Consider the following 144179-nt stretch of genomic DNA (forward strand, 5'->3'; position numbering starts at 1 on the left):
AGAAAATTGGAGCACCAGTTTTAATTTTTCTCTGTGTGTTTCCCAGGTTTCTAAATCTACTGCCTAATTTACGTAAAATAATTACTACCTGCGCATCTACATTAGTGTTTAGGTGAATTTAGGAGTGAACTTTTAAAATGTATGTCCTACTTTTCCTCTCCTACTGTATTTTTTGCATCATAGAATATTCTCTAAGAACATAAATTGTTTTTATGTTTTCATAAATGCATTTTTATATATGCATTATACTTTTTCATGTAACGAAACCAGAGCATGCTTTCCAGGAGTGAGCTGTACACCTCTCCAACTGATGAAGGGCAGTCTGTCTGTGGGACCTGACTGGCATTAGTCCAAATTGAATTCCCTTGAAGCACAAAGAACACGTATTGCTTCACTCCCCATATCCATCACAACTTCCTCCTACAGTCAGAGGCAAAATAGCTGAACTAATCTGAGCTGGCTTTTGATTTTTCTTGCTTGGTTATTGAGGTAGTAGTATGAGCAACATAAATAATTTTGTGCTTTTAAATTATGTATTCATAATCAAGTTTATTATGTTGTCATGATCAAGACATCACTGCACCACAACATTATCATTATTATGTCGTTGAAAATCAATAGGACGGAAGGATGGAATAGTAAACTGATTTGAAGGCCATACAAAACTGGGAGTAAAAGTCAGGTGTTTGTCATGCTGTTTAAAGCTGTAAGTGCTCAGCTACATTTTATAATATCATAATGGACACCAGGGGATCCCTTAATGTCATCAGCTTCCAATTATTCTCTTGATTAACTGTTTATTTAGTCTCATTATAGAGTTGGATGTTCTGTCCTGCCTTGCCATTTACAATTGGCATGGTTGTCCAATGATCACTTGCACCAATAATCTCATTTCACATTAAAAGGGAATTTTAGGCAGTCAAATGTAGTTTTCGCTAACATAGCTCTTTTCTGTGCTAGAAGTGTTTCCAGAAACAGAAGCTTGTGTAGTTTCTCTGTACACTTTTAAAGTAGCTTATCACTGGTGGTAAATATGTTTCCCAGTATACTGAAGAAAGAAAGCCTCTGTGGTTGCAGCTTAGAAAGTCACATACAGTTGGCATTTTCTGCTTTGGTTTGTTATTCTGTGTAAGACTTGCAGAGCTTTTCTGTTCTTTGGCTTTAGGATTAACATCTATTCATAATTTAATCTTGAAAGGTCCTTGGAGCAGTCTAAAGAAACATTCAGGAGACAGATTTATGTTTCAACCTTTGTTAATAAAGTGCAGTTAAATATGAAAGAAGCTTACATGAAATCTCTTTCACATTCTCTCTGTTGCTCACTCTCACACAAGCTGTGTGGATGACCAGTTAACAGCACCTGAAACTAAGCAGAGTTCTCTGAAGAAGGAGCTTTGGCACTTACATAGCTTGGAGGAGTTGCTGTTTAACAGGAGGATCTGTCAGCATCTTCATTAACAATAATATTTACAACGAGAAATAGAGTGTTGTAGGGGTGGGAATAAAACTTCAAGCCATTTTTTGTCAATGTCACACTTTGTTTCATCAATTACAGTGATTTCATCTTAACCTTTGGCATGTGATTGTAGTAGTCTTTTTGGGAAGTTAAAAATCCTGTCATTAAAATTAAAGTGTGTGTGAACCTGATGTGAAAATGAGCATACTGGGAAGTAAGATCAAGGATTCATTCAGCTCAACATCTCATATTTTTGTGCCAAAAGCATTCTGCCTTGGAAGTAGTATAAGAAATGGCTAAAATTTTTTCAACAAAATATTCCTCTACTCCTTAGTAATTTGCAGCTCAGTGATTTCATATCCATGAATCCTTGCCATTCAGATTCTCCTTGTTATTTTGTTGGGTTCTTTTCCCCCTCTACAAGAGCCTGCTACAACAAGTTTCCACAACTTAAATACACGTTGTATAATATGCCTTTGTTTACTTCTGGGCCTACTTTCTTTGCAGTCCTGTCCCTTTGTTGAGCAAGTTGTTTCTTCCTGACCCTTTTCTGTCACTCAAGATTGTGCCATCTTTATTGTATCTTCTCCCAGTTACCTCTTTCCAACCTTTATTCTTTTTGTTTCCTGTAATATTTGAAAAAAGTTTGCATGTTTGTTTCCAGGAACAAAGTAATTTGGTTTCATCAGTGGCCTATATATTCTATTGTTGCAAACATCCCTGTTGAGGATGTTGGTCATCTCAAATATTTGGTGCTATTCAGAAATGCAACTTAGAAGCAATTTGCCAGCCTAGGTAAAATCTTTGCCAGACTGTCTTTGAAATATGAAGATTTGTTAATGCTTATCTATGAAAAGGTTTTGAAGAGAAAGTATAGCAGAGGAGACTTACACAGGAGATCTGTTTTAAAGGAAATATGTCTCTCCTAAAAACCTGTCTAAAAGAATAATTCCTAAAAAGATGAGAACCACTTACATCCTATGGTGCTTGGAGCACTTCTATATGTATAGATCTTCTCAAAGTGTTGATTTTTAAATGATCAATTAGATCTGAGAAGTAAAATAACTGATAAGTTTTTTTCAGCTATTCCAAAAAATAGAGCCCTAGAAACATGAATTAAAAGGGAAAAAAAAAAGATAGGAAATGTGTTGACTTTCAAATAATGATTCAGTTAATTATATATATGCATTTAACTTCATACATCATAATTATTCTGATGCAAACAGTTTTTTTATAGATTTATATGTAGACAGGGTAAAAACCAACAAAACCCCCCAACAATAACTCCCCCCCCCCCCAAGCCCCTCCCTAAACAAAATCCCAAACAAAACCCAACCAGGCAAAGTAAACAACTTTTTTTTTTTGTGGCTCAGAAGGCAGAACTAAGCCAATGTATTTAGATAGCATAAAGTAAATGGATGATCTATTTATCATATGTTAATAGGAGTTTTCAGCCATAGTAGTATTTATTTTTGTTTAAGTTTTAGTCACTTCCCCTAGAAGGATGAGAAGTTAAACATGCAAAGAAAAATTGGAATTGTGTTCAGTTTGCACTTTTGGTGAAATAATGGATGTCTTAAAATGATGAGATATCACTCTGTAGACAAAGGTACAAAAATGCTAATTTATTGCTAGACTGCAGCGTCCAATTTGCATTCCAAATAAGACTGCAGAGCTCCCCAAATTAGTAGGTGCCCTCACAGTGTATTTAACCTATGTTTTTCCAGAGCAAACTCCCAGAAGTGTATGTGTCTGTATGTGCTTCCTTTTGTACATACCCACATGTGGTGCTTCACCATTTTAACATCCGGTTATTTTAAAAGAGCTTTGAAGAAAGCTAATTTGAGATATGAGGAATCAGATAAAGAATTGATGCAAGAACTGCTTTAAACCTCTGAACTGCCTCTAAATTCCTGTTTACTCTGACAATGAGGATGTGTACAGTACATAAAATTTACAGTGATTATTGTCTTGTGTTGAATTGTGCCTGTGTGTGTAAACACATATACATACATGCAAAATTGTATTGCTATAAAGATATTTTTTAGAATACTGTTAGGGCAATAGTGTGTATTTGTGGTTAGTTCCTGATGATACAGATATATGAGAAGATGAGAAATGAAGAGTCATATTATTCTTAAATGTGCTGATACAGGAGGAGGGGGAGAGGCGGGGGGAGAGAGAGAGAGAGAGAAAGACAAGTAATACAGCATAAAGAACCCACAGGCATTTGGGCTTTCCCACTTCAGTAGCAAATAGGGGGAATTATGGGTTGGTGGTCTGCTTTCCCTTAGGAGGACACTCCTCCATCTGTTTTCAGTACAGCCTGTTTCCAATTTAAACACAGATTTCAATACAAACCTCGATTTCTTTACTCCATTTTATATGCAAAGTGAGGCTTATGAATCGGTGTCATTGCTATAAGGGCTCAGACCAAATTTCCCCCCAAAATTCACAGGCTGTTCATTTGAATACCTGCTTACAGTGGTACACAATGGGCAGCTTTGAGAAGAAAAATTGATAATCTTCACGGAAGAGTAATTTGAATGAAATTACACTTGACAGCCTGTCTCCAAGCAAACAAGGAGAGTGAGGGAGCCTTAGCTAAGCTCTGAGGACTTGCCTAAGCCTCTGCCGTTGGAGCTTCCCAGGGAAAAAAAAATCCACACTTTTTCCTACATCTGACTGAAGCTTTTGATTAATTCTCTGTAGCTGTTTCTAGTGAAGAAAGGTAGCCATGGAAGAGAATATGGAAGAGGGACAAACACAGAAAGGTATTGTGTTAAAATTGCTTTTTCTTTGCATGGAGATAATTATTTTGCTGTTCTTTATTTGCCTTAGCAGCGTGCTGTAAGGTTGGGGAATATCTGTATGTGGCAGATGGGGAAAGACATTATTTTCATATTATTTACTTCATTTTTTTCTCTGCAGTAGCACATAGCATTAAAAGAGTGACTGCCAGCTGATATCTAGTATAAAAAGAATCTAGCAAATTTTGCATCTATACGAATAATGTTGCGAGCATTTAATGCAGCCTGCTTTCCTGACTAGTCTTTGTTAATGTTCATTTATTTCACGTTTTCACGCTTGTCTAGCTGGGTCAAGGGAGTCTAGTGTGAACTATGAGAGAGCTACTCACACAGTATTTGGAGCTAGTTGCAGTTGGATATCTAACAATGTAACCAGTATTTACACCTTGAATGAGAATCCAGTCTGAACAAAGACCTGGGGTATATTTTGTATGTATTAGGCAGTACTGAAATTTCCCTCTGCCTTTTTGCCACTTTGGTTTTGTAATGTGTTGCAACAGACTTGCTATCGTTCCAATATTTGCATGGCATAGATTTGCAGAAATTAATTTTGCAGACTGCAGCTGAAATTGCTTTAGCAAGATGTACACAGCATGTTCAGAGCATTTCTGTTCCATGGCTTCTGAATGAAAACAACTGAATGTTATGGGATATGTTAGCACTTCAAAGTCCAATTTAAAGAGATTGTGGACAATTAATTAATGTGTGGATCTTTGGGAGACACAGTGTTTTCAGTCTTTTCACTTAAGTGTTATTCTGTACAAGAGACATAACAGTACTGAAAGGAACCAAGGCTTTTTTAATTTTTCTGTACTGCAAGCACAAAGGGTAATCCTAGTGAATATTTGCTGTGTTATATTTTTATTCCTTTCATTTTACATTTTTTTAATTCACTTCTATTCTTTGAGGAGGATATAGGAAGTTGCCAAATAATTTAGCATAAATTGCCTGTAAAGGCATATTTTTCTCCACTGATGCCATATTCTGTTTTTCTGCTCCCTGATCAATCTGCTTCTTACATGTAAATGTCATGCTTTCTCATTATAAGTGACCCATTTAGACAGAATGCAGCTTTGAATTGTTTATGGTCTTGATCTAGATGCACAGTATATAGTCATGACAACGTTAAAAGAGGATATATGTGCTCCATGTGTATACACACTTATTTTTATAAATAAGTCCATTAGTACTTGATTACAGCAGTTTCTTCAGTTGAATTTTATCATTTGTATCAAATGAAAGCTAGAATAGAAAAGTACAGGACAGGTCAGTTTTTCTGTTTTGTTTTGGTTTGGTGTGCTTTTTTTCCTGAAGGTAAAAATCAATACTTTTACTCTATGATTCAAATTTTTTAGGGTGCTTTACACTTAGAAATAGAACATATGCTTTTTTAAAAATTTCTGAAATGCATTCTTTTGCTTCTTAAAACTAGTAAATTGAACTGTGTGACCAAGAAATCAAAATACGTCATTGCTACCAAATGATGTTGCCTGAAGAAACAGTGTGAAATTCAAAATCCCTAAATTCTTATTAGGGAGAGGGGAAAAAAAAAACACGGGGGAAAAAGAAAACACACAGAAAAAATTGAATTTTTTTTATATTGAAAGAATTTGTTATTGATAAACTGTGTCCTCATTGTTCATATGATAAGCAGTTGAATGACCAATAGCCACTCAAAATGGTGTGATTAATAGTGTGATTACAACAGCTAACACTACTTACCCCCCACCCCCATTTAAAATGCCATGTGTTCAGCCTTTTTCCCCTTTAGTGGTACCCAGCTGTTGTCACAGAGAGTGGCACAAGAATGTTAAAAGCTCACATATCATATGTATTTTTCCTTATTGGTGTGAAAGGGGATGCTGCTTAGTTTATGTCACCACACCTGTGAGCTTGTCACTTCAAGATGTTGTGTTCCCCTGTTGGGTTATGACAACTTTTAGCATATATTTATAGTTTCAAGAAAATTTGCAATTCAGGAGGAAAATTAAAAAATATTTTCAATTTTGAATTTTTGGAGGTGCTTGACTGTATGATAGGGAAGTATAGGGATGATTATGAAGTCCTGGATCTCCTTAAGTTTTGCATTTTGCACTTGAAAAATATTGACTGGTACTAGTATGATGTGATAGTTCTCTTTCATAGTGTCTAGGGTCTTTTTGCTTTCATTTAGTGTGATCTATCTATCTGCTGTGTGATTAATTGGTATCCACAGGATAGTTCCAGGTCATCCGGACCAATTTTGCTAATTGTAGTGTTTCAGATATATGGTAATTCATATATTTTATTTTTCATCCTTCTGCCATCTCAAATGAAAAATGTTGCTTTCTTTCTTTCTCTTTTCTGATTTATACAAAATCAATGGGAGTATAAATTGTCACTGCTTATCAGCTCCTGTGCTTTTCACAGCAGATGCTTTGAACCTCCCACTGAACAGCATTACGTCTTGCTAGCAGCCATGATGGAAGTGAATAACTTCATATTGATGCGTTTCATAAATACGACCAAGATAGCTCTAGCAGATTTGGAAGCCTTTATTTCTGAGAATATCTTATTTTATCAAATAAGATATTATTAAGTGCAAACATAATTCTTAACACAGTGGCTCCAAATAATGGCCTTTTTCCACAGTCTTTCAGCATGCTAATATTTAGTACCTATGATTTCTTTATGCCTGTATCTTGGAAAATTAAAAGCAGGGAAATACATTCCTTTTTTTTTTCTGAAAGTAATGCATTATTAGAAACACTTCAAAATAAGGTTCATCTTCTCCCCTCCCCATTTTCTTTCTATTGGCTGCAGAAAATGTGTTTTCATACTGGCATCACTACCTTTAATATGGTTAAATGAGATAAGGCTATTGCCCAGCAGTTTTCAAATATGAGGCTGTAAAAATTGAAACCAAGAATAATTTCTATTCATAAAATTCCTGTTTCAAAATTCTGGAAAACTTGTTGTGCCTCCTCCACCCTATTTTTTTCCCCTTTGTTGGGAACTCAGTAAAGGTTGGGGAGGAAGTTTCAAAGGTATTTGCTCGGCAAGTATCGCTAGCTGTCCAAGAACTGAAAGTGTGTAGGAAGTCCGTCTCAAATACGAAGTAAATTAACACTAAAATATATTCTAGAAGGTAAAAAGTCATAACATCTCAGAAATACCAACTTGTTCACAATTTCTGTAAAACTGACATTATGCTACATCCTAGAATTCAGACATACTAAGACATTTAACTGCAGATTTACTGTCTGGAAAACCCAGGGTGACTAAACTGGGTTTATTTTTCAAAAATATCAGGTCCACTAAAAGGCGGAAATTTCACTGATGTCTTCAGGGATGCATGCTAATTTTGAAAACCTCATGCATAAATTGCATGTGGCAGTGGTAGGTCTCAGCTGCCAGTGTTTGAAAGACAATGATGTCAAACTGATAGCTTTATGATGTGGAAAAAGATATATTTCCAGTCCCTGCATTTCAGGTCTTCTCTCTGAGATAGCACTAAGACTGCAATGGTGTCCCCAGCCCCAGTTATTCATCCCAATAAAGAACTTTTCAGAGGGCAGGCACGGTAATTTTTTCACTGTAAGGAACTTGATACAGGAGAGTGAAAGATTATTCTCACCACAATCTGTTTCAGAAAAAAAGAGATGTTCTGGAGCACAGTAAATCATACCATTTGCACTAAATGGAAGATGAATTTTACTTTTTTAATGATTCAATCATAACTGCATTTTGCAGTTTGAATTCCTATGTAAAATAAACTCTTGGGAATGAATGGAGCATCATGTGTTTATAGAGCAGCAAACAGGAGGAAGAGCCTGATTTTACTTAAGCTTTCTTGGCTGTAGTATAGCTGATGCAGTTAAGATTTCACCAGTAGGATAGCCAAAAAAAAAAAAAAAAAAAGTAGTATTATTGTGACTACAAATGATTGAATGCCAGAAAATAGTGTTTGGCCTGCATTAGCAATAAAAGTGGATCTGCAGCCTATTATCAGAGTTTTTGCATTTGTTGTCACAGCATACCTGTGAAGGGGAGCTTTAAGCAGAGTGTTGGAAGAAAATCATAAGGAGACTAGGATGCTATCAGTAAAATGTACACACAGCCTGTACTTCGTCAGCCATGAGAGGGTAAATTGTTTCCTCTTACTTCAGTACTCTTTGGAAAATGGCAGACTGACTTAGTAGGATAGTACAGAGAAGTTAAATGAAATTAAAATTATGAATGCAAATTATGTGTTTTATTTCATATTAAGAAATGCCAACAGCCAAACAGTCCGAACACTGCTGACATCCTTTCTAAGTTAGTCTTCTAAATCTTCATATTTACCTCTAAGAGAGAATTATTTTCCTTCTGTTTTGAATGTTGTTGCAAAGTTGGTTAAAATAAGAGTGAGGAAATCCCAGTATTTTGCAGTTTGATTTTGTTTGGTGACAATACTTGTAAATAAAGCAGAGGAGTTATTTTTTGTTCTTTGGTGTAAATGCCACACTGAATGACAGTCATGCTTGTATCTTCAGTTAGATCCTTTTTATGTTGTTAGCATTCAAAAGGAACTTGGAAATAGTGTTTAAATTTGGCCTTATGAGTAGCAAGGAGCGGACATTTGTGGGCTGATATTCTCCATACAAATCTGGATTTGTAGTGCTTGATTCTTAAAGAAAACATGGTGAGCAGAGGTCAATCTCTATTTACTTTGGGAATATCTTTTCAACGTAGTAGGCTTAGTTCCCAATCTTGTGTTCAGATTGGATTTTTGCAAGTTGCTTGAGAGTGGAATGGTCTTAACTTTCATCATGTTTATTGTTTCCTGTCCTTAAAGGTATGTGTGTTATAATAAGAGCGTCAGATGAAATACTCACTTAACAGTTACAAAGTCACTAACAGAGTAAATAAATTTCCTTTGTAATCAATGCTAAATATGGAAATAAATTTTAGCATCTTGACAAACTATCTCACTGTATTTCCTGCTTAGTATTCCTTAGTAGTAAATCAATATGGTTCATTAAGGAAAAATGGAATAACAGTCAATATGAATTTGAAGTTAATTGTTCTAATACTGTAAGAGTTATTCTCCTTTATGTACTAACTCTGGGCTACCTTACTTAATATTCTTACATAAGGAGCCCTGACTCGTGGAGCTGTAATTTGAATATGTTATTATTCAATACATTAACCTTTTATTCTAAGATAATGATGTAAATAAATTTAGTCTTGCTTGCTTATTTAATCTTTAACATTGAATGTCTCTGTTAATAGCAGAAAACTTTGTATTTCTTACAGGCTTAACATTATACTAGTCCTAGGCATGAAAATCCAGCATTAATAGGACTTAATTATAATTTTATATACACTCTTTCAGGGCAAAAAACATTCCAACTGCCCCAAGGCAGATTGAATCCTCAATTCAATGTGTGAAAATTTAAGTCTTCATGGTTATTTTGACACTTGGATGTCAATTTCATAAATAAGCTATATTAAAAAGATTTTTCATAGGAGATGTAAATACATAGGAAAAAAGTGTTGAATGTATTTTAAATTATTGATTTACAATCATTAGTGAAAAAATACCACATCAAAATAGCAATATGAATTTATAAGGAGCTTTTTTGACAGTTTGTGAAAGTAAAGGCTCACCTTTGGGGAAAAAGGGCTATTCTGGGTTTCCAATTACTCTAAAAATAGGAAATATGAAGAACAATACTGTAGAGGCAGCAAAATTAAATTTGATTCAGCTGAGTGGTTAGGTTCCTTATGGAGAAGGATTGAGAGATTGTTATACTTAACATACAAATTATTTTCATTTTAGATTGTTACTGTGCATTAATTTCTGATCAGCACCTTAAACAATTTGGCAATGTGACTTTGTAACCTGTTTTAAGTAGCCTGCCACTGCACTAAAATTCAACATGGAAGAATGGAGGAAATGCTACTGGCCTCACATAACCATAATGTTTGCTTTCTTGACAAAATAGTTTTTACCTATTTTTTCTCTCCAGATACATAGGTGAGAGTATGCTGCTTCCTCCTAGTGGTTTTATATGGAGGACTGAGTAGAAAATGATAAAAAAACCAACCATGTTTTTGGGCTGTTTTGCCTCATATTTTAAACACTGTGAATGATTTTATAAAATCCATGAAGAATATAGGCACCTGATAGCCATTAAAAACAGAATGTAAAAAAGGCAAAGGTGAATATTGATCTTACATGAAGTACTTTGTCAGTTAATATTCTGTTTGGTAATTCTATTTCAGGAGAATTTTCATCCAATTCAAGTGACTAAAATGCAAAATTCCTGCTAATATCTTATCACATGGCCAATTTCTGAGACAGGCAGCAAGTCCCACATTGATGTGTTGGCACAAATCTTTCTCATGTGGGAGTGAGGAGTTAGAGAGACTTGAGTTCCACCGTGCAAGGAATGAGGAATCAGTCTTGTCATTTTCTCAGCTGCAGAGGGATCAAACTCAGGGCATCAAAATTGAGAGAGTCAAAGGTATACACCAAGTAGGAATTAATAAAACTGGGAACTAGTGTGTACATGTGCTCTAGGGTCTTATGGAGGAACACCACTGACACAAAAAATGGCTTATGTATTCTCTTAGCTTGTCCATGGTAACACTTGTGCTTCAATGCATTAGTCCCAAGAAGGCTAATTTTTGTCTTTTACTTTTTTTCCCCCTCTAAAATTTTCATCTCCTTCTTACTAGTTATCGTGTGGGAGTTCAGTACTCCTTCCAAAATTTATACTTCAGCCATCTGGAACAACATTTTTCCAAATAACAGTTGCTGAAATGCAACTGCTAAATGCAAGCATTACTCTTCTTTTTACATTTGTAACTCACCTTGTATTTGCACTTGGAAAGTTTCTGAGGACTTTTTTATTTTGTTCACATAGTGAAAGTTTCAATTTTTTTTCCACAGTAGTGATAACAATACAATTATTCAGCAAAGGAATATCACAATAGATTTAGTATCAATTTTTAAATTGAGCAGTGCATTCACTGAGGTTCTGGTACAAAACTAGACCAACAAAAAAGCATTTGCTACACTTTTGGTGTATGAGATTTGCAGAAAGGTACTACTGCAAATCTCTACTAAGTACTACTAGAGTACTAAGGTACTACTAATCTTAAAATAAACTTAAGGCAAAAATATTTTTTTCCCCTCACTTGTCAGTATCTTCTCATCTGTACCCCGAGTGCAGTTGGTTTTTTTTTTTAATTCATCTTAAAAAAAAGAAAAAAGAAAAAAAGTAGCTCTTTTTGATTGTTGTCCTGCTTTTCATTTTTCTGTGAAAGCACTTTCTTTTCTTTCTTTTGCTTTTACTTTTCCATGCCTGGAAGACATGGAAATTAAATTCTGCAGCATTTTAAAATCTCTTCTGGGAACATGTAATAGAAGATGACAAGTGCTGGATGTTTATTAATTAAGTCATAGCTGGTCACATCCTACTTCTCAGGTTGCAGAAGAATGATTTTATACAGGCAAAATTGGACATTAAGGAGGCATCTAAAGGAAGAGAGTAGTGGCATAGCTAAGTGATTAGGCAGGGATTGCTCTGCACGAAGGCACAATGAGAAAAAAGTAGAGATGATTGATGATTGTGCTGATAGAGGTTCAAGAGAGGCAATATGAACGGAAGAAGAAAGGAATAAGCAGTAGAATTTGAAATACCTTTGGAGGGCTTCAGAAGTCTGAAATTGATATGGTAATAGGGGAATCATATGATCATTTATGGCAAAACAGACTTCTGAGGTCATCTGAACCAACCATAAACCTAGCACTGACAAGTCCACTACTAAACTATGGTGGAAAATTATATTGGAGTTGAAAGAACATGTATGTTTTTCATAAGTTAATAGAAGCATACATTTGAATTATCTTTTTTAAATAGTGAACAATTATTTTAAGCACATTTTTCCCCCACAAGTAAAACAGCAACTGTGCTCATGGCTACTAATAATACCATAAAATTACTATGGTAATATTGTAACTGGGGCCAGTTTCTAGCTATTTAAGGCTACAGGTGAGGGCAAAGGGAGAGTAAGTCTAGTTTGATCTTAAAGTGATGAGAGATGGGAAAGATTCTGTTAGTTGGAAAAGGAAAGTATACCACTTCACATTCATGGAAAAGAGTTATCAAAATTGACCTGTTGGCCTAGTTTCTCTGGTGAAGGAAGCTGGTATTGCACCCCCTTGCTTAGCAAGGTGATGCAGCCAGTGTAGGAGGCTCCACAGTGTAGTGGCACCCTCTGCTACTGGTGAATCACTTTAACTTTATGTAGTTTGTCAAAGCCTCCCACCCCCTGTTTTCCTACCAAATCATCTCTTACTCTATTAAGATACACGCCATTGTAAGCACCTGGCATAACTTTGAATCTATTTAAAAGCATTTAGAAAACAACTATGTGAAGAGCTTGGAGTATATCTTTGCAGTTCTCAAGTGAGGAGCTTTTGACCATAGCTAAGAATTTAGCTTTGCTTATTTTTATGCAGGAGTAGATCCTGAGGTTCTGATGCCATGGTTTTGGTTGGTACTGCAGGGTGAGATGAGGAAACCCATCCAAACTGAGTACTTATTCCTATGCTTGGATGGCACAAAGCTCTCTGACTCTCATCTCTCCTGAAGAAAGTTATTACATACACCCTGTTGTGTTCTGCTTCCATCTGCCACATTGTTTGTTCCCAGTCTCTTTTACCATTTTATGACTCATCTCACACCATACAACCTTCAAAAGATTTTCAGCTCTGAGACAGGGAAAGTTACTGTCAGTACCATGAATGCTTTGGGAGCATTTGTGAGTTATCTAAGTAACAGTGAAGTCATTCAGTTGAGGATTGCTTTCCTTGTTAGTGAATGGTGATAGACAAGGTAAAATTACCTTAACCTGTCCAGCAAATTAATCCTTGCCGTTTGCCACTTAAAAATCATAATGTGTCTTAATTTATATGTACTAAGTGATATATATTCAGCAACTCTTTGCTCTTTGCTGGTCTGCTTGTTCTGCAACCTCTGTGATGAAAATTTATTTCCAGCCACATTTTCCTGCATAATTTATTTACCATGTTCACGACACAGCTTGGAGTTGGGATCTGTTCTCTGAGATGTTTGTTTGATTTGCTCCCCTTCCAAAGGAGGAGGTGGGAAATGGCTGAGATGAACCTGCTGCTGTCACTTGGACCAGAAAAATTTTTCCGTGCCTTACCTGAGTGTAGTGTTAAACTGGCCAGGCAGCTGCAGTAGGAGAGGATGCAGTATCTGATACTGGGTGCAGTGAGCCCAAATACAGCTTCTCCATCTGCTGGATTAGTCCATTGTGGAAAACCTTAACTGACCAGATGTCCGTGAAATAATTTTTAATTTTACTGATGATGATAGTAAAATAAAATAATATTTTGAAATCTGTATATGAAAGAACTTATAAACTCTAAATGATAGTGTTTTTCAAAAACATTATAACCAATAAAGAACATGTACTTGAGCTTATGGGAGTAACGGGGTGATAAGTCATTGTAAATAGTAACTCAATATGCATAACTGGGGATGAAAGTAAATGTCTGAAATTGCCTTGAGAAAGGGACCATTGACTACTAGCCACTGTGCTGGTAATGAAGGTATTCAATTATATTATTGAACATAGTGTTATTGATTTTTAAACTGAGTCGCTTTAGTGTGAAATGCTTCCTGCTTAAAATGGTTTGCCTTTGTTCATGATTTGTTGATAAACCAGTCCCATATAGAAAAGGAATTTATGTTTCTAGCTGATTGACACAAATATAGTGATTTACTTTAGTATTAATTAGTCTGAGTATATTAGATATATAAAATGCTTTTCCTATTTGTTGTGGTATTTTAATACAGCAGCACAATTATCTTCAGAGAATTTCTCAGCCTTCTAATTTTTTACTGACCCACTAACCACTGCTTCTGACCAACATACACTTTTGACATTATAAATAAACATAACCATGATTTCCCCCACCTTTCCTCTTAGTAGCAGATTGCAGTTCCTTGGAAACACCTGCAGGTTCTCTTTGCAGTTCTCGTGGTAGTCAGGAGCCTTATTGCCATGTTACTTAACTAGATGGTTGAACTAGAGTAAAAGAGTGTCTTGTTTTCCAGGTGTTCATAATCAGCTTGACATCTACTCCTCCAAGTCAGAAAACATGTCTACTATTTAGTCTTGACTTATATTTGCTACCTAATGCATTCCTTTTGCTGGAAAACTCATAGTTCTGATAAAGCATTAAGGACTCCTTTTATCCACACTGCCTACCAATGTTGTAGAAAATACTAAGATTTGCTGTAAGTGCACATATGGCCCTTCATTGCTTCCAAAAATTGCAGACATCAGAAAATCTGGAAATCTGAAAAATCAATGACCAAAGCTCTGATTTTGCGAAGACAATCACTGAGGTTGTGGTTCAATCCCTGTGTGGGCCATTTACTTAAGAACTGAACTTGATGATCCTTGTGGGTCCCTTCGAACTAAGAATATTCTGTGCATCTAAAGATACATCTTTGATGTCATGCACTGTGGGTAATCCCATTGGTTTTATACCAATATAAGCAAAAAGGAAGCACATGAGCATCTAAGATTAAGACCTAACAATGCCATGGAGTAATTTGCATCTTGCTGTCAGGTTTTTGGCAGGATATCTGTGAGAAGACATGATGATGCAATTTAAAAAGGTTTGAGAGGAAACTGGAAGGAAGGTTGAAAGGAGGTTTTTTATCAGCTGAAGGGGTTTTTTGTTTTTATCACATGGTATTACAGTGATTAATATGCTTTGGGTCTCCTGTGGATGTCAGCAGTTTTTGAAAAAATCATATTCTTCTTAGATCCTTTTTTTAAAGGTTTTTGTTTGTAGTCTTCTTTTGAATTAGTAGAATTTGGATTTACTTGTGAGCAGGGTATACTGGACCTTCTAGTGGTATTGAACAATTTTGCTGTGTGTCCTGTTCACATACTTAAGCCAAGATGATCATCAAATTTGCTATGCAGATGGAATTTTTCCCAAGGCAGGCTACTAGTGACCTTCTTTTTACCTTTTTTTTCTGCAACATGGTCTGCTTTCTAAGATTATCTGGGAGTTTATTTTCATTAAATTCTTGCTTCTAGTGCAAGACTAACACTGGTGTTTTCCCTCTTGCTGTCCTCTTGTAACAAAATATAGATGATCTTTGAATGTAGGTCTGGACCAGCATGTTGGTTATTTGCCTGTATTTTTTGGGTAGACTGGAGAAGATTTAATAAATCCCTCTGAACTGGACATCTTTTACAAGGTTTTCTTTTATTAAAAGGTTCTGGACTCTGACAATGTCTAGTCTGAGCACTAAGCATTTTTTCCTGAGATTTTTACCATATGAACTGTGCTGTTAAACATTTTAAAGGGAAAAAAGATACTATATTCAGATACATGTAGAATTTGTGTATCTTCTATTTATATGATACCAGTTTATTAATATAGATAAAATTAATAGAAAAGGATGCTCATCACTGTGATGACCTTAAGAATTCAGTAAAACATGTATACTTCAACCACACCCATGACATGTGGCACAAAGGCCAGAAAATTAAAATTAGTTTCAGCTGTTCGGCAGCATATGGAGGCTACCTTTTCTCTAAGATGTTATCTTGCAATTTCTCCAAATTATTCTAGATATATGAACATTGTTCACTAGTGAATAGACTGGAGTAATTATAACCTAGTGGTGGGTAGGTCTTTTAGGTCAGCTGTGTTTATGCTTGTGGTTCAGACAAGATATTTTTCTCCCCCCTCCCCATCTGGTACATTCATCAAATATTTAAGACACAGGGGAACCTGTTAAGGACATTTGGGCTCTTTTATCTGCTTTATGGCTGTGTTTACCTAATGGGGACTTTTACTGTTAATATTTTTTCATTTTGATCTGTTACATGTCTATGCCATCTGTACTGTCTGCACTTCCAGCAGATATCCTTCCTTTGTTACATGTCATATCCTCTTCTAGAGGAGTACATCTACTTCGTTACATAATTCTTCACAGTATGAACTTTTAAAATCCAGTTTGGACACCACTGTACTGGATTTAGTGATTGTAATATGTGGATTTCAAGACTTTAAAGAACCTGTAGCTGTTGGTGGGTGTGTTTTTTGAACATTATACACAACCAAACAGCTGAAATACCTTTTCTTGAGAGCAGACTAGCTATGTCCCTGCCTGGGGAGTTACCTCCTTCTAATACACAGTTATTCCTGCTTGTCTGTCTTGATTTATTCATTTTACTCTTTTATTTTTATTATTATCTTTTAATGTAGTCTCAACTCGATTTGATGTAGCTGCTGCAGTTGCTGTCTCGTCATATCCTCTGGGGTATATTTTTTCTCCTTTGTGTTATTCTTGCCTTAATCACTCCTGTTCTTTTTTTTTTTTTTTTTTTTTTTTTTGACTCCATATACTAACACTGTACCTCAAGCTGGAAAGATGGACTGTCTCCTACTGGAGGTGTGAAAGTACTGACACTCCAGAAGCCTTGATCTGTAATCATTCCAATAATCTAATACCCTGACAAGGTGATAGACTTCGATATTGTTACAGAATTGTGGTCGTTTTATTTCTAAAGGGATGATTTTACTAGGCTTTTTGTGGTCCTTCAGGGACAATGAATTGCACAATGGCCCAGATGTAACAAGCAATATGTAGCAGTTATTAAACTAAATTATTGCACTCATCCTCACTGTCCTTAATCTGTTAACGTTTTGATTTTTTTTTCCTTAAGCATCTCAGTTTGAAAAACTGTATAATTAAAAGTTTTCCTACTGAACTGTGATTAGGAATAATTTGACTGGGGGTAGAAGAGATGCAGAATACTTTCAGGTAAGCATAGTCATAAATTATAGAACATTTGCATAGAATTAATAACATGAAACAAATTTCTCCTTTGTAAGTGGGAAAAAATGTTAGAAACTTCCACAACAATTCATTCACCCTTTTCAGAATATGAAAAACTTTCAGTTTTTTAAAATTTCAATGATGTTATGTAAAAATAGCATAATTATTTGCATTTGCTGTGTGCAGTTGCTTTGACTCTGTTTTTGTTCTTTGTCCATTATGACTCATTTTATGAAATTGTTTGTTTTACCTTTGTTAAGAAGGACTAAGAAAACACCTCTTTTCTTGGTGTCTTTATGGTTATTGAGGTAGAATAGCAGTTGCTCTGTCAGTGTCACAGTGTTTATTTTAATCTCTGAATTAATTTTCTTGGTTGCTAGGCAATTCTACTTCATAGATTTAATGGAAATGACTAATTCAGTGTGCTCTCATTTCATAATAGGCAATCGTTTGCATTAAAACTGAAACTAGGTTTCTCTATGACATAATGTTTGACAAATGCTACTGCCAGTATACAATTTTATTACTTTAGTGAACAAAATATTAAAATTTCTGTTGTCCAGTCCTGTATTTCTTGCACAATCCAACAAAGCTGTTGTAAATATAAGGTATTCAACAGAGGGAGAATTGGGATTTTACATATATGTAGAGGGCAAACACCTGCCCTAAGGTCTGACATTTTGGAAATTCTTAAGGCATCTTATGGAGATGGTTCTCTAGTATGTATTTAGAGCTCGTATCGGTTAAGTCTTTTTACATCCTCAATGGCAGTGGTGTAATTAAAAAGTGCTTTGTATCTCAGTTACTCAGCCTACAGATGTATTCAGCAGATGCTGCTTATTAGCAGTACATGGAAGTTCAAAAATAGGTATGAATATTTAAAGTAATAATGGCCATATTATTAAGGAAAAACTCTCAGCAATTGGTTATTCTGGAGGTTTTTCATACTGAAAAACATAATGCCTGAGGACAGTTTCTTTAAAATTTAGAATATTGTTTCTGCTATTTTGATACTATTCCTATTTAAGGACAAATATGTAGGAAAAGGACTTTAAATGAAGCTTCTTAGGTTCCTCTGTATCAGGGTAGTGCAGGCCTCTTTCATTTTGTTGCTACCAGCTATGCTTTCATTTATTCTGAGCTATCATCTGCTGAAATACTGTCTTTCAGCTTGCTATCTCCATTTTGCTCCTATGTCTCCATGCTGGGGAGCTGCACAGCTTAAAAATGAATGGAACCCACCCTCTTCTGTAGAAGAATAAAGAATTCTGTGGGCCAGACAGCCTGTGGTGTACTCTAGTATTCTCTGGCCTTCTGATGTTGGTTCAAGGTTTATCAGTTCAACTTCTTTAGCCCAGAACATCATTCTGCATGCTTATTTGATATTAATTTTCCTTCTCTTTAGTTTATCTTACATTTGTATTCCTGACTGCAGCCACATTTTTATACAGTTAGTGTGCTGAAGACCACAACTGATTTAGTTTAGCTATATCGTTTGTGGCCATCAAAACACTAAATTCTAGGTCCAGTTCACAAAGACATAATATTTTATCAAGATTGGGAATGCTGTATATTTTGATGCTTTTTTTATTTAATACACAGTCTTTTAGTACCTATTAATAATAAAAACACTCTAGAAAAATCTCCCAGTTGCTATCTTACACCTTTAATTACCATCTCATGATTATAAAGTAAGCAGTGATACCCATGCTATTTTTGAGCTTTTTAATTGGATTTGAGAGAAAACAAATTTCAAAAATGCCACAATAAAAAGTATTTAAAGCTTTTTTGAAAGGACATAGAAAAAAATTAGATCACTGAACTGTATGCCTCACAGAAAAAAAAATTGGATTTGTTCAGTTTTTTGTTTTATTTGAGCTAATAAGATGGGTAGTTAGCCAGAATACTTGCAACTGTAATGGTAATGGACACTGAAAGCAAAAAGTTGACTGGTTTGTATTCAATACATACTTGTGAGACTGTCTCAGTTTTTGTAAATGAGAGGTGGAGTATGAAGCCAAAATGAATAAGATTAGATTTATGTCAGTGAACTCTCCTAACTCATCTTAATCTATTTTAACATTTAAAGAAAGCAGTACTGAGATGATAGTTTTCTGTTTGTGGAACTGGGTTATGAAACTCCTGCAACAGAAGCATGAAAATGTTAATGTGAGTGAAAGCAAACCTCTAGGGAAAATGAAACAAATTTCTTAATGAATATACTCCATGTCCCTGGCTCCACGAGGCAGAACACTTACTTGAATAAACTGGTTGCCAAAGAAATCTCTTTAGTGTACTAACTTTACAAAATACCAACAATTGCCTTTCAACAAATGGGATAATGGGAAAAAACCTTCAAAAATCAAATCAAAGACCTCCAGGTAGTTTCAGCAGTGTTCCTCATCCGTGGGTATGAGTAGACATGAATTCTCTTTTCATGGGGATATTAGGAAAAGGTTTTTCACCCAGAGGTGGTTGGGCACTGGAACAGGCTCCCCAGGGAAGTGGCCACAGCACAAAGCTTGATAGAGTTCAAAAAGCATTTGGACAATGCTCTCTGGTACATGGGGTGACTCTTGGGGGCAGAAGTTGGACTTTGATGGTCCCTGTGGATCCTTCCAGCTCTGGATATCCTATGGTTTTATGACTCTCAGCAAAAGTACAAAATTAAAAAAAGAAAATATGTCATAGCAGTAATTTTCATCATTCTTGGTAATTCTGAGGAATGAAATTGTTATGAAATAGTGACAGTATTAAAAGTTATGTTGTTGGATTAAAAAGTAAGCTCTCTTTTCAGCCAGTAATTCATAAGTTACTCCTTTAGAGATAATGTTTTGTGAAATTACTGGGACATCATCTAAGATTCTGGATTGAGATATGAAATATCTGAAACAGATTATTTGTATAATTTACATTTTCCAGTTTGATTTGCAGAAATTACTACAAAATTATTTGCAACCCTGAAAAATCTTGCTGTAATTCACTGTGTCTTGATTTCTCATTTGTGAAAAGCAGGATAGGACATATATAAACTTTCATTTCTTCCACTGATTTTGATTTGTTTATCACTTTAATTGGTGGTAGTATTTACAATTCTACAATGCAATCTCAGTTGAGTCATCTAGATATTAAAGCAAGATAAAGTGTGCTAGGGAATACTTACTAATTTGTAAATAAATAAATAAATTGCAGGCATTCAATGTTTTTTGTTAGTAAGGGTGAAATGCAGTGTAATTGAAGATTCTTTCCTGTCCCACCTTAATTCTTCATCAAACATTTTATTTAAATGAACAAAACTGAAGGAGTTGCATTCATTATACATATGGCATATGTGTTGTTAAAATGAAGAGTGACAGACCTTTGATTTTTAACAGAGACATAATGTAAGTCAGAGTGCTGTGATATACATATGGTGGATGTCGGTACAGCATGCCAAAGGAAGGAACAGTTCAGAAAGTTGTTAACTTCATTCCCTTCAAAAAACCTGAATTTCTTAATGATTATAATATGTGACATGGAAAGTTCAGAATGGATAGGTCCATACTAACCATTAGTGCCTTTTTAAACTCATTTTACAGAAGTGGTACCCAACAGAGACAAATTAGCCTGTGTTTCTGTGTTTGCTTGTTTGTTAAAAAAAGAAAAGCATTTTCTTCTGATGAATGGCTATTTTTCTTTAGAAAGGTGATTGCAACATTTTCAGCTGCTGAAATGATGACAAAATTTGTTCTGTCTTTGGCAGCAAAAAATACAGACTTTGTATTATCAGCACATGATGAAGTAGAAACCCAAATACGAAGAAAATTTCAGGCTGAAAAATTAACAGGCCTAACTCTTAACAGAAATATACTCAAACTACTGTTTTTTAAGATGTGTTTGCTTTCTTTGAATATATTTGGTATACAGCCCATGCAAAGAGAGCCTCTGAGCATCTTCCTGCACGTGCATGTGATGTGGTCCCGTCATGTCACATCCAGTCTCTCCCAAAACTGTAAGCACCACCATCTAATTTGTCCTAGTGGGATGAATGCACTGTGGGGAACTCTGCTCTGTTATAGCAAGATTTATGTCTGCTATTCAAGCTATCTTGTTTAAATTTTGTTTATAACCCATTCTTTAAGACTTCTGTCTGTTAAAAAGATGTAGAATTAAATTAGTTGTAGAAATAACCAGTCTTCTGTATACCTCACTTCATTGCAAGTTTGAAGTCCTCTTTAAAAGCAGCTCCAAAAATCTTGTGATATGAACAAAATCTCAGCAGTTTCATTACAAAAGCAAATTTCTGACCTTACTGGCTTCAATAAAAAATTATCCTTAAAATTACATTTATTATATATTTCATCAATAGCATATGGATTATGTGGAGGCTCTGACAATGCTGGTAACACTTTTGGCATGCATGGCCCGTATCTTTATTTTAATTTACTCGCTTCTAAAGAATTTGAAAGGTTGCTTGGTTTTATTTTCTTTATTTTCTTTCTTTTTTTTCATTTTTTTCTGTGATAAATATGAGTATTTTTCAGCCTCTGGTATTTTAGTTTTAATGTCAAAGCACATGATGGACCTAGTGTTTGCCACTAATGCGTTGAATAACATTGAAGAGCAGCTCTGCCCTCAGACAACAAATGTTGTATTTAGAATGACTGAAAGCAATGTCAAACTATTACAGGCTTCCCTAGATATATAAAAGTAGGCAGAAAGGGCTTATTGCAATTCAAACAGATGAAGTGTAGAATATAAAGTTTTCTGACAGTCTAGTATGTAGGTTGAGAAAATAGTGGATGGAACTTTATCTTCTACATCCAGTCAGAAATTGTAGTAGTACTGTTAGCTTGCTAGAGAGGATAATTGATAATACTAGGTCAGTCCATGGAAGCATATTTCCAATTGCTTCCAGTCTTTTCTTTCAAACATGAAGTATTCAAAAGAAGGATTTGCATTAATTTTTTACAAATTTGATACTAACCCATGAAAATGCATATATGAATTCAAACATTTTAGAAAAGATTTTTCTCTTCATAATTCTTTCTAATCTAATCTTATGGCAGTTTCTTAAGAAGTTTGAAGATTGGTTTGGGGGTTTCTTTTCAATTTCTATTAATAAAGTGTAGCGCTTCCTTTATATTGTGATGTGCTGTAGTGTTTTAACCCATCCAGGAGCCAAGCCCCACACAGCTGTTCACTCACTCCCCCAGCAGTGGGATCAGGGAAACCAAAAACCAGAGAACTTATGGGTTGAGATGAAAACAGTTTAATAGGGAAAGCAAAAGGCATGTACACAAGGAAAACAAAACAATAAATTAATTCACTACTTCCCATGGGCAGGCAGGTGTTCAACCATCTCCAGGAGAACATGCATAGCTGTGACTTGGAAAGACAAATATTCTAATTCCAAACATCCCTCCCTTACTTTATTTTCCCTACTTTATATGCTGAGCATGATGCCACGTGGTCTGGAATATCCCTGTGCTCAGTTTGGGTCACCTGTCCTGGCTGTGTCCCCTCCCATCTTCCCATGCATCCCCCCTCTTCCTCCCCAGCAGGGCAGGATGAAAAGCAGAAAAGGCCTTGGCTCTGTGCAGCCCTGCTCAGCAATAACAAAAACATCTCCCCATTATCAGCCCTGTCTGTGTTCAGCACAAATCCAAATCACAGCCCATGCCAGCTGAAGAAACTAGCTGTGACCTGGCCAAAACCAGAATAAATATATAGAAAGCTTTTTGCCCACAATAAACACTGCTATCTGTGGGGGAGAGATATACTGGTGGAAAAGGAAGTGAATTTATAGTAGTTTGGTTTAGTCATGAAACAGTGTTTTTCTGAGTCCCAATTAGAGACAGGTAAAGTAGTACCAAAAGATTAGGAAATAAATGTTATGTGGGTCTGCAATCTGGGGCTTATAGTCATAATAGGTTGTACTAGTGCACAATAACTCTTTTATTCTTTTAATATAACTATACTGTAGTTGTACTGTGATTGTTAGATGAGCAGAGTATGTAACATTCTGAGAAATGGTTTGGTTTTCTCAGTTCTGTGAAACAAATTCCTGTAAATGATGATGAACAGACCTTTAAGAATATATTGTGAGAAAAAAGAAGGCATTTATTAGAATTTTTACTTTTGCTGTGCAGCAAGCGTTGGGCCATCATTCAGATCATGAAGCAAAACAGCCCCATAAAGTTTCCTGTGCTGGGAGCAGGGGTAGAGCATAGTTGTATGTCGGTATTCCTCACCAAGGGAAATTAGGAAAGATGAAAATGGAAAGAAATTGCTGCTTTCTCATGCCCCACTGTTCAGCATAGCCAGGTAGATCTGAGGGTGAACTGGTCTGGAAGAAATGAATGATTAACAATATTCATTACCACTGGAGAATGAAAGAACAGTAAGAGAATGAAGAGGACTTCCAGCATGAAAGAATTTTGAGCAGCTATGCAGCACATAAGGTGTCTGTTGCCTGAAGTTGTGCACCACATCTGCTTAGATTTTCAAAATCTCCAGGGACTAAGTGATAATAATTAAATGAAAATATCAGTCTTAATGTCATAAAAAAATGAGACATCTTGAAAATGTGAAGTGGATGCATTCTGAAAGCTCTGGAACCAAAATAAAAAAGTGAAACAACAGAAGACCTGTTAAAAAACAAACAAAAAAGAAAACAAATAAAAAACCCCACAAACACCTAAACACAAGGCAAAAAAAAAGGCCCCAAACTTGTTTTAAGTGTCACATGGAGGCCTCCTGTGAAGTCAGTTGATGTTTACAGTTGATGACAATTAATGTAGTCCTATGCACTTAACTATTTTATGACAGTAAAGCTAGCTGTCCTTTAGCCATTCTTTTCATTTGAACAATTAATTTCCTTGCTCCTACAGCAGATAACAGGGCTAGTAAGGAGGTGTAATCAGAGTTTCTGTGTCTAAGAATGCAGTAGAACGCAGTAGGTGGGTAGAGACTTAGTGTATAGTGTTAGGTGAAGATCTGCACTTGCAGGAGCTGGATAGTGGAGTACATCTGATGGGCCACAGACAGGATTGTGTGGTCTTACTTGGAGTGAGAGGGTGGATAGCTGCTGGAATTGCCAATGGCTGGCAAATTAGCTAACTACACAGGTTGCAAGGGTTTAATGTATAGAGGAGCTTGTTAGGACAGGAGGGTCTCCATCTTTTATTCTGTGTTTAAGGAATATGATATCATACCTGCACAATATTTTACTCCTCCTACTTGAAGCAAGAAGCTGAGGGAGGAAAACCAAAATCACTTTTCAGCCAGAAGGAGTTTCTGTAGCAGTTACGTTGGATCTGTGCAAAGCTGTCAGGGGCGGTGTTGGCACTGAGACTTTAGCCAGAGAAGAAGCTTCAAGGACTGTAGCAATTCCCCAGGCAACAGAAGAAAACAGACAGAAAATGCTGTGCCTGCTCCTGCCTGCAGAATTCCCATAAACTCTTAGGCCTGTATCACAGAATCACAGAAGAAGCTGAGTTGGAAGGGACCCTCAAGGATCATCAAGTCCAACTCCTGGCCCTGCACAGGACAGCCCAAGAGCCACACCATGTGCTTGAGAGCATTGACCAAATGTTTCTTGAACTCTGTCAGGTTTGGTGCTGTGACCACTTCCCTGGGCAACCTGTCCCAGTGCCCAATGGGTGATGCTGTGCCTGATGCACCCCACAACATGGTTAGCCCTCCTGGCTGCCAGGGCACACAATAAGTCAGATTCAGCTTGTTGTCAACCAAGACTTCTTGGTTTCTTTCTACATCTCTGCTTTCCAGTATCTCATTCCTCAGTCTGTACTGTACATACAGGGCTGCCTCATCCCAGATACTTTTCCTTGTTGAACTTCCTGTGGCTGGAGATTGCCCAGTCTTCTACTTCAGCAGGGCCTCTCTGCAGGGCCTTCCTGCAGACTTGCTTAGTATCCCTTCTGCATCCAAATAATTTATGAAGATGTTGAAGAACACAGGCCTGAGGATGGAGCCCTGCAGAACCCCACTTGTGACAGGTCCCCAGTCTGATGTGACCGCACTCACTGTAACTCTTTGTGCCCAACCTGTGACCCAGTTGCTCACCAATCACAAGATATATTTATCCAGCTGCGTGCTGGACTTTTTGTCCATAAGAGTATGGTGCGTGACAGTATCTAAAGCCTTACGGAAATCCAAAAAGATCACATCAGCTGGCTTCCCTTCATCAAATGGTGGGTTACCTCATCATAAAAAGAAATAAGGTTTGATAAACAGGACTTTCCTCTCACGAAGCCACGGTGGCTGTGACTGAGGACTGTGTTGTCTTTCAGGTGTTTTTCAATATCTCCCAGAATAATCTTCTCCATAACTTTACCAGGCACTGAAGTGAGACTTTCAGGCCTCTAGTGGGGTTTTCTTTCTCTTCCTTCTTGAAAACTGGGACAATGTTTTCCAGTTTCCAGTCAGCTGGGACCTTTACGGACTCCCAAGACTACTCAAAATCATCCAGAGAGGTTTTGTGAAGACATCAGCCAGCTCTGCCAGGATTCTGGAATAAATCCCATCAGACTCCTTAGATTTGCAGGGATCCAGCTGGAGGAGCAGATCCTGCACCATTTCAGGGTGAGCAGGGAGTTGATCATTCTCACAGTCATGGTTCACTAGCTATCAAGTTTCACCATTTAGCTTGCAGTGCTGCATAGGGTGTGCACATTCATTTTGATTTTTAAAAATTATATAAAAACATTGCTTTATTTTGATCAGCAGCTTTAGCATAGTCCAATGCTAAGGCTGCTCTTTGGTGATACTTGCCAAAAGCTCAGTGCAATATGTGCAATGAATCACAGAATGTTCCTCTAGCACAAAAGATTGAATTCTCTCATTTTTGCTGCCCTCAGTCTTTGGCTTTGGGAAATGCATTTTTCAGTGGTTTCTCATGGAGATGGGGGGCACTGGACTGAGATCTGCTGGGAGATTTCCCTAAACTGCTTATTAGGAGGAAAGGCCAGACTTGTGGAAGGGAAGACTACCTAACAGCATGCAGTAGAGTCTGATTTTTCCCTTGCAGATGTGGTTTGAAAAGTGGAGAGAAAGCTGAAGTAGTACTTTCTCTCAGTTTGAATTGACAGCATTTGGAAAGCTTCACTTCCAGAGAGACAAGAATGTTGAAATCATTCTCTCACAATGACTCTCATTTAAGGGTGTGCTGAGGAGAAACCTAGGTACTTTTAGTCACTGGTAGATGCAAAGCAGATTACTTGGTGTGGGGAGCAGAGGGGAACTGGAAGGTTGAATTGTCCTGCAATCAAGATCAGCAGACTGGGCTGTAAGAATTCTTTCAAGGAGTTTCAAGGAACTGGAAATCATGGAGAGCATTTGGTAAACCAGCAGATACTCCCTGTTCACAAGGGTGCCATTAGGTGCCATAAGATGCAGTCAGTTTAGGATGATTCTTTCTATGTCCTGGTTTGCAGAGATACAGGAGAAGCTCTGCTATGGCCCATCAGACCTGGATTGTATCCCTGACAGCATTTGTTCTACAAATACAGCAAATCTCTGAGTGTATGTGTGTGTATGACAAATTTCATGGAACAAGTCTGAAGTAATTTTTATGTGTTCTTTTTTTCAAAGAGCACATATCTGAGAGTATGCCTGTCCAATTGCCATTTTCAAGTCCCTCCTGTAAATCCTAAAAGAAATCTTAAATTTGTTCAAAGAAAAGCTTGTCGGATTTCCCACCCACAAGGGAAAATTAATATATTTTCCTTTAACTTCACTCTTTGGAATAGTGTGAGATATTTTGGCTGTAATTTAAGAGATTGCAGCCTGGAGGGACACCATGCATAGCCAAATGCATCCTTAATAATTGATTTTGGAAAATTAGTAAATACAAACGGTGTTTTACATTGGAAAATATTGGCATAATAATGCAAGTTACTACATATGAGAGACGTCAAGTGTAAGGAAGAGGGGAAAGGAGTGGAACAAGAAAATCAACACAGCTGTGTATCTCTATTACTGTTATGTAGTATCTGTGAAGAATGAAAGTTTATGGATTTGATAAAATACGTATTGCTTAAAGAATTTAACTTATGTGGGTTTATAATATTCTGATATTTTTAACAGCAAATGCAGACATTAATTAGACTGTGTATGGAATAAGACAAGATTATAAACAAAGATAACCCTCCTGGGAGATAGAAAGGAAAGCCCCTGTGTTCCTTTTGCATGGCATAGTGACATGGGCCTAGGGAGCCTTTTAAAGAGATGAGAAATTTGGGATTTAATTTTGTGGAAAGAGACAAAGCTGAGGAAGGACTGAGTGATCAGTAGTGTGGAATATAAAGAATGTGCATGGGAAAAGTGACTGGAAGAAAAAGGGTGGTGTGTGGCTCCCCATACCTCCAAACTAGCCAAACTATTAGATAATACTGCAGGGATATTATATACAATCTAGAATTGCAATTTTTACCGCACACTGATGCTGACTTTTTTAGAATAAAGTTTTCACCTTTAAGTCTGTCTGGGATCAGTAATCTCATGCAGGCATAAGGAACATTTGCCTTCCTCCACACCTCCTGAAAATTATATTCAAAAAAATGTCATACAGAAACTATGGGAGTCTGCAAGCCTCAAAGGTTTGGAAGTATCAGTTTCAGGATATGAAGCAATACCCACTCTTAGGTGTTAATTAGAAAGGTATTTCTGCCGGGGGTGGGTGATGGAGAAACAATTCAAACCAAGAATCTTGATACTATCCAATTGCGGCAATATGGGTTCATATACCCAGGTATAATAGAAATATACAAAATATTAAGAGTAAACATATAAATAAACCTTCATTGGATTAAAAAATAGCCTTTTCTACAGATACTGCAGAAGGCTGCAGCTATTTTTTGCTCACTGCATGGTTCCTCAGATAATTCCATTTGGTAACTGGTGACACATGCATTTAAAAAAATGCTGACTTTCATTTAAAGTGACAGGGTAATATTGCTAAGAAACTGAAGAATGTAGGTAAACATGTATTAAACATACATTTTTTGCATTTGGTAGTACGCCATTATGTTTATTTATTTCTCTTGGTGGTTGCCAGCCTTTTTAAGCAAATTATTTATGTTTGAATAATCTATTTGCAGAGAATGAAAAGAACAGAAGGAAACTGGGAATTGAAGGAAGTGGGAAGATTTTGAATATGCCTGCAATAGTATATTTGTAAAAGTGAAGAACTGAATGGGAAACCTGTAACTAGCCTGCACATAGTTAATTTTTAAATATACATCCATGATCTAACTGTCTTGCAGAAATCACTGTGGGGGTTTTTGTAACGATTTGCTCCTACGATAGCCATCTGTACAAATATATTCTAAATTAACCATTGCCTTCTCATAGCTTGAAAGAAGGTTTTCAGGTCTTAATTCTGCTCAGCTCTAGCCAAGAATGCTACACACAAAAGCTATTTCATTCCCATTACTCTTATGGCAATATTAACTTAGTTTTGTGAACCTAGTTAAAAAAACAAATACACAAATAATGAATGCAGATTATCATGGTAGTTTCTTTAAAGAAACAAATGCATGGGAGGATTAAAACATATTACCGTTAACTCTGTTTATAGTGTTCTGGCTTTTCAAACTGACAAAGATTTTTTTCCAGACATCTTTGTAGTTCAGTCCCTGGGATTTAATCTCTGTAATGTGTTACACTCACTATTGTCCCAGTGAATTTGTTGACAGACAGTAAGTGGGTCACTGCATTGAAATGCCCGATGTAAGCCCCGAGTTCTCTCTTTGCGTTGGCAAGGCAACGGCAGTGGTCCAGGAATCATGCGCAGAGCAGGCTCCCAGCCTCCTGCTCTCACGGGGTCTTGCTGGAGGGCAGGGAGGAAAAATCCCTTGGATGCTGAAACAGGCGGTGGATTCCTTCCCCCCTTTTTTAATGTGTCTATTGTCTTTGGTGGTGGGAGGGACAGAAATGCAAACTTACAAATTAAATGGAGCAATGCACTGCACTTCATTCTATGTTCTATGTTCTGTGTTTTATGTTGCTTTGTTCTAAAGTCTTGGGATATTATTTTAGTTTGGTGGGATTGAATACATTATACATCAGGGAGACCTAGTTGTTCTAATGTATAACACAAGAAAGATAAATATTTCATAACTGCTTTAGATCTTGCTATGGTTTGCCATCTCTTCTCCGCTCTTCCAAAGCTCCCAAAACCAAGAAAAACACCTAACAAAGTGTTCTTTTCCATGAATCTTTAAAGAAGCAAAATTTCATGTGCTGTAATCCTCATGTATGCTAACATTCAAAAAACATCTGCAACAATTAAATTTGTAGCAGATTTTTGAAAGGTAGTCTGATCACAGAGAAAACTTGAATCTGAACATCCACAAGTTCAGAGTAATTGTTGATCTAATGAACTGATTCCTACAGTTGACCCTGACCACTAGTATGTTACCACTAAAACTGGAAGAAAAGGGATGTGAAGGAAAAAGGAAAGAATTTTGTTATTGCAGAGAGGTTCAAATCTTTCCCATTGACCACATCACAGCACCAATGAAAGTTCTGCATCTGGAGAAAACATCTTTGTTACTGACAATGCCATGGACTGTATGTTCATTTGCTTCACTCGAGCAGCTGATGACTGGAAGAGGTATGGACTTTGGCAAAACCATCCATTTCTGTAAAATAAAAGAGTTGTGCAGAGATGAGGGCATGTAAGGTTCTGTAGTTACAAAGCTTTTTTTTCTAAAAGAGTGTATTCAGGTAGGAATCCCTACGAGTAGTTTTGTCCTGAAAGCTGCTATAGAAGTAGGAACAGTAGCACCAGCCAGCTCTGTTTTGCCATTCATGCTAAGCTAATGTCGGGAGCCAGGCCTCACTGTACCTTTCATCGAGGTTTCAGTAATCAAAAACATCCCTAAGAATGGCAGTGTTATAATGCTGCACATGTGGACTTGAAATAGTACATAGCTTTTGCCACCTTCATAACTCATATGCTTCCCATCCTTGGCTGATCAACAGAAATAACTTCTTCTGCAGAGTAAAATCACATTGCATGGCAAATATTTCATGTTTCATGTTTTGGGCCTGAAGGTGTTTCATAAGTACCAGAAAAAATGTGGTTTTGAAACTGTCTTATACACAAGCAAAAATTCAAACTAGGGAATCTCAGAAGTATTTCTAAGTAAATGGCCAATAAAAAATGGCACCCTGGACAAATAAGAAGTAGGCAAGCTCCAACTCAACATAGCTGAAAGTAGAAGGTGAGAAAATTAGTTATAGAAGTTGTTCAAGTTTAAAACTGAGGCTAGATGAACACTGAGACATGATCTGGTGCAATGCTTTCTAATGCTCTCTGAAGATTTTAAGCAAAAGGGAAAAAGATGTGGAGCTAACAGGTCTTCGTTCTCCCAATGTCCCTTGTAGCTTATTTTTCTCTTTTGTACTTTTCTCTCAAACCATCCCCGTCTGACTTAATTATTTCCCTGCATAGTTTAACTAAACCAAATTTTGAATAGAAGGATGAAAAAAATTAATTGATAATTATACTACTACTAATTTTAAAAAAAGGGAGATGAACAGTATGTTTTGAGTTTTTTAAAAAATGTTATTACAGTTTCTGAAGTAGTTGACCACTTTAACCTTTCAACTTTATTGCCAAATTGTTATTTAGGCAACTGAAAGTATGTTTTTAATAGTAAAGTTAAATAAAACCAACAGTACATAATCATTTTTAAAGGGTAGCAATCTAGTATCAATTCCATAGTTTTGTTCTTTCTGAAAAGAGTAGAGAAAATTTTCTTTTTCATTCATTTTCAGTTCAAGTTTGGAGAAACTCCATGGCTTTTGAAAACATTGTTTTTCCTTGATAAATGGGAAATAATGCTGTGCAGACTTTTTGTCAGCCTTTTTGGACTACCTTTATAAAAGAATTGTCTCTTTTTCTTTCTTTTAGGAAGTTTCCAGTTTCTTGTAGTCTATTTCTTTAATACTTTCCTGCTGTATGTTTATCTTCTGAGCAAAATAGCTAGACATTTGGCTGTTCAGTTTGGCCCAAGTAGTCCTGTGGTTATAATTCTCTGTGCTGCTTTTACAGAAATTGATAAAACTGCACAAACCCCACTGATGTATAGTCAGATCTTAAATTATTTGCCTCTGCAGGGCTTTAAATCTCTTCAAGTTCATGAATAAATACTTCATCTTTCATTGGAAAGTGTTAAGGAATGTGAGAGACAGAGCTGCAAAAAAAGCCAGGGACAGTAAATAAAACGGCCATAACGCCAGTCACTGGCACTGGGGACTCAGATTTCTAGAGGCTGTGCTTAAGGAGTTTGTTTTCAAGTGGGTGCACAAGACAGTGGAGGACATATGGCACAGTCTTAAATCTCACAGCTTTCTCTGCTTTTATTTCCCATTCGTAGCACTGTTATTTTCAATGTGTTCTTTATTTTCCAAAATGAACTTGGGATAGTCAAAAGACATGAGAATTAAATTTTGTTCATCTTCAGTGATGCCCTTTTCTCCTCTAGACTGTGTATATGGAGACAGCTAGTACCTGTACAAAAGTATATCTTAAACACTTACTGGATCTCTTTCAACAGATGGACTGCAGTGAGAATACAGGAAGCTGCTGCCAACTTTCAGACAGCAAAGTATGTCAGGGATGAGGATATCTTTAAGATGTTACGGAAAAGTAACTTGCCCCTGCACCAAAAATGCCTAGATCCCCCAAATAAAATAAGCCTAAAAATCCTATCAGTTTGATTTTTGAAAAGTGATTTACTGCATAATTAAAATGACATATAATTTTCCAGAAAGAGCAGAAATGCATTTTCAGTTCGAAATTATTTTGATTAAATATTTTACTTGTAACTCAAGATGAAGTTGCTACTCTTTCCCGGCCCACCTGTCATGTCTTTTGAGTAGCCTACTAGAAGTGAAAGGTAAAACATATATGTAATTTAGTGAACAGAGATGTGGAGAAGATCCTTTGCTGGGATCCAACTAGGTGGGGCTACTTCTAGTATCTTTTCCAATCATATTTGCTTGACTGGTGGCTTTGAAAGTGATACATATGACTTTAACTTCATTCTTAGGGACATAGCCTAATGGATTGAAACATCACAGAGAATATTTACAATTCTCTGCATTTTAAGATCTTGCAGAGTTAATGGAATGCCACTAAAGCATCTCTCTCCGTGTTTCCTATTTGCACAGTATACAATGTTATTGCAACATATTCTACTGCTCCCTTTTATTTTAAAGTTTTTTTGGGGACTCTGAGGTCTCTTCCTTCCCCTTCCTTTTTCTTCAGTAGTGGGATGGAAGAAAACCTGAAGTCAATAAACATCAATGGAATGGAATGGAATGGAATGAAACGGAATGGAAGGAAGCACAATTCTTGTTGTGATATATTTCTGCAGTAGAAATGCTGGGACCTGAGCATAACTTTATCACAGTTCATATGCAGAACAAAATATGAATGCCTTTATTTCAACGTGCATGCAACATGTATGCACAGATACATTAGCTGTCCATTTTGACATTTACTGTCACAAATTATTCAGCAATCCTTTAACTCAGTAATCAAGGGTTTGCAGCAAGGGTTTGTATCAAGGGTCTACATCATGGACTTCCAAAGAGGCTTGTCTTAAAATGTATCTGTGCATTAAAATAAAGAAAAATGTTCTAATTCTTGCAAAAGAAATTGTGGAAATAAAAACTAATACCAACAGGAAGATCTAAAATCTTCTCATCATGGTGTTTGGGTTTGTGGTTAGTTTTTTGTGGGTTTTCATTCTTCCCCATCCCCCTCCTCCAAAGTTTCTTGGGTGCTTGTCCCCAGAGAACCTCCCACAACTCAGTTTTGGATTGGATTGGATTGGATTGGATTGGATTGGCAGGGAGGCTTCCCGTGGCAGTAGTTTCATGTAGTCTGTGATGGACAGTAACACTATATTTTCAAGTTCCCAGCCTGAATCTCTTGCAGTTGTCTGTATAAAGGGAGTGGAAGACTTGGGACTCATCCAAAAAGGGAGTTAGAGTTTAGGTATGTACATTTTAATCTGATTCTCACTAAACCTCATGATGTTTTTGCCTAATCCTGGTGGCTTCTACAATGTGTATGTACCAAAACACCTTAAGTTGCATTAGAGGCATCCTGGAAGTGGAGCTGCCAGTAACTGGCTTAGTGAGTTTCTCATCTTTGTGCAGTTCATCTATGTGTAGAGCATTGCTTTGCCTGTGCTGACTTCCAGGTTTCATCTTGAGAAGTGTGATCTGAAAATGCATCAGAAATATGAAGAGTGCTATGTAAATGGTTACAGCATATGCTTGGGATCAAGTCCCTTCTCATCTACATTTACTACATCCCTGAGTATATTCTGACAATTGATCTGTATGTCGGGTTAAAATGGGGCCATTCTATCTCTGCTGAAACTGTTGAATATAATTGAAAATAATTATAGATTGAGTAGAAAAGAGAGAGGAAGAGGGAACATGATGAGGAAGTCTAGTGTTTGCGTGCATATTTTAAATAGGCTGCCACTAAATAAATTATTGAAATAGGAATTTGAAGTTTTGCTTATTGTGCGGTACTATCACAGTTGCCTTTCTTGTAATTCTTTTCCTTCCGCTTGAAATTCCTGCCCTTGCCCCAGCTAGGAAAATTGTGCATCTTCAAGAAAATTTCATTTTCTGCAGAAGAGACATGAAGCCAAGTTAATGTTGGACTTGTAGCTTAATATGTGTAATTCTAGACACCTGAATGAAAAAAACCCTCCAGTCTTAATACAGGATCAGCAGCCACTTTGTATCATCACAAGGGTGTCCTTATTTTTATTTTTTTTAAATCATATAATAGTTTGATTTGGGAATAACCTTTAAAGATGATGTTGTTCCAGCCCTACCACACCCAGCATAGGCAGGGACACTTCCCTTTAGACCAGATTGCTTAAAACTTCAACCAACCTGGCCTTCAACTCTTCCAGGGATGGGACATCCACAACTTTTCTGGGAAACCTCTTTGGAGCAGATTGTATGTGACTCAGCACTCCCAAAGCAAAAAATTTCTTTTTAACATCCAGTATGAACCTACCCTCTGACAGTTTAAAGCCATTTTCCCTTGTTCATCACTACATGTCCCTGTAAAAAGCCCCTCTCCAGCTGTCTTGTAAGCCCTTTTTAGGTACTGGAAGGCTGCTAAAGGCCTCCCCAGAGCCTTCTCCAGGCTGAAAAACTGTCTCAGCCTGACTCCACAGGAGACAACTACTTCATCTTCATGGCTCTCCTCTGGACTTGCTCCAACAAGTCTCTGTTCTTATGCTTGGAGCCCCAGAGCTAGAAATGCAATACAAGAATGTAAAAATATTTCTAAATTTCAGCTGATACTTCCAGTTGCTGAGATTCTGGGATTGATGGTCCTTTGGAATCATCAACGAGTGCTTCAGTTTAGCACACAGACTTGTTTGCTGCCTTTTCTATAGCATTAGGACACATGGGACACCAAATTCAAGATCTTAATGGTATACATTTTGTACATATAAATAAAGCATTTAGCATCTATTGGATTCTATGAATAAAAGGAGCCTTTTGCCTAGGCAGCTTAAATATTAAATGCTGTTGCCAATGAAGTGTGAAAGATGAAGATAAAGCACATAGCTGATGCATTTCTATGCAAATATTAGGTATTTTAGAATTTTATATATTATTTTTCCATTGAGCTATTTGAAAGAAAAAGTACTAGCTCATAGTAGTTAATGGAAGATAATTTAGGAAGAATCTGCTGGGAGGAAAATGAAGCTTATATAATGAGTGAGACATTACAAAGGGAGCAGTGAAATCCTTTGTTCTGATATCTTCCATGTTTGAAGTTGTTGTATTTATATGTCATTGGTAAATGAAGTATTCATAAAAGTGCTTGAATTGTCCTATGAAATGTGATGAAGTAACAAAGTTATATAGATTTTAAATTTTTCTTGTCTGTTGTCCCATTGTCTAGCTAATTTGTTTTCTTTATGAGTACATTCCATATCACTTTGGAATACATTTCCAGTAACCAGTATTAAATAGGACAGGAAAAAAAAACCCTGAAAGAAAATGTCTTAGGTTACAACCATAATAACTCATACTAAGCCTACAAAAGAAGTAGGCTCACAAAAAAGGAGGAATATATTAAATGCCTAATCTGTATTATTGCAACTACATTTAATAGTTTTCTGATGGAAGATATATTTATTTGTTTACATATATTATTCTAGTATAGTTCTTGTCACACAGGTTCATACCATTGTGTATGACAGCACAGAATATCCTGTGGTGAAAGTGACCCACAACGATCATTGAAGTCCTGGCCTGCACAGGACAGCTCCAAGAGTCACACCATGTGCCTGAGAGCATTGTTCAAACACTTCTTGAGCTCTGGCAGGCTTGGTGCTGTGGTGTGGAGAGATAGAATGTAAGAAAATAGTGCAGAAGGCAATCTCACACCTGAGGAGTTGCAGCTGTACCAATCACAAAGATTAGGAACAGGCCTGCCCTTAATAGGCCACAGCTGTGTCCAGTAAGAAGATGAGTGCTACAAAAGAATGGGTTAGCTGGGTGATGGGAGTTGGGGGTTTGTTGGTTGTGAAGAAGGTGCCCATGAGGTGTGTTGTGAGGAGATGCCCATGAGGAATCACCCAGAAGGTATGGAACTTTTGAAATAAGATGACAGCACTGTGGTCGTTCCCTGGGGAGCCTGTTATAGTGCCCTACCACCCTCTAGGTGAAGAACCTTTTTCTAATATCCAGCCTAAGCCTTCCCTGACACAGCTTCATGCTCTTCCCTCAGGTCCTATCTGTGGTCACCAGAGGGAAGAGATCAGCACCTGCCCCTCTATTTCCCCTCTTTAGGAAGCTGTAGGTTGTGTTGAGGTCTGCCCTCAAAATTTCACTATTCAAGGTGAGGTGCACCAATGCAGAGCAAAACAGGGCAATCCCCTCCCTTGACTGGCTGGTAATATTTTGCTTAATTCACCCCAGGACACAGTTGGCCCTCCTAGCTGCCAGGACACTGCTGACTCATATCCAACTTTCTCTCAGCTAGGACACCCAGGACCCTTTTGCAGTACTGCTCTCCAGTCTCTTGTTCCCCAGTCTGAAGGTACATCTAGGGTTGCCCTGTCCCAGGTGCTCAGAATTAATTTTCTGCCTGTCTAGAGTACTTCAGATGCAAGGATCAAGTTGAATATTATTTGCTCTACTATTTAAAATATACCTTCATTTTACTCTGTGTCAAAAAAAAAAATGAAGCAGCCTAAGTTAATTGAACTGAAGATGTTTAATTTTCTAGTAAAAAAACATTATTAAAATGGTGCAGAAGTTTTTCCAAGGGTAGAATGACTTATTTAATGTGTTGAAGACAAATGTCTCATGGGTGAGAATTTCAATATGTCTCAGCAATGTGCACTTACAGCCTAGGAAGCAAACTACATCCTGGTGTGCATCAAAAGGAGTTTGGCCAGCAAGTCAAGGGAGGTGAGTCTGGCCCTCCACTCTGCTGTTGTGACAGCTCACCTGAAAAACTGTCCAGCTCTGGGACCCCCAACACAATAAAATGTGGACCTGTTGGAATGAGTCCAGATGAGGGCCACAAGGTTGATCAGAGGGCTGGAGCTACTTTCCTATGGGGCAAGTCTGGGGTGATTCAACCTGGAGAAGAGAAGGCCAGTGTTAAAGGCCAGGTTGGATGGGACTTTGAGCGATCTGATCTAGTGAAAGATGTCCCTGCTCATGATAGAGGGCTTGGAACTAGATGATCTTTAAATGGTCCCTTCCCACTCTAGCCATTGTAGGATTCTATGATCTTAGCCTAACCCAGCAGGATGAGATCAAAACCTAGCACAACATTAGATCAAAATGGTCATTAATTCTGTTTACCTAACATTTAATTGTCTAAGTTGATCATAACTATGTAGTATATGCTTGAATGGGATTGTGCCTCCATTTTGGCTGCTGGGATATATGGCAAAAAATTGGGAATTTCCAAGCCAGATGTGCAAAGACAGTGTCTCATATGAAGCTGCATAATAAAAATAGTTGAGACTTACCTGTATTTTTGGACATGGTCTTTAACTTTCATTGGTTTTGGTAATTGCATCGCTATTTTATGCAATTCTTCATTGGGCTATGCTGCTGTCTTTGTTCTTACATTATCTGAATTTTCTGATATGAACATGCTACAAGAACAATTTGCCTGCTGTAGACTTCATCCAATTGTTGGAAATAAAAACTGGTTGTCCTCTCTTATTTCTTATTTACGTCTTTTTAATTGTCACACATTTTCAAGCTGTTTTGGCTTTGAATTATTAAGTCATCTTTATAATATCTACAGTATGGTTTTGATGTAGCAAAATAAAAAATAGAAATTTTTTGTTAATAAAGAAGACTAAATTATTTTTACCCATTCAAAAAGAATGGTATGAACATATCATATATGTATCTCCTTGTTTTTCTTTTGTGTGTATGATGCTGCTATTAGGAGTTCCTCTATGTGCATACAAAAGGGTTCAATAAAGTCTGTTGAAAAGTCATCCCTTTAAGCAAGCAAAAAACTGCTAATGATAACCAGAAGTTATGGTAATATATCATTGCTTTTCAGACACTGATAAGCAATTTTCAGTTTTAACTTCTTTACTGATAGATTTGTACTGCAGCTTTAGTATTATAGCTTTAGCATTGCAGGGAGTTTTGCTTGCTTTCCTTTTTTATTGAGCAGAAATGAGAGAAAGAGGTTTCCTGGCAAATGAGTGCTTAGAACAGTTAGGAATACTTGAGGTTTTCTGGTGGAGGTTTCTTTTGTTAATTTGAAATTAATTTCAGTTTTATTTTCTTGCCTTTGGTTATTGCAGCATAGCTCTGTTTTTGTACTCAGTTCAGTGTGCTTGCTTGCCTGTGTTAACTGATAGGAGAAGCTAATGCAGAAAAACACTTCCTGCCGTGCCCATCCTAGCACTTCCCTAATTGATTTAATCTCTGCTCCATCAGAGCATCGAAGCCTCAAACCTGTTCCTTAACCCAGTTTATTAGTCTGATGAGAATTATGCCATGAGGGGGCCTTGGTTTGTCTCTCTTTATTGACTTAAAAAAGCCAGCAGCCAAAAAACCTTAATCTTTGCTACATTACAAAGCTATGGACATAGCCTTAAATCACTCTGCAGCAGGCTAATAAAGATACTGGTAACTGATTTTTTGGAAGAGTTTGGACAAAAAACTGTGGCTTAATGAAGTATTTTGCTTTTTACTTTTTCTAAATTGTGCAACAAAAATGAGCAAAAGAGCATTTTGTTTGCATTCGTTTTTGGCCATGCAAAAGCCATGCAAGGTCAAAGACAAGTCTCTTAACTTTTTATTTGGCCTGTACAGCTGGATATGGTAAAAACTGGTTTTCTGCTCAAAAAATACTTTGCTGAAACTGGTTGTTTCCTGATTTATGCTTTATCTGTAATGATTTATATTTCTTTTAATATTTGATTTTCTGTTCTTCTCGTTGTGTATGATCAAATTTAAATTTCTATAAATGCACATGCAGCACAGAATTATGATAAATGTATTGGACGCGGTTGCATGGTGATTGATAGAGAGATGCCATATGAACCGAAATTCAAGCTTAGGTTTGAATTTTTTCCTAAGTAGTTTGTTTTTTGGGGTTTTTTTTAACTGATAACCTTTATTGTCTGTACTGATAAAAAACTTCTTCATGAGATGGTGATGCTGGTGATTTGTACTTATACAGAAAAGAATCAAGTATAGTTGTTGAAGCTGCTTTGTCTCTTCATACAGTCTTCTCCACTAAGAGTATTCTATACCATACTTTTGCATTATGACTATACAATAATTTAAGCTGCTAGTGGTTCCTTCTAGGTTCCAAACTGCTGCAGTTTTGAAGTCATAGCCATCAATTAATTTTCAGTAAAACACCTGACTCTTTATATTTTACTTAAGTTTCTTAAGCCACATTTAGTGTGAGCATGCTCCTTTTGTTCTGCAGCAGAAATGTACATTTGTGGAGGATTTAGTCTCACTTTCATCACATTATTTTTTTACCTGATGTCTGTATTGCATTGACATATCTCTCAGCTTGCTACACCCACCCTATCTGGAAACATAAAAATGTTGATAACATGAAAATCTTGAATAATCATGGCATAGGATATGAAACACATTACATTTTAACACTTGAATTTTTGGTGAATTTTTCAAGTTTTGCTAGTGTATTTAATTCTATTAGTATAATTGTTGAATTTGTTTATCTTGGAAACAAAGTTGTGCTGATTCAAAGTGGCCAACAAAAGGAGGTACTTTGTTTCCTAGGGATGCATATCTGGAATGGCATGATATGGTTAGTGACTCCCCATGACTGGGTAGATTAGAGAAAACTGAAGTCTCCAGTATACTTGGTAGTGAGTGCAGTCATCTGAGACTCTTGTACACCTTGCTATGCATTCCTCCTACCTGGAGAGTCACATTTTGCCATAGTTTTAAATGTGAAAGCTAAAGTAAACAGTCTAAGTAAGCAGAATTTAAAAGAATCTGTCAATCTTATTTTCATTGAGGAAATTTCTATTTTGAAGTGGAATACAGATCTCTGAGCCTTGAGGTGTCAGGTGTCTAAGCAGACATGGAGTCATGTCAGACTGTGATAGCCTTGATCGTACCATGCTCTGCTGTATGTAGCCAGGCATCCCTCCTCTGCTCGGCAGGCGTATCAAGTGTTGTGGTCACAATAAAACATAAGAGTTTGTCCTACAAATAAGTTGAAGGAAATAATTTGATAACAAAGGAGAAGCATACACATGTGCTGGATGTGAGACAGAGGAGATTCAAAGGGGCAATATAATATTTACAAAAATGTTACTGTTATAAGTACCTAACCCTTTTCTTTTCCCATTAACTTCTGTTTATTCACTGCCTTCCCCCTAGAAATATTCTAGGTAAAACAACTTTGTGAAACATTTGGCAGTGAGCCTATCAATGTGCCTTTTAAATCACAATTATGAGACAATCAGTGAATGTGTGAGTACTGTTTTTCATCTTCTGACTGAAAGACAGCTGGTTATTCAATCTATTGATTGAGCACTTGTGTTTTGTTTTTTGTATTAGTTGTGGTTAAGTACATGTAGTAGTTATTTATAATACACAGTGATTTACTTAACACTGTCAAATGCTTTATATTGCATCTGTAGGTATGTGACTTTGCTCTTATTAAAACATTCAGAACTAACACAAAGCTTCTCAGTGTGTGCATGCCAAATTTGTTGGTATTTGAAATGTCTGGCATAATAAATTATTGAATATACTTATATGGATTGACTTCTCAGGGCTTACTAGTAAAATGGAATATTTTTTACCTAAAAGTGGCTTCACTCTGGGAAGGTTTTGAAGGTATTCCGTCTGCACAAAGTACTTGGGACATAATCCACTTAAATCCTGTCTATTTCATTTGAACTGTAAAGTCAAGTACTAGGTAGGTCTCGTGCATTAAGATGTCTGGTATTCTGTCTGCATTAGCGCGTGGTAAAGCTACTATTTTGCATATATTTCAGCTTCATATGGGCAGCAGCACATTCAAGACAAAACCAATTTGCATTTAAGGCTTATACTTTAAGAGCTACCTCTTCACATTCTCTTCATGTCAATAATCCTTCAGTGATTCTTCTGAGACCCAGAAAGATTACATTTCTCTGCAAGTACTACTGTACAACTACTACTGGTGCTGTACAACTCCATCTTGGCTATTTTTATGTTATATGCTTGGACAGCTCTTCTAGACACATTAAAAACATTTTTAAGCTGTATTTTTGCCACTCTGGGCACTACTTCTTAAAACTACAGTACTCACCAGCAGTTTTTTGCTAGAATCAGCTTTTATATGGTTCTATGATTTTATAAATATTTTATTAACAAAGAGCAGTTGTATCCTGGTTGAATGGTGTGGCAGTGGTAACTGAGTGACTAGAATGAAGCATATGATAAAGTCTCTGCCCCTGACATTAATTATCTCTATGTGGAAAACATAGGTATAAATATATTGTAAGGAGGATAAAAGTCTGCATTTGACTTTCCAAATAACATCTGCACATTGCAGTAGGCAATTCAGCTGTGGTGTCTATAGCATTCTAGGACACTACATGTTACAGTGTGTGTAATTCTGTGAAAACAACAAATTGGAACTGGATGGTAGTTACTCTTCATCTAATCATACTCTTCTAGAGGTGCTGCTAGCATGTCCATTTTAAAGCTTTTCAGAGTAAAATGCATTAGAAAGACAAGGTAACTTAATTCTTCAGCCTTGAAGGAAAGTTTCTGTAGTATAACAGAGAAGATAATTTATTCAAAGACAGTTCTTTATTATTTTTTAAAACTTATTCTTGTAATATTTCCAGCACTGGTACCTGAGTAAGCAATATAAAAACTAGACTAAGGCATTGCAGAGGCATTTTTCACATCTGTCTTTTTTTGGAGCCCATCCAAATTGGTTAAGTTTTCTGAACTGTGCTAATTACCAAATCATTCAATTTTTTCCCCATCTGGATTTACCTCCTTGGTATTCCTAACCAGCCGAGTCACGGTTTTGCATGCCAAATGTCGTGATAAATACCTAGTTTGTATGAGCTGCATGAAAAAGTCGTGACACAATTTTCTCACTTCTTTTATATGTCAGCTTGCACAATATGGTGTGGATAATTAAAAAAAATGAAATGTGTAGTATTACTTAAGAAAACTAAATATTTGGCCATGGAAGGTAAGAAGCCTTTAGAGACAGAAAGAGTATATTCATACTTGAGGTAAATACACAAGTTATACGCAGTGATGCCCAGATTTATAATTCTGTTCTGTCATATAACCTTAAAATTTTAAAAAATCTTTTGAAATAAAGACTTAAGTGCACTTCTTGCTGCTTTTTAAGGTAACTTTTAAATTATTTTAAGTTTGAATTTTGCAAGGGAAACTGTTCAGTGCTTTATTGAAACTCAAATATGCCCTCTTGAATGAGAACCTTTGCTTTTATAAATATGTAAATTGTTACTAAAATGCACAGTAGTTGGTCCTTCAGAATTGTAGTGCTTGTTGGGGTATCAGAGGGCATTGCTGTCTGTCTCAGAGGACTGTGGGGGCAAAGAGTTTCCCACTGTAAGATCCAGATTTATGACCACCTGAGGAATTTGAATGTATCTGTCTATAGGATCTGATAAGATGCATTCCAGAGTCCTGAGAGAATGGGCCGACACACTCTTCACACTATTTGAATAGTCGTGGCAGTCAAGTGAAGTCCCAGGTGACTGGAAAAAGGGAAATGTACTTATCTCTAAAAAGGACAGGAAGGAGGACCCTGGGTATTATTGACCTGTCAGCCCCACCTCTGTGCCTGGGAATATGATGGAACACATCCTCTAGAAGCTATGCTAAGGCACATGGAGTACAGGGAATGTGCTGGGCCTGGGTTGGAGCAAGGCCTGGTGTCAACAGAGACTGGGGGATGGACAGATCAAGAGCAGCCCTGCTGAGAAGGACTTGGGGATGGTGATGGATGAGAGGCTGGACATGAGCTGACAATGTGCACTCCCAGCCCAGAAAGCCAATCCAGTCCTGGGCTGCACCAAAAGCAATGTGGCCAACAGGGAGAGGGAGGGGGTTCTGCCCCTCTGCTCTGGTGAGACCCCACCTGCAGTGCTGCATCCAGCCCTGGGGCCCCAGGAAGGACATGGACCTGTTGGAATGAGCCTAGAGGAGGCCACCGAGATAATTAGAGACATGGAGCACCTCTCCGGTGAGGAAAGGCTGAGAGAACTAAGATTGTTTGAGCTGTAGAAGACTTTGAGGTGACCTAATTGTGGTTTCAGTTCCTGAAAGGAGCCTACAGGAGAGCCAGAGAGGGACTTGTTATAACTGCTCATAGTGACTGGAGAATAGGGAATGGATTAAAACTCAGAGTAGGTTTATATTAGGTGCTCATAAGAAATTCTTTACTGTGATAGGGGTGAGACACTGGAACAGGGTGCTCAGTAGTTGTGGGCGCCCCATCCCTGGAAGTGTTGAATGCCAAGCTGGATGGGGCTTTGAGCAGCCAGGTCTAGTGGAAGATGCCACTGCTAGTGACAGGGGGTTGGAACTCAATTATATTTAAGATGATCTTCCAACCCAGCCATTCTAGAAAGTCTTAGATCACTAAACCTTAGTATTCTAAGTTAAAAAAAAGATCATTGCTAGATAACACACCAGGGGCCTAAGGCTGAGAGAGTTGCCTAATGAAGGCTGCATTTTCAACTAATGTGGAGCAATTTCTTTCTGAATTAAAATGTGATCATTATTGAGAAATAAACTTTTGCCAGAATTAAACAGATTAGATTATATCTAATATGCAATAAAAGAGTTTACAGAAGAGTAGTGAGAGTTAAATCTCCCTGCGAGTGCTGAGATCCTCATTTGCAATAAGCACTCTACTTGTCCCACATCCTCAAACTAAGTTCATTAGTTTCTAAGGAAAACCACATTTATTAATATTATCCAAAACAGTCCTATGGGCTATGCCACTGCTGCCTGGTATAAAGGTTTTACCAGTTGGATAAAGAGGGAGCTTTATTTATATAGTCAACAACAAGTGGCACAACTGAATTGGTTCTAAACCAATTTTTATCCCAGTGGAAGCTCTGTGGTTTTTTTGCAGTAGAATAGTCCTGTGGGAAATAATGATTTCATTTTCTTTCTGGTTTTTTTTCCCCACATATTTGGGACACAGATCTGAAAATCTTCTTAAAGCACCTACATCTGTAAACATTTTAAGTGGAAAGGTTACTGTCTTGCCACTCTTTAAACAGAATTAACTTTTTGTCCTAGTAAATTATTTACTTTAGTCTGGTTATTTTAGCTTAGAATTGTGTCTTCACTTAGTCTGAAAATATCAGCTGGATTTTTGTATATGATGCTGGCATGTTCAGAGTTGGATTGGGGTTTTTTTTTCCCCTCAATAAAACATGCTGTTGGAAGTCTGTTTTTTTTAAAGAGAGTTATATAAATATGGGTTAAAAAGGACTACTTTTTTTCCCCAATGGTGTATACGCTTAACATGTTTAATTCATCCCATGAAGAACATGACAGTTCACTTTTAAGATTTAGTTTAGCTTTTGCACTGAAAAACAGGGGTTTGAAATTCTGATCAGTATCTTTGCACAATACGTGCATACTCTTTTCAGCCTTGTGACAGTTGGTGAATGTGCATTAAGAGATCATCTTCCTGTCCCCCACAGGAGATCACCTCCACACAACATATGCAGCATTTATCTGCCAAAATTCAGAAGTCTCTTGAATCGAGCTTTTCAAAAAATTCTTCCATCTGGAGCTCTTAGTGTTTTCCAGAGATTCTAGAAACCTACCAAGAGAAAAATCAGAACATTTCAGAAGCTAGAGTTAAGCTTATATATCTTTTATAGGAAAAGCATTGTGAAACAAGCAGCACATAATTTTAAAGGCCTGTGTGCGTATTTATATGCTTTAATATAAAAAATGTTCTTTACATGCATGTAAAATGCATATATTCCATGTATAAACAAAGAGAAATAAATTGTAGTTTATTAATATTTTTTAACCTTCTATTTGTAGAGAGGTTAATATACAGGACTAGTGTCACAAAAATGGCGTACGTTCCCTGGGAGATTGTGATGTTCCCACTACATGATTAATTTGATGCTAATACCAACTGCAAGTTTGTAGTATCAGCAAGTGAAAAATCTATGCTGCTTTTACATCAGAGAACTTGAAAAAGAGAAGCAAAAATGGAGGGACAAAACTAAATGGAAATTACAAAGCCTTTATTCTTCTCACACTCTTCTCTTTGGTTTATACACACAGGACCTAACTCCCTAGTTGCCTAGACAGGGCAGAGAAGGATAGAAGGCGTATTGCGAATACTAAACAATCTCTTCAGTACAGCTTTTTGGCTGGGAAGATGTAAACCTTTTTCTGCTAGCTTTGCAAAAGTGTTCTTTCAGTTGTAGTGGTCAGCACAAAGAAAATGATTCTTGAAGAACAGAGAAGGGAAAAGGATTGGTAGATCTGCTCCCTAAACTTTGACTATTTATTTGAAGAATGACAATTGCAGACTATGATAGTGGTCAGCATTCAAGACTGAATGGGTGCAACATGTTTTAATTGAGATTGTAAGGTAATTTAAGAGTTCCATCATATCAGATTATTTCATTTAGCCAAAGGCTCATATTATAGACTACTTGTTTCCTAACAGGTTTTGACAATCTGATTTTATGAAATGGTTGTCTTGGTAACCCATTCACTTTGCTTCCATCTACGAAAAAGCAAATGAGAAAACAGTTATCTGGCTTGAATTTTTTCTTAAATCTTCCACCACTCGCTTGTTTTTATTTTTGTGTTAGTTAACCTACAAACTGGAACCCAAAGTAATACAAATATGTAATATATAACCCTGAATAATGTTGTCTGTATAGCTTGCAGGCAGATAGATATCCTCAATTACTTAGTGTATAATTCACAGGAGGGTTAATTATAAGCTCTTCAAGGCAGTGACCTCATTTTTGGAGACATCTGTAAAGTGCCAAGCATAATAATGGTGCTATCTGAATAATAACACAAAAACGCTGCAAAAAAATTATTTGTGAGATAGAAAGTAAATTACCATTTGTGCATTTTTGTATATATGTGTGTGTGTATGTGTATATATATGTGTGTATATATATGTATATATAATGTTCATCTTTATTTGCATACTTACCTAATGGCTATTTTTGTCATAATGCATTTGCACAAATTGATTTGTTTATATCATGTTTTCAACTTATGTAGTATGGTTGTGTCTGTAGTATGACTGAGCATTTGTTTTCATGAGGTACAGTATTTTGGGAGGTTTAAATGCCATAGGAAAATTTGATTACAAAAAATGTAAATGACAGAAAGGTTATTAAAAATTTTCAGAAAACAATTTGTTAGTAGTTAACTGAAACTGTATTAAATTAGAGCATTTAATGTCAGGGTTAGCAGCCTTTTTGTATTCAACCTAGAAGGAATGGCTCAGACTGCAAAGAGCCACACAGGAGCTTTCAAATTTGGAAAGCAAATTTGAAATGCACTGAGAAATTTAGTTAGTATGTGAAAAATGAGTAAGAAAATTCTGCCAAAATGGAACACAGTTGAACAGTCTCAAAAAACACACTGGTTAAGGCATGACTGATCACATCTCCAAGTGAACAGAAAGAAAGAAGCAGGAAAAAAACCATGTGCCTTCATGATACAGTTAAAGATGTAAGGCTGAGAAAAAAACATAGCTCCCAAAAGAAAAGGAAAGCAATGAAGCAATGTGTCAGCACTAGTTAAACTGGAAAGGATGAAAATAAGAAAAGTATAAATGGAAAATTAGCAGAAGGGGTCCAAATTATTATAAAAAGCTTAGGTGAATAATGGTAATAAAAAATGCTATTAGATATTAATGTAGCAGTATCATGATAAAGCTCTTCCTCTTTTTTCTTCATCTGAATTTGTTTTGTTCTTGACCAAATGATACTGATAATTTCAGCACTCTTTCATGCCTTTTCATTCGTGTTTAGATTTGATTGTGTTTCTGTTCTTTCAGGTCTTCTCAGGTTTAATCTTTTTTCCTGAACTTCCTTCATTTGTTTCATACAGTGGGAGAAAATTATCATTTGGAGTGACAACAAGCTTGAGCAACTTTCCCCAAATTCTTCCTTTGGTGAAAACCACCCACATTTGGTGAAAATCTTACTGCTAGTAGCATCATCACAGTAGGGAACATTCAAAGTCCCTCATATGCATTTTTCTGTCTTGTTCACCTTCCCTGTTTTGGTATGTCCCCACAAAGCACCAGCAGTCTTTAGATTACTGTGGGCACACAAGTCATGTGTGCATGTTGTGCATAGCTGGCTGGGAGCCCAAAATCATTGGTCCATGGACTTGCTGAATAGGAGCAAGTCCTGGGGCCTGAGCATGTGGCTGTACCTTACGTTGTGTGGTAGGTAAGATTTTGGCTTTAGGCACAGATGGGTAATATGAGCTCAGAAATTTTTTATGCTAATATTAATAAAATAATAATTGTAAAATGTGGGACATGTAATACAAGATGACATGTGGTGGACTAAACATTAATATTCATTTGGAAAGATCTTTAGTACTCAGCGAGACATCCTGCTGATGGTCTTTACACCACTACCTCATGTATATGTTATCTCTTTCCTCCCCTTAATGGACCAAATTTTCCTGTGTCACAGAACCTTATCTTCCTGGTCAGCTAGGGGTATAGAATAGACATGTAGCTTTGGTAACTTCCTTTCTGGTATGTATTTCAGGTTCTAGAAGAATTTTTGGTATGAGTCTTTGCAGTGGTGCTCAGTTTAATAAAAACAACAGTAATTGTATCCCTTTCAAAAGGCTAATTATTGCCCCCCAGATACGTAAAGAAGTATTCATTTTGTGTGCATGATAGATTGCTAATTGTATTGATTAAATGTCAGCAGAAGAAACTTACATAGTAGAAATAAAAATGCCACAAATCTTTGTTGTTGTTTTCTGGGTTACACAGTGATCAGGGAAATGAAGACTAAAAAAATATTTATAATTGATACTCAGCAATGAGTCTGCCTTACTTTCTTGCTTATCTGGTAGCTCTACAAAGCTTATGAGATACTTTATGAATATTTGTCCTTTTGATTTTTTTCCTTCTGTTGTAAATTTTCTTGGTAGTTGATAGAAAACAATGTTTGTTTGAGAGAGGCTGATTACCAAATGTGGGAGTCAAATGCACCTGTACATTTCTGGCACTGCACTAACATTCTGTGTGTGACATACTGCAGGCCTTAGAGATGAACTGAATTTCCATCTGATTCCAAGGAGTTCTCATGAAGTTACTTGATAGATACAAAAAGAGGTTCAAGTTAGCTCTGTATGCATGCTGCAGGAATCCTGAGGTGGATTGGACCTAGGTGGTCTATACCTAATAGCTTAAAATTTTGTTAGGCTGAAATGCTACTGAAGACTGCTAATGGATTTGGGTGATTTTCCAGAAAAAAATCAAAACAAAAGAACACCTGAAAGGTAATTTACATTTATATAAGTTTATGGATGGCAGAATGAATTAATTTCCAGTTTATCCTAACTACACGATGCATCACTGTTGGCTCTCTGAATTATGTGGTGGTCATCTGTCAAGCTCATGGAGTCGCAGCACAGTGTGATTTCTTCTGGATGCATCAACACTCTCTGTTAGCTGGCATACACCTCTCGTGCAGAGACACCATCAGGAAAGCCTTAAGGACAAAATAGCTGCCTTTCCGGAATATCTGACCTTGAAAAGAAACTAAATCTTATCTCTAAAAGCTATGGAAAAAATCCTTTAATTGCAGTGAATGGATCACCCAAATTATGTTACAAATTCAATATAACCTGGATTTCACAAATTGTGATATGCAATGAAAGTGAAAACCTCTTTTGGGACTTAAATGAGGTTCTTATGACTGAAAGCTTATATGGTATTCATGTTGTAACTTTGGAACTGTATTTAAATATTTTGTCATTGTTCTTTATGTATTTAAGCAAAGCTTGTTTCTCTTGATGCTTTTGGATGTAACATATGTTTTTCAAGGAACTCTTTATTTTGAAGGAACACAAGGCCTGGTTATGCAAGCATCTACAGGTGAGCAGATACTCTTTTACACATGGGGCTGAGCAACACATTTCACAACACCTGATGGGTCTGTGATCAGGCCTCCCAATTAAATTTGCTAATGTTTGAGAGGAGTGAGGGCATGGTAACTGATCAGAATAAAAGGTGACATGGTATCTACCAGGGCTCTTAGCTGGTGCACAATTTGTCTCCAGGCTCATCCAGTTAAAATATTCCCCAAAGAAAATAAATTAGTACAAGTTTCTCTGTTACTTCTATTTGGAGAGGTTTTTGGAGTGTCTGCGGGGATGCAGCAGCAAGAGAAAGTGGAGATCTGAGATGCAGATGTCACTGCCTGAAGATTGTGCAGAAGCATGAGTCATTTAGGCAGAGATTTTTTGAATTCCCATAATTGACAGGCTTGGAAGCAATGACTTGATTGTTATAGAAGAATGTGGACAGTCCTACTCTCCAAGTAGCCAGAAACACTGGAAATAAAAATATCTTTTTAAACCATGATCTCAGAAAGCCTTTACCAGTTCTTTCCAGAAGGCTCTCAATGTATTCTGGCGATACACTGCAGATTCCTATGCACTTCTAAAATCCTACAGCTGTGAAAATCTGAAAATCATGAGCAGGAGGGCACACCAACAATCATTGCACTTGAGCAGAATCCTGATAAGTTTCAGAACTGAATTTCCCCCCAAAATTCTGTTGTTGCTGCCTTGTTTCATGTTGAAATCTCTACATAGAGGAAAAACTGGTATGTAGAAAATGGCTACTGCAGTATGAGACTAAAATATTATTCAATACATACTTTAGTAGAATTCTCTGGCTTGTAAGGCAGAAAAGTCTTAGCAGTATTTTTCCTTCATAATTTAAAAATTCTGGTTGTGTCCATTTGTATTTCAGATCAGAGTAGATGCTTTGTACAGTTGAAATTACTTGCATTTAAAAAAAGACAGATGAATTTTACTTGAAAGTGATTTGCAGATATAGTACTGATACCATAATTAAATATACATGATGCCTCAGTTTTTAAGTGCTTGCACCTGTGAGATTCTATAAATAACCCATAGCTGATTTGTTTAAGAACAGATTTTCCCCGACTTCTCACATTGCCCCATTCATCTTGGTCTCCCCAACAGGGATATTTTCAGAGATATTTTCACACTTCCCTTGCACAGAGATTACTGCTCTTCCAGGAGGATTGGGCAGAAAGCTGTACTGTTCCTCTGCTGCTTGTACTCATCTTGGGCATTGTTAGCCAAGGACCCAGGGTGACCATAACAATTGTCTCCATCCAGCTGCCTGATGTCCTGAATGGAGAAGGATCACTTCCAGGATCTTTCCTCCAGCCAAGATCTTTACCACCTTCTGTCCAGATTCCTTTTTTTTCTGTCCTTTTCTTTCCACAACTCCAAGGCCCCAGGGTTCCCGATTAAGGCACAGTTTGTGATCAGCATTCCAATTTGAGGTTTTGTCTTATCTGTCTAAAAATTGGAATATTTGGGAGATGCCACTTTCATACCAGGTGTTAGAAAGATTTACAATCAGAGTGCACACGCAGCTGGCAAATAGCAAACTTCTACTTGAAAGTTCAAACCCTGAGTTTTTGACATGCAGTCCTCCTACACACATGCACCCAATTATCTGCCACCTGTTAGTGTTCTCAATTTAAGATGGAAGAGGTTTTTTTATATATCTGCACTTGGATGTCCTTTAGAATGACCCAGTCCCACACTGTTTGCTGCACCTCTGTTCTTCCTAGAATGGGATTGTGAGTGGGGTCAGTAGAAGGGACAAGACTTTCCTAAGTACTTTTGAGCTTCACCCTGAAGGTGTACAAGTGTTTTAAAGGTAGATGATGATATCAGACTTTCAACAACTGCATATGAATGATTAAGAACGTTTTTGCCCTTGTTATTGGATTATGCAGAAATTAACTCCCATCAATACTCTTAGTGATAATATGTTGTTTTACTGTCTTACCTTGAAGTTCTTGAAGCATTTTAGGGAAGAAATACAAGCACTCATATACCTCTGGTCTGGACAGTACAGCAAAGATAAATTGAAATGATAGCTTGCAAATAATGTCAACTTTTTTTTTTTTTTTTCTCTTTTGCTGTGTTAAGCCAGAGCTGATGAAACAAGAAAAAATTTTCATGTTTTGCAAGGATAATCAAAATGCCTGAAACTTATTTTTTCTAGTTTCTTATAAATACAAAAAAAGTGCTTGTAATTAAAAGGTTAGGATTTCTCTTTTCATATTATGTTGTAAATAGAAAATTTAATGAAACACTGCTTGCATTTTAATGGTTTTCATTGACTTAGATTTAGAAATCTTCATTTATCTCAGACAGAGTCTTTATATGGTACAACCATCCTTTGTAACTTTTATAACTGCACGTTTTTATGCTTACAATGTGCATTTATAAAGAGTCTCTATAGATACTTTAGTGGATTTGAAAGATTTCTGATGTCCAAAGAAATATACAGAAGAGCCCACTGGCATCAAGTGAGCGTATCATTTCTTTGCCAGTATTTTTGACAGTCAGTATTTCATTGGAAATCTCCTATTTATTCATAAGTGCTTTTTTATTTCCTTTAAACCACTGTACTACCACACATCCTGAATTCTAATACTCAATAAAGTAAATGAAGGAAAAGGTCTTATAGGAACAGCTCATACAAGTAGTTTGTGTTAAAGGGAATTTGCATTCTGGCCATATCCCCAGTGACAGCTGAAATGAACCCAGTCAAATGATTTTAGGCATAAAGCTGTGCTTGTTGCAGTTGTGTATAGATTTAGTCATTAAGAAATTGTAGAAAAATGGTAGTAACTGCTACTTCTGAATTTTTATATATCAAGCATTGGAGAAAGATCTATTTGAATAACTAAGCATTAAAAAATGAGTCAAAGTTTATTTCTGTTAAAAATGATCAAGAATTTGTCCATTATGCCTATGCTGGTGTTCACTGGCTGACAGATTGATGTTTAATTTATGTAGTGTTCCCCCTTTATTGACATGACTCAAAATCTTAAATATTTTTTTACATGGAATTTATATTTAATACATTAATTGCTAAATCAGTATAGTGATAAATATGATTCTGATGTTTCTTTCTTTTCAGTAATGCTAAATATAAAACATATTTTGTATTTTTGTGGCTTGCATCATAACTTGCTATTTAATTATTGAAGTTAAATTAATTGAGATTAGTAATTTTCCCATGAGTAATTTCTATGAACATTATGATCCTTTCACATCTGTTTATGTGGGACAATAAAGCAGCTACCATTACTGGACAAATTCCTGAATGCAAAATGAAGCCCAGCCTAATCCCCAAGTTTGCTGATTACAATTCAGTTCCTCTTCATTGCCACCATTATCTCAGGTTCAGAGAATCATTAAGATTGAAAAAGGTCTTCATAGTCCATCCACCTAACACCACTATGATCTCACCTAAACCACATCCCCAAATTTCTATTGGTCCCCCAGACAATACCTGTAAACTTTGGTAGGTTTATTTTGGTGTGAGGGATTTTCTTTTGTTTTGAATTACATATTTAGTTGCATGGTAATGCCACATGTTATGAAGGCTCAAGCAGGCAAGAAGCATAATCAGGGGAACTTGTAGTGTTGGTAGTCTTGGATTGTTACCTGATATTCTCTGAAGCTTTTTCTAAAGCAGCATTTATATTAAAAAAAGTCTTGTTACAGAAGTAGAATGATGACAAATATATGAAGATTTGATGGAGTGGATGAAGGTGAAGCAACTGGCATCAAATAGTATATTTTTTTCATTGGACCCTATTCTCTCATCCTCAATATTTGGAGACAGTTTAATTCTATTGTTTCCCTGAGGTTTCTTTTCAGCCTGAAAATTCCTAGAAGAAAATGGCCTTGCATCATAAGTGTTAAATAGGGAGTTCTTTCCCATAGTTATGGTTTTCAATAATGGAAGGGATATTTTGGCCTTCATCAGATATTTAATGAGTATAAAAAGAGTCAAGCAAAATTGGCTGTTGCAACTCCTCTCTGCATAATGTTAGTTCGTGCAGAAATGAATGTGGCAATAAATGAAAGAGTTTGACACTAACTGGATGGGTTTGGAGCAAAAAATATCTCAATCTTCAGACCAAAATAGTTCAAAATATTAGTATTGCTACAGCTGAGGAATTATGTAGAAGATTTTCTAACTTTTCAGGAGCTGTTTTCTTAAGTCTTGCTGTGCATTTTTTGTAGAGCAGGTAGCATTGCGGTCTCTTAAATTTTACAGAGTGAAGCCTGAAGTCTTCAGCCTCAAGAAACTTACACGTGATAACTTTCTTCTCTCATGTATTCTTCCTGCTAAAGAATGGTTTTTTAATACCCTGAAGTGTAAATCAGCCTGTACAAATCCATACTCTTTATGTTGTATTGTGGTTGTTTACAGCTCTGATCATACTAGGGATATCAGTAGATTCCTTGCTTGTGTATATTGCCAATTCCAAAACCCCAGCCCATGCTTTTCCTTTCTCTTGATGGATTCTGGTTCTTTGTCTTCTTTTTAAAAATAGATCATAAGGCTTTCTCTTCATTCATCATTTTCCAACAAAATTTGGCATTACTCTGCCAGTAGATTTCCCAGTAACAATGGGAATACAGCTGAAAAAAATATCCTTAGTAGTGAAGCCTTTTTCTAGGTTGCAGCTATGGATAGAGTTCAATAAAGCAGCTCTTCCATGAGAGCATCACCTTGGACTGTACAAGTGAAACTGTCTGCACTCTGTGACCTTCTGGAACTGATTGCTGGTTCCAGATCTCACCTTGAATTTAGTGTGATTTTTCTAATAAAAAAGCAACTGCTAAAGTTTCAGTTGTCACTTCTAGATCTTTCAGGAGGCAGTAGATGCTATACCACCTTCAATATCCTCTATTAGAATATGCCTACCTTGGGACTCTAAAATAATGGTAATTTGTAAAAATTTTTTACACTAGATCTACCCCCTTCAAAGGTCATTATGAGGAACTCTTTCAGGCCAAGATATTATTATTCTGATAGGCCAAGCTATTAATAATATCTGGAGATCAGAATAAACTAAATTTACCAATAAGATAAAAAAACCCCATGTTTTTTATCTGTATTACCTCACCTAATACAGTACATGAATGCTGGTGTTAATGCCTACAGAAACTAGCAGCACACCATTTGGAAGCAAAGGTAGATAATTTCTTGTCTCTCTTAGTCAATACTTCTCATCTTATAGGCTGAGGCAGAAAGGGAGATTTGATGCATCAAGAAACAGGTGTCAGGAAGATGTTTACTTATGAAACTTCAGCTATGGAAAAGGAAGGCTCTTGGCACTCTTTGGTTCTTTTCAAAATCATTTCAAGGTTTTAATATATTTTGCACCAGCCGTGTGAAGGAACATTTTGGTACCCCAAATATCATTCTGCAATAAGTGTAGGGAAAATTTTGAGTGAACTATGTTTTGTTTTGTTTTATTGTAGAACTGACTTATGAGCAAAGAATAACAGAAGATCAATGATCCCACAAACAATACCCTATTTCTTGCTTAACTGAAAATAAATTTTGTTTTTTGCAGAACATTCTATATTGTTTTAAAATCAAGAAGGATGTATTGCTGCTATGTTCAACTGTGTTGAAGAAATAGTTGTTTAACAGCTCAGGCTGTGTGACCACAAGTATCCACATATATAAAATTGGTAAAATCAAAAACGTCTCTTCAAATTTCAGAGTATGGTTTTTATTAGTGTTGTTACTCTAAATACTGCATTTTGTTGTTGATTTAAGATCTTAGATACCCATTTTTTACACCCTGGTAAAATCCCCAATTAGTGGGTGTAGGAATACTGCTATCTGAAAATATTTGCCTGCCCAAAGAAATATCTTAAACCTGAAAACTTTCTTAGTGACTCATTTATACTTCCTAAATGGTTAGTGTTGAAATGATGCCATATGAAATGTGTGAACAAGTTATGTGTTTTCTCCCTAGCTTTGCTTTTATCTTCCTCTGTGTTTTCACACTACATGTATTTTATATTTCAATTTCTCACTACATAGTATGTCATATATGTTCTAAATTTCATATAAGTCATGAAATTACATAAATATCAATATATTTCAGTAATTTTCCTATTTAAAAAGAAATTAGGAATTATAATAAATAACACCGTGATTTGCCTATAGTATACTTAGGGACAAATGTAATGCTTGGGTCTTCAGTTCTCTTGACTTTTTTTTTACCTTGAAGATCTCTTTGCCACAACTATTCCTTATTAATTCTTAAAATCTTTAGATTCTTTTCTCTGTTCTTTTATCTTGTTGAGTTGGAAATAAGAAGAGGACGTACCTTTGTTAACTCTTACATAAATAGATGCAAATTATGGCTGTTAGTTGTATGGAAAATCTAGTCCAAATAAATCTGTTTAAAGCAAAGGTATAGAATATCTGTTGGCAAGGGATTTCCTTATCAGGAGACCAGAAAGCTGATATAAGGGCATTGGCCATGACTAGTTTCTCTCTGATGGTAGCAAATGGCCTAAATAGCTTTTGGAGCTAGCTCTTCTTTCTTATTTTATATCATATGATAGAAACTAAAATCTGTGCATCTTAAATATCATATACAGTTATTTATATAGATGTTCTAGACAAATCTACTGTTCCATTCTGGGTTAAAGCAAGCAAACAAAAGAATAAAGTGAGAGGAGGGAGAATTTACCATATATTACTCCTATACTTGCCTCTAGTAAAACACTACAACTCAGTGTCAATAAAGAGCGAGGACTGGAAATAACCTGTATACTGCACCAGCGTAGTGGGTCACTGTGTTGTGGTTTTTTAATTTCATGAAAAGAAGGAAAATGTTAGCATAAAATCTGCTTGTAACAGGTTATGAAGTTTTAAGAGCTACAGCTGTGTAGGCCATGTTATGACCAACGGAACTGCTTTGAGCTGTAAGCTGTTAAATCCTTTGGGAAAAGCAGAAAATTAAAGGAAAAAAAGTCAAATTCAAATCTTCAATTTCATAAAATGGTGCTGTAAAGACTAATATGAAACCAGCTTTATGAGGCAGGGACAAAGTTGCTGCAACTAGAAATCCATACAAGTTGAAATTTGAGCTAATTGCTCAGTTGTAAACCCTGAAATATCTTTAGGCCATTATCTTTAAAATCGACATCTGCCCCACATGGTTACAGAGAAATTTAGTGTTCTACTTCTGTAGGGAAGGACATGTGCAGTTAATTGCCCAAAAGCAAACAGTAGTTTAACCAGACTAGAGGAAGCCTTTACTTAAGGTCAATAAACCCTCTGGTGTTTCCTTGCCAAATTTGTCAAGAATATAAATACATCTCTCTGAAACCATTTGCTATTTTTTGGAAGCATCAAATCTTTTGAGATCACAGTAGGATATTCTGTAAAGCATCCCAGTGTCCCTGAGAGCTTTCTCCTTGGCTGGGGAATCAGTTCCACTTTTAACTTCACCTCTGGGCTTTGACATTTGACGTTCAAATAAGGCAAATAAAATAACTCAATCAATAAGGCAAACAAGTCTTATCAAGAACTGAAATTCTTGTTAACCTCTTTGTTTGTAGGAGAAAAAAACCCACCCTAACCCTATGGAAGTAAGCATCCATATTACTTTCTTAATTATTTGTACAAGATTTTTCGTTCTCTTTAAAAGCCTTGTTCCAGATTTACATGCCAATGTTGCCTCTTAGACTGAATTGAACTCTGCAATGACCTGACTTTGAAGTTATTGAGAACACAGATATTTTGTTGAAGAAATCAAAGGAAATCTTGTAAGAAGGTGTGTCATACTCAAACCAATACACAGAGATAATATAAAGACAAAGAATATGTGATGGAATTTTGCTAAAACTTTAGTATCTGACTACTGGTTGAAGACAAAGTGTTGCTCAGCTAAGCCAGCTCATGCTTTAGTCTTGAATATGCCAAATGCCATCATGAAGAAAGAAGAGAGCCCTTTACAGTCTTCCATGTTCAACTAAGGAAGAACAAAATTTGATACTGTCTTGAGAAGAAAGCCTCTGTTATATTTAATACTTTCCCTTATAAACAGAAAAGAACAATGCCTATCTTTTTGATGTGTTCAAAACAAAATTTAAGACTCTATCACATTTATGGATGTCAAGTAGGTCCCAGAAGTTTATATTTTTTGCAAAATCCCAAGACAGGTGCACTTCTGAAAGATGCTGACAGAGAAGACTTGATATTTAAACAAGTATCAAGCTTTCTCTGTATTTAAACATTTTGAGGCCACAAATATAATTATAGTCTATTGTCTCTGAACTTCGTCTCCATTTCCTTCTGATATTGAAGTTCAGTTTTCTTCTTTCACGTGTTTCTTTTCCTGTATGTCCTATTATCAGAACACATACGCACAAAAGAAAAAAATTAAATAGTCAAAACTTATTTGCATAGCTATTTCAATATTTTTAACTTGATGAAAAAACAGGGGCTTAAGGGAGGTTTTGTACCAGATTTATACCATCAAATTCAGTTTGTTACAAAGTATGTTCAGCAATTTTTTGTCCCTGAGGAGAATAATGAACTTATGTCTCAATGCTGACTGAATCATTACTCAATGTATCAACAACATATTTCTAGCTCTTTAGAAGCAATGGAAAAGAAGGAACTCAAACATTTTTGTTTGAAAAATGTATTCAAATGTATTTTTTTTATGTGCATTGGTGGTTTTTCCCCCCACTTTGACTGGGTTCTTTGTCTTCTTAAGACAAGTTATTGACAGCAGTTTTAACCTGAGCTTGCCTGGGAACAAATGCCTTGGCAGCTGGCCATTGTAACAGATTTTCTGGGTGACATGCATATTCTGTACTGATCTTGCCAAAGCCTGGTGTTTCAGATAGCTTCCTTTTCAAGAGCAGGTGTTCATTTATTCCACATCATTCTGCAACCTTGGCAGATGAGAGAAAATTCAGAACTAGTGCAAAAGAGCTCATTGATCCAGCTACATAGAAATAAATCTTAACAACACTTGGAGCTTGAAGTGGAAAATCCAGAAAGAAGCAGAGTGTGAAGTGGTGAAGTAGCTGGTTGGGTTTAGAAAAAAATGGCAACTTATACTTGGACATACTACCATATTAATTGTCTCAATTCTGCACTTTTCAATGGAATATGACAATGGTTTGTCTGGACAGGATTCTTACAGTAATAAAAAAAAATTATTTGCATAAATAGTTGTATCTGATAGCAATAGTTTTATTCTTAGTAAAAATAAGTCTCATTACCTCTCTTATTTTCTTTCACTTTTATCTTGAATTTTTCAATATTGTTTTAATGACATATAATGTAAACAATCAAAATCCATATTTAGTGCAAAACACATGCATGGGATCTAATAGCAAAACTGTGAATGTGTGCTAAAATCCCCCAAAATAATAAGGAAAATATTGTCAGCCTGTGTCATTCTATGGGTATTGTACACTTGAGAGAGGTAAATATTTGATAAGTTTCATACTGTAGTAAACTCTATTTTAATTTACTTTCATTGTCACCACCTCTGTTGCCTTGCTTAGAAAATAATATAAGCATTTTATCTTTAAATTATTCCTTCAGCCTTGCATAGATAATCTCAATTAAGCCAGCTACAGAAAATCTTTGTCTTATGCATGTCTTTATTCATCCCATGATCAATGTGTTTGAAAGATGTTCAACAGACTTATATCAGAAAAATAAATTGTAGATTATTAAGTCTGCTGAGAGAAAATAAGATTACTGTAAAAACTATAGAATATAAGTATAAAATAAAATTCATTTAGAGTCACCAAGCTGATCACTCTGTGGACTGAAGACTTTCTGTGATGATTCAGAATCTTATCACAATGATATAGAAATGAGCTATGTGTTTTCAGGGGACCTATTGATGAGCTAAAATGTTAGTGCTTTTAAAGGAAGGAACAAACAAGAAGCTAAACCATGACTGTAACTCTTGGGGACATTTCTGATCTTGCTTAATACATAAAAAACTAGCTTAGATATTCTTTCCAGTGTACTCTGGAGAGAATATAGGCCAACAGTCAAGTGGGTTTCTCAGGTGGATTATGGAGCTTGTGTTGCTCTGTGATGGCATAACTGCTCTGATGGAGATACCTGGGCCTGCTCCTGTGCATGTCTGTATGATTTAGAATTACAAAAATTTACTGTCTCAAAAAAAAGTTAAGTTCATCAAATCATGAAAAATTAGTTATACATCAGTGAGAAATAAATATCGACTTTCTAAAATAAATTTACATTTCTCCTTTGAATGTAAACACTAGTCAAACCTTTATATTCAGCTGTGTTTTTAAACAGACATTCCAGGAAAAATTCATCTAAACAATATGTTCTTCTGAAATATTTTGTTCCCACTGAACTTGCCTCTTTACAATGATTTTTTTTAAGCAAAAAATCACTGACCAGCCCAAGTCTTATTAAGAAAAAAAATCCATTGTTTTCAGATTATCAGCAAGATTGTAAGATTTTCTTTAGTGATTCGAGACAGATGTGTCTAGGTTTCAGCACCATGCTAACATATACTTCATAGTGGCATACTTTTTCTTCTACATTCTGGAATCCTTTCTCTTGATCTGCAAAGCAGTGGAAATAGACACTAGGTTATTATGTGTCTTGGGGAGACTTAATTTGACTTAGAATCTTCTAAGTTAATTTTGCATCATTAAAAAAAAGGATTGCCAAAGCACTTTGATATCACAGTGTGAAAGTGTATATGGGGCAATGAAGGGGAAGGAATATTGAGAAAAAAACCATTCATATTATGTACTCATAATATAAAAAATACATTTTGAAATAATAAAGAACAAAATTATCTCTATTTGATCTCTCAACCTAATTGAGTTTTGGCAGTGGCCTTGGCACAAAAATTTTTCAAATAATGTGAAATTGGTTTTGAAAAGTTCTAAAAATTTTTGTACATCTAAAATGTATCTGGATTCCTTAGTATTAAGAATATCTGTTCTGATCTATCTATCTTTCATTTTTTTCCTGCGTTCTGTCTTCTTGCTAAGATTTTTTTCTTTCCTAAAAGGGAGTCTAAAGCAACACAAACTACATCATGAGGTCTTAAGCACAGGTTTTGATGAAAAAATTGGCCAAAGAATTTTCATAAGATCTAGCTTACATTGTCTTGGTTCTGTACACTGAACAACCCTCTCTTGTAAATGCAGTTGTTTTTCACTCTATCCCTGGCTGCCTTCTTAGCCTGTTTACTTTCATTCTGTAGTACATTTGTTCTGGACATATATAATCCATGGAAAGCCCTTCTGTCTCTAGGGAAGATAACCATGCCTATTGGAGAAAATGGACATTGTAAATCTACTTTTGAGGACTCTAGAGAGGAAAGAAGGGATCCCAGGTAAAAAAACCCTGGAATTAGGAGAAGGTAAAATGCAGAGTTCCTATACTCTGACAGCTGCCTATGATGGGTCAAAAAAACATTGGTGCTCTCTTTCCTGTTCTGTAGGCAGGGAAAATATTGACATATAATCCTGGATCGGGTGATAAATATTTTTCATAGCATAAATCATTACGACATGCATATATTTGCATTTTAATAGAGAAAATCATGATGAACTATTGAGCCGGTGTTTTTCTTTTAGGATCTTTTTTAAGGGTGAAACTGTGTTCTTATGGGAGTATAAAGTAGTAGACTAAACTTATTCCTGGAGATTTAAAAACTAGTCTTCTAGATTATTTAGTTCATAGAGGCTTTTGGTACCATACATCTCCATCTTACCTACAGTTGTCACACAAATGCCTACAGCTAAAACACAATGTAGTGACAAGACTATAGATTTGGAAATGCAAACTGCACAATAGAAGTAGGTTCTAACATTTTAACTGATTTTGACAAGTAGTAAGTTCATATTTTGTTGCCGATGTCACTGTAGGTTTGTTTCTCATTTACTGAGACAAAGATGTATGGGTTTTGCTAGAACATTCTTAAAATTCTTATAAGTTTCCTATGTAAAGAACCCACAGCACATTAACTTCCCCTGGATGCTCTGAATATTTGGAACCTCTGAAAGATATTATTTTGAAAGAATTTACTTTGAAATCTTATTTTAAATAATGGTATTAATAATGGTTGTGCAATATTAACAGTATTCTAGTCTAACTTGTTTCTTAATGCAGGTTAGCTTCCTTTTTGTTCAGTTGTTGTCATTTTTTACTGATCCTATTTTTACAAACTTTTGCCTTTGTATTTGTCTTGTCTTTGTAATACTAGTGCACTGATGACTGCAGGGATATTCGTCTCAGGAGGACCTGTAATGTGCTGCTGCTGACCTTTAAAAGGTCTAGGCTTTTTTGGATAGTAGTCAAGTGGAGATCTTCTTTATTCCCTCAGAGAAGACATTCCTAGAGATCTTGAGAACAGAAACCAGAAATGTCTATTGGTCAATTTTGTGTATGTGACCAAGAAAATAAAACTTTCATATGTGTTTCTAATGAGCAATTATAATCCTTTTTATCTTTGTGAAAAGGTGTGTTTCTAATGAGTAATTATGATCCTCTTCATTTCAAGAAAGTGTGTGAGTAGGTTTTTTATCTGAAAAAATTAACTGGAACATATTCAGTGATTCTTGAAGCCCATCTGGCATTGGATCACCAATATAATGTCCAGGAATAACTTTCCCAAGAAGGCTGGGAAACTGGATGTGTGACAGTGTACCTTAACACTGCACGAGAAATAAATGTTGCAACAGACTCCCAGGCATTGTACTGGGTGTTTACTCTGATATAAAACTGCACATGGAGCAGAACACGAAGAAACACTTTGGTGATACTTAACCATCCTAACTTTAGGTGTGTGGCAGTGGGAATCATCTAGAAAATGAACTGTCTTCTTTTTTTAGTGCAATTTTGGAGCCCATTCAGCCAGCATAGCTCTTCAAAAGCTTGTTGGTAGGAGTCTTTCAAGCTGTAGTAAAGGTTTAAAATAAAAAAGGCCAAAGCAAAAAAAAAAGAAACCTACAAAAAACCTTTCATCAGCAGAGCTGCAAATTGTTCCATGCTGAAATACCATCTGCTCTCCAAAAGAAAGGAGTTTTACTAGAATGCATGTTTGGATGAAGGTGCACCCTGCTGTGTGTTTTGCAGTTTTCCTTTGTTGTATTTGTCCCACTGTATTAGATACTTTCTGAATTCTTTGACTTCTTTATTAAATATTAGTTGAGTGGATCTGAAATGTACACTTTCTGCATGGCCAAGTTTTAGAAGGGTTCTTGGGTTCTTTATCATCATCATTTTAAACATTATGTTGACCTTTTCATGTCTCTTTAGAGTGATTTTCCTCAGAAGGTACTTTTGGAGAAAACAGAAGAAAGTCTTTTAAGGTCATTTAGATGAACTCACATAACATATTGCCATTTTTACTTTGTGGAAATGAGCAGTTTTCTGTCATTAGAGGACATACACTTGAAGATTCATTAGGATTTTTTTACAGAGCTTACTAGAATTAATTGGCAAAGTGTAGTGTCAACCTTCATCTATTTGTGTTATCCTAACCTACAGAAAAGATGAGTTTGTGTGAGGGTCTGATAATAAAAAAACCATGCTGGTTTGGCCCTGTTTTGCTGGCCCTCTCTTGTCAGAATCTAAAATGTATAAAAGTCAGATTTATTTGCAAATACATGACTCAACAGTCTGCTACCTTTGTAACCAAATGTTTAGAGAAAAGCATGTGTCTTCCATACAAATACAGCAGCAAATACAAGTTTCTAGTTGTTATATTTGGCAATTTATGGAAATTACACCTTTTTTCTTTGCTTTTCCCTTTAAGAAGAACTGCCCTTTAATGGAAATTTATTTGCTCATATCACGCAAATTGCTTTGTACTGTATATGTGTCATTCTTTAATGGCTCAGAGCCCAAGCAAACTTAAAAAAAAATAATCTAGTTTTCTGATTCTAAAGATGGGTTTCTGGAGGTCACTCTATGTGATTGCAGTTAATGTTTACTATCGTTTATCTAGAAGGCCATTGGTAAGTGAGTTTATTGTGTTGTAGGAGAAGCATTTGTGCTCTCAAATATTACTAGCAAAATATCAAAAAGAAAAAAGTAGTGTCCATTTCATCTCCATTACATTGTATCTTTTATTAAATGGTCTCTTAGCTTACTCAAGGACTCCTTCAATTTCTGATTTGGTTATTGAAATTTTATTCAAAGGTCTATATAAATAGTGTGAGAATTTTATTTCACTCAGGCTCTTCAATAGTCTCTAAGGCTGAGTCCACTGGAAGTAGCCTGAATTTTCGTCTACCAAATTGGATAAATAAAGTTTTATAGTGTTTCCAATACAGAAAAACAAATAATTACTTTTTTCCAATATTTATATTTGGCTATGTAAAACCTCATTAGTGTGTAATGCTGAAAAAGAATAGGGAAAGGCACATGAGAAATTATGTAACTGAAAAAGGAAGATGTTGCCTGTGCTGTATATAGTGCGCACACATGCCATTGTACAAACCTAGTCAGTAATGTCTGTTTGGAGTCTTTGAGGGTTACACATAAGGTAATTTTGTATCATTGCTGGAACTCTAAGTATTTACCCTTTAATATACTCAGTAAGTACTCATCTGCCTCCCTGACTATGCATCCTGCATCCACGCTGAGATTTGCCCACCAGGAATTTAGCTATTCCAAAAGCTACTGTACTCACGGTGCTCAGTGAGTTTTGTTAGCTACACAGGGGAATAATTTACTGTAAATTGATTTTTTTCCATCATCTCTTTTGAAGATTTCTACTAGGCCAGGAAGCAGATGAAATCCCTGGAGGCAGATGAATTCTTTTTCCCTGTGCTGGTGTCTGTAACCTAGCCTGGTTACTGTTATCCCATGGTTGAAAGCTGATTGTCAAAACCCATGTAACACACTGATATGCTCCTTGCATTAAAATGGAAAAAGATGTCAGATTCTATTTTTTATAAGAATGCAGTGGATTGACTAACGGTGATCTGAACATAATTTTGGAAATTTCCCGTGATATTTATCTGCAATGTGTGGAATTAGAGTCAATTATAGTTGTTACAACAGCAGTTAGAATGCTTTTCACAGTGCTCCCTAGTGATGTTTGCCTCCAGCATACAGAGCTCTGAAATCTTCATGTGGGGAGAAGATCATTCATTATGGAGAGAACTTTCATGCATTCATCTGCTCTCAGGCACTCTTAGATTTGGCTGTGTGTAATGAAAAAGACTAAAGGATTTGTTTTCAGTAAACTAAGAAAACAGTGTTGTAAATCCATACCAACAGTGTTGCAATGTTAACAGCAGCGTATGTATAATTACAATACTTTTATAGCATTATATGCGTGAGTTGTTTGCAGTCTGCTCTTGTTTTTTGTGTCTTAACAAAGGGAGAATATTGCAGCTTTCTATGTTAGATTATATCCTGTTCATAAAATGGAAATTCTCAAATCACTGTTGTTTCAGTAAATTAAATAGTAAAGCAGTGTCCGGGTTTCTGCTGTCATGTATGACATCCAGTTGTAAACACTCATCAAAATGTAAATGCCGATAACTTGCATATTTCTCCTAAGCGTAGTTAATTGGTTACTCTTCAGCTTGTTGGTAGGCTCTTCGTGTTGTTGACATCTAATCAGAATGTGTGGAGTTCACTTAAAATTCAGTATTTCAGTCTCCTTCATTCCACATACATTGAGGATTTGGTCTGCAAAACAGCTTTCTTCCAAATCCTTGGATATCTCTCTATATGATGTTTTCTGCTCTCAGTTTCATTTCATGTGTTGCATGTAAAGAGAAGGCATAGTCCAGGTGCTTGGCAACTGAATCAGAGTAAGCTTGTCTAGAGTGCAGATAATGTATGTAATCCCAAATGAAAAGTGCAGAACTCTTCAAATACCTCCAGGCAGAGCAGGTAATGCAAGAGGCAAAGAAGGAAGGCTGTCTAATCTTTGTTTAGAATTCATTGCGAAAAGAAAAAGGAAAATTATACAATGAACCAGAGCCTGCTCCTGACTAGTTCCTTCAAAGTCTAAAAATACAAGGAGCATCACTTGTCAGCTCTGCAAACTACTTATCTATTCTGAAACAGCTAAAGTTGTGAAATCTAAGTTATTTTATTAGTTGTTAATTCAGAGAAGTCACTTGTCTTTATTAAAAATGTGTATTTTATTTTGGGTTTATTATAATATTTTATATAAAAACGGTAAAGAAAAAAAGCTTAAATTTACACATCCATTTGAAAATGCTTAAACTTTTTAAAAACAAATAGACCCCCCCAAAATTAAAAATAATCTTTGAAAATCATAGTGTCCCTTCCAAGAGATTGGTTTAAAGGAACATTTTTCTGGAATGTTTGGGGCAAGTGGGTGAAAGCATTGTTTAGAATACCTGTTAAAATAGTCAAAACCCTTTTGCCTGTCTGTATAGCTCAGTGCACCCCCTTCACTACTGCAAAAAGTGTAGTGGCAGTGAAAATAAATTACTTATCTACCTGCTGTTTGTATGGATGATATCAGATCACAAAGAATCTAGTTTTTCCTTTTTAAAAATTTTCTCTGTATTCCCACAGTGAGTACTGTGGCTGTGGCCTGTTATCACACTGCAGCAGCTGTTGAGTGGAACAGAGCTTTGTTCTCACATGGGAGTGATGAGGTTCCCATGTAAATGTAGGTGAAGGTGTGTGCCTGGAATTATGGCATTGTAAAGCTTACTAGAAACCCCAGACAGAATGGCCTAGACATAATTGCCATGGACATAAAAATTGATGCAGTAAAAAAGACATATTCTCCAATTGTTTTTCAAAGAAAACCTAGAGTTTACATTGTATAAATACTTAAGTGTGGTATGGATACACATATGTGCATATCTTTTGCATTAGCAAATTATTTTTCCTCAAACGCATTTGTTTTATTCCTTTTCTTTTTTTTTTTTTTTCTTTCTTGCCTTAAACCTCTCTGCCTGTTGACCTTTTCACTTCTGTGCTTTTTTATTTCCCAGGAGTAAAATATATTGCTCTTAGCATAGCGTTACAATGAAGAGACTGTATAGGGGCTCAGTAAGACTTCCTGAGACTGTGACCTTTTGTAACGCTAAATGGCTTACCTCTGGAGATAGATGTGCTAATCTAATTTAATCAGTGCAGAAAAGCTGCAATGGATTCATTTTGACAGTTTCAAGTTTAAAAATTTAGCTGTTTACAATGATCATGTCTTTAATTTTCGTGCAAAAAATGTATATATTTTCATTTCCTCTAAAAAAAAGCTTTTTTGAAAAGGTTAGATATAATGTTAAACTGCTTTTGCAAAGAGGCCTTAAAGTTATTTTGTTCATGTTTATTGAACGAGTAAGAAGACTTTTAAATTGAAGATAAGAAAATGAAAATAAATTTATTCACCAAATGTGACCACAGTTGACACAGGACTTAAATCAGTAATCTTTGGGAAAAATTCACTTCTGTAAGAAACAAATGTCTTTTATTTGCATAGTAATAACTATGTGTTCCTAAAACATCTGTTCCTCCATTTTTATTGTGATCTTGCTTTATATGACCAGCAAATTTCATAAGATACTTTATATATTATGTTATATTAAATATATTACATATATTACGTTAGAAAGCTTTCAAGTTCAAACCTTTTGATGTTATGAGAAAAAGAATTTGCATCTCAAAGACAAAGACACTACTTGAAAATTTTCTATTATTTTATAATAAAAATCTACAAATCTTTTAAAGAAGGAAAATTCAATATAAATCTTATATACTGCATGTAATAAAACTTATATACTTTTATACTTTTGGAAAGACACTGTTTTCACTGCCAAAGTGCTAATACTTCTGTGAAATAGTCTTTTTAACCTAGTTTTTTGCATCTATTGTTTCTATCCAAATATGATACATCATCTTGATTTTTGCTTGGTTTGATTTCTCTCTCTGGAACTGCTTCAGAGAAATAATTTACTGGAAAGTAGATATTTCTGGCTGTGATATGTGAGGTTAGCAAGCGGCCCATCACAGTGGTGTATCTGTGAAGAACTACAGGGATCTCCTGCTGTAGAGCAAGTTAGCAGAAAAGGAGAGGCATGAAAAATGAGAGCAGTCATCATTGATCCTTGCTGCTGGACAGTGCTTCCTTATTTCAGGATTAGCCTGGTTTTTCTGTTTTATGTAAAAGCTTTCCTTTCCTTCATATTTGGAATTTAGGAAGAAAAAGATATTATAATAACAAAACAGTCTAAAGCCAACATAAACTGTACTCAATGGCTGCAGGCATTGCCTATTTTAAAGTTAAGGCATAGGGAGCATGAACTGGTATATAGATAATACACAATATCTATATCTAGAGCTATAGGTGAAACTGGATCTATTTGAGCTGTTAGTTAAGTGTTCAATTTCATGCAGTCTTGTAGTTTATATTTTGTACAAGTCACACTTAAATAGGTTTCATTCTGCATTATTTGAAATTAATATCTTTCTAAAGAAATTTTAAAAACAAAACCCTAAGTCACAGTCTTAATGCAATTTTGCGTAAGGATTAGGTTGGTCTGGCTTGGTTTCATAATCAATGGAACCAATGGTAAAAAAATGATTAGTAGATGTCTGCCATCATTAGAATGAAAATGTTATATGGCACCTCTACTTCCTTTTTTTAGCATGTTTCCCACCTTGTGTTGCCTTTGGTCTTTCACAGATCTTTCCTTTCTTTTCTGTGCTCATCTTAAAAATAGTTCTCTAACTCTAGATTTCTATGAAGAAAAAAGTAATTCTATCTAAGTATCTCACAAATGAACTTTTGTGAAACAAGAAGGTAGTCTTTCATGGCAAAGCAGCAGGTGATTTAAAGTAATATGAAATATGATTTCGGTTTTCCTGTCTGTGTCCCATATACTGTTTGTAAATGTCTTTTAGTATTTTAATCTACAAGTATAAATGCCTTTTCCACTCTACATAGAGAGTGAAAATGAAATGCATGCTTGGCACAGATTGATCTTGTACTAGATTCTATTTTGTTTGGTTGAGAGCCATTTTCCTCAATACAGTTATTCATTCCTTTACTTTAAAACTTGTTTTTACATGTAATACTTGTTGAGTTTTCTAATCCTGTGGGAGTCAGTAATAAAAGCTGTTTAACTCCAGTGGGAGATAGCTTAGGTTTTATTTATATGGGCTTTTTGAAGCCAATAGAAGTCAGTTGCAGATGTTTCCATTCAGAAGGAATACATAACATAATCTGAGGTCTTGGTAGAAGGAAATGTAATGATTCTGTTCCAAAAATACCCCTTCAGTTTTATATCACTGAGATTTTTAGTTGTAGACTTGAGAAATCATGTAACACACTGGTCCACAGAGACTTTGCTTATGACCTGTATCTTTCTATTATTATCTACAAGAAAAAAAAAAAAAAAGAATGTGTAAATTTGCACTGACTAAATGGTACCTGTAGATTTCATATTCCAAGTTCATTAACAAACACTTATTTTTGTGTTTTATTTATGTCTGCAAACCTGCTTATTAATAGATTCATTAGTTTGTGTTTTTAAATCAGATTAAACTGTTAATTACCATGTAGAAGGGTTCAAGTAGCATATTTTAGTGTGTTATAGATACATGTATTTTTAAAATATGTACGATGGCATTAATTAGTTTCATGGAGCAGTCTTCATAAGTAGTCATGTCATGAAGGATAACAGTTATCTGCCCTATCATGATCTATTTCTTACATTTTTTTCCTTTCTGAGGTGTAAAAGGGACAGTCATTAAATACTTCCATTAAAAGATGATGGGTTTCTTTCCAGACAGAAATATTCAGAATATTCAAATTTTCATACTGAAGCTTTTTATAATTCTTTTTTCTACTACTTTAGTTGAAGATGTTCTACCCTTTTGGATAGTAAACATGAGAGCCTGTGCATGTCTGTTTCATTGAGAAATATCTCAGTGCCTTGGAGGGCGGTGGTGAACAAGGATGGGGAGAGAAGAGGGAAGCAATGCTGTGTTCCTGCTGCTCATTCCCCAGAGCAGATGAGTTTTCTGTCTCCCAGCTTTGAAGAGAGCTAGCAAGATTATCAGCTCTGATTGTTTCTCAGGCAAATAGGTGTTCAAGGGAATAGGTGTAGCCAAGATGAAGACAGCCTGAGGGTAAAGGGAGCAGATGAAGCAAAAGAGGCTTTTGAGATAAAAGTGATGTAAAAACATGAGGACATTAGAATGAAAAGTTGCATATGATGTAGAATAAAGAGAAAGAGCTATATAATTCCAATTAAATTAAAGTTTTCATTGATACCATTTCCAAAAGTCTGGGATTTTTGAGTTCTAGAAATCCACTGCTTTCAGCTAACAGCTGTACAAAATACCCACCCTATCCTCTTCAGCACTGAAAAGATTTGTAAGGTAAAAAAGATCATTTAAGGATGCTGAATATTTAGTATTTTATTCATATGTTTTTGACCACTATGCTCTACACAGCTGCTGAAAAATTTCCTGAGATCAAAGTATTTATATCTCACCTCTACTTGCATTTTTTGTTATTTCTGAGTTTTAAACACTAAAAATTGGAAATGACAACAGCAATGTGTGCTTTAATAGTATAAATGTAAGTATTCTGAGAAATCATATTAATATTCTTATGACTACCAAACTGAAAATCACTTGCTCACAAACCTGCTTGTTTGTCTGTTCCAACACCTGAAGAAAAGGAGGATGCTACCTTCTCTAAAATGAAGGTGTGCAGAACCCACAAATACCCATTAAGAGGTTTGTAGAGCATTCCATTTAAACAGATGAGTGCAGAGAAAAATCATGAAGCAATGTTTTTGAGGTTTTCAAGATCTGAATAATGCACCAAAAAAAAAGAAGAAAAAATATGTAGCTTAAAGCCTAGTATAACTCAACCTATTTGTGAGTGAGAAAAAAATAGTGCAGAATTATATTTCAGTACATACTTCATAGTTTTTCCTTTGGGAGAAATTGTTTTGTTCAAGGCAGAAGGAAAATAATTGAGAGATTGATTCCATGAACTCTAGATGAGAGAGATGAAAAGGATACTTATTTTCTGGTTTTATGATCCATGGCATTGTCATTCACTTTATAGTTAGAGTAGTAAGTGTTGCATGGAATTAGCGTTACAAGTTATTGTTTTCAATTGAATCAAACAATAAAAACTTATAATTGTTTCCATCATCATCTATGCAGTATTGAGACATGTAATATGCATATAACCCATTTATTAATAATAAATTTTAATTTATTTTATGTACAAATCTTAGACACATGATCTATGGAGAACATGTAATGGACAAACTCTTTGAATTAACTGACCCACATCTTCATTATTTATATCATGTTTGTGAAGCTAGTTTGTTTTATTCCTGTCCCTTTAGCTTTAGAGCAATTTTAAAGCTGACAAATGTTGTCTGTGTTAAATCAGCCATAAAGTTTTTTTTAAGATTATGAAGATTGACTGTGTTATGCCTGAATGATTTGTATCTTAGGCAGTGACTGCTCTGTGTCAGTAACTTTAATACTTATTAACTGCTAGATTGAGATCTGTCTCATTAAACAGCAATGAACCTAATGTACTGAAGACTCTACAGCAGCTAATCACAACACAGTGTTCTGTACATTATTGTAATCATCAATGTCCAAAAGAGGAGTACTCGTTTCTGTCCAAGGTGTGAATGTATACATTTTTGCATTTATATAATGAAATTATTTTTATTTATACTTTTCTGAAAAAATTGCATTGGTTTACATTGCAAGCAATACTGATAAAATCCATCTTCCCAAGCATGTACAGGTCTCTTTTCCAATATTTTTCTTAATAATGTGTTTCTTTCTCACCAGAAGCAATACCCCCTTAGGCACAGATAAACCGAGCCATGGACATTCATAAATATCTCATATGCAATATTTTTCATATGAGTGTGGAACAATGAAGGTGTCATATCAACTGGTGTAATGTCATCTAGCTCTGGATACCTACATCATAGTCTTTATATTTTATTAGTTACAGTGTTAATTTGATTTTAAGTCAATTGGACAAGCCACAGGTTTTCAGCCAAGCACATTCTCAATACCTTACTAAATAGAGCCTTGTGTAGGTACCTAAATAGTAGCTGAGCCAATTTCTTTGACAAGCTGTGGAGTGTGCAGCCAGGAGCTTTTGCTTAAATTAGTTCTTAGAATTACATTTGACAGGGCTGGGAAAGATAGCACTGGTACCTTAAAGGAAGCATGCAGGATGATCATTTACCAGTCCATCAAAGAAGCAAAGAAAAAGAACCTTAGAGTGATGAAAAGGTTAGTTTCCTGTCTGACTGGCAAAGCAAATGAGGCATTTTGCTTTAAAAAAGTATCTCCATTCAATCCAAGGTAGCTTCCCTTTGTTGTTGAGAGTCATGGAGTCGGGAAGAAATACAGAGTAGCTTTTCAGGGTCTTGTGCCTTGTGCAGTCTCTGCTAAAGCTTGGAGTATACCTTCACTGCATGTAATCTAAACCTTTGATCGTGACTCATTATGAGACTTTACTGCCAAGCCACTGTTTCTCTGATGTCATTACAACTTAGATCTGCATTTTGCCAAAAGGTGCTAATCAGGTGTATTGCTTCCAGGTGCTCTTTCATTATTGTATGATTCTCATCATTCATTAGAGAGTTATCCAAGTTCAACAAATACTTTGGTAGAGTACTTTGGTGCAACAAGGGAAGTCTACAAGCTCTTTGATTATTGATAAAAGAGTACAGTCCACTATGATGGAAAATGGATTTTTGTATGTATGTATGTAAATATATATGTGTATTTATCCACATTCAGCTATCCTAAACTGCATTTCAGTTATTTAGGAAAAAAGGCTATAGGTATCCTGTTTGGGGTTTTTTCCCTCTAGATTTAAGAGCAATTAAGATGGATGGAAGAGGAGAAGCTTGTTTGTTATCTTGGGATTAGTACACACGTGTGACTCCTAAACTAGGAGAAAGAGAGGATCTCTTCTTCCTTGCTGTTTGTTTTCATGCTTTGGGCTTCAATGAGAATTAAAATAATTTTTCGTTAAGTTACCTATGTCTTTAAACTTAGCTGAAAAAAATCTATTTTTAATATAATTTAGCTCAAATATAAAATACATCTTGGATTTGGCTTTGAAAATTTGTTATATCTGTTGATGGTAACACAGATATTATAGGTCACTTGGCAAGGTGGATTTCCCAAACATAGTTCTTTGAATAGCTGAGGGTTATAGATGAATGCTTCTTGAAACAATATTTCTTCTCATTGGCAAAGTAGCATGCTTCATTTTACTCTAACTCTGCATTAGCAGAGTGAATTGTTAGGTATCTATATAGGCAATCCATTTGAGATTTAATTGCCTTGAATATAAGTGAAGAAATGTGTTCAATGCATATGATGAAAATGCAAATCTAAGTTACATTTCTGATGTAGGAGGTGCCATGATTATAAGTGAGCTTGCTGAATTACTTTTTTTTTTTTGTGTCATGAGTGCAGTTTGTTAAACATTACAAATTGAACTGGAGTATTGAGTGCCTAACAAGGAACAAGAGACAAGAACAAGGGACAGTTCTGGATGAAATCATACCTAATATTAAGCAGTGTACAAAAATGTACTAATTCTATTACCCTTGTTCAGATTGAACTCTTATCTGTTACTGAGATCAAGACAGCATTCATATGAGAAAGGGAGGGAGGGATTTTGGGTAATGTACTGTATTTTATTAAAATACCATGCAATCTCCAGCTCCCCATATTTCAAATGAAAATTACCATGCAAGAAATAACTTTAAAATTTGCATATGCACTAAGGATAATTAAGTCATTAATAAATGAATTTTAAATTAGGTTTTTGAAGGTCTTAGTAATTTCCTTTTTGAAAAAAAATATTTTGCTGCACAATTTTCTCTTCTAAAAATATTGGTGATGCTACAAGGAGGTTTTACAAACTTGAAAATAAAAATCTGCTTGCATTCCAAGAAACCCTTAAATTTACATTGGACTACTGACCTAGGCTGGTATTGGAATTCTAAAATCTTTAAAAACTTCTCAAAGAATTAAGCTAAGTTTAGAAAAGTTTTTACAACAATATATTTTCCTAGTAGAAGTACTGAGCAATCTTGTATTGTTATAGGATAGAGTAAGGAAGCAGTTTGTTATTTCAATGTTTCTTCAAAATTGGTAGCTAAAACTGAGCTGAACTCAGTTATGTTCCTTAGACTGTGACCACCCTATTCCTTTTTCTTGAATGACTACAGAGAAGATTTTGAACATTTTCTTAATTTCAAAACATTTTGAAGGATCAAATATTTTACCTTTATTGCTTCAAGTATTTCAGCATTTAGCCACTTAAGAAAACACCACATCTTAAAGCTGTCAATAAAGATGTGAATTTTTTTTTTCACTGAAGAATTCCTGACATACACATTCAGCTCTTAAGGCTGCATTTCCAGACCACTTTATTACAAATATGAAATTTTTCTTTTCATTTTTGTTTTGAAACCTCTTAAAGGATTTTTTTGGGTTTTTTATGTTAGTGAAAATACTTGTATCAACCTATAGACAAAATGTAGTACTAAATAATATGGAAAATGTGGGGTTTTATGCTAGAAAATGATCATTTTTGTTGTTGGTCTGGGGCCACTGGGGAATATCTGTGTATGGACCTGGGATGTCCGTGGTGACATAATCCCAGTATCATTCAAATATCTGAAGTCATATTCTTTTTATGTCTGAACATTTCGTGAAGTCAGAGAATCACGGCATAGGTGGGATGGATGTTGCAAAGGTAATATTTTGTTGCTTTTTAGTTAAAGAAGGAATTGTGTGAGATGTTGTAGAGCAGTTTCTGGCTGCAAGTTGCAGTTGTTTATCCTCCGTATAATTCCTTGGGCAGCAATGTTATCCTAGCCAGTCCACAGAGGTGGTTTCTGGGATGTTTTTTATAATGTAAGGCAATATGAGGACAGTGATCTGGTGAAGGGCTGGGTTTGTGGGAGCTGCTTCCAAAATCCAGCATAACCAGACTATATCCCCGCAGCTGAAAGCTGTCATCTTGGCCAGTGGGACTCTCATGAACAAACACACATTATAGTGATTTTGACAATGCACAGTGTTAATTATGTCAATTTAGTTTGAGGCATTTTGCATCTAAATAAGAAAAGGTCTTTATGAGTCCTCTTAGCCTTGGTCCCATGCTGAGTGCAGTAACTGAAGCAGCTATTAACTACAGAATGACTGTAAAAGCCTCAGGACTAACATTTTCATTTTCAGTATTAGTTGATATCTGATTTGCTAATATCCAGTCACACTTTGCAGATGAGTCAAAGCAGATCAAGTAATGATACACCATTTAATGTATAAAAGGATACCCTTCATATTTGGGTTTTTTTAATTATTTATTTATTTATTTTCATGCAAGTAGTTCCCTATTTCCTAAAATCCTTGGTGTTTGTTGGGGTGTTTGTTTATTCTTGCTTTTCTACATATCATGTTTCTTACAAGTGTTCAATGTCAAATTTACTTTTCCACTGTAGTCATAGCAGTCAGGATATCAGAATTAATTTTGTGGTAAAATTGCTTTTTGCTGTTGAATAGGTAATTCTGTAATTGTAAGCATTCTTATTGAAGGTTAATCTAAATAAGAAATCATCTCCTAAACAAGACCAAGAAACAACTTCAGTTGTAAGCATTACTGGTCTAGTTTCCAGCAGATCTTGTGTAATGGGAGAGGGTGGAGCAGAGTGGGGATATATTCCATTAATGAGCCTGGGATCAAATCACATGGAATTGTGCATGCAGCACTTCTTGAGCAGGTTTTCCAAGCCAAAGTACAGGAGTTTGGAAATAATCTTTGATGATTCATTCCCAAATGTTGCTTCACCTCATTTTCAGCTTTATAAAACCACATTGTGAATGTCTGGTCCTCCCTCTGTTCTTGGGATAATATTGAGGGAGCTGGATTGCTTCTACCTGCTGCTATACTGTGAAGTCCTGGGGCCCAGTTTCAGATCAGGAAATCATGCTGCATGTTGAGTAATTGAGGGAACAAGATATAAGTAAAAAGTGTTGCTTTTTGTTCAATACATTGTGTTTTGATGGCTCTGTTTATCAATTAAAATATTACATAAGAGTTGCTTGACTTGAGGTCAAGTCTTGCTTAATAGAATTCGGAAGTAAATCTTCATGTTTCATGATGGGGCTGTGAAACTGTATTTGAGTTGATTGGCCATGAATGCTGTGTGACAAGTGGTGCAAATTTAGATATGAAGAAAATGCATGCCTGGCCAGGCAAGGAAGACACAGAGGATTTTGTTATTTTGTTTTCCATTTTAAGTGTATGTAGTTCTCTGGCATTTTACTTGGACTTTGCTGTCCTGTCTTCTAATATTAGATAGAAAACTCTTTAAGAAAATTAATTTAAGAAAAATGTTATTAAAATGTTGTATGTTCTTCAGGGTACTTGGTCCCATTAGAGAGGTAATTATCTGTGATTAATCAGTAATTCTTTGGACATGTAGTTGTCTCTGATTAATCATTTAGGAATTCCAGCTGCAAATGAGTTGGAAATGATGAAAAAAACAAAACCAGAATATCCTTCTGTATTTTCTATGTTTAGTTTTAGTATATTTTTAATATTGATTTTCTTCATACTAATATCTGGGGTTAATGGGTGTTCTTAACTATTTATGTAAAGGGCAGTAGCATAACAGCATTCTGAAACTGGTTTTGATGTCATTGATTTAACTTTCACAGACAGAAGTGGCATGAGATGTAAGTACTGAATCTTTTTTTTTTCTTTTAAATACACTGATCAGAAATGGATTGAGCATTTTATTTGTTAGTGTATATGTCCTGATCTACAATGAGGAGCAAGAGTTCACATATCATAACACACAAAGAAATTATTGTGGTGATGCAATTTGTGGGCATAATTACATTTAAATCACAGGGAAAATTTCTTCTTCTGCTCAATATCTAATTTTTTTCCCTTTTTAATCTAGAGATTGTATAAACAGAAAGTCAACTTATTTTTGGCTTAGGCAATTGAAGACAGAATATTTACACCCAAACCCCAGAAACTAGAAGAGATTTGCACAGATTTGCCTGTATAAGGAAGTTTAGAGATCTATATCTAGAATATGTCCAGTGTAGACAGTAATAATTGTACTAAGAGGAGCAAAAAGGTTGTTGTCTGTGAGATGTTTGTTGACTGGAATTGGATTAATGTAATGCAACATTAATATGTTGTGTTTTGATAGGTGAATATAGTCAGTATTTGGAGTTTTATTTATTTCATGATTGAATTTTCTCTATGGAATGATTTTAATAAAATAGAGAAAAAAAAGAACAGTACAGACTTTCATGTTGAAAACCACAAAAAAAGGATATTGTTTTCAATTACTTCCTGCAGTTTTGGTAAAGATATGTGGCCCCAGAAGATTTGGGTTTTTACCTGAAGGAAAAATATTGGTGTACATAAGCAAAATAAGAACAGTGGATGTTGAATTATATAGCACAAGTCCATTGCGCAGCGTGAACAGTTTGAAAAGTACTGAAAACTGCATTTGAAGATGAGAACAAACATCAAAGGAGCATAGAATCTTTTTCATCTTTCCTAGTAATTATTTCTGTGGCTGTATGTGCTAAGTGCCTTGTGAGGAGGGTGTTGGGAGAGGTGAATGACTGCCTGTCTCACACAGACATCCACACACATCTCACAGCTGAGTCACACTCTGCACTGGTGATTCAATATCACTGTGCAGGTTAAAATAGCATTTCTATTGTTCTGGTATATTAAACAGCCATTTGCATGTTCTGAACAATTGAAAGAAAAGAATTGGAGCAGATGTTACCTGTAGCACATTACTTTGTGTGGTGTATGAATGATGTGTAATATCCATTTTAAAATCATAATGCTGATTCACTGGTTTTCTTTAGTTTGGAGTTGCTTTGACAGCACTGAAAACTCTGGAGTTACTCATTAAGTAAGCAGTGAGAAAGGTAGTAGGGCTATAGAAGAGTGGAGTAAATGAGCAAGGCTTTGACAATATAGGCTTATTTGAAAATTTCACGTGGTTGAATTAATTTTTTCCCAGTATTTTTTTATGAATGAAAAGACCTCGAGTTGGTGAAATATACCAATAAAAGCTTCCTTCAAAGGCTTATAAACATGAACAGTTTGAATGTGAGAGATGAATAGAAACACTTCACAAACTATAAATTTGTTTTAATTATTTTACAAATTTTGAGGCGATGGAGGAAAAAAACTGATTTATTTTTGGATTAAAGTCGTCCTTGGATTGTACATTATTACATCTATTATTTATACTGTTTTTACTTCTTTATGCCATTTTACTCCACTTTTACATTGTTTCACTATAATAAAGCTCAAGTAATATGGATTATGACTGTGAGTTTTGATGACATCCAAATTTGTGACATCTGAGTGTGTGCTCAACCCTCACTGGACCCAGAGAGTGAGGTGCAGCAGCTTCAGGAGATAATGCACAGCCTGCTATTCCCAGACAATGCACACAACTTTCTCTCTTCCACTTCTTCTCAAAAGGGGAAAAAGAAATCTTTACAAAAGCTCTCTTCCTATTCCCTGCACCTGCTATTGCAATATCAAGAAACACTCCCTAAAGTCCATGTGTCCCTGAAAATATTTAGGTCTATGCTATTTTTTATCTTTGGCTTTACAAGCCCTCATACATCATTCCTGTTATTACCCTATTGTTATCTTTCCCTTTTTACTTTCTCGTATAATGTCAATAGATGTACAGTGGTATTAGTTTTCTGAGGCTTTTCCTGCTGTTATTCTGTGCTGAAAATGGCAATGGGCATTTTGTGATAAACTCTGATGTCAAGTAACTATGTATGGTCCTGTAGTTCTTGTTCAGTGAATTTATTTCAAATATATATCTCTTAGGATTTTTGCCTTTAAGACAAAGATTTTCCAGTGAATGATTTTTTTTTTTTTTTTTAGTATTTGTATAGTCTTTTAAACATTGAAGAATTAATCACTTGGGTATTGTTAGAAAACAGGACCAAAGAGGTTTTAAGAGATTCCTGCAGTTATCTGCATGCAGAATTAGCTACTCCAAAAGAATTTATAAATTTTTGCAGCCTGTTCTTAAGATCCTGCACTGATGAAAAGCCCAGAGTCCCTGGGTATAAAACCCCTGTAATTTGTCACTAAAGAAAGGCTCACCCATCCCTGAACATCCAAAGCCTTGTGCTGCTGAAGAGGGGAGCTGCCTGCTGCCAGTGCAGTGGAATGGCAGGAATTGCAAGGACAAGCTGCTCAGGGACAGGGACAAGGACAGGGAGGGAGATGGAATGCTCTCACCAGAAAGCCTGGAAGGTGTTACACCCCTGGTAGCGTGTGGTGAATGCTCCAGGTGGATGACTTGTACCACAGGTTACTCAGCAAGAATTCGGCAGCAGTTTAAATGTGTGGATTTGCACATATTACCTCTGGTATTTCACAGGTGGCTCTGATACATTAAATTGGCATTAAATAAAAGTAGTCTCAAGCTATAACTTTCTTTCTCTTTTTGTACAACTAGCATACATACACGACTATTATTTTGTCTTTTATGTATTTAGTATATTCAATGTTTAATATACGATATTTTTTCCCCAGGAGCTATCCAGCCATTTGAATATTGCCTTCCATAATATTACTTTTTTTTACAAAAAAACAAGGGGTTTGTATTTGGGTAAAATGCATACATATTTGAAAATTGCTTAAACTGTTCTCTTCAGGAAATCTTGTAGATAAATTTATATACATATATAAATGCTAAACATATATATATGACTATTTAATATTAGTTAATTAAAAGAAGTAAATCAAAAGTAAATGTAGGTAAATGAAGGCTTTAACAGACAGAGGAAATTATTACTTGCCTTATCTAGGCTAAAGTAAATAGAAGTATACCAAATTAAAAGACAAAATATGAAATTACATAGAGAAGCTACATTTGAGAATTAGACATAATGAAAGTAGACATACTGTCTTTAAAGAATGGCCTTTTTCTTTTGATATATCTCTGGTACTGTAATTAGCACAGCATAAATCCTTTGGAACAAGTTAAAATATATTGAATCATACCTGTTGAGCATCTTGTATGTAATTTTTAATTGGTCTTTGTCTGTATAAATATTTAAAATCTATATGCCTCACTTTGTTTTCTATCCAGGTCCTTTTTGCTATAAACTGGTAGTGCTTAGGAGAAAACACAGCTTCTGATTACTGAATCACTGCCTGTCTTCTCTCAACCAGTGGTTCCCACCTTCCCTGTCCCTGCAAAAGACAATAGGAAGGGTTCTACGGAATGTAAGAGGTGTTATGGGATTGATGAGATTTGGAAGAGTCAGAGATGCTGCATTCATGAAACTAGGCAGGGTAGTGCCAGAAACATGAGCACACTTACTGAAGAAATGTGGGTTTTTTTGTGGAACTGGGCATTGTTTTAGACACTGTGATGGCAGAAAAAGAAATTGACCTTTTATAACTCAAGAAGAATTACCTTCATTTCAGAAACATCACACAGAGTAAAATGTATTGAGAGAAAATTCAACTAAATTTTTTTTCTAATTCTGTGCTCTTTGGTGGATGTCTTTATTTATCCTTGTGAGTTATTTGAGTGGCACACAAGGAATTGGTGTGGTGGGCAGGAGCAATTCTGTTGTCAGAAGTGTATGTCCAAAAAAACTAGAATAAACCTATGATGATGGAAAGTATTGGACTGAAAATCTTTTTTATTTTTTTTAGTGATTTTCCTGTTATTGAGACTCCTTCTCAGCAATCTGATAGATGACCAGCAGGAATTGTGAATATAGATATAACCTAGGACTGACATTGTAACCTGCTCTGAATAAAAACGTGAAGCTCTGCAAGGAACTGACTGTTTACCTTTCATGTTAATCAGATGGCATGTCTACATTTAATAGGTCGAGTAGCAACTGAGAAAATTCAGAAATTGGACTAACCTTTCACATGTTTTCTGACAGTCTGGGTTGTTATACTTGACCTAAGCTCTCTTTAGCCTACAGTCTTTAATTTTCAAAAGCGTTTCTCATGAGAAAAACATTCTTTTTGCCTTTTTGATATAATTTAATAGCATATAACCTTTTTTTTTTTCTTTCTTGTAGGATGCTTTGAGTGTTGCATCAAATGCCTGGGAGGCATTCCCTACGCATCTTTGATTGCCACCATCCTGCTCTACGCTGGAGTTGCGCTGTTCTGCGGCTGTGGGCATGAAGCACTTTCAGGAACCGTCAACATCCTGCAAACCTACTTTGAGATGACAAGATCTGCAGGAGATGTTATTGATGCCTTCACCCTGTAAGTACTTTTTACTTGTTTCCTTTTAAAACTGCTGAAAAATTCCACAAGAGATATAAATTCGACTCAAGAAAATGTTTTTTTTTTAGTGAAAATCATAAAGAAAATGGTTTGGATAAACTTAGCAGATGAAGTTTTGACCAAGTTAATATTTTTAGTATTTACAAGCAGTTTGTAATGCTATTTAATATCCCACAGCTTTAACTAATTTATTACTAAAATTTATTTAGTATAATATCGATAAATCTGTTCCATGCATCCTTGCATTTTAAAAACAAGCAAACAAGCAAGCAAGCAAACAAACAAACAAACCCTGTGGCCAGAAACTGTAAATAGATAAAGCAGACTTGTGCAACAAGTATCAATTCTGGGAATAAACACAAAAAAGAGGTAACCAAGATGTTGTTCAAAACTCTGAGACTTGAAATGTCACAATTCTGTTGCCTCTGTTTTTTCTAGAATTAAGCTGTTTTGAAGGTTTCATGCCTTGCTATTCCTGAAAATCTATTTCTGGAAGACCTTTGTTTTACTGAGCACCAAATTCTCTTTGCTAAATTTATTACCTTAAAAAAATAGCTTATTGCATGCTGAAATTAAATGAAATGTTTTCTTTTGTCTTTAAAATTTTCTCTTTAGGACATGATTTTCTTAGATATTTGAAATTAAAATTCTTACCTAGCTGCTAATGGTTGTAACTAAAGCTGAAGAAGCCTATCCTTAAATTTGTAATTATTTTCTTTCATGCATATTTTCCATAAAAGTGAAGTGATTTGATCATCAAAAACATTGACATCTCCTGATGGTTCCACAACAAACATCTCAGGTTTTAGCAGTGATCAAAAAACAAACCAAGAACCAACAAGTGGAAATATCAAAGTGAAACAGAGAACACGCTTATGCCATTATATAAGTCCATCTTTAATTCATATAATAAATAATATATAAAACTTTGGTTCCTCAAAGAAAGCAAAGAAAATTATAGAATTATAGAACAGGAGATATATGGTTAAAAATTGAGTGTAGGAGAATTCTTCAGTCTAGAAAGGGGGTAATTAAGAGCTATTGCAAGAGTGGTCTGTAAATTCACAGTATTATCAAAAAGACATGTAAGATGGGATTGTCTTTCTATTCCAATACAAAAAATTTGAGGTATCAGAGGGAAGTAGTAGGCACCAGATTCAGCAGGAGCAAGTTCTTCAGTTTTTTTTGTAGCAGAACTGTAAGGCTATTTGCATATAATGGATGCCAGAAGTTTTTATGGCTTCAAGGGAAGACTGGATAATCATGAAAAACAAATCCATTGATGGTTTCTAATACCCACAGACTTATCCAGCTCAGGAAGTCACAAAACCTCGACTAGTGTTGGAGGTTATCCTGTTGACTTGCCTGCTCTTACTCTTTCCTTATATTCATTGTTTGATGTACAAAAATGAACAAGATATATGTATATTTGATCTGACTGGGTACCACCGTTTGTACAAGAGCTAGAAATGGAATCTGAAATTTCTTAACTTCTCTTGGGGTATGTTATCAACATCCTTTCCTAAGCTCCTCTGCAAATTTTAGGTGTACTCACTGTGGGATTAGTAGCCAGAAGGGAGCATGAACCAAATAAGTGTGTCACTGCTACACCAAATAAAGATTTCTTCTTTGGATCAAGGAATTTTTATGTCCTTGTATAATAATATGTTGAGTTCAGGGGAACATGTATCTTCTGCTTTGCCTTTTTGTATTGTCATTTAGAATGATGAGTCTGGCTTGACTTGTTGGCTAAGGTTCATTGTTATCCTGAATGAAAGATCAGTCATTTTATTAGGCTCTAACTTATTTTATTAGTCCCTTGGAAGCTATTAGAGCAGAACAGCCACAAATCAATGCTTTCTCTTCATAGCACGTTTTTCAGCTTCTCTCTGTCACATGCTAAAGTGAAAGTATCAGTCAGGGAATATAGCCCAAATGCATATAATTCACCATAAAAGATTAAGGACTTGTAATTTTTTTCCCCCCTGCCATTTGTTTTTCTTAGCAATTAGCTTTTGGATCTGTTTGTTTCTTTGTTTACCTTAAGGGATATTAAACCCAGTTCTTTCTTTGGTAGACCTATTGTAAAATGAAATTTGATTTTATTCAGTTGTGAAAGGTATATCTAAACTTATGTCTTAAAGGCAGGAGGAGCAAATATATTGATTAAAAGCAGATAAACAATTGCTTTGAACTGGGTAAACTGTGTGACTCACAAAAAAATTTGCACATGTTAATTTTCTACCTTTTTAATGAGATATTACACTGCTTTTAAAATAATTTTGCCGGGAGAATAAATCCTTGATATTTCATCACAAGTAGTGATTAACTGTTGGCAGTACAAAAGCTCTATAGTAATCATACTTTTGAAAGAACAAAAACCAGAAAGAAGAATATGTAAGTAGAAATAAATGCTGTAGTGCCTACATCCTTAAAACAATACATATTGAAATGGAAATAAAACATAGGTTTTTATGATTAAAAATTATAAGAACTTTAAAAAAATCTAGCAGTGTGCCCTACTCAACTGTACTTTAAAAAGTTTATTTAACACATTTGGGCTCTTAATGCTTGTAGTGCTGTGAAGTGTCTCGGGCTGGCCTGGAGTCTGTCCTTCTGTGATAAATGTGCCAGGCAGATGCTGCAGTGGAGTGAAGTGTGTTAGATTCTGCTTAATCATGCTTATGGCTTCTGTCTATATTTTTATTAGCATGCTGCATTTTAAATGTCATACAGCATAAAAATCAAACCCAATCTGAGAGCTGTTTATGTGGGTGGTGAGAGATACAGGCAGTTTTTACTTTTTGCATTGTATTCTGTATGCAAATAACAAAACTCACAAGCCACCCTATATCTTTTATCTCTGTCAATGCAGCTACTGGCTATAATTTAGAAGAAGCAGCAGACCCCTGTAGACAAAGTAGGGCATGATGAGGGCATAAACAATATCTGAAAGGCTCTCTAAATGCCTAAAATAAGAGCCAAAATACCTAGATCAAAAAATGCCATTCAGAAACGCCCTTATCAATATCCCTGAGGGCATCAACAGCCCTGACTGTCCCTGCCTGGCCCCTCCTAGAGCCTCCCCTCACCCTTCCCATGGTCCAGGACCCATTTCAGTGAAGCCAGAGGGGTTCAGACCCTCACCTCAGACTCTCCTGGCCATGGGATTAGGGCTGCTCTGGGCTGCCCACACTCCACATGATGCCTTGACACTTGGGGAGAGATTCATTAATGAAGAACTTGCAATAGGCAGCAAAGTTTGGTTGGCGAGTTCAGCCCTTGGGGATTCAGCCAAGAGCAACAGCCCTGTGGAATAAAAGAGGTGATCTGAGTGCTGGTCCTGAAGACTGGTCCCTCATTCCAGCTCCCTGGATTGCTGTCTGAATTCAAGGAGTTTATAACAGCTGCATATCGTATCTGCTGTGGAAATATTGGCAAGTGGTAAATATCTGTAATTAAAAAGCTATAAGCAAGTTTTGTAGCTGCCATTTAAATTCTATGAATGCCAGTCAGTTACATAAATTTTCTAAAATTTATGATTTTCTTTCCAAGCTGCAATACAGAATGATCATGGTCAATAATTCCAAAGTTATGGAGGCAACCTAGAGAGATGATGGGTAGAGAGAGTACTTTTCCACTTGCTTGTTTTTAGGGGGAAAATACAACCCAAAATTCAACCTGTAATAAGATGCAAACCCCAAAAGTTTCTAAAAAAAGCCAATATTTTTTTTAAAAGGATTTTGTCTCAAAGCAGTGGATTAAAGTCTGATTTTAGTTCCTTCAGGGGTGAAAGGTAAAACAGTTACTCTAAAGACTTGAAAGGTAATATAAATTAAATGTGTTCAAATTCACGAGAACAAATGCTGTATAGACAAGTATTCCTTATGGAGAGAACATGTCTGCAAAAATCACACAGCTGAATCTTTCTTTAGACAGTAATTTTTAAATCCATAAACTTCTATGAGTTGAATGGCTATAAAGACATTTGGAATTATCAATGTGTGCCCTTTTTATTGAGACTAACCTGTAATTATATTGCTTTCTGAATGACTTCTGGGATGCTTCATTCCCTCCAGTTCCAGACTTTCTCACTATCAACCATATCACTGTTCTAATGGTAGCTGTTTCCCTCCACCCACTCCCCCACCAAGTGAAGGAATGCTTGTTTAGGAATTTGCAGAAATCATAGGCCTTTTTTTTGGGATGTGGATTCTTTCAGTGGCTGCAGAGAAGTTATTTTACTTCCTTGTGATCCAAAGGAAGCCTAAAAAAATACATATGATGCTTTAAATTATTCTGAAAACTGCTTTTATAATATTTAACTGCAAGAGGTGAATGGTTTATGTTGCTGACTTTGTCAGTTTATCAGCTCTGTAGGTTTGACTAAAACTGAGCCATCTGCTTAAGGTGAATGTGGTTTTCAGTCATTCTCCTAATAACTTAATAAAATGCAGTGAACACTATCTGCAAAGTACCAGGTATAACTTGATTTTCTTACTTAATCACTGATTTTGAGAACATTACAAAGTCAGCATAAAGAGACATATGCTTATCAAGCATGTATCACATGAGCTGGATTTTATATTTTTCTGGTGTTTGGAACAAAGTCCAAAAGAAGATTTTAGAAAATCAGCAGCACAAAGTATGTTTTGTGTATTTCCCAACAGCATCCTTTTCCAGTTCTTTCTCTTTAGTGCACAAAGCCAGTTAGTGCCATCTGTCACATGTTTGTGATATATAGGCCACGGAACAAGGGAATCATGCTCCTAGAGTGGAAAATGAAGCAATCTCCCTGATAGTAGCATTAAACCCATTTTCTTACTACTGTCAAAGCTAATTCATGTTGTTGTAAATTCACTTCCTTTAAAGGTGTGAAACTAAATAGTTAAAGAAATGAAGTTGCAATCTGTAATTCTGTTGTCACTGGGTTCTCTACAGGAAGTTGCATAGACACTGTATTGGTGCCACCTTCCTAGGTCTAAAAATTTCCTTCCTTTCTGGGTGTGAAACCTGTGTTTCAGGTACTGCTGTGGCCAAGTTTGATGCCTGCTGATGACTTTTCTGTTAGTATATAGTCAGGGTTTATTAGATAGTGTTGTTTTGTAATACACCTATGTATGCACAACTGTTTTCTTTCGAGTAAAACAAAAAAAAATGGTGTAGAATCTTTTGTATCTCCCCTCTTAGGGATAAAAAACAATGTTTTGAGAGGTAGATAAATGGATGTCATGATTTCCTGTCTTTTTTTTTTGTTGATATTGTCTTTGCTGCAGTCACAAGTTAAATGCTGGTAGCACTAAAATGTTAATGTTAGCATCAATCTTTCTGCATTTATACTAGTGGAATGCCATGAAAGTTATTACAATGTGTCCTGTAGTAAAGGACAGCTAATATTAAATGTGGTATGTACAAACATTTGCATTAGACTGTGTGATGATTCTGTTTAAGGCATCAACTTAATACGCAATAGTAGTAATCTGGTTTTCCCTCTACATTTTTGATCTCTTACAAAAGCGTTCTCTAAATTTTAACATATGTTATGTTTTATTTCTATTACAGAAAGCCAAACATACAAAGCTCTTTATCAAATAATTGCTAACTTAGACAGGCCTGTGCCATAGCATGTTTGGAAACAGCAACAGAGATTGTGTAGAAGAATGAAGATTTCTCTGCATGGAATATCCAACCTTGACCCACGTATCTTCTTTGGGAATTATAATTTGGCAGGAACCACCAGAGAGAGCACAATGTCATTGAAGATTCAGGTTATTTAAGGAGAACAGTTTTTATTTCATTGGAATAACTGAGTCACATATAAATAGCAGAACTGGACAACGCAGCATATTAAATATTAGATGCAGAACATAGAATTTTAGATCTGATGTCATTGGCAGATGCATCAAATTCCGCAAAAAAATATTACAGCACCTGAGAACATGACCTTTACAAGATTATACAGCACTGAAAAGTCACATTTACCACCTACTCAGCTATATTATGTAGTCCAGTCTTCTTTATTCTGTTAAAGGCAATACCAATGAGAACTTATGTAAGTAAAATTTAGGATTTGGCAATTACTTGCAAAGACATAGTCCTCATTTTATGAAATTGAATAAGGAAATTCACCCCATGAGAATACCAGTGGAATAATCTGGAAAATTCATAGCAGTGCATGTGAATACCAGCAGAGTGATCTTACATAAAGAATTTATTGGTCTTCTTCTGTGCAAATAGAGTCTCCTACTTTTCAGCAGACATCTGTATTATTTAGTACTGTGTTAAGTAGCTCTCCTTCCTGGTTGACTGGAATCTTAGATTAGCTATAACAACTTAATGCCTTGTGATTTTCCCTTTCTCAATAGGTGGTTCATCTCCACAGAAATATCTTTTTCTTTTTTAACTGCCTTTATTTCTCTTTAGTCTTAGTTCACTTTATAAACAGATAAAATGGAAAGTGTATCTTTATATATAATACCCATATTGCTAAATATGCTTTATGCAGCAAGTAAAGCAAGCTCTCTGTTCCACAGGATATCTGGAAAGGGTAAATTCACTATTATGATCCCAATCTGGACATACAGTAACAAGCTGAAAGTCTTACACTGTCAGTATGTACTTTGCATGCCTCCAAGTTTGTAGTTGTACTAATTAAACACTCACAAATCTTGCCATATGATTTTGCAACATCTTTTACACTTTACTGCCACAGAAGATTGCCTGGAAATTCAGTATCCACAGTGTACAACAACCATCATGTAATTCCACCAGAAGTCAGCACAATACTCTGCACCAGTTCCAGTGGGGCTTTCGCCTTCTTCAGGCTTCTGATCTCATCTGTAATTAGCATCTCTAAAAAGTTTCTAAGAAAGTAGTTTTAGACAGAACAAAATTAGGTTATAAAAAACAATGTTGAGGAGAAGCCATGTCCATCGGTCATAGTAAAAGTTCCGTGTTTTGGAGTCAAACTTTTCATGATTACTAAAATACTTATGCTGGATCTTCCATTTCAAGAAAGTTACAGGAATCACAGAACAGAGATGTGGTTTGCGCTGCTTTTGCTCTTCTTCCATTAGTTTGATGGCTTTTTAGATGTTCTGCAAGAAATCTGTGCTCAGCCATTCCATTCCTAGGAAGGAAGCAACAAACTTGTAGAGGATGATGATCTAGGGCTCTATTCTGCATGGCTGTAGAGAGTTGTACGTCACAAATTAAAACCAATGGGTACTTATGTCACATCAGTTTTGTTTCAGAGCAGAACAAGAAAATCTGGCCCTTGCAGAATATGAATGTAACTTGCATATTGTAGTAGGATGATGTCGTCTTTATATAATACTACAATCTGGCTTTAGTTTTGAGCAAATGTTTTCTATGATTGCACACAAAATTTCTTCCAGCAATGCCTAATCAAAGTCTCTGTTTTCTTTCTATTCTATATCCAATATTATTCAATATTTCTATTGTATTTTGATTCTACTTTAATAAAAAATAATTTTTGGTCTTTTTTGGTCTTATCCTTTCTTTACTGTTAATCCTTTCTCTTGTCATTTCCTGACGAACTTTAGCTGAGCATTCTATACTCCAGTTTTATTTCCTTTCCACCTGAAATTTAGAAGTTAGACTCCTTATTAACCTAGTCTAGAAAAAACTCCTCATGGACTTCTGCTGAAATTTTTTAGTATTTTAGTATTTTTTCCCTTCACGGTGAGAATATTACAGTTTCTTTTACCTCATTGGGCTTTTACTTAGGGGTTTTTGTCTGACTTTGCAGGTAGTACATGACTATTAATAAATTCTTCTTTCTCCCTATTTGTTTTCCTTCAGAAGTTTGTTTGTCTCCTCCTTTTCCTAACAATTTCTTTTTCTTCAAAGAAGAAGCTATCTTCTTCTTTGCTCAATCTGTCTAAGTGAATAGTATTGTGAACTGATGCCAAGAAATTGTTCCCAGCTGGTTCGCAGGAGAACCTGAGCACATCTTTTCAAAAGTTCCAGGGGGCTTGGTTTCTGCATAGCCTAACCAGACCTTTTTGCTTGCAAACATCCCCTTATATCTTGTCTGCCTTCTAAAAACACAATTGCAAAGCTATTTCTACATGCTTGAGACAGTGTAAGGGGGGAGGCTGCTCTCTCAGTGTCTTAACACCCTCTTGGCATCAGCCCTTGGGGGACAAGAGGATCAGCATGGAAGCCAGCATTTCTGCTGGTTTACAGAGTAACAGAGGTTATTGTGTGTTCTAGATGTAAACATCAAGTATTCAAAATTCCCCGTCATTGAAAGAGAAAACAAATTTAAAAAAATTCAAATAATCCTCCAAAACAGGAGAAGCCCTTCTACCCCAATGGTGACATTTGCATGTATTTCTCATCCTTCTAAATCTTCTATTCAGGCTAAAAAAAAAAAAAAAGGGGGCAGTTTTTCATTAGATATTGTACTATGGTAATCTTATTAACATTTCAGTACTTTGATTGCTCTGGTATTTTATTTTTCTTATTATATTTGGGGGTTTTTAGTTTGGAAATAGATGTAATTGCCTAAAAGTTCTTACATTCAGAGAGTATAGGTACAATTCACTGACAATCATGTTCTACTTCACACCTGCAATATATTAATATTGTTGTATATATTGGAGAAGTTATGTTATAAATTCTGGAATAGAAACATGAGACAGAATTATAAATTCAGGAAAACTAGTCCCACACTAATATCTGGTAATCTGCTGGGTAAGCCAATGAAAACCTTTGGAATATTAGGCTTTTATCACTTGTTTAGCCTGAAGTGCACACATAATTTTTTAGAATATAATGGTTTTCTGGGCAGCATAAGAATCATGTCACAGGGCAAATTAGTGTGAACTTTAGCTGCTAATTACAACTAAATGTCTGTACTGCATTCCTATATTAACCAAATTAAAAAAAAAATATCCCTAGCAAGTATGTAGATTGTTCCAAAACTATATTAAGACACTTTTCAAAAAACCTGCTGAACATAGACAAGTTTGTTTAACAAATTATTTTATTTCTTGCTGATTTATTATAATTTTTAATACTTAAATTTGCCAAAACACCATGAAAATACTCAGTAGGAAATCTGCAGCATTTGTCTGACTCACTAAGAATATTTTCACTCACCTCTGACTTGTCTCTGCTGGGATTGTCTACTCGGTTTTCAGTTCCAACCTGTTCATTGAGAAGGTAGCACCGATGGCTTCCCTGAATAGCTTCTGCCAGAAAAAGAAAGTGTTTTCTCTAGAGATATTTTGAATATGCTTCTTGTTGGATAGAATCCAGATTCAGACTAATGAATTAGGCTAGTCTGGTTAATATGGAATAATTAATGACCTGGCAGCCGAGAAAGAACTAAAAATTGAACGATCAGTTTGATTTAAATTGCAATTTGAAAACAATAATGTTTTTAATGTTTCTGAACATAGTGTTGTGAGGAAGGTCAGATCCAGAATCCACGGAGAACCTACCAGATTAAGACAAATATATGGCTTAGATTATTCTGTATTTTTTTAAAAAAATCTTTTACTAACTTCAGGATGCTTTTCACAATTATTTAAAGTTTAGATAATCATTCAGCTTATTCTACTCAGCAGCCTAGGTCAGAGTAGTTTTAATAATAATGTTAATTTTTCAAATATAAAAGATTTTTTTTGTAAAATAGTGTCTATATTTCCAATCCTGTCAGAAGAACAAAATTTTATCATTATTGTTTTGTTTCTTTCCTTTGCTCATTACCCACATCTTTCCTTCCATTTCAGCTTACACAAGTGTAAGCCTTCTTGTTCTTTTTCTTTGTCCTTACCCATCCTGCCCATTGGCTCACGTTCATCTCCCCTTCTGCCATTCCCTTCTACCTCCCTGCTTGCTCTCATGCTCTGTCTGCAGCATTTGAGAATCTGCTGAAGCACAGATGGCAATTAATCTCCGTGAGTTCATCCACAAAGAATTACATTTTATTTTAAAGAAAGGCAATCTCCATTTTATAAGGTCTATCTTTTATCTATTATAACTTAATGAGAAAATAAAAGTTTATGTGAACTGTATTAAATGCTGCAGAATAACTTACTAACAATGCTATCTTCAAAACTATATATATATATATGAAGTAGTTGTAATATATTTTCTTTAAATACAGCAGACACTAAATGTAGCTACACTGCAATACAATTCTACCTGTCTTTTAAAGAGGTAGCTAAGTGATTGTCTCATCATTTTCATTTATCTTTTTACTTTTTGCTTTACAGGGGATCCTTTTCCCTTGGAATAAGCCTGGCTATTTCATCCCATATAGTCTGATGAATAGAGATTTTATGACCTCTCTGTAACGAGTGGATGAGAAGGAAATAGATTTCTATATTTGGCTACTGTTGGGCTATATATATTTTTTCCTTTTGTGAAAGGAAGGCTTAAGTGAAAGTTATTCCTGTAGATGCACATAAGGCTGAGGAAAAAGCAGAGATCTCTTAGCACACTTTTTGACACAAGCAGCTCAGTGGGAGACTCAGCACAGATGGTTTAAAGGGCTGTTGTAAGGACTGAAATAGTCTCTAGACTTCTCAAAAGTCCTAATCTCTTTAGGGCAATGAGAGCTTGTAACTGAGCACATTGAGGTCTGAGGGGAGCTGCTGCTGGCAGAACTCCCAGACTTCAACCACTGGTGAAGGTCACAATTGTTTAAAGTATATAATATAGGAATTGGAAGAGTTTTTATGGAATAACCACAAAGTTGATATTTGTTTTGTAACCTTTTTTTAAAATCGCTATTGACAAGATAGACTTAAATCACAGTTTTGTAGTTAAAAAAAATGTTATAATGGCTGAATTACTATCAAATCAGGGAAATGAGATTTTTGCAATGTAATCAGAATATATATATATCAAAATAAATTTCATCTGCATCATCTCATACCATCAACAGTATTAATTTTTTCTCACCCTTTTGAATTGTTCAAGTGTCTATTCCATACAGAAATTGACTTATTCTAGTTTTCATTTGAGCATAAACAAAAAGCAACGTTTAGAAAAAAAGCTGGAAGTGCTTTGGTATTAGAATGTTAGGGAAAAACATAACCTGTCTCATTTCCTGAAGCATTCATTTCCAGAATTTCTCCCATCCCCAGTTATGTCAGAAGTTTAACTGCATTTTGATTGCATTTTTTAATGTAGACCTGAACCTGACTTTGAATCTTTTGAAAACCATTCAAGCTCAAAGATATTTTAACAGGTTTTTGAGCTTTTTTTATTGTATTATACATGTAAAATGTGTATTATGAGTTGTCTTTTTGAGTGATGATGGAAAGTGTGCTCCTAAGGAATTATTATCCTTAAATATTTCCTTTCATAACAATAAAAATAATAATTATTGTCTTGAGAAAACATCCAGTGTGGGTAATGGCGTGTCAAAATTCATCTGGCAGATCCTAATGTCTTTCTCTGTTAGGAGGTGTCACTACCTTGACCTAGAGAATATGATTGGAATTTAGTAGCATCTCAAATCTGAATGTAGCAATTTTATAAGGAGTTGCACAGCTCCTTCCCTGTCACATCAACAAACGGAAAATTTACTGTGGTTAGTTTTTTTAGAGAAGTTCAAGTAGAAAACTTTGAAATCTGCTGATCTAAGGCTATGGCCAGTAGGAATATTTCCAAGTTTAGACAAAAGAGCAGAGCGGTGCTATCAAAAAAAATCTTGTCCCAAATGCTGGTCATGAAAGAACATTCAGGAGGCACAGTCTCCTTGAGCCAAGGTTGAACTTACAGGCAGTGCTGGGCAGAACAACCACACAACCCAGGTAATCTCTGTAGTGAATTGAGCCTTCTGGGACCCTGCATGTCACACTGCAAGCCATCCCTCCACTGCTCCAGCTGTGTGCCTTTTATATTTTAAAGCCTCATTATAGAAGAATTCCAGATGATCTGACCTCGTTACTTCTGAAATAATATGTTTCTGGTTGGAAGTAAGGGATCTCTCTTGATGACTTTATTATTCTGTTTCAAACACTTTGTCCACTGGAGAATAAGTGGGAGAATAACAATGAGAAGGTAGCACAGACTGACATTGCAGACTTGTATGTGTAGAAAGTTTTATTGAAGAGTGCAACTAAATATCTTCTATAACCTAAGTGCTGGATAGAATGTATGACTTAGGAGATGTGTCAGGTTTTTTTTCCTTTTCTTTTTTTTCTTTTCAACTTCGTTTAGAGGCAAAAAAACCTGGAAAGTAACTGACTTTAAATCGATGTGACAATTTTTGCTGTCTTACCTAAACAGATCCATTTTTTACATTTAATTAGATTCAATGGCCCAGTGTTTCTTATATCAACACTATTTTATTTCAAAGTTCATTCCTGTCCTCAGCTTCACCTGTCATTATGGCACATCAGCGCTTACACTTCCAGTCAGTCATTCCAGTTTGAGGCTCAGGGGGTCTGATTATCTCACCCTGAAATTTCAGAGTCAGCTTTAAATATTTATGCAGATAATTAATTTTTGCTGTTCCTACACAGGATTGACATCTTCAAGTACGTGATATATGGTGTAGCAGCTGCATTCTTTGTATATGGCATTCTGCTGATGGTGGAGGGATTCTTTACAACTGGTGCCATCAAGGATCTCTATGGAGATTTCAAAATCACCACTTGTGGCAGATGTGTGAGTGCCTGGGTAAGTGGCTAAGAAAGCTTTTGTGACAAATTCAATATGCTCTGTATATATTTTTAGTGCCTTGTGATGTTTATTTTTTTGGTTTTGTTTTTCTTTAATATTTTGTGATACCTCAGTTCGGTGTTTAAAAGGAGAACAGAGTGTTACAAATATTCCCTGTACTGGTTAAATGCTAAGTAATTCTTGCTTCTCAGGAGCAATGAATTTTACCATCTGAGTGAGAAAGCTTGTTACCTCAGCAACATAAGCTGTACTGAGCAGGACTAAGACTGTAAGGCCTCCAGCTCTACTGGGAATTAAATATTTCCCTACTAATATTTTCAGTTGTTTTAGAAATCTTACCTGTTCCTCTTTGGAACAAGCTGAGGCCTGTCATCAGGTTCTAAATGGCAAACAGGCCATTATTTACTCCTGTGTTAATCTCTGGTTTGGAGGGACCATTCACTTATAACCCTGGAAAATTTGGAATCAAAAATTTTTGATTTGTACTAGGACTTAAATCGAACTTTATCATACTAAAATTGGTGACTGTTTCAAATGGGATTATTTCAAAATTTCTGTTCAGTGTCAGGTAAGTGACTAATTTGTTTTGGTTTTTTTTTATTTGACTGCTCTATGTCTAAGCTAAAAGGCCTGTGTGCTTGGTAGCTGTTGGAGTTAGATATTTCTGAAAACACAATCTGCATGAAAACCTCATATTTTGTGATGAATACTAAATGAATAATTACAGCCAAATAGATCTGGGTGTTAGAGTACACTTATTTTTATGCTATATTAATGATAAATAACCTATAAATTGTAGGCAGGGTTGGGTTTCCCACTTTAAGTGTCAACATTTAATTAAGTGCAATACAGTCTGTAACAAATATAAGCAATAGTTACTTCCAAGCACAAAGAACTATCTAAACGAGTACTTTGCATACCCTGAGATTTAAGGTTAAACTGGACACAGATGACCTGCCTCGTGTAAATTGGAGAATGCAGTCTGTATGTCATCTCTCTGTAAATGTAACCTGCTCCATAATAATCCTGAGGTTTTGTCTCCTTTTCTTTTGTTCTTGTCATCGTTCTATGATCTTGGCACTTTGACTAAGAGTGCTTTAAAACCTTTAAATAAATATATAAAAAAAGACTGAGAACATTTTAAATTAAGAGCAGTCATTGCTTATGCCAACACAGCCTTCATCTTCTGGAAAGAAGTCTCTAATCTGTATTCACTGAGGGCCTACTGAGTTAGTTCCAATTCTGTATAGAGTAGCACGATTTTCAGAGCACTTTTGCTTCACAGCTTCTATGAATGCCTGTCCTCAGCACTGCAGCAGAGCAGTGCTACATCCTCTCTCAGTTTTGATAACTGTAATTCTATAGTATGTGTCTAGAAGAAATGAATGGTTAAGCAGCTATTCCATGGTTAAGATCACTGTTATTACTCGTTATTCATGAAATTATTTCCTTCAACACTTTGCTTTCCTCATCAGTAATTTGCAATGTTTGTGCTTTACTTTGAGAAGCCCTGGGTTGATGTACATGGTGCAGCTAAGGTTCAGGCTGTATAGTCTTTATGGCCACAATTAAAACAACTCATCAATTAGTTTGAGTTAAATACCTTGTTGTCCTTGTTCTTGAAGTCAGTTTTTTCTTTTTCCTAGTGAAAAAACCCCAAACCTGCTGTTTGATTGCTTGTCTCATTTTGATGCCGTGTCAGTAAGATTGCTATACAAATGTCTGGAGTTATTTTGGATTACTATTCTGGCTTTAGTGACTGTACTCTAGAGAGTATATGTCAATTAAAACTTGATATCCTCTTTACTAGGTTGATTTTCATTGTCTCATTCTTAAAATTCTTAAGGAAAAAATAACATCTTAGGTTTAAAAAAGACATATATTTGGAATTACAAAATATTTCAATCCAAGACAGATGTGTTTAGAATTTATTCAGTTCCATAACACATATCAAGAAATAAGACCTTAGAACAACAAAAAGAATAGTGGAGAGGTAAATGAAACCAAATCAGTATTGTGTGTCAAGGCCAGATTGTTCAATTGCTAAAATAGTGCTGTAATAAATTTTGTTCTGTACGCTTGCCAAAATGAGATAATGCTATTGAAAAGGGTTGGCAGATACTACAAGTTGCAAGAATTCTTCTTGTATACGGTTTTGAGCTAGTAATTTTGTAGATATTAAAAATCTAAACTGTCAAAGATTAAACAGTTGGTTTCTTTTAGCAGTGCCTTAATGCTAACAGAAATGTAGACACAGGATATTTGTTGTTTTGAAAAATTAAAATTATAAAAATGGCTCCACATCAAAAACACCTTTGTAAAAACTCCAGTTGTGACTATAGTTTCACATCAAATTTGTTGATGTCTTTCTAAATCGAAGTTTAGCATTTAACATTTCATTTAAAGTCTGAAAATGAAGACCTTCAGCTTTACCATTGTCATCAGTTGTTTGTCATTAATACTTTACAGGAGCAAATTTCTTATGTCTCTGACTAAACCTATTATGAAAACATAGGAAAAAATCAATAAAAAATTTCAAGAAAGAAAAATTTATTTTAACTTTGTATAAATAAGGTATATTTTCTATATATAGAAATATACAAAAAATTAACACATTTTTCTCTTTCTTAAGAAATATTTTTGAAAAGCAGACTTTTGAGAACACTGATAGCCAACATCTGAAGGAGCTTCATGTGCTCTTCCTGACCTCCCTCCTTAGCTGCAAATAGCTCACTTTCTAGCTCTGAATTGGAAAAAGAAATTTTTTTTGCCTGAAGTAATGGAAAAAAAAATAGCTCAGCCTAACCTTTCCAGTGAATGTATAGTTGACTTATCAGCTGATATGAGCATTCAGAGGCTTAACATCCAAGTCATATCAGTGCTGCCATGGAGTAGAGCCTCTCACACCTGAGAGAGGCCTTGTGAAAGTGACAGTGAAGGCTCTCACTGGCACTGTTTGCAGACTCAATTTACTGTGAAAAGTAAAACAAAAGCAGTAAAACAATGCCAGTCACATTCGAGGAGGGATGCCTTTCATTCTAGGCTTCATTTTTCCATGCCTGAACATGCTTTTAGAGTATTAAATAAACATTCATATATAGCTGTGCTGCAGCATGATTAGTAAAGAATGGGACACAGGACTGATGCCAACTGTAACACTGTTTTCATGTTTGCAATTTAATACCCTTCCTATTATATTCAGCTCCCTTGGCCATGGAAAACCTCATTTACACCTTGTTTTAGAGTATTTGTTCATAGAGTCAATAGAAATACAATGACACTTTCCCCCTCATGTTATGCTATAAAATGGGAACGGAGGTTTGGTTTATGTTTTATTTCATCAGAAAAAAATATATGAAGACTTAATTGTGGTAGTTGTATTTCTATTTCTTTGTACCTTGCTTTTCAAAAGAACGATGTTATGGCTCTAGAGAGATGTTTTATATTCTAAACTGCATGTACATATACATTCTGTATCTTTAGTTTTAGGAGTATTTCATTTAATCACTGACAAGTATTTTTCTGCCTTTGAAAATAATTCTGGATATCTGATTACCTATGGGCTATTTTACACATGCTTCTTGAGTGCCTCAACTAAAACTAAAACATGAACTTCCTAAAATATTTCCAGATTATATTTTGCAAAAGAACTGTGGAATCTGCACAAATATTTTGAAAAACCATCTGTGAACTCATCACTGCATCTTTTCCTTACCAGACCAGTTATTCCAGAGGCAGTGAAACTGCGTCGTATTGACATTTGATTCTTTGTGTAACAGGAGGAAGAGAGTTCAGTGCAGGCTCAGCTGACTTTCCCACCCAGAACAGATGTATTATTTCTGAATGTTAGAAATGAAGCTCTCATTTCTGAAAATTAGATACCATGTCTGGGTATTCTGGGGTAAAACTGCTGATCGGACAGACACAGAGGCCTTGCTTCTTATTTAATTCTGCTCCATCTGATGGAATGCAGTATGCTTCATACCATATTTGTGAGAAATAAAGGACCTTCCCTCCAAGACAGCAGATATCCTTATGGGTCCAGATTCCTTTAAAACAATTTTAACTAGGGAAAGTATGTAAAAATCCCATGTCTTCATACATGATTAGTTGTGTATGCTGCATGCAGTTTCACACTGTGATATGGGAAATGGGGGAGGTGAGATTCATACTGCTCTGACCTTTCAGATTGCTCAACTCAAAACCAGAAACATGATTTTTTTCCCCCCTACAAATTACCCAGAAGCTAGTGGAGCAGTTAACTTCAGAGGGATTATATTATGGCACAGATATATCCCACCTAATTAAGGTTGTCAAGAAAAAGGCCTATGCTCCTTCAGTAGTTAAAGGAGAGGGCAGCTTAGGCAAACTTTATCAGGTGAATTGAATTTTTTTGTGACTGTCCTATTTTCTACAAAAAAAAAAATAACCCTCAAGTCTTTTAAGTTATGTCTTTTATATTAAGTTCCTCAATCAATTATATACATTTAGTTGGATGTATCCTGCCTGGCCCCTTTAGCTGGAATTTAGCTGAATAACATCTGCTGTCTAAACACTGCTGGAGTTAGTAGATGAAAGAAAATATATTAGCAATTTTATAGGTTGTTAGAATTCATCTTATCCCTGGATACTGAACCAGTGTTGAAATTTCTTTACAGAACTGTGTTCCTTGCAGTTTTCTGCTCTTGATCTTGAAACAGGAAGAACAAGCCCTAGCAGCAGTTCAAAGCTCAGTTGAATGGTTAAGAGAGCCATCACTATGTCACTCTCTCCCAGCTGCATTGTTAGTATACATATGGGGTCTTGAAAAGAAAGAAGAAAGTTGGGGTTTTTTCACTATTTGTTATACTTTTAGAAATATTTTGTAATGAGCTCAGAAATTTTGTTATGTATATCTATGTGCTGAATCTACTTTTTTCTGTCTTTTTCTGTAATCTGTTGAAGCCTTTTTGTTTTTCTTTATAATATAGTTCCAGATTTTCTCACTCAGAAATATTGCGCATATAAAATCATACTTTCACTTGATATTCTTTTTCTCCCATAATTTCCCATGTGTTGTATATGCAGCCCTTTTGTTGACTGCGGTATTCATTACATCCTTTAACAGAGGGGTGTGCCAGACGTTGCAATGTGCCTTCCCAGTACCTTCTCATCCTCTCTTGGTCTTGCTGCTCGCTGACAGCAATGTTGTTGTTGGTGGTGATAAACTGGGTGTTTTCACTTCACATTGTGCTTTATGTCTTGCACATGGATGACAAATTTTTTTCTTGGCATGTAAGCTCAGTCAGTAAGTATCTTTTGTTAATTAACTGCTGTCATGCATATCCAAAGTGTGCTTGACTTTGGGAGCAGTTTCTCCATTGGCTTTAACTTTATTTTATGGATCATCACAAAATGCTTAAGATGATAGTTTATTTCCCTTATGTTCAGATAATCCATCCCAGCTTTAACTTGAATGTTCCATCAGATTATTACAGTTTTCTTTGATTCTTGCTCTCATCTGGGAAACTTATTAACTGCATCTAGACATCTTACTCTTATTATAGATATTTAAGCCTTTGAATATCAGTGGAATTATTACAAATTCATTATTTTTATGGTGACAGAAAATTCACAGAAACCATATACCTTTGTTCTTCTTATGAACTGCATCTTCCTGTTGATGTCTTATGAATTCATAATTAGCTTTGTAAAAATCTTTGGTCATTGCTTGCATAGGAAGGAGGGAAACTTTTAAATTTATTTAAGGTTACAATAAAATCTTAAAAGACTGTGTTATTGACTTTGAATGCTTGGCAAGACAGGAATTAAGCAAGGAAGGTCCCTACCCCTTCATTTTCACATGGGTTTCTCAAAGCCCATTAAGAATTTATCAGGAAAGAAAGCCCTTTTTTTTGACAGCCAAGTATTAACCTTGAGTGACACATTTGTTTACACTTATAACTATTATTTCTGCTTACTAGTTTAAGCTTCACTGCTTTGTGTCCAACCACAAACCATGGAAATTTCCTAAAAAAATTTTGCATTGCAAATTTTGGAAATGCGAAAAATGTAAACAATCTGTATTGTTCAGTCGTTTCCCAGCTGAGTGTTATGTCTTCATCTTTGTATAGGAAATTTGTCATCACTGAAAACCATTAGAGTATGGTTTATAAAAAAATTATCAGCTGTTTGGTAGCATAACCTTGTAAATTTACTACTAGGACCAGCCTACACTGTCAGGGAAAAGGTAAGGATTGAACTGATTGGTTTTTGTACTTAATGGCTTCAAATTGAATTGTTACGTTGCATGAACATAGGGAGGAGAGCACATGAAAAAGGTTATTTAATGAAGATATCCATATTTTAAAAGTTACTAATCCATATTTCAAAAAGCCATTTTTGAAACCAAATTATTTATCCTCAATCCCATTTAAATACAAAGCAAATACCTTAACTATATTCCCAGGCAGCACTTCCTAGCATTAGAAATGTACCACCAGTAAGAAAAACAAGAGGAGAAGGCTAACTTTGTGAATGTGAAAATACGAGCATATGCATTTTGAAAAAAAATAATTCCTGTTTGAAAGATTGCAAAAAAAAAATACATAGGAAATTCTGCTTTTGTCAAGGAGTGCTAAAGATCCAATGCTTTCTACAGGGCTTCAGAAACCTGTCAGACTACAAAAATTATAGTCTTGTCTGAAGGATATAAAAAAACTAATGATAACTTTAGGCAACACAAGGCTGCAAACCCATCAACATTCTACAGAAAATTAAGAAATAAAAAAAAAATTACAATATTTGGTTTCTAAGGAAGTACTATAGAGAAAAATTATATCATCTTAAGGTAAAACTTTGTCTTGCATCAATGCAAAGTTTTCTTCTTCAAACTGATATTTTATCAATTTGTTTAATAAACAATATTTGAAAAAATGAATCAATTTCTTAGAGAATAATTTCTGACATGACTCTGGAAATTTCCTCCTGCACTGCTACCAACAAATCAACAGCATAAATCAGAAAGTAAGCCAGTTTTTTACATGCATCCAAATGGTTTCCACAGCAATAGAAATAATGCATGGAATATTTTATCCTTGAAATACACATTTGGAAAAATGTATGTGCAGATGGAAAGCAGAAAGCAACAGTGAGAATTGATCCTAATTTTGACAAAATCAGTTTTTCTTCCATCTAAACTATCTGTAGAAGAAAAATGTCTTAAAAAGCCAAACAAAACGGTTCCAAAATATAATTTCAATTTTCTGTGATTTTATATTTTTATGGTAACATATTTTAATAATCAAAGGAAATTCTCATCAGGTATTATTCAGTAAATGAATGAATTTCAGTTAGGCAAACCTGAGAAGTCTGTCCCTCTATGGAGAGAAGTTTGGACCAATATTGGCTTTTTTTTTTTTTTCCTCTCAAAGCAATTGACTTGAATGCAAGCCAAGGAATGTCAACCACATGACAGTAATGGCACACCATGAAATCTATCCATGTTTCAACAAGACTTTTGGAGCTGTGCCTGGGAGGATAATATGTTAGGGAGAGAGAGGAGGAACATGTTTTGTAGAGGCAATTATAAATGTCCAATAAGTGAGTGTTAGCAATGGAAGTGATGTTATAGAAAAGACTTTGCATGTGTGTATTTTCTGTGGTTTACAGTGATAATGTCAGAACAACAGTCCTTTCTAGAATTTGGAGATGCTAGTTAGTACAGAATGGAAAATATTAGAAACCATTTCCTATGAGCTACTCAACAGTCATTCTTTAACAAGTTTATGTCTAAAGACATCTGCTGGGTTTTTTTTCATTTTTTCATTTATTTACATTTTAATAAATAATAGCATTTTTGGTTCTAGACAACATTTTAAAATAAGCAGCTGAGGCTCTTTGAGCTTCTGCATTGTTAAAATGTTTTCCAGAGGAACTCGGCAAGTTTTATACTAACTCTCTTTCATATTTGCATGTGAGGAATTATGCATGTAAAATGCTGTCACAAAAAGAAATCCTTTGGGAAGAGGGGGAAGTGTTTATGGAGTCTTTTTTAAAAATGCAAAAAAATTGCAAAACTCTGCTGGATCAAATCTGAACTTCTGAAAAGAAGAACTAAATTCCTGTGGGGTTATAATGCAGGTGATGAACAGGAACAAATATCTAATCATTAAACTGCTCTGTCATAAAAGTTTATTGATAAAGGGCCCTTATTGAGTCTGGACTGTTGATGTAAGCTGTAGTCAAAACCCTGCATTATAGAAAATTGAATGCAAATAAACAACAGGCCTGAAGTTGGAATGTGTAGTGCTTTAAATCTGACCTGTAACCTGAAGAGAGAACTGTACACTCTATCACTACTTTCCCAGTACAAATGCATCAAGACAAATTTCAGCATTTGAGAAAATATGTGTCAGCTGCAATAAATTATTTAAAAAGAGTATGCAAATGCATTTATGCAGAATGTGTTCAGGGTAAAGAGACAGTAGTAATAACTCAGAGGAATTTTTTCTGGGTAAAACGAACAAGATGAAGCAGAAGGTCTGAAAGGCAAAGGTTAATTGTGAATTTGAGTCTGGGCAAAGTGCTAAAACTAAATAAGCTTTTATTAGTATTGAAATCAAATATATGGACAATTTAAAGTGAATGAGATGCTTGAGAGACAGGAAAATTCAGGAAGAAATTGAAAAGATCTTTCTGTTCATGCTTCTGTGTGGCCAAAAATTCCTACACAGCGCCTTGTTCTGGAAAATGCACCCCAAACCTGGACTGCACTGCACTGCAGAGGCCAGCTGCTTCCCAGTATTCCCGTAAGAGACAGCCAGGGCTTATTCTGGGTGGTGTCCAGCACTGCCAGGGTTTCATAATGAAGCATGATATGCTTTGAGCCGGATGGATGTACGTGATCTCTGTAGGTGCGGTTTTGATCTCTGGCAAAAGCTGTTTATGGGAATTTCTGAAGCAGTGAAGAGGTTTGGAAGGAACCTCTTACTTCATGTAGCTAAAAGTAAACATTTTCTGTGTGTATGTCATAGGGTAATAAATCTCAATGTGATGCAAACACAGCAAGGTGCACATCTTTTTGCAACTCTCTGCGTTGAGAGCTCACATCAGGGAGTTCATATAAAATAAATATATGATGAGATTGAGAGAAAGTGTAAAAGTAAGTACTGAGTGGTGTGGAACAAAGATAAAATTACAAGGCAACATGAGCTTTCTGGAGTTAGGTTTTATTTGGGCACTTAATTTGTTGCTATGTTTCTGTATTATTTTTCTTGTTGTAAGCAGTAGTGTCCTCATAAAATGACACAAATGAGATTTAATTTGTTTCCTTTTCTTTACATTTCTGTTTTTAGAAACTGTACCTTTTAGATAAGATTTCACTGTCTCTATCCCTAGGGTCATTGAGCCATCATACAAATGTTTCTTCAGGGTACTAAATTATTTATAACAAAACTAAAACAAGAAGAGTGTTTGAAATTTAATGAATGTGCTTTTCATGGGACAAGTACCCATAAATTAGGAAAGAAGGAGGAATAAAAAACCCAAACCAACCAGTAACTGAAATCTTGATCTTATTAAAATAGGATTTAAGTAATGTTTTCAGTGGAAAAAAGATTTCAACCAGCTATGACCACCAGGGAAGTTGTGCTCCACACAAACAATTTCAGAATATTGAAATACCCGCTTCCTGATGTTGGTCTGTTTTGACTTATAAAATCATTCCAGAAGGTTGATTATTCACCTGCTTTGACAATTTATAACTCAGAAAAGCCATTACAGGCAATGAAAATCTTACAAAATCAGGCAAGAGCATTTTGCCAGCCACAGTGATGTTACAAAAACCCCAAAACACTAAAAAGGTTCAAGATTTTGTTGTTCAAATAATTATTCATTTCACCTATTCTTTGCAAATGTGAGCTGAGTTTAAATTAGTTATCTTTCATCTTCATTATTTAGTAAATGAATTTCACTACCACTTCTAGTTTGTTTTGAGTGTTTGGCTTCTTAGAGTGAAAATCGAACTGATCAGAGAAAGTAATTCTCACTGTAAACACAATAGCTAGGATGATAAAGGACAAACTGTGATACCTCTTTAAGATGCTACACTGCTATTCCAGAAATCTTCAGCTTGTCACATAGCAGAATGCTACTTCAAAGGAGAAAGATCCCTTTGAATCTCAGGAGATTGGCCTCTGAATTTAATTCCTGGAGAGAACAGGCTCCTTAAGCATTCCTTGTAAGTTCTCTTGAGCAAAAAGGGAAGGTTGTAATAGCAGAGAAAATTATCTAAAAAAAGATTTTATTCTTCCGTTTGCTTTTTTTAAAATAAAATAATTAATAGTTTTATTCAATTATAAAAAGAAGCTACCACCTGCTATTGCTAGAAGCAAATTTGTTGTACAAGATTAAACTTTTTTTACTGCTCTTACAGCAAGAAGTATATTACTGCCCAGATCACATTTCTGTGGTTTGCTTCACTGATATCAGGGATAGCAACTTCCAGGCATAACCCATAATTACCCCATGGTTTAACTTGAAGTTTTTTATTTTAGTTATTCTTACATAAACAAAGAAAACTTACATATTTTTTCTGTCTTCTTGGTGCTCTTGGTGTTATGACATGAAATTAGGTATGTAATTGGCCATTGACTCTTCAGCTGAAAGCAACTGACAGAGGAAAACTGAAGTTCTTCCTTTTCTATAGTATGTTTTTAAAATGAAATCATCATTTAAGCAATTTTTCTGAGATACTCAACCAATCAGATTCATGTTTTTAAAGAGAATCTGTTCCATAACAAGCAGACAGTTCTCTCTGAGAAGGCAGCTCTTGTGACTCACAGCCGCTATCATATGACAGATTTCTACTACCATTTTATGCCCAAGGCAGATTTTTTAGAGGCTAATAATCTCTGTTTCCCCCCCTCTTTGCTATACTAGCACTTTATAATATCTCAGTTGAAATTTTTGAGTAGGCTTCTTTATCATTACTACAGATCAGAAAATAAATAGATATTAAAAATAATTTGTAATGCTCATGGTAAGGCCAATCTTTTTTCCTCCATTTGGTGTTTATCACAAAACAGGAAGATTCTCAAATCTATGTGGAGCCCAGTCATAAAAACAGTTATTACATTTCAATGATGTAACTAATTTAAAAGATTTAGTACTTCATTAAATTGTATGTATGTGCTACACTGAGACATATACTAAATTCAATAAGTATTGTTTATTTCACAAATTCTAAAAGGACCACAAGTATGACTTCAGACTTACTTGTTTTTGTCAAGTTAAGAATATAGTCTAGAAGGCTGGTTTACTTTTAAAACACTCCTAAAATAAATAAGAATTAAAGTCTATACAAATACAGTCTTCTTGCTTATTTAGTATTCCTGCCTTAGAAAAAAATGAGTGCAACTCTTTGTCTTGATAATAAATTAAGATCAGACATAGCAATTTAGTTGGGAATTCATATCCCTGAATCTACATTTCTATGTAATTTTCCAAGTAATCATTTGTAAGTGTGTGCCTGGGGTGGAGACAGATATTTCTTCATTAACTTTAACACTGTAATATGGAAAGGAAAGAAAACAGTAAAAGAACAATAAAAACAACAGGAAAAGGAGCAGGTACAGAACAGTATTTACTTGTGTTAACTATTTGCTCTGCAATAGATGGGATAGAATTTCCAATATATAAAGCAACTGACTCGTGGGAATGTCTAAAGCAGTGTTCAAGGATGCATATTTGTTTTGGACTTTGCTATCACTTTCTCTATTTTACCACCTGGGTTTATAGTAAGAGGTTTATTGGGAAAATTTTGTAAGGAAAACAGCTGTTACCTGCATGAATATATTTTTAGAAATCTTTGTGTGCAAATTGGACACATCAGTTTTTCTTTTAAACTAGTTGGAAGGTGAGGAAAAAGCTAAAACAGTTTGTAACCCACAAGCATGAATGTAAAATATGAGTATTGAAGCATGGAGAACTAAATAAAAAAAACCATAGAAAGCTGATATCAAAAGTATTAAACAGCTTTTCAAACTACTACTACAAATCTCATTTGCCTAGAGACAATCAGGAAAATTAATCTGAAATAAATTTTAAACTGGATTAATTAAACTACATTAAATCTCTATGTAAATGCACTTCCTCAGAATTAAAATTACTTTTATTTAATAATATTTGGAAGTGAGTTAAAGTAAATCAAATTAAGGTCTCTTTAATATTGCTTAAGAACAACCATCCCATAACTTCAACACAATAAAGGTATCTCATTTGCAATTCAGACCTTTTGTTGTTTTGGATTGCTTTTCCTGATCAGATCAATGTGGATAAGCCACTCTGCTACAATTTTTAGTGCCATTTACAACCTTTCAGATTCTGATCTTATTTGATTTCCATAACTAAAATCTGTAAATGTATTAAGCTTTTTCCTGTATTACCTGAATTGAGACATCTTGCATTAAAAAAAAAAAAAAAAAAACAAAACAAAACAAAAAAGAAAATATCATCCATTCCCCCCTTATTTACTCTTTAAGGTTTAATTTTTAGCAGATATTTGATCAGCTTATTCAGCTTTAAAAAATATTTCTTATTTTTTATTCTCAGAGCCAATATTTTTCTGAGGTAAGCAGCTAGAAAAATGTTAGTGTGACATTTGTGTGATGAAATTTTTTGTTTCCAGTAATGTGTTTAGATTTATCAGCATTTCTGAAGCCAACAAATACTGGGGCTATTTGTATTCAATATTTAGAAACTAATTTCCCCATTTTACCCTGTAGCCTCTTCATATCCTTTCCACAGCATAAAATCAAAAGATGGTTTGTTATTAATAAGTGTACTTCCCAGTGGTGTCAGGCCAGCAAAGGAGCAGCAAGGTAGCATGTTTACATATTTATAGGACATTTGCTTACTTTTTTTCTCTGAATGATGAATTTACTTGTAGATCCCAAATATGTATGAGTGAAATAAAAGAATGGCAAAAATATGGTCGCATTGGTTCAATGCCAAATGGATTTGCCAGTGAGATTTTGTGGCAGTCATAGATAAAGGCTCATTTTTATTAAGAGCCTAATTTTAAAACAAAAACAAGGAAAGCCTGCAGTATTTAATTTTAATTTTTGACTTCGTGATTGATAGTGGAAGACACAACCATAAGGTCTCCTGCTCTAACTATGGAGTAGTGGTGATGAGAGAGAGGGACAGATATGTTTCACAAAGCGTGCAGCTGTCTGTACTTCAGGTGTGCTGCTGTACATCCATCGTTGGCACCAGGGTGAGAGGAACATGGAGTAAGCTTGGACTTCTGGAAGCATAATTCTTGTTCTTCAGAAACATCATGTTAGTGCTCTGGCATAATTTTGACTTGATCATTAATGGATTATCTGACCAAAACTGTAAATTAAATATGGACTGAAGCAGACCAAGCCAATCATCGATGCATTAATTACTTTTCTGTTCCTTTTTTTCCAATGGTGAATCAGTTCCATTCTGACTTACCTCTGGTTTTGCTTTTCCTTTTTTTACTGCAGTTTATTATGCTGACATACATCTTTATGTTGGCCTGGCTTGGAGTTACAGCTTTCACTTCTCTGCCTGTTTACATGTACTTCAACCTGTGGACCATTTGCCGAAATGCCACCGTAGTGGACGGAGCTAATCTCTGCTTGGATCTTCGCCAGTATGGTATGTAAATAAAAAGCATTAAATGAAAAGATTTCACAAATGAAAGCATTCCACTACTTTGCTTCCAAGTGTTTGAAATGAACTGTTCAGTGTTTCTGAAGCAAATGTTAGGTGTCTCTCCCTGCCCTTTTACCCACTAGTCTAAATAGTGCATAAAAGATGAACTGCATTGCCTGTCCTAACAAAAACTGAGTCAACCTTGTCAATCTCCCCAGAGAAATGAAAATCTGTCATGGAGCTTTGGCTTAGTCTCTTCAGAAATTGCTGTAACTTGTCTAAAATGCTTAATTAGTTATCTGTCTGGAGAACGACTTTTAATTTTGTGGTAGGACACTGATTTGGAGATGTGAGATCCTAGGGTTTCAGCTGTCTCTGCAGAGGTGAATTGGGACACAAGATTAATTGCTTTCAAAAACCTTGATGAGGACCAACAATACTGGTAGTAACACTCTAAGAAAGTGGTTGAAAGAGAGAGAGGGAGTGGGGCTAAAACCTGAATGCTGGAGGTTAGAATAATGTGGGGATATGCACCTATGTGTGTTTTGAGAGAATGTGAAATTTGGGTAGAAAGGAATTTGTGATCTTAAAATATCTGAGAATTCTTGTGCTGGTGATGGTAATTCAATCCTTCTACAAGACTGGTTTGAATCTGCGTGTTATGGTCTTCGTGATTTCTCAACCCACAGAGTTTTGAGCAATCATACTCTCAACAGACAGTTTCTTATCTTTTCTTTTGTTTCCTTGGCCATTTCCTTTTGCAAGAAAATGGTTTCAATAATAGTACACATTTAATTTAACCTGAAATAAAATATTTCACGTTTTTCTTTCATGAGAGGGAAGGAAAGTTGGGTTTTTTTATTGTTTAGTTTTTTTCCCTACACAGCATGGCAGGTGAGTTTAAAAAGCAATTATCTGTACAGATCTCATCAAGTATATTATTTTTCTTTCTATGATATTTTATTTTGTTAATATTCATGACTATTTTTTCATTAATTCTATTTAGGATGTTCATAGAACACTAATATGTACATTGTGTATTCTATGAATGTACCTTTTTACTGTGGATTCAGTGCAAAAAACACTGATTGATGTTAGGAAAGAACCATTTTTCATGGTAACTGAGTTAATTGCAGTTTTTTCTTCAAGCTAGTCTTTGATTTAGTATCTGGACACTAGCTAAAGGAAGCAAGGTAGAAGATTCTAGTTATTGCTGCTGAAAAGAGAAAAAATAAAGTACAAGTTTGTGTAATGCTTTTTTATAACTTGTGGAAGAAGCTTTATACCAGATCAATAAGTTTGAAACCAATATAGAGCATATTTTTCCACATGAGGGTAGAGAAGGTTTGCGAACATTTGAAGTGTATAAACTGGTTGCAAATCATTTCTGGTTCTTTATTCCTTGTGCTGATCAAAACTAGGAGTAAAGATATCTTCAGAAATGGCAGAACAATTGTTACCTACCTGTTTCTTACTAGGGCTTTTACCAAATAGATAATGTGTTTTGTGCTGGCTGAAATAGAATAGAATCCTGGAATGGTTTTATTTGAAAGATATCTTAAGACAAGTTCCAACCCCTTGCCATGGGGCAGGGAGACATTCCTCTAGATCAGGTTGCTCAGGACCCCGTCCAACCTGTCCTTCAACAATTCCAGGGATGGAATGTCCACCATTTTTCAGGGAAACATGTTCCAGTGCCTCAACGCCCTCATAATAAGGAATTTCTTCTTTACATCTAACCTAAACTTATCCTCTTTCAGATCAAGCCATTACCCCTTGTTCTACTGCACATGCCCTTGTATAAAGTCCCTCTCCAGCTCTCTTGACAGACCCTTTTAGTCCTGGAAGGCTGCTAAAAGGTCTCCTCAAAGCCTTCTCTTCTCCAGGCTCTGCAATTCCAGCTGCCTCAGTTGCTCCAGACTCCTGATTGTCAACAAAACCCAGATATCATTGTTAAAATAACTTCTTAGCTTTTCTCATAAAAAGGAAGTTGATCTGTACCAGGAATTCCAAATAATGTGAATATTTATTCTTCCCCAGGTATTGTAACTATTGGAGAGGAAAAAAAGGTTTGCACCTCATCAGAAAGTTTCATCAAGATGTGTGACTCTAATGAGGTAAATAAATATCATAGTATTTTTGGCAAATCCATGATATATGTTGCATCAGGAAATAGCTGGTATATGTTTTCTTACTGTTAATGGTCTAATTCTAGCTATAGAGATTAAATAAATCACAGTGAAAAACACAGTCAAGCAAGTAGTTTTCCTAGTCTTCTACCAAATTTAGTCAGTGCAATTTCTCCCACCATTTGTTTTCTAAATGTGCTTGTGGTTTGTTTGTTTGGATTTTTTTAATGGTTCCAGTACCTTTTTCTTTGTTACTGAGATGTTTTTGAAAGCTAATGCCTCTGCTGCACAGTGAATAGGTCCATATAATGAATCACTGATTGAAGGGCTTGTGACTACTCTTGTGACAGGAGAGTAAAGATTGCAAATGGATTTGGCCAAACCTTGTTGATCATTAGGATAGTAGCTCTTAGTACATTTTGCTTTGTAGTTTTTCCCTTGGGCAAATGCCACCTGTTTCAGTGCAGTTGAGGGTTCTGGTTTTGTCTTTAAATGTTAAAGGATGAAGACAGGACAAAAAAATTACATCTGACTAAAAACAAAGAGAGGCTAAAATGTTGCTCCCTCTGAAGTCAGAAGGGTCAACATAGGCTAAGTGTTTTACTGGGTCTTACTGAGGTTGAATCAATCTTAGAGGGCAGGTACACAATCCTCCCTTACACCAAAACCATTTTCCAAAATCAGTTCTTGTGGTGCAGTTGACTCTCTGTGGCTGCTGCATAAACCAGGTCACTGACATTAAAAGCAAATGTAATAATTTGGTTTGGGGTGAGGTGAGGATGGTGGTTAATTTGAATTATGTAAGTAATCTGGTTTATATTATATCATTATAAATGAATTTGAGAGGAAAGTGGATCAATATATGAGGATGGAAAGCTACAGTTAATGAAGGGAAAATGGGGTTTCTTAGGTTGTCTCTGCCACTGGAGAAGCCACCACAAACATAATTCTTGTAAGCTAGTATTGTATTGTAGAATAAAAAAAACCCAAACAAAACCCTTAAAATGTGCTGGAGTGTTTATTTTAAATAATTAATTTTCTTAATACTTTATTATGTAAATGCTGTATATTTAAATAGAGTTATGCTTTCTCCCTGACATGAGCACTGTAACAAAACAAGCACAAGCACGATGCCATGTAGTAATATCAATCTCTTGGAAAAATATTCCTATTCATTCCTTTTGTGGAAGGGTGGCACCAGGAAGGTAATTATTTTTTCCATGTTAGTGTGAATTTTTGTTCATTTTTTGTTTGCTGTACAACCATGGAAGTCCTTTTCTTTGCCTCCCTTTGCAGCTAAACATGACATTCCACTTGTTCATTGTGGCACTTGCTGGAGCTGGAGCAGCAGTCATTGCTATGGTAAGCTACCATGCCCCTCTACACCTCATCTGAATTGCTGATACCTTCTGGTTCCGACTTAGGATCAGCTGTTCAATTTCCATACTATCACCCAAAGCTATTATTAAAATATAGTTCTGTAATTCAATACTCTCCCTTTTTGTCTTCTTTTTTTTCTTAATATATTGATGGATTCCATTTTAAGTAGAATATCATGATTACTTTTTTGAATTGAAAAAACACCTTTAAGTACATGCTAAGAATTTTCACTGTTCTCTTGCTGTCTTCAGACAAGTGTCTGAATTCACATATCTATTTTGTAACCATAGTATTATACTTTTATGATCTCTGCCTTTCTGGGTATTCATAGGCTTGCCACACTGCTATTTTAGGAGCAGAAGCTTCTTGTCAGTTCTGTGAATATACGTGAATGTGTTGATTTTTCTGTCAGGACTAATTTTTCTGCTCCTTTATAATGAAGATCACTTTACATTTTGACATTTTGTCAATGAGAAGGTTCCACTGAGAAAAAAGTATGTGAGCTAGTGCCCTGCTCTCCTGTCTTTTGTCTGCTGCATTTGCTTAAGCATAAAGATATTTTTAGACTCACAATTCTCTACTGGTGTAGGTTTGCATTATGCATGCTGCAATGGGAAATGAAAAGTGACTGTTACTTGGTTCTGATGCTTTCAAAAGTGTTAGTGATGGTGATTCCTATATACTGCTTATACTAGTAATTTTTCTATGGATCATAGGGCCATGATTTGGTTTTTTATCCTTATAATTACATTTATAAAAAAGTATATTCAGAAAATTTTCAATGAAGCTAGTACTCCTCTTATATCAATGATATTTTTTGGTTTTTATCTGCCATTTTTTCATTATTACATGACACCCTGCAAACAGCAAAGATAGCTAAATGAAAAATGTGTATTTTCAATGTAGTTTTTTGTTTCAAGGCCACAAATACTAAGTTTAATAGTAGAATGCAATTAATAATAATAATAATTTTTTCACACTGAAATTTTTCTGCTTATAGTTCCAAAAATGGTGACCATATAGCAATTATGATAGTATATCATTAGTGTTAGGAAATTAAATCTAAGAGATCATTAGTTTTCCACTGTGTGATTATTTTTAAGTATATTCAGTAGATATCATAAAATGCTATTTTGTTCAGATGGAAGTTCTGCATTTCAAACTAGAGTTTTGAATTCAAATAGCCACCAAAATACATTCAATGAAAAATAACACATCTTAAGTGACAGCAAATTAAGTCAATACATTGTGTCACATAGTTTAAATACATAATACTTTGAATGAAGTTTTTAAAAAGTCCCTTTGAAGCTCAGCATATCAAAGACACCATAGCTGCATTACACTAGGCACAAACACCCTTTGAATTCACTTTGATGGTGCACATTTATTCTCATGTTTTTGAAGGATTACCCATTTCCAAGCACGCTTTCTGTTGAATTCTATAATGCACAGAGCAGAGATGATAACACTATTCCAACAAAAATATAAATTAATGTTCTAAGTGCTAGTAAATGGCATACTGTCCCACTGCTTGTAGATGTATGTTTAATTAAATTTTTGCAGCACTTTTTTCAAGTTTCAAACTATGCTGTTTGTTTTTAACCTACCATTCTAATCTGTTAGGTACCTAAAAACTAGCACATTCCACTCTTTGATAGTGTAATTTCTAAAACCAGCATACCAGACTACATCTGTAAGCTAAGACACGAGCTTCACATTTGACATAGTACCCCAAACACAAGGGAAATAAAGGAAAACTCAGAATTTTGTAGTTGGACATGCAGACATTAAAAGGTTCTCCTTTAAGGAAAGTTTACTTTCCCAAGTTTAAAGTAATTTAAGGGAGGAAAAAATAATTTTAGGTCCTAAGTATCTCATTCAGGAAGAAGAAATCTTTTTTCTCCAGAGCTTACACTCAAATTAGTAGACAGAGGTAGTGCATCAGCAGTGAGAAACAGTGTGCAGAAGTCATTTCAGTCATTGGAGAACCAGTGCCCTTCACTACATGTGCTGCTCAAGAATAATCACAAATATGAAATGATGACATTTGTCTTAGTGTATATCCAGAACATGTTTCTGAAATTCAACAGGAAAATTAGATTAAAATACCAGTCTTTTACAAAATAAAAAGCTTATTAACATAATGGACTCTCAAAACATTTCTTGCAAACAATTACTTTAAAACAGAGTAGTCCATCTGACTAAAGTGGTAAGTATATGGTATTTATGGCCAGTCAGTAACAGTAGTGCAACATCAGTGCTGAATGACAGAATCAGTAAAATCTGCTTCCTGAAATGACATTGTAAGTTATGACATCAATATAATCCACTATATCCTCACTTCTGGATTTGCAAACAATTGCAAGTGCCAGGCTATTTAATTTCTGAAGATTTCTTAAACTCTCTAATGTCAATATGATTCTACAAAATTCACAAAAGAATCAGCTTATTCATAAGCCCATCTGTCCCCAGGATACTTTTCATAAAACTGGGTTTGAAAAAGATATTTTAAAAAAAGTACTCATTTATTGCATAACCAATAAGAACTTGTTAAAACTTGCAAAACCATTTGATCACAAACCACAATATCCTCATATCTCTTGGTCTCAGATTTGCTTATGAATGTTAGATTTTTTTTTCACAATTCACTAGATACCTCTTTAGTCTGCAAAGGACAATGTTGTTTTTGGGGTTCAAAAGGAGAATTGTCCTACATATTAGGACTGATATATCAAAAACCTCATCTATTTTACAGTATATATCAGGGAAAGTTTCACTTTGCAGCAAAAAACACTGTCAAAGAGTTTATTTTGAAAATGTATCATTCTTATGTCAATGCAAGAGGGGGAAAAAAGAACCAAAACCTGATAGAATTATTTATGCTGTAAATGCTTTTTGAGAGTCCTTATCATGGAAAAAATAGCCAGGCTTTTGGATCATGTTTAATTTGTACCATATATGATTCTGAGCAGTACCATTCTTTCTTATGTCTGAATGGATAACAAAGGCGTATGGAATAGACAATTACTTATACATTTTATACATGCATACCTATAAATTTTACTGTTGTCAGTGTTGTGTTAGATAGAAACAGAAGACTTGAAGTGGTTTAAATGTAAGCTCTAGCATTCAACAGTTGATTGCAAAGCCAGTATACATTCCAGCTGTTATGTTTCCCCAGAAACACTGTGGAAAAACTTAATTATGACAGGCAAAATTTCCTTTCTCAAAGTTACCATGTGAGCTGGTAACTCTTTTGCCTTAACTTCCACAGAAACTGTCCTGTAAGGTGGAGATGCAATCAGTTCTCCTGAAACAGGAACAAGGGAAATGTAAAGTGGTCTATTCCTCTCCCCAGTATGATTGTGGTCTTCTGCAGATTGTGAGATGCATGTAAAGGGAGGAATTAAAGTTATTTAAACTTGGGTCTTGGGGACGAAGTGACATGTCCTGCATGGAAAAATAAAACAAAAAAAAACCCCACCCAAACAGCCAACTCCACAATTTCTAAACACTGAAGCATACTTTCACCTTATGAAGAAATCTAAGCAGGAATAGGTATGGAAAGACCCTGCACTGCCTTGCATATGTCGGTAATTGAAACCTCCTGAGGCAGGCTGTGGAAGCTGCCTGGCTTCAATTTAAGTAAGCCTTGATGAGGGCCCCACTGGCTTCAGGCTATTCAGGTCATGGAATTGTGAAATGCAATTAGACAGCCACTTAGAAATGACCTCCTTATTGTGGCTATGTTATCTAGGAACTTGGTGTTGAAATAAACAACAAAGGTGGTGGTACTGTTCAATGTATATGGCATTGTAAACATGGATATATATTTGAGATTATATTAGTTAAAGTAGCTGTTTCCTGGCAAACCTTCCTACTTACACTGAATATGAACTCCAAGAGTTTTCAACAGTTATTACAATAGTGTGATTCAGTAACTTCATAAGGAAAGGATGGGCAAAGAATGGATGTTTAATGAAGGTCAAACTGTTACCAATATACCTTCAAAGTAGTCTATTTTTTAACAAAGAAAAATGCTGAGTGAAATTGTAAGACATTAAGTTTAAATTTTTGTTTTACTGGGTCATTACCAAACATTTTGTGAGGGTAAGAAAAAGTGCCTGCATCATTCCATTTTCATCACAGATTCTTCAGTTGCAAGGCAAATATGTTTTAAAAGGTCACAAAGATGTGAGTACACTGCTCAGAGAGCCCCCACTTTCAGGATTCTCACGTCTGCAATCTGTTTGAGGTTGAGACTGTATTTTTAACTGAAATTTCATACTCAATGAACCAGTTCTCATTGGGTGCAAATTGCAATTGAGATGACAAAATTTTTAGTATTACCAGCCTGTTTATTTTGATTTTTCTCAATTGTTTTATTGCAGAGAATTTAAGGCATTTCATTCAGTACAATGGCGATCCAGGATTAGGGTCTCCCATTTGTTCTAGAAATGCCTGATCCAGAAACTACCCATGGTGAAAGCTTTTGGAAGAGCTGAGTTAGGTTAGAAGGTGTTTCTTTTTCCTGTGTACTAAATTATGACTGGAGAACTTTCCAGAGTGACACACAACATGCTGCTATCTCCAATATCTATATTTATGGATTGCTTTGCTAGTGTTGCTTTCTAGATATCAAGAAAATCCTAAAGATATGTAGAAATACTACTCTCTAGTTTTTTCCCTAGAGGACAGATTTCCTGTACAACTTTCTATTTTATGTCTCCTCAAGTCAGATAGTATTCCTCAAATAAGGATTAATTGGAAACTTGACATAAAACATATGGATAAAAAAGGTGGAAAAAATATCTGGTCCTTTTAAGGGCTTCAGAATGCTTTCCTTGATCATAATTATCCAGATTAAGAAATGTACTTTTGCCTGTACTTATCAGCAATGATTGCCAACAAACAATTGTGAAAAAAGTCTAAATATTCCAAAATAAAAAAAAACCCAAACATATTAGAATGGATCTGTTCATTTAAAATGAATCTAACGTACTCATATGTACAATAGTACAACATGAAAAGGAGAATTTGCATAATCTCAAGGTTGTTTTTTATTATTTATTGTATTATTATTCCATTTCCCATTAACTGAATCCCAGTATAATATCTTGCTTTCTTAGAGAGGGGTAAATATTTTGGATCTCACAAAATAGTGCATTGCTACTGAGGAAGAAGATTGACATAAATTAAAGAGATGGTCTCCTCAGAAAATGTTTGAAAACCTGCTAGGGAGGGAGTAAATGTCCAGAGAGTCCCAGCGTAAACTAGTTCAATGTCCTTGTGGAGCACTTTTATTTTCTGACTGAATACAGAGTAAACAGAGCATTCACTTTTTTCAACTATATTTTGTCACATTTTGCCTAACTGAATTTATTGACACTTATTGACAATTTCCCCCCAGACTGGTAAGTTAAATACAAAGCTAGAATTGTAGTTGAAAGAAGTCATGGCTAAATGAAACGAAAATGCTAACTTTAACAAAAATTAAGAAGCAGAACTTTCTGTAATTGTATTAGATATGCAATCATAGGATGTGTCTATGGCATGTTTTGATGTTAAGAACTGCTTTAACAAACTTCTTCAGTGCAGAAAAGTGTACAATAAATACATAGCCAGAAGGCATTTTTACAAGTAACTAGCAAACTAGCTGAAAAATAATGCAGGAATGATTTGGAATTTGGATTTTTCAGGTTTTAGGGATTTTTTCCTTATATCTATTGCTACCAACTACTAGTTATAGTAACAGTAACAGCTATGAGGTGAGTAATCTGACGGTTAATGAAGCCTGAATTTGCCATCATGGTTCTGTAGTACCTAGCTCCTGCTGATGAGCACCTACAGCCTCCAAGTTTACACGTGCTCTAATCTGACTACCACTGTTGTCTCTTAACACTGTGTTACCTCTCTTACAGGTTCATTATCTCATGGTCTTGTCTGCCAACTGGGCCTATGTGAAAGATGCTTGCAGAATGCAAAAATATGAGGATATTAAATCAAAGGAAGAACAAGAGCTGCATGATATTCATTCTACTCGCTCTAAAGAGCGGCTCAATGCTTATACATAAAAGAAACCTTGTCTTACTTCCTAACATGTGAATGCTTTGTTGTTTAACTAAAGGCCATCCTACCATTTTAAAAACAATTGAAAGTGCTTCTCACAAAAGATAGTTTGGGTGACTTACATATCACCTACATACAATTCTTGGTTGTCTAGCACTTGGTTTCCTAATTAGTTCTTACTTTGTGTGACCATTCTATACCACAAAGCTCCTAAATAGCCTTTCCTGAATCCCCTTAGGCGAATTAGTTCTGATAGGTCAAGGATACTAAACTATTGTCAAATACAACTATGTGTTTGATTTTTTTAATCACTTTGTATGTGTTATGCATAACACCTTTTGCATTGTTTCTTATATGTTTTTGGAAAAAAGGTAGCTTTTTATACTTTTTAGTTTTGAGTTCAGTAACTACTTTAACTACAGGTATACTTCAAAGGGACCATTGTACATGATGTACAATATATAAAGAAAACATTCTGATGACTTTCCTTTATATATGGAAAACCTGCCAGAGGGACCCTGATCAACTTGAATGAAGGTCCTAAGAACGTTTTAAACAATCAAAGGTGCAATTTCTAAATTTGTAATAGTGGGTAAAAAAATAAAAAAAAAGCGAAAAAAGAAAAAAAAAGAAAAAAAAGAAAAAAGTGCTTCTTATCTTTGTTAACATTGTATTATTGATGTTTTTAAAGAATATTCTCTTGTTTCAAGTTCCATGGGTGATAATTCCTGTTTGTATTGTGAGCATGCAGTCCGTGGTGCTAACAATGCATGGCCACTTGCCTTTTGAAGGAATTCAATACCACGGCTACCTGTTAACGAGTTATGGTATATAGACAACTGTTAATTAAGTGATATAGCTATTCATAGTTTTCTACAGAATAATCTCTCTTTAATTCAATGATGGTTATGCTAAATTGGAGCTGTCCATGTGATGATGTAAGAAATTACTGCTTAGCTACATTTATGAAAGTAATATATCAAAAATGCAGTGACCATAGGAGTCAGATGTCTTTTTACCTGCTTTAAAAATTTAAATGGATTGCACCTGTCTGAACTGTAAAAGATATATTAAAGGAGACTTCCATAAATGTTATAGCTTGGCTTCTAGCTTTCCTACACATAATGGTTTACCTGTATTACGTTGAAGTAAGGTGAAAGACCACTACAGAGCTTATTATTTCAAAGTGTAGTAATATATTTGAACCTTTATTTTGATATTAAAGTGTTATCAGAATGATAGGTCATCTTAATTTGAAAGAATTACCTGCATCAAAAACAGAACAAAAAACCCTATTTAACAAAAGTCGGTATTATTGGACCAAATTTGGTGGTTTTTTTTTTTTTTTTTTTGCCTATTTCTAATGCTACAAGAATGCTGTAAAGTGTCTTTTAAAGTGATGTAGCCTGACAAGACATTTTTGTCAGTGTTAAAAACCTTAGGTAGTTTTGTGCACTTATTGGACCATTGTGAATTCTCTCTCAGTGTAAGTGCATTTCTAATAAAACTTCTTGAGTAAAACTCTTCTTTGTACTATTACTAGTCATGCATCATCAGTAATTTTTAACAATTCTTGTAGTAAGTAGAAGGTAATACTATAGTTACTTGTGGCATGATAATGCATTAAGTAGTATTAGTTGGTTGAGTTATTTTTCTTTTTCTTTTCTTTTGCTTGTTTTGGGGTTTTTTTTGTTGTGTTTTTGATTTGGGGTTTTGGTTTTGGTTTGGATTTTTTTTTACACTTAAGCTGTCCTACGGGGTCAACAGTTTTCTGATAATGTGCAGTACCGGTATTACAGTTCTGCAAAAAGTATTAGGAACCTCTTTTTGGACTCTATATTGTAGTGTTTCAGTTTTGTGTCTTAAAATGTTTGTGCTGATTTTTAAAACTATGTCTTTTAAACTCATGTAATGATGTTAATGCTTTTGGCTCTTCTCTGGTATTAGAGTTTGTATTTTCACAAAGAATGCTTTGTAGCAGGCATTACAATTAATCTGTTTTGTACATAAATGTGCCAACAGCTTGATGGTGGCGTTTTTGAAATGTAGAACAAAGTGCTTGCAAAATGTAATAAACACACTTGTGTACTTTGTGTTCTTGTTAATTCTTTGTGTAGTTTTTCTTTGCCTATACTGGACAGGTCACTTTAACCAGAAATGGAAGAAGCTTGTTTCTCCTACAGACCTTGCTATTGCACAGACTGCCTTAAATATGTCTCCTAATCAGCATTTAGTGTCAGAAATAATACACCTTAAGACTAAGAGAGTAAAATGTTTTCTAAGAGCAGAGTTTCATAGTCTAGGAAGTGCCAGGTAGCAGAAGCCATGCTTGCTATATTTTTAACATATCAGTCAAAAGGAAAATTGGGAAAGATTCCCATTACTACAGTGTCATTTGGAACAGCTGAGCAGGAACTGGTCTGACGGTAGTTTGAATATTGCTGAGGATACTAATACCATACCGTGGTATCAATAATACTTTGAAACCTCGGTGACAATACTACATTACTTACATGCACGTAAAGTAGTTTAAATGGCTAAGAGAGATCTATAGCTATGCCAACTAACCTGATATCACTAAGGAAATTATTTAAAATACAGTTCCATAATGTGTTTGTTTCTCAGTTAACCAGCTGTTGTGGAGCTCTTTGTGTGCTCTTGATGAGGACTTGTGTCAGGATGGCAGAAGCAGCACAAGCCAAGGGAGTAGAGGAGCTTCCCACAGCACAGCACATCAGTCATAAGTGATTCACTTCAAAGTCTGAGCATATTTGGTTTATTCCAGAGACTTCTCTGTTTGTTGACAGCCTAAGCTGGTTTTTCCTGAGTTAGGCTGCAAGGATCTTGCCTTCTATGAATGCTTCTGTGCTCAGTCTAAACTTGTGCCTATTGTACTTTTAAGAAACAAGAAAAACATTGGAGGTTAATCTGTTTGGGGCAGGTTTTTGCTGGACAAAAGGCTGCAGTTAAACAAAAAATTTCTGTTTAAGAGGCTGGAATCCTCTTAGATACTCAATTTTCCACGTTCATCACAGCTTACTATGACCCATAAAAACTACTAATAGCATGTTACAAAACAGATTCAAAATTGAGATAGACATCCTTCCCAAACCCTGTCTCCCACTCAGATCACCCCCTTTTCTTTTGCACAAGATTATTTTATCTCTCAGCAGGACTGTTTCCCTCAGCAGCAGTGTTTCTGCTTTGAGCACAAGCAGATAAAACATTGAATCAGCATGATTTAGGCAATGCACAGCAGTGCACAGCAGATGTGGGGCTCAGTGTTCACACCTTGGTAGAGAGAATGCCAATTTTTAAGCCAATACATCATACAGTTTGGTGATGTAGTTAAAACAGGAGATTATACTGAAATTATATGCCTAGTTAATACTTCAAAGTAGCTAATTATATTTTTTTCCCAGAGGACCTAAAGTAATAGGATTTCAACTATAACTGGAAATATATATATAAATGAATTTAAAATTATATATGCAACTTTTATTCCTATATTAATGCAATTATTTAAATTGTGATATGTATGCATTGATTTTAAGTACTTGTTGAACATTACCATGATTGCAACTCACCTTCAGTTGATAGTATATATTTTAAGACAGAATATATCTGTACTGTACTTCCTATAATAGTCAAAGGCAACAGTTTATAGAGTCTTTTCTGTCATTAAGATCCAGTGCATTTTTAAAATTTTCACTTCTGGGTTACCAGAAATATTTATGTAGCTGATTTTCTGAAGAGCACAGCTTAGTTTATAAAATATAAGGAATCAAACTATAGTAAATTTCATCTCAATAGGAAAGGGGGTGTTTATCTAAGCTCTCTCTTGAAAAATCCCAACATTTTATTTTCCATTTTATTGGGTTGCACAGAAACCTCACATATACTCTTAAGCAGCACATCAATTTATGTCTCAAATTTCAGCACTGCCTCCATTCTGGGTAGATGTCAATTGGAAAGAACAAGTTCAAAGCACACAGAGTCTTAGCCAGCTCTTTCTGGCCCACACAAATTCTTCTAACCTGTATTTTCTACAAGGGAGGAACTGCAACAGTTTCTGAATTTTGCGATTTTCAACTATAGTTTCTTGTTCTTTCAGGTGTCTGCAGAGGATCCCAACACATCACAGAGTTGCTTCTGTGTTTAACAGTTATTAGCAGTGATGGAGGCAGGTAAGTGTTTCTGCTGGCACACCAACAGAGATGGTGACTGGTAGAGAAGTGGATCATCTTTGGCTTGCATAGTCTAAGCATCAGCCAAATTTGCAGCTACTCTGCAGGGAGAAATTTATCTAAAAAAAAGGTTCTGCCTACAAGCTGCTGTGGACTTTTTCCTTCCCTGTGTAAAGTGGAGTTTGGTCAGATAAATGTCAGCCCGAGGGAAGATCATTTCAGCTGGTCTTTGATTTGGCACTGCTGAGCTTCCCACGTTTGAAAGGGGTGGTTGGGGGCAGGTGCACCTACTTTAGGAGTTATTAAAAAACAAAACAAAACTAAAATCCCAAGAGATTTGCATGAATATCCTATGGTTTTACATGTTGAGTTACTCAAGACAGAAATACTGTGTAGGCCAGAAAAAGAGATTATCAGAGCTAGGTTTTTCCAAGTGTCTGAATATTTTTTCTTCTCAGTTGCCCAGAAAAATTATACTTAGCATGAATCCCTTTCCTGTGGTTAATAGAGAATATTTTGGTCTCTGAGACTGTAAGTCTTGTATTTTATTAAATAGCTTTGGTCACATGTATTTCTTTGTAAGGATAAATATTAACTTTAGAACAAATCTCATGAGGAAACAAATTTATCCTCAACAAATTAATGTCCCTGTTAAAGCATGCAAATCAATTCCTGGAATTTTACAATTCAGCTAGTTTAGTTGCATGTGCAGTCACATTATGGAATAATAAACTAAATCACAGGGTTAAACACAGATCAAAAGTGTCAGGTTCATCAGCTGCCTGGTTTGAACTGACTAAGCAGATGGAAACCTTTCCCAGGAAGGCAGTGTTGGATGCCTCATATTGGCGCCTTTTTCTGAAGTATGAAACATGTTAAGCACAGATACCTCATTAAGGTGTTTAATTCATATTTCTGCTTTCCTTTCATTATTTGCTTCTCCATGACATTGCTGTTCCTTGTGCCCTGATTTGAATTGGAACTGAAGCAACATAAAACTTGCTTCTACTGAGCAGGTGACGTACCAATGCCACTGAGCAGTGGTGTACCACATGCTTGGAAACAGGGATGAGAACAGTGAAAAAGGAAGGCAGAAAAAAAGAAATAGAAGACTTTCCTTTCCTTGTAAGCCCCAGCTGCAAGGTAATGCCTGGTTTTGAGACCTGTGCCTTGTTATATACAGGTATGCCTTGCAGGACTAGGGCTTTAGGAGGAGTGAGAGATTCTAACAAAGGGCAAATGCTACTTGAAACATGGAGATTTTGGACAGTCTAAAGCCATGTTTGTCTTGAAAGGAGCAGATGGCTGAGAGAAACTTGTAAACCTTTAATTGTCACAGCAGGATCTCAGGATCTCTTCCCAGCATGAGTGACATGGTGGCAGAGCTGATGTGTCACATGTGCAACTGCATGTAGCTATGGAGGAGAACTTGTATCGCTTAAAGCAGTGCAGGGATGATGCAGAAGAGGACCTCTGCTGCAGTCATAGTCCTGGCCCCATTGCAGCAAGGTTGTTTTCACTAACACAGGAAGAAAAGTAAGGATTTGAGGGTGATCAGTCTGGAAAATCTGATTTTTGCATGTGAGACATGTCAAGTGTTTTTGCAATGTAATAATTAGTGTTAGTGTTAAATGCTTGCATTTTTCATATATTTTAAATATACACACATACATACAATACATTGTCCAATAAATTGATTTTTAATTAACTTCTGTGCTACAGTAATAATAATAAGAGCCTTAATAAAGAATAGTAAACTCAATGATTATGTGAAAATTTTCATGCAAGAAATGGCATTAATTTTACTCTACCACAGTTATCAGATACTTTGCAAATGATAAGATCATATATGGAGATAATAGCAGCTTTGACTTTTCTTCATGAGCTCATTCAGCTTGTTTTACTTCCTGATAGTAGCAGGCTTCTGGCCTTCAGAGTGGTTTTTTTTTCCCTACAGAAATGTTAAGCCTAACTCTCAGCATTTAACACATGGAAATACACGCATGAGCAGATATTTTCCCCTGCCTTTCTTCAGCAAGCTCTATACTGTTCTTTCTCTCACTGCACAACCTCCAGAGTGTATGCACAGGTGCTGTGCCTTCATGCTTGCTTTTCCCTAACCCTTTTCCCAGTGCTCCCTTCAAAATCACTGCCCCTGAGCAATCCACTGCTGGGCCTGGCTTCCTCCTTCATCTCTGCCAGCCTGCTTTGCTCCAGCTGCAAGCGGCTGAGACTGGCATTAGGGTTAATCTCACCTGGCTCGGATCAAACGGGATGCTGAGCCCAGCCAAGCCCCAGTGCCCCTTCATCCTGCTCCTCCTGGCACGTTCTCAGCCTCGTTATCCAAATGGGAGGCACCCTGTCAGGAACTATGGAGAGGATGTTCACTAGGGAGACACACCAGAGCTCCTGAAAGAAATTGCTGTCATTCTTCAGTATTCCTAACGTAAAGGGAAAACCAGGAAGTGGGGGAATATTTATATGCATCATGTTCCTGTAAATCCTAGGCAAATTTTTGGTATGCAGTACTTTTCAATTGATACTCAAGATTTATTGTTGTTCTTCTTTAAGATCAAACAAAATTGTAAATAGCAATATTAGACAAAGTAATATATATTATATAACATATATGTTAGACAAAATAATTTCCTAAATTGGGAGGGGTGTTCATCTGTGACAAAGAAGCAGATGATGAAAAAGAATACCAAATCCATTAAGCTCACAAAAAAAAAATTTAAGAGCAATAATGTGAGTTCATACCATAATTTATGAGGTATAATTAAGTGAACTGTCGGAGGTGATAATCCTAAGGAACAATGTTGATTAAAAGAAGAGATTAAAAGGATGTCCTTTTTAAAGTACAAGACCAACTAACAGTACTCAGAAATGTTTTGGCAATTTGTGTATGATGCAAAATTTTTGCAATTTGCCAATTAATACATGGATTCATATATCCATTGGTACTTAATTTTCTTAAATTATTATAGAAGGCCACGTGCATTGAAGGAGCCATTGAACTGTGAAAGTCATCTCCTCTTACCAAAGGCTTTCCTGTGTGCCATGGGGAGCAGTAAGAGTTTGTTATCTGCATTAATCTCTTTAACTGGATTAAATTCTTGAGAACAAAATCCACTCGGTTCCTGGACTAGTACATGGGCCAGATCTGTCAAACAGGTATTTATGAACAGACATGCAGACAATTTGACTATGTTCCAGAAGATTAGAGTCGAACTCTGTGTCACAGGTTTTCCCAGGAGGCTGAGAAGACTGCTCCTCTTTCTAGGGTCACAGTCCTTCTAACAGTTCCATGGTTTATTTTCTTTAATCCAATTAGAAAAAAAAAAAGATGAAAAAATTATGGAAAGCAGAATGGAAACAAATCTGTGTTTGAGCCAGCATTGTTTTGGCCACTGCTTGTGAGGTTTTCGATTGATATTAGGCAGGGGCAACATAATCTAGTGCTACATTTCAATTTGATTAAAGTTTCAGAGATTATTTTTACTTTTTCTATGTTTTCATTTTGGCACTTGCAGTCCTGACTTCATATACTTGCAGGTGGCCTAACTTAATTTCTTCTATGTAGCATGCAGAGAGAATTTTTCATTAGCATTCAATTTGTTTGGTCATTTAAAATTTGGTCATTTAAAAATTATTTTTGATTATTTTTTAATCCTTTTTTTCAATACGAATTTTTGAAAACACAATCTTTTCAGCTCTTTTTCTTTCCAGGAATTTGTTCAGACTGAGAAATCTAAGTAAAGTAACTTAAAGTACTTATCCTTTCTTTTTGAAGTGTTATAAGTTTCAAAACTCCTTAATCTCAAAGCAAATGCTTCTTCTATCGAAACAATTAAATTTAAAAAAAAGAAGGAATCAAGTACTAGTGCTGTGGTGACACTGAAATTGGGTATTATACACACTTTTTAATCCTAAATTGCATGTCAAGATGTGCTACAAATAACTGCAAGCAATCTTCCTATGAAATTCTGGCATTCAAGTTGATTTTTGATGACCAGGCCCTCTGAGGGCATGATCATACCTCTGTAATACAATTTCAGTAAACATCAGTGAAAATCTTGAAGGAGGAAGCTTTTTTTTTTTTTTTTTTTGGTGCCTGTATGACAGAGCTGAGTGTTCTATTCATAGACACAATTGTGGATAAATTGAAAGCAAGCTGATTTTCTTGCTTATTCCTCATTAAATATGATGAATCTTTACATCTTTACATTAAATATGAGGTATCTTTATACACAAATACCACCACCATCCCCCAAAACACAACACAAAGAGATCATTCACATAAGGTATTATTTTGTAGCTTTTAATGACGGTGAGGAAAATGGTTAAAGAGGATGACGACATGGTCAATCTGACACTGATAGGTGTAGAGTACTGACATCTGGCGGTAATGCTATGTAGAACAGAAGAATGCGGCTAATAAGTCCATTTGAGACGGTCTGATTTTAAATAACAGCTTTATAAGACCAATCTGGTTATTTTCTACTTCTGTATATTTAGAAATTATTCTGTAGCATAGCTTAAAAGCATTCAAACACTCTGTCTTTGTATATATATAAATATATATATTGAAATAGATTCAGCCCTTAAATATCAGTCACAATTGGGAGTGAATTAACAGCAAGTGAATAACTAAAGAGTTGCAGTGGGAAACCTGACATTTTGGCATTGCTCATTATTCTATAGGAATTTTTTTAATCTTTAGCCAGATTTTCCACCTACTTTAGAAATGGCAATAATTTTCATTGCAAGATAGTAGTGTGACTCACCACACCATCACCCCCCACTTCAAATGACACTCATAGTACAACAATTTGTTTTGCATATTTCAGGTAAAATTTATGAATATGCTATTTATGATGCTGACTTACCTTACCTGGTGGGAAAACAGGGATGCTAGCCTTTTAGAAATACTCGTCACTTTCTAGAATCAGTATTTTTAATACAGCTATTGCTTTTAATTAAAGATTAATTAATCTTTAATTTTTAATTAAACTACTGAGTGGTAAAATTAAGTAGTGACTGTTTCCAGTTATATCTAAGCCTTGTTTGGTATCAAAGTGACAAGCACAGTTCTAAGTTCCTGTGGAGTAGGGCCATGCTTGGTTCAAAAGCCATGGGATCTTGGGGCCACTCAGCCTGGTGACAACTGTGGTCAGTGGCATTGCCTCTGCAGACATGGAAGTTGCATCTCATGCTGCCTTATGTCTAGCTAGCCAAGCAGCTGTCCAAGAACAAGCTGTGTTATCACCAGAGCTTAAAACGTAGAGGGGGATAGACCAGATGATATTTACAGTAATTTTAGGGGCCTTAGGATATTGCTCCTGGTCTTCACCTACCATGCCAGAAGGAGTGTCAAACGTGACATCTCACACCTGCTGGCCCTGTCAGGGGTATCAACACCCTGAAAAATGCAAAATGCCACCAAGTTACTACAATTAGGTGTAGTTACTACAATTAGGTGAGTCTTATGTGGCTAAATCTCCAGTGTTTTGTCTGGGGCTTCTCAGCACAGGGTAGACGTCAGAACTAGCCTCGTGCTGCTGTCTCTGGCTCAACCCCCCAGTCTTGCTCCTTGGCAAGAAGACAACACAGTCAAATCCATCTGTGGATCTTTCCCATCCCAGCTGGAGGAACAGGCACATACATCACATGTGCAGCTCTTCCCTTGGTACAGCATTTCCTCTTAATATATAATTAAAATATATATATGATTTAATAAGGAAAATGGGTAGGACTAGGGCAGAGGAGAACCTTGCCACTTCACTTTCTGGTGCCTTCCTAAAGGTGACAGAATGGAAAATATTTTTTGAAAACTACTAATTCAATTCAGATATGATGTGGTTTTGTTTTGTGCTGCTTTTTTTGTTTTTTGTTTTTCCAAGTCTAGGGAATCCTTTCAGGAATGAAGTCATTATCAAAACAAGATTCTAGTAAGAGGAGAAAACCCTAAAATAAAATATTTGAACTAAATGCCTTACTAAATATGGAACTTTCTCACTTCTTTCTTAATTCAGTTTAGCCACATATAGTCCCTTCCCTGGAAGAAAATTCCAAGCTAAATAGTGTTCTTATTGAATTTGTTCTTGATATATTTGGGAATAGGAAATGTGCCTTGCCCACTGCTTAATTTTAGGAGATGCTTAAGTTTACTTGATTATAGACCGCATCTGGATGACAATAGCTGGCATAAATACACGTTGTTTTCTTGTTTGATTGAACCAGTTACTAAGATTCATTGGAGAATTTCCTCAAGAAAAATCTTCCCTGCCAAAACAAGAACCTGCTTGTATATAAATATGTATTTATCACTTCTTTTTCTCTTAAAAGTAACACATTAGGATTAACTGACTGCACAGTCAGTTAATCTCTAAATCAAGAAGAAGGCACCAGAATAAGTGACTAGGCAAATTCAAGGACAGAATATCTGTAGTAAAATTTCTGACTCAAGCAGAAACATTGGCAGTGTTTGAAAGCATGTAACCTGTCAAAGACTGACTTTGCCGTTCCCCTCTCTCATCTGACAAATGTGAAATATCCTCCTGGATGTATCTCATTATTTCTGCAGTATCTGCAGTCTGGAAAGAGTCCTGGAACTTGGCTTCTGACACTAAATACAGGAAAAAGAACTGTCAGCATGTTGTCTTGCAATACACTTATCTGATTTTGGTGCACTTATTTTATTTGATGCTCTACGTTTTCATATCACTGATATTCACATATCAGTACTTGTGCTTGTGGTGACAGTGTTTTTCCTTAGCTGCCACACAACCAGGTGTGGTATCATCCTGGTATCTGTGTGTGCCTGCCCCAGAGCCAGTGCTGAGAGAGGAGAGCAAACTGTTCCAGGGAGCTGGTGCAGGGAATGGAATGGAAGGACATGCAAAGCAATTGGTGGGGAAATGGACAAATGGGTATTGCTAATGGGGCTGAGAGGATGGGATAAAAGAAATGATAAATTTGTGACAGAGTAACAGCAGAAAAGGGAGTGAATCAGAACGTGATGCCATGTAGCAGGGAACCCTGAGAGTAGAAACAGCTGGGATGGGTCACACCTTAAGCACAGGACAGGATGGGAAAACCACTGAGGCATGGAGATAATTTCCAATCTGATATGAGACTACAGCAGAGATCTGAATGAGCAAGAAAGAATTTGAAAAGAAACAACACTCACATATGCATATTGGTATGAGAGAAATAAGTCAATTTAGCAGTCTTTGGAGGTCGTGGACATGTGTCCAGAGAGAAAGTAGTTCTGCACAACCTACAAACTCAGCAGGACTTTGAAATAATAATAAAAAAGAATAAGAAATTTAAAAAATGCAGCTGGTAAGAGACATATATATAGAATACCTCTTGACAGTCACACATCTGAGAACATCTACAATAAGACTGAAATATAGAGGGAAAAGAAAGATGAAAGATCTTCCTCTGTAAGTACATAACTTGGCCATGACTCAGTCACTGAGACTGAGCAAGAAGATCCCATGAGACCAGAGAAGAGAATGAAATAAAGGTATTTTTGAATTTATTTGGGACGTCAAAACTATAGCAAGTAACAAAAGGATTTCAAATATCTGATGGGATTTCTCTGGCATGTTTTTGTAAAGTTGTGTAGAGTATTAAAAATGTATATAATATACATAGCAAAAAATAAAATGAATATTCCCAAAGATAATTTCTGTTCAAAAAAAATGTTAATTTCCTGACGTATTTTATACTGCTGTTTACCCTATCTTCTGTAGTTTGATTTCCTACTCCACAATTTTGGAAATGGAAAATATCATACTATATTATGACTGAGTCATCATAGATCCAAAATATTCTTAATGTATCTCTGAAACGAACTAAGAGATTTCTATCTCATTATTAGGCTGGCACCACCGCCTTGGAACTATTTTTGGGTTTCTATATTAGAAGGATAACAATAGTAATTAAAAAGGATAAACTTAACAAAACCAATGAAATTAAGTGTAGTGCAAATCTTTGCATTCATGCACAGAACAAAAGATTCTGTCATATTTCTAGACCAATATATCATTTAAGGAAAATTAATTTTCCTACACTGCTGTACAACCAGGAGGAAACTAATGGTCACCAAAGAAGCAGAAGATTCTCTAGTTTAAAGTAAGAATGTATGCACAATGAACCTCCTAGACCCATACTTAGAGTTTCTCTGAAATGATGTGAAAGACAAGGTAATACGAATAGCCATCAAAATGCCGGCCATCTGCAATCAAGTGTAGACACATGAAGCAAAGCTTGCCAAAATTGATCCCCACTGAAGGAAAAACACAAAAGAAGGACATCCAAACACGCTGGAATGGAGATAAAATAAAATGAAATGCAATATGAGAAGAAAAAAACAAAATTTGGGAAATTCCGTCATTAAAAGAAAATGAATACGGATAATATCAGGGGCAGGAAAAAACAACTAAACACGCCAAAAATAAGCTCAAAGATGTAGCAAAAGCAGGGGAAAAAGTCAAGGAGGAAGACAAAACTTGGATGGGAAAATATGAGGGACATGGCATAGATAGTTAAAAAAAAAAAAAGGAAAAAAATCTTTCCCAAAGTCAAAGCCATCAAAATGCAGGCAGGCCATATGCCATCAAGTGCAGGCACAAGCAGAAAAGCTTGCCAAAATTGATCCCCACTGAAGGCCAAAACAGAAAAGAAAGGCTTACAAGCACACTGGAATGGAGATACCATCAAAGAAATTGCAATTGGAGGAGAAAAATGAAAATTACGGAAATTTAGTTACTATAAGAAAATGGCCCGGGATTATATCCGGTGCAGTGCAAAGGACCAAAATATGCCAAAACAAAACTCACAGATGTTGCAAAAGCAGGGGAAAAAGTCAAAGAGGAAGACAAAACTTGGAGGGGAAGATATGAGAGACATGGCATAGATACTTAAAAAAAAAAAAGAAAAAAATCTTTCCCAAAGTCAAAGGCATCAGAATGCAGGCAGGCCATACGCCATCAAGTGCAGGCACATGCAGCAAAGCTTGCATAAATTGATCCCCACTGAAAGCCAAAACAGAAAAGAAGGACTTACAAACACACTGGAATGGAGATACCATTATAGGAAATGCAATTGGAGGAGAAAAAAAGAAAATTTAAGAAATTTAGTGACTGTAGGAAAATGGCCTGGGATTTTGTGGGGTGCAGTGCAAAAGACCAAAATATGCCAAAACTAAGCTCACGGATGTTGCAAAAGCTGGGAAAAAAGTCAAGGAGGAAGACACAACTTAGAGGGGAAGATATGAGGGACATGGCATGGATACTTAAAAAAAAAAAAAGAAAAAAGTCTTCTAATAAGTACTCCTTTTTAACATAGTAATTGCAATTTTCCTTATCAGCCTGTTTTTTTCCTTTTTTTCGCGAGGCAGGTATTTTCTGCTGTTTTAGCTCTCTGTGGAGGTTTTACTTTCATTCAGAGTTGCGAATTTCTTTAAAAGCTGGCGGTGCCTCTCCTCTGCCTCCTTATAGATCAGGATACACATACAGCCCTTCATGTTGGCTACAGTTATCTCTTAGTTTCCCTCTGCCCATTACCATCTTCGTTTCTGTGTAGCTTTTCAGCTTTCAGAAATGCATTTTTCAGTCTATGTTTGTTTAGCAACAACCAGAAAAATGAATTCCAAGCAGCACAAATATTGCATACACAGCAAATGAAATTATGACAGATTGCCAAGTGTCTTGCAAGTGTTTCTGGCCTATTCTATTCAGATTACCTGGAGCATACAAAAATAGGCATAGAGAAGTGATAACCAGAAATTAGAGAAATTCAGAAATATTTTTTTCTCCATGTGTGGAAATTGAATTGTTTAAATTCCAAAAATTAAAAAAAACCCCAAAAATTCACTTATCCTTTCATATTTTCATTGTATTCTGTTTCAGAATTTCTGAAATTGTATATTTTATTCAGTCATCAAACTGTTTTGCCTTTCCTCACTTGAATGGAACTTGAAGTCACCAGTATCTCTTTGCAGGATTGGCACCATGCAGTGCAGATTTGTCTGTCATTTGGTTGTTCCATAACATGGATTTTCACAAAGCTCTCAGAGCATTCAGGGGCTTCATTGAGGAGATTAGGAATGCTGACATTGTATCTTGTCTATTCTCAGAGAAATAGTTTAATGGCTTAGAATTCTAAAAATAATTTGAAATTTAACCGGCCAGATAGCTTTGGGGTAGGTAAAACTAAACCAAACCAAAGTACTTTATTTCACGTTCAATCAAAAATATTTTGGCAACACTATCCCAAATAGCAGTTTGGATTAGAGGAAACTGTTTTCATGAGAGGAGTTGGTTCTGTAGAAAATAACTTGTCCCGTACTGTGTTCATGCTTTGCAAGACCTAGTTGTTTTTTTTTCCCTAAAGTCTATATCCATATCCCTTGCTGCCACCTGCTGTTGTCACACAGAATGGCTGGAATAGTTACTCATAGGATTTTGTAGGTTTTGTAATATTATACTTTGTAAACAAGGAGAAAATACTCAGTATCTGATGTAGTGTTTAAGCAAGAATTGGGTAGCTTTTTTGTGAGATTGAAAAAGAATACCAAACCCAAGTGACCAAACCTTCAGACCAATTTAACAGCCATATAAAAATAGCAATAATACACAATCTATGTTGTCCTTTTATTGTGTAAATACTCAAATGAATAAAGAAACAAGTGTGGGATTAGATGTTATGCCAGAATGTCAGCTGGAGGTCTATTTAGGTCTCTGTTCTACATAGCTGCCACTCCCAAAATCTCTTGCTGACATACTCACGTAAAAACCTCTACATAGCTGTTACTAGGAAAAAAAAAAAAAAAAAAAAAAAGTAAAAGGCAGCTGTCAGAATCTTGCTTTAGTCAGAGTGAGGATGGCATACATCCTCAGTAAAGAGATGAAAGCAGGAAGCAGGGATTTCTCTCTCTCTCTACCAGGATATCAAAAGGCTGAAAATGTCTTATAGGGTGATTGAAAAATTTGTAGCTGAGGAATAAAAAGCAAGAGGTCTTTAAATATGTAAAACAGAAATGAGTCGAATAGGAATACCTCCAGACCACTGGTCCTGATGATTATATGCAGTTTCTTTCAATTTTTTTACAGATTTAGGTATATGAAATATGTCTTTAGAAATCTGTTGAAGAAAAAGATAAAATAAAACTTAGGTGATCAATGTTATATAATGATAAAAAATAATTAAAAATTATCGATATTGTGATGCATCAGAAAAGCATTACAAGCCTAAGCTCCAAGGTTTTTCTATCCTCTGCCACCAGCACATGATGGCAGAGGATAGAAAAACCTTGGAGCTTAGGTTTGTAATGTACACACAACACTGATGCTTTGTCGAGCTCATAGCAGTGCACCAATGAAATACTTGTTTTCTATTCCTGAAGACATAACCACAGTGTCCCATAGGAAGCCATTTCATGTGTTTTGCCCTTAAGATTGCATTCTGTAAGGCGCAAGGTGAGCTTAAGCACCAAATATCTGGTTGTTCATTTTGCTTAACTGCTAATTCAGTTTGTCAAATGATACATTTTCAGACAATGCCAAGGCTTGTTTCTGTGGGATGTTGTGCACTAGGCAAAATGGATGAGACTGTGCCCGGTTTTGTCGGTAAAAAGCAAAAAAAAAAATTTGTAAAGAAAAAAATTAAAAACTTATGAAGTCCCTGACCAGTCCCTCAGGACTTTTGCTAGTTATTTCTTCATAGTTTCATATAAAATCTATAACACTCATCCTCAATTTCCCATGTAAAAATATTCTGATTGATTGCAATATTAATAATTGCCTTCCTTTTATGTCTTTCGCTCTGAAGTTTAAATAAATAAAAAAATTAACAATTATGCTATATCTGTAAAGATACCATATCCAGGCTGGAGGAGAGGCACAGCCCAGAGCTGGACAGCACAGAGGTGGCCAGTCTGCACTGCTTGAGCTCATATTGAGATAAAGGTCCCTTGCATTGCTCTATTTGTTTGTGTGTTTACATAATCTTCCTTTTGTTAGCATTTATGGTGTCAGCAATTTGTGTTCTGTGTTTTTGAAAGGTTTGACATTCTTCCATTATGATACAGCTTGGAGCACGATGTTTAAAACCTACTGGAAGACTTTATACAAGAGGTAAAACACTGTTTCTCACTAAAGTTAGAAAAAACCCCAACTTTTAAAGTTTTTTTAATTTGCCTGTAAAGAATAGCAGAAAGAAACATATTGGTTACAAAAAAATTAAGACCACTATTTCAGTCTGTGTTGGTTTTGTTGAATTTTGTTTTTTACATGACTAATAAAATTGCCCTACTTTTGTGGACTTGTAAATGAGCAATACCCTATTTACTATAGATATTGGATTTTAAACTTCACTAAAGGAAGACTGGAAAAAATATGAATTAAAATATAGAATTTTTTAGCTATAAATTAATGGGAAACCTCTTTCTCTCATTTTTATGCTGAATGTTTTTCTTCTGTCCCACATCAAAAATAAGTTTTACCAAGAGAAAGAGGGTAAAATCCTTCAAGATAAAGAATTCAAGAAAAATAATTATTTCTTTTCTGAACATATTGAACACAGGCAGAGTGGACAGAGCTCCTGCAAAACCGTGATTTTGTTGTTATACTAACTGAAAATAAGTGCTTCAATAGGACAGGACTGCCTTGTGTAAAATCTTTGCTGAGACACTGTGTGAGGGAACTTTGTACAGTTCAAGGAGTTGATTCTAGCAAAAAAAAATGCATGGAAATATTCCAAAGACCAGGTAAATGGAAAAGAGGCCATGAAGGCGCTGGCATATTCAGACAAGGAAATCAAGGTTGATGGGTTTTGGTTCTTGCCCTTAACAGAAAACATGAATGATAGTGAACAACTCTGGTGAAGGGCAAACAATTACACAGTCAGTTAGTTAAAACTAGTAAAAGAACAAATAAGCAAAAACTAAACAGCTGGAGGTTAGGCTGGAAATTTAAAAAAACAAGTTCCTAGCCTTTAATGTAAATCTTTTGTGTAACAACCTTCTAATGGGAAAATAGAAAGGGAGAAGAAATAATATCTTTTTAAACAGAACTTAACAGTGATCTTGAAATTATTCTATTCTTTTCTTTTAAATATTAGCAGAGAACCAAATGCAGTGATGCCAGGGATCACTTTACATCTTCATTTCTGCATTTCTCCAGCCTATTATATGGAAGAAGATAATATATTTTCTCTTCCAGAAGAGAACAGGGAGAATAGGATTTACAGTGGAGCTGCCATCTAAAGAAGTTTTACACTGTAAGTCTCAACCCCAGATCAAGGTAAGAATTAAGATTTTAATTTTTTAATTTATATTATTTGTCCACGTTCCCAGTTTCTTTTTGTATAAGTGAATTATTCAGTGCTTCAGTAAACTGTTTGTAGAATAGATGGGATTAATGCTCAGACATATAGCTGTGTCCTACAACATGAATCCGTCTTAGTTCACCTCTTATTATCTGTGTTTCAGATTTAAGTTTGGAATTACCAGTCTTTGGAGCAAAGACTGAATGTGATCTCCTCCCTTTCCCTCACATCCTCTCTCCTGGTGTTTCTGATAAACAGATTCAGCTCAAGTTTGCCTAATTGAAAATCTCATTTTGGAGCTATAAAACTCCATGGCAAGGTGAATGCAAGAGGATCTCTATGGATACACTGCATATTTCAGCTGCATTCCTAGAATCATTCAAATCACACCCACAAATTTATTTTTCAACTAACGAATAACATGTGCAGAAAATTTCCACAAGGTGGGGATAAAGGGATGTTTCATATCAAGGAGTTTGCTTTTACAAGGTTCAGTTTATAGTTTGCACACCTGTATGAAGTCTATGGAAGAAAAATTTCTTCTTACAAATCAGGGATTCTAACAAAATATTCATGAGAGCACAGTAACTTTCCACTGAGTGTTGTAGGATAAAATGTAGGCTTGTATAAATAACTTGAACAGTATAATCATAAGGGTTATTTAGCAGTGGCCCTGAGAGGGTTCAATTCAATATTTTTCACTTTGTTTGATTTAAAATTATCAAACTTATTTCATTTGCCTAATGTTTTGTTATCCAGCATTGAAGAGTCAACCTTCTAGTTTTATAATTATGGAAAAATATGGGGGTTTATAAAAACCTCATCTTATAATGCTAAATCCAAATAATGGTTGTTGAAGCACAATACAAGAAAAAATTAAAACAAAAAATTTTAATACATGTAAATCAGATATGAAGAAATTATGAACTAAGTATAATTAGAATAAAAGATTTTACATATTCAGAGTATTAACAAGTTTTTCACTAGAAGGTTTTACATAGTTTGACTAATCCTCAGTTCAGCAGAGACAAAAATTATTTCAGAACTCACCCACTTGTTTGTCTGAAAGATTTTAAAGGCTTTTGTAGTTAAGGAGGAAGTTAATCAATGGGTTTAAGAGCCACAGGAAACAGAAATTTCATGGGTTTACTAATCACCCATTCTAATTTAACTGTGTTGTGTTACACACAATTAGAAATAGAAGAAATACTGCATATGATGATTTAAATCAAGAGGAATGGGCCAAAATCAAATCAAGAAGAGACTTAAATGCATTTACCTATCTGTTTTCAAATTGAATGCACAAGTTTCCAGTTTAAATTAATTATACACAACTGCGACAGGTTATTTCACAGCCCAATACTTTCTGAACAGATCTCTTAGATATTCTACACAGGAAGAGTTTAATGTTTTAATGCCAAACTTGCATTTTTGAAGAGACTTGACTCACAGGATTTACATTTAGGAGCATGACTGGGTAAGTTATTGAAACTATTAACACTGTTGTGCTTGAGCACAACGGTTACAAAATACATTTGGACCACACTGCAAATGTCATCCCCATGGCTCATGTCAGTGTGTCCACTCTCACAATGTGGTCTTAGCAGTGTCTGACACAGGCAACTGTGCTCTTTATGTCCTTACAACCCCAGGGCTCCTATTTTGCACGAGGATGACAGACCGGGAAGGAAGTGTAAGGTCTGGTGCATGTGCTGGTGACCCATTATGTGACAAAAATTTATAGGCTGTGAATCCTAGACCAGTGACTCTTACTCTATTCTTCCTGCATCTATTAATTGCACACTGTCTCTTTATCATAACATTTCTATTGGTTTTATTATATTATCTGGTTGCTAGGGTCATACTCCAGTCATGAACCAGCACCATATGTTTAGGTCAGGCTGTATAGATTGATATGTTGCATTTGTTTTTCTATTCTTTTTCCTACAACACTGCGTACTTTTCATGATTTTTAAGCCCACAAACATATTTTTCAATATTCTTTTCTGAAGTTGCTCATAAATTACCTGTTCAAGCTTGGATCCATAATGCGGTTTTAGCAATTAGCATTCATATTTTTCAGGACAGTGTATCATTGCTCTGTCTTATACATTTGATTTTAAAAGTGTTGCTCTTTATCTTCTGAATCACGGTTTGTACCAGCCAATTCTATTACTAAACAGATACATCACTATACAACTTCTGTAACTCTTCTCATGATGGAAGTTCTTTGTAAATGGCAGAATACTTTTTTTATCACTAAGACAAACACATTAATTGAAGCTATTTAATTGCATACCTTCCTTAATAACTCTTTTATTAGCTGCTAGCAACTCCATTCATACTCTTGGGTCATTAACTTTGATGCAGCAGGCAAGTGCAATTTTGTTGTAATCAAGAAAGTAATAAAAGGTACCTTGTGCACCACAGGACAGTTTACGATAGCAATAAAGCCTAATGAATTCTATTATTCACTCACTCCTATTAAAGATTGAGTTTAGGTTCTGATATCAAATATCTGGGGAGTGAAGCAGATAACAGAGGGACCATTCTGTCCTAATATGAAATTTATAGTTTGCACTTGAGAAATTAAAATGAAGCAATAGAACACAAGTGGATTCCCATGGGTATTTCTTTGAGAACAATATACGGTGTCTCAAATGGAACCTATTCTTTGACAGGATTGTGAGTCAGCAAGATAAACCTCAGCTAGATTTTACCTTGCCTTTTTTTACAGGACAAGACACCACTGCTGGGGAAAAGTCCAAAAAGTATTTGTTGGACTTATCCAAGCTGAGCTGACAGCTTTTCTCTGTGTTTCCCTGTTTTCTCTGTGTGTGCATTAACCATTGGCATTTGACTTGGGACAAATTCCCTTACCACAAGAAAGGGAAAGCTATGGAGCCCTCCTTTCCCATAAAATTTGCACCAAGCTATGTCTTATAACAGTTATTTTGGAAGTTTTTGTCCTGAATAACATTCCAGAAAATGGTTAGTGTAATAAAGCATGGTGAGACCTGATTAGAACCTGAATTAGAATAAATAGAAACATGACTGTTCTTTCAAGGACTTGTCAATTTTTAGGTTGGAGAGAGCCTTTGAATTCTAGAATACAGGAAATTCTAAAATTACTGCAGCATCCACAGGCTCCTGTGGAGGCTGCAGTAATTTTAGAAATCTCTTAGAAATATGTGTGGTTTGTAAAAAGCATTTTCAGGGATTGGGGAACAAACTGAGTTGGCTTGAAGCTGTGTTCTGTAATCTCAAGAATGTGCATTTTTTAAATTTAACTGAAATTTAAAAAATAAAAAATCATCTTCAACAGACACATGCCAAAAATGGGCTGTACCTCCTCAGGTATAGCAGGGGATAGCATCACACCTAGGCATCTGATACTCATATTCTTAGCTACACTCTTGACTACATTCAAAACATAGCACACGGAAAATGCATTACACTGTAAGAAGATGTACAAACGGCCTGGTGATGAGGAAAGTCCCATGTTTTCTCTATTCCCCTTTCCCCCACTTTTTGGAAGAGTTGTACCCAAGTGCAGTTTACCTTGGTGTTTGCATACATGGTGTTACTCCTCTTCTTTCACAGTAAAAATAACCCAATTTCATACTGTTTCCTTCCTTCTCAATGCTGTTTTTCATGATTGCAGGGGTAACTCAAATCATGCCTTCATCTAAATCTTGCTTCTAGCCTTCACCACCTCACCAGCACAATACTCCCTGGATCCTATTCTGGTTTCCTGAGGGGGAATGCAAGCCCAGAACTGCCTGCACTCTTTTATCAAACCTTGTGAGTAGCTTGGATGAGAAAGTCAAGAGCTTCTAATGAGTTGATTGATGTTAACTGACAGTCAGCTGACAATGGCAGTCTATTGTCCAGCAAAACAAAACAATATATGAACAATTACTGTAACACAAGACCTCTCTGTGGCTCATGGATGAAAAGAGGGTGGCTGCGTGGGCTAGTTTGAAATCCCTTCATAAGGCTGTTCAGCAAAAGGTGTCCTTTTTATGCCTAATCAGGTAATTCCAAATAAACTCTTTTTTGTATGTTGGTGCATATTGGATCAGTGTCCTTAGGGAATGAAGGTGCAACCCTGCTCCTTTCCTGAATTTCAAAGTGCCTGAGGCAGCTGGATTCACACCCCTGCCAGAAGAGTGGCACCTTCTGGCACATGGCTTAGTGAAGATTGCCAGCAGATGTCTAAGACATCTCCAAAGGCAGAATTAGACAAATTTTACTCTATTTTAATTTTAGTTGGGATGTGACTTTAGGTAAATGAGCAAAAAATACTGCAGCTATAATTTGGTAAAAAACAGATATGAATTATTTATTAACTCTGGAGCTAATAAATTTTTTGCAGAAATATAAAGAATGGAGAAACTTGAGGTAACTAAAGTCAGCAGCACTGAGATTTTTTTTTTTTTGCTCAGGGGAAATAATGTCAAAGGTTGTCTAGAAAGACTGTAAAATCTCCATCCTCAGACTGAGAATGGGGCAACCTCCTTCGATTTGACTTTATTTGAACTGGAACTTGAAACTGGGAGACCTCCAGAGGTCTCTTCCAACATATTGGATTCTGTTTGTAGGATTTGTGTCTATCTGATGACATTGCTGCATATGCTACTGATCAGCTCAAAATTAGCAGCTAATACAAATGGGATTATTAATAACAAATACATGCAGGGGTTTTTTTGCCTAAGGTTTTCAAGCCTATACTTTTCAGTTTAAAGCTCACCAGCAGGCAATGCAATACTGTTGAAAACAGCAAGTAATTCTGAACACTGGTAATTTCTAGTCCATCAACTGCATACCAGCAATGTTTGAAAAACTTGAATTCCCTATCAAAAATAGGTGTTCAATGCCATGTTAGAGCTAGAACCTGGGTCTCAAAACAGGTTTTTAGAGAAGTTTACCTAGAGAGTTCACCATTATTTCCACTCTTTCCCCCTCCTTTAGGTAGTAGGCATATTTAGCCACCCTCACTGACTGTAGTTGAGGGAGCAGTGTTCTCATGCCTCCTCTTCTTTTTACTGTTCCCTGCTGTACTGCCGCCTTCCATCAGCCTCCTTTTGCCAAAATCCTTTTGCTGCCACATCCTTCACCTCATGCTTCTGTTAATTATTAATGCAAGTGATGATTCTCTTTTAAGTCTGATATTGATTCCCTTGAGTGAGAGTGTCCATCCTTTGCCAAATCTGAGCACCCCAGCTCATGTCCATCTTGCCAGCTCCTCTCCTTCCCTGAATTTTGCATTGCACTGCTGGAAAGGATATAATACTTTTCCTCCTCAGCCAAATGATGACTTTTCTGTGAGCCCAGATTTTGTGGTTTGCACAGCCCTTACTTCAGCCAAAACCCTGTATGAAACTATCTGTGTGCATTGAAGAGCAATAAGTAAGCATTTAATCAGATTTGCCATACATTGTTCAGGGAAATCAAGCACTTCTGTGCTAATTATAGGTTTAATAAAGGATGGGCAGTGATAATTTTCCGAAATTCCTTGACAGTCCTCCCTGAACATACATGCTCACAAATATATAGATATATGTGTGTGTGTGTGTGTGTGTGTGTGTGTGTGTGCATATGTATACGTGTATATTTATAATACACTACAACCTGGTTCAGAGGAAAAGGGCTCTGCATTACCTTTATGAAATTGTCTTTCAAAAGTAAGAGAAAAAAGTTAAAATAAATTTGAAATCTACTAATACTCCAAATTTTGCTGCTTAAAATTCTGCAGTGAACCATGAAGACATTTATATTATTGTAATTCTTGTGAAGGGATATTGATCTGCAAAATGTGAAGTTAGAAAGTTGCTGTTCTATCCAAAAGTAGACAACTGCCATGCAAATCTTTAAATATGATCTGAGGAAATATTAAAATGAACATTTGCAATGAATCCTCAACTTTTATCAGGAATCTTCAGTGAAGAGGCTATGAGCTAGCAAAGAACAGGAAAACACATGCCCACTGTCCTTTTCTCAAATTATTAGAAAATGAATATCTAAAGAAAGAAAACCCAAGACTGTCACTGAGAGAGTTTGCTTGAAATTAAGAAACCACTGAAGAAATATTTAGGGAAACAAAATTGTTTGTCACGGAAATCTGTAGACAAATAACATAAAAATCACGGTTGCATAAAATTTGTTACATAACTTTAGGTAAACATGGATATCCCAAGATGTTTATTGCAATTCATACTTGCAGAAAGGGAAGCAAATGAGAATGGATGTCTGTTCAAATATTTGAGGACTGCTCCTGAAAAAAAGGTGCAGCTGGCTAACCAAGGTAATGGCCACTCAGGTAAGGAAAAAAACAACAAAAAAACAACTAAACCAGAACTCTTTGAAGTTTGGGCTTCAAGGATTTATTTTGGACCTGATTTAGTAAATCACTCTCTTGGGTTTGGTTTCCTTCCTCCTAATGTTGCAGATTTAAACTCATCTACCACATTTTGATAGCCTGAAGGCTTTCACTTGTTACTTACACAGTGTAGTGTAGCCACTTCCACAGATTTTTTTATATCAAAAGTTAATCAGTTTATTTTCCACTGACAGAAAAATGGAGCAACTGGAATGATTACTCAGGACTTAGAAAAACCAGGCACTGCTGTCACAGGCAGATGTCTTATGCAGGTTCTTCACCAAGGATAACTTTTCTCTTAATGCGTAAAAGATTCTTGAAAGTCATTAGACTTGTTTGTTTTATTAATCATTGAGTCATCAACTCAGAGTAGCCACAAGATGTCATTGTGGGCCTACTAAGATAAGCACTGTTGGACTTGAAAAAAACCCATGTTGTTAGTTACTGATATTCATTCTTGAACACAGAAATGCTATCCAGACAGTGACAAATGGTTTTAGCATTATAACAAGGAGTATCTCTGCTGTCACTATATAGAGTTGCTTTATGCTTTTTGGACAAATATTTTGTAACAGCTAACAATCCTTGAGATCTCAGTTTTCTTGTATAACACCATTATAATCTGGTAATGAGACAGAAGAAATAGAAAACATGCTAATCAAAGATGTAGCTGTAAGGCACTTAATAAAATCTTACAGTTAGAATGAAAATATCTGAACATTTTTATTGTGATACAACAGAAATTAGCCATTGGATGTTTTTAGCAAATTTTCCCTTTACATATTTTAGGAGTCTAGAGAAAAAAAATAATTTGTATTTATGTTATTGTTTTCCCTTTTTTTTTGCTGCATCCACATCGAAATTCATCAACTGAAAGTTTTTACCTCAGAGGGAGCACACAGGAGCCTTAGAACTAAATTATTTTTATATTTTGGGCTAGACAATAAGGATCTGTAAACCTATCCATATACAAGAGGTAACAGAATCAAAATGAAGGCATCAGCAGACAGTAATGATTTTATGGAAAGTTATTCAGTAAAAATATCTGAGAAAAGGAGGAGGAATAAGAAAATAAGAACCTCAAAGGGACTATTGTTGTGGTAGGAATTATTGTTGGTAGGATGATGAGACACGGATGTGGGATGGTGGCAGACACCCATGTTTCACCTGCTGAGGTGTTTAAAGTAGTGGCATTGGGAGAATTGTTGTCTGACAGACTGTCTCGACAGAATCGTCTCTGCTAGGGAAACACACAAGGAATGAAAAACACGGGTGGCACCTTTGAACTATTTTCAGTGGAAAATATGTATAAGGCCAGCGATTGATTGTTAATAATTTTTTGAAGGAAGTGAGGAAGGGAATTACCAAAAATAAGGCTTTCTGAGAATCTGAATCACTGATAAAGCAAGGAAAGTAAGTAATGGAAATGGGGTTTATCTGTGTTTTTTGATGAAGTGATGTCAAGTGAAAATCTCTTCATCAGGTAACATGAAGATTAATATAGGGAGAAATGGAACAAAACCTTTTTGGGGAAAAATATGTCCAATGGTTATTATTGGTCATCCATCACATAGGAATCTTAATTGTTGAGAAGTTTTGATAATGAGCTATTTCTACCAAAATAAGAATATTCTTTTCAATGCTGAATAAGGTAAGTCTTGGTAGGCCATGCATTAAATGATGGATTAGTACCATTGTGGAAAGAATGAAATCTTTTGTTTGAGATACCTGGATTATGCTGAGAAATGAAATACATTATTTGGACAAGTCTTAACGAAATAATAAATAAAAATAGAGAAAGGGAAGCTGGAGGATATGAAACATTAGACTGACATCACATTACATTATCACATGTACATTATCATGCTTATGATAATGCATAAAACATTGATTCACTTGAAATGTTTATTGTCTGATGAAAATAAAAGGCTTCTATTCCTTGACAGGGATTTCCATGATGTACACTTGCATCCACTACCTGGATTAGTCATGTTCCTCATTCTACCTGTTGCAGAGCTGAGTGATGGAGAGTCTGTCTGCTGGTCTTCTGGGTCCTCATCAATCTGCTAAGAGAATATAAGGAACAAGGAGCCCAGGTATACCTAAGCTCAATTTTATTTAAAAACGTTGTAAATGAAGCTAAGCTATATAAAATGAAATTCTTGGTAGTTAGAAAATTTTCAATGGATTTTTTTTCTGCTACAAAATTGAGTATTCCTGCCCTTCCCATCAAGTTCCTATAGAATGAAAATTCTGGTATCTTGTCAGCTCTAATCACAAATTTCTATTTGAGCAAGGAAGACCAGTTTGGCTATATTATGTTGCTGTCGCTTTGCAAAACAATTTAAATCTGCATCCCCGAACTGTTTATGGAATTTGAGAGAATGACTTAAGAAATTGTTTCAGTTCACCCTCTTTCTGATTTGATTTAATTTGACACAGAAGTTTGTGTAGGTCAGGAAGCAGGATGGGACCTATATTTTGAATCAATGAATTTTATTTTGTCACTAAGTGTGGTTTAGTTATGTGTACTCCTGACATCTAACTTATCATGTTTTAAACTTCTCTGTTTAATAAACTATGATAATTAATATTACATTTATCTGAAACAGATTTCAACACAGAACATTTCCTCTTCTTTCTTCCCATGAGAAAGTGTTCTTTTTACTTCTTGTTCTCCAAGTATGAGCTAATAACTTTATTTGAAATATGTATCTCTAGTGAGTTAGTTCTATCAAATGCATATGTATTATGTATCCAAGTATAAAATCATGGTTGTCAGTATTTTTACTACTGTTCTCCATTCTGCTTCATCTGTGAGAGTACAAAGCAGTATATAGGCACTATGTTTTTCTCTATATGATTTAGAAAAAAACAAAACCCAGTCAGATAAAATTTGACTCAAAAAAAATCAGTCAGAAATGAAACAGGATTTTTTATTTCAGAGACACTTTTAAAATATTGATCTATTTCTGTCCTGGTTCCTTGCCTTGCTTTTGGTTTCCCTCCCATATTGAACTGATTAGTCTTGACCTTTCTCACTCAGGTTAATGTGCTTTTATAATATGATGATTGACTCAAACCAAAATTTTCAGCCTGTAGCATTATTTAGAAATTTTACTTGTGTTGGAAAAGATCTTTCCAACACAAAGCCCATTGCTCAAAAAGAAAAATTTTTCACTCTTCTCCTCAAGGAGAGAACATCAGGGTGATGCTTCTGTGATCCATTGTGTATATTAATCTACACTGCTCACATATCATTGGTATGTTTGGGTAAAGAGCAGGGATACACCATGTTAAATCTCTGTGTGGAAGCACCATGTTTATTACAACCATGGGAAAGACAAAAAATTAAATTATTAATATAACAGTTAAGCAAGGATTTTTTTCTGCTAACTGCTCAGTTGTTGTAGCAATAGTAAATAGTAATAACATGAAATGCTGGATTCATTATTTATAATTTACATTGCATTGAAAGAGGTATATCTAACTTACACAAGGGCTATTTTTACAATCAAGTGTCAAGGCAAAGTTTTCAGTTTTGCTTGATTCTATGATAAAATTATAGTTTTTCATATTTCCTTTGGTGGAGTTTGGAGTAAGCAGCATGATGGAGAAAAGGAGAAATTACTGAAATATACAGAAATAAGGGAGGTCAATCAGTTATGTAAAGACAGAGAGGTTTTGTGGGAGGTCCAGTTAAAGCTAAATAATTGCCTGTGGAAATGGTCACTCTCCTTCCTTACCCCATGCTGGAAACACTTCAGCTCATTTTCACCCTTCCAGTACTTTGCTCTTGACTACAGAGTGTCGCTCAGCTGGATAAGCTGGCGTTACTAATAGAAATATTATGCTAATCCCCAGTGGCATTCAGTATACATGAGTGTCTGTATATTTAACGTGAAAATTTATCTTCTGCAAAATATGAATACTAATAATTTGCCTCAGTTTAAGACCTTACCTTCTAGTCCCATACTCAGAGCTGTAGATAATCCTCCATCTCTCAGAAAATATGGGTAAAATTAAGGTCTTATATTTTTGTTTTACATCCCCATACTTCTTAGAATCTAAATTCTCTAAATTAAAAAACAAAACAAATACCACTATACTGATATTTTGATTTTTTTCTACATGACCTTTCGTTTATATAATTCAATACACTTTTTATCATGTCA

At 35.6% G+C, this 144179-nt stretch overlaps 1 protein-coding gene across 1 annotated transcript; it reads left to right on the forward strand.

Moving 5' to 3' along the window:
- Window positions 1–3664: 3664 nt before the first annotated feature.
- Window positions 3665–118199, forward strand: GPM6A (glycoprotein M6A). Its single transcript, XM_054292536.1, has 7 exons — window positions 3665–4230; window positions 79966–80158; window positions 92692–92848; window positions 106366–106519; window positions 108557–108633; window positions 109942–110007; window positions 115947–118199. Exons 1-7 carry the CDS (start codon window positions 4194–4196, stop codon window positions 116097–116099), a joined length of 837 nt encoding a protein of 278 aa, XP_054148511.1. The 5' UTR covers window positions 3665–4193; the 3' UTR covers window positions 116100–118199.
- Window positions 118200–144179: the final 25980 nt, after the last annotated feature.

Source organism: Melozone crissalis, unplaced genomic scaffold (genome assembly GCF_028551555.1).
Source record: "Melozone crissalis strain CALT ecotype California unplaced genomic scaffold, PUWL_Pcris_2 ptg000006l_1, whole genome shotgun sequence".
Classification (NCBI taxonomy): Eukaryota; Metazoa; Chordata; class Aves; order Passeriformes; family Passerellidae; genus Melozone; species Melozone crissalis.

Coding starts and splice junctions, on each gene's coding strand:
- GPM6A (XM_054292536.1), top strand. CDS start 4,194: ATGGAAGAGAATATGGAAGAGGGACAAACACAGAAAG. Junction 106,520..108,556: donor CTTGGATCTTCGCCAGTATG/GTATGTAAATAA, acceptor ATTCTTCCCCAG/GTATTGTAACTATTGGAGAG. Junction 110,008..115,946: donor GAGCAGCAGTCATTGCTATG/GTAAGCTACCAT, acceptor CCTCTCTTACAG/GTTCATTATCTCATGGTCTT.